Consider the following 144,179-nt stretch of genomic DNA (forward strand, 5'->3'; position numbering starts at 1 on the left):
AACTGGCCAACACTCCGCCCCATACAACATAGTCGGTCTAACCACCACTTTGTAGAACTTGCCCTTAAGTTGTGGTGGCACCTTCTTGTCACATATCACTCCGGAAGCAAGCCTCCATTTCATCCACCCTGCCCCAATACGATGTGTGACATCATCGTCAATCTCCCCGCTGCCTTGCATAATAGACCCAAGATACTTGAAACTACTTTTCTTCTGGATGGCTTGGGTACCAAGCCTCACTTCCAAGCCAGCCTCCTGAGGTGCTTCACTAAACTTACACTCTAAGTACTCTGTCTTGGTCCTACTCAGCTTAAACCCTTTAGACTCTAGAGTTTGTCTCCAATCCTCCAGCTTAGCGTTAACTCCGCTACGAGTCTCGTCGATCAGGACTATGTCATCTGCGAAAAGCATACACCATGGCACCTCACCTTGAATTTGCCGCGTCAATCCATCCATCACCAAGGCAAATAAAAACGGACTAAGAGCTGATCCTTGATGCAACCCCATCACAACTGGAAAGTGCTCTGAGTCTCCTCCTATTGTCCTTACCCTGGTTTTGGCTCCCTCATACATTTCCTTGATCACCCTAATGTACGCCACAGGTACACCTTTAGCCTCCAAGCATCTCCATAGGATCTCTCTTGGAACTTTGTCGTAAGCCTTTTCTAGGTTGATGAATACCATGTGTAAGTCCCTCTTCCTCTCCCTATACTGCTCCACCAGTCTCATCACAAGATGGATGGCTTCTGTAGTTGAGCGTCCCGGCATGAATCCGAATTAATTCTTTGAAATAGACACGCCTTTCCTCACCCTCATCTCCACCGCCCTTTCCCACACTTTCATAGTATGGCTTAGCAGCTTGATACCTCTATAGTTGTTGCAACTCTGGATATCTCCCTTGTTCTTGTATAGAGGGACCATTACACTCGACCTCCATTCTTCAGGCATCGTTGTCATCTTAAAGATGACATTAAACAACCTAGTCAGCCACTCCAAACCTGTCGGGCCCGCACTCTTCCAAAATTCCCCAGGAATCTCGTCAGGTCCGGTCGCTCTTCCCCTGCGCATCCTACGAACAGCACCCTTAACCTCCTCAACCTTAATACTCCTGCAATACCCAAAATCGTGACACCTTCCTGTGTGTTCTAAATCTCCCAACACAATGTCTCTGTCCCCTTCTTCATTTAAGAGTTTGGAGAAGTATGACTGTCATCTCCGTCTAATGAGAGTCTCCTCTACCAATACTTTTCCATGCTCGTCCTTGATGCACTTCACTTGAACCACATCACGTGCCTTTCTCTCCCTCGCCTTGGCTAGCCTGAACAATTTATGATCCCCTCCTTTCTCTTCTAATTCAGCATAAAGGCGTTCAAAAGCTGCCGTTTTTGCCGTCGCAACCGCCAACTTCGCCTCCTTCCTCGCCATCTTATAAAGTTCCCTATTCGTCCACTGCTCCTCCTCATCCTTGCTTTCTATCAACTTCGCATACGCCACCTTCTTTGCTTCCACCTTCTCTTGAACTTCTCCATTCCACCACCAGTCCCCTCGATGCTGGCCACGACTACCTATCGAGACCCCCAACACTTCTCTTGCTACCGCCCTAATGCAACTAGCCGTCCTATCCCACATACTTATCGCATCCCCACTACTATCCCAGGCCCCCATAACCTTCAGTTTCTCTCCCATCTCCACGGCACTAGTCGTGGTCAAACTCCCCCATTTGATCCTAGGTCGGTCATCCACGACCCTCTTCTTCCTCGTCATCTTGATCCCTAAATCCATCACCAAGAGCTTATGTCGGGTTGTAAGATAGTCGCTCGGAATAACCTTACAGCCTTTGCACAGACCTTTATCGTCCTTCCTAAGGAGTAAAAAGTCTATTTGGGTCTTAGCCACTGAACTACGGAAGGTTATCAAGTGCTCCTCCTTCTTTGGGAAACTCGAATTGGCTATCACCAACCCGAAAGCTCTTGCAAAATCCAAAAGTGAGACTCCTCCTCCATTCCTGTCCCCGAAGCCAAAGCCTCCATGCACATCATTATAACCTCCCGAAATAGGCCCGATGTGCCCATTGAAATCACCTCCCACGAATAACTTCTCAGTAGGCGGTATGCCTCCCACTAGTTCATCCAAATCCTCCCAAAAGCGCCTCTTCTCCTCCTCGCCTAAGCCCGCTTGCGGCGCATATGCACTAATAATGTTCAAAGTGAGCCCTTCAACGACCACTTTAATCGACATCATCCCATCATTGGCTCTCCTAACCTCTACCACCTGGTCCTTTAAATCACTATCTACTAAAATGCCCACCCCATTTCTATACTTCGACCTACCAGAGAACCACAGCTTATACCCGTCTACCTCTTTAGCTTTAGGACCTACCCATTTAGTCTCTTGGACACAAGCTATATTAATCTTCCTCTTCTTAAGAATTATAACTAGCTCTATGGACTTCCCCGTTAACGTCCCAATGTTCCAAGACCCTACTCTCAACCTAGAGGCTCCTTTAGCCCACTTACCCCTCCTAACCCTCGCCCCCGTCCCCGAACGAGAACATGACCCTAGTCTACCATCACTAACCAAAGCCACGAAAATAAGTATGAACTAATAAATTATTCAAAAGTCTAAAGTCAGCAAAATATAACTACAAGTGTATGGACAAATTACGAATATGACAACCGGAGGTACCAACTCCAGTTGAACTGAACCTGGTTGTCGCCGGAAAATACTGTTCACGGTCGAGTTACTGTTCACTGCCGGAAAAATGTTCACAAATATCTGAAAGGGAGAAGAGAATAGGAAGGAAAAAAAGAAAAGAAAAAGGGAAAAAGGAGAGAGAAAGAGAGGGCTGGCCGGAAAAATTCGCCGGAAAAAGTCGTCGGCGATGGCGTAGCTGCGTACTGGCAGCGCCAGGAGCAGATTAAAAAAAGGGAAAAAAAGGAGAAGAGAAGAAGGAGAGGAAAGAGAGAAGAAAAGTAAATCTAGCCGGAAAAGTGGCCGGCGTTACCTGGTCGCCGGCGTCACCTGAACAGTGGTGACGTATGGTCGCCAGACGGAGTGATGGGTGGGCAGATCTGAGAGAGAGCAGAGGAGAGAGAAAGAGCAGAGCAGAGGTGTAAGATAAAAAGGAATTCAAATTCACTATTAAAAAATAATAATAATAATAATAATAATAATAATAATAATAATAATAATAATAATAAATAAATAAATAACCAACCTTATCCAAAGGAACATGCTTCTAAAAGTTTTGGAAGACCGTTGTTTGAAGTGGTAACGACCGGGTGCAATTTCCCTTCTTAGTCAGTTCCCAAGCAACCAAGAGTGATACAACACTTCTGAATCACATTACCAAAAGCTTTGATATAGTAAGTCTATAAACTAGAAACTAAAATAGAAGGCAGAAGCAGCACATTCACCAATTATGCATCTGCATCTTACTTCAGAAATCCCAACAAAAACACAGAAAGATAGCATCTCAAAAGCCCTGATTTACAAACAATAAAGGAAACTCTTATATGTGTCTCCCAGCATTAATTGACAGGCTCACTCAGATAGTAAACAAACCTTGCTATCCTTGTTCATTCTTGAAAAGTGATCTCCCTTCAGCTAAGTGGCTTAAGGACAAAAAAATACAATTTCAACAGAACTCTATTAAAATGTCTAAACCAAGTGCTTTTCTGGTGAGGTCAATGTTCTTGCAACCCTGGTGCTTTTCTGTTGCACCACATTTACCCTTTTCAAGCAAGCTAAGTTGCGCAGACTCTTCATTTTCGATGCCGCACCTATGTCGGATTCTCCAAAAATACACTACTTTTTGAGAATCCGCACGCACCCGTTGACATTTTTGAAGAGTCCGAGCAACATAGAAAGCAAGCATATTTACTTCTTTGGCTACGAATCAAGAAACTCGTTTAGGCTAAGGCTGCACCTTTTTGGCTACACCTTGCTGTAACAAGAAAATTAGTAAGGCCAAGGTTTCGCCTCTCTGGCTATGGTTTCCTATCTCAATGAGAAGATCCTTCCAAAGGCAACCATGTCAGCATCACCAACTGCTGGCAACATAACAGTAAACAGAGAAATGTAAAGCATGTGGTAACAAACAAACAACAGGCACTTAGAACATGTATCACCTTGACCAAAGGGATTGAGGCTATTCTCGCATTCCGGCACATTAAACTCCTTTACACATCACTATCGGAGTATTCTTCTTCACAACTCAATTTGACACAGGCCTTGTTACCTCTCATAATGTTTGTTAGCTCTTGAATTAAACAAGAGGTACTTCTTTCCGTCTTATTTGCAAGAATGTCTGTTTGCTCTGTAAATCCTAAACCTATCAGTTTATTCCTCAATAATTCACAGGTTTTCCCATATGGCGGGATCCCTTCATCTATCATCATTTCAAAATATTTACATGCTTCCTCAAGTTTTCCTTTCTTCTTACAGAGACCATGGATCATGACAGCATACGTCGAGACTGAAGGATAGAATTTCCTGTCTTCCATACTCTCCCACACTTTCTCAACTCTATCAAACCTTCCGACCTTGATGAGCATTTTAAGCACCATATTATATGTATGTCGATCTGGTAAGCAACCATTCTTCTCCATTTTTGAGATCAGCCTTAGTGCCAAATTGACTTCGTTATGATCACAATGAAAAGCTAGAATCGTATTATAACTCCAACAATCAGGCGTTACAGCTTTGTCAATCATCTCATCTATCAATTGGTAAGCCTCGTCAACCTTATCACTCTTACAAAGCTTCTTAATAATACAGTTGTACGTAAAAACATTAGGCACAAGTTTGTACCTTTTCATCCGATCAAGGACCCTGAAAGCCGAATGAATATCATCCTTCACACAATAAGCATGAATAAATATCGAATAGGTAAAAGCATCTGGTTTAGGCCCCACAGACCTCATTTTTACGAACAACTCATAGGCCTCATCCATTTTTCCTACCTTGCAAAATGACTCCAAAATGCTGTTACAAGCTAACACATCGACCGAAAAACCTCTCTCAAGCATTTCATCGAACATTTTATGCGCCTCAACTACTTCCCCTAAATCTCCCCATCCCCTAACCATAATGCTATACGATTTCACACTCAACGCGCATTCATCCTTAACTCTATCGAAAAACTGTTTCGCTTCTTTCATATGTTTTCTTTTACACAATGCAAGCAAAAGCTGATTAGCATCAACTACACTAGATGTAATTCCAAAATCAACCATTTTATCAAAACTCCTAATTGCATCAACAGGCAAATTAGCTCTACTATAACATCTAAAAACAACCCAAAAAATATCTCGACTAAATTCGCAAGATTTGTTTCGTTTTATCTCAACAAGAAAATCCCATAACAAGGGAACTGTTTGCTACTTCCTAATATATCAACAAGAATGTGATAGCTTTCTTTACTATGATTAAAACCGGGTAATTTCTGTGCCCATATGAAGAATCTATGAGAAGAAAATCCAAGATTTTTGCAACGTTTAAGGACTTGTTCAATTATGTCAGTAGATATGTTGTGGGAAAATAGATTGAGAGCTGATTCGATATCGTTGTGGGGGTTTCTGTAATCGCTTAATATGCGAGAGAGCTCGTTTATGGGGTGTGATGAATGTGGTGGGGATGAAGTGAAAGTGACAGTTTTATGGAATTGATAATAAAGGGCAGTGCAGTTCACTAACGCTATGTGTGGGGTTTAGAGAAGTAGCGTACCAGAAGGGTCTGTTATATGCGGTCTTACCTTGCGTTTCTATGAAGGGCTGTGATTGATAATGATGATATTGGAAGATTTTGGGTTTAGTGGGATTGTGAAGGGAGGCTATTGTTTTGGAGAAATAGGCATTTCTAGTGCGAAGAAGAGTGCTTGTTACCATTTTTATGGAACTCGGGCAAGTTCAAACTTGGAATGTGTATATAGAGCGAGCTCCCCACCTGGTTATGCAAATTCAAAGTTAGAGCATCACACTACAGGCATCTTGTGTCAAGTTGTATCATTGCTGCTATTATTATACTCCCTGTGTTCAATATGTGAACCTATTTCTTTTTTAATCCGTATCAAAATGAATGACTTCTTTCCTAATTTGAAAACAAATTCACTTTATAAAATGATTTACAGTCATACGAATATTCAAGACTTATTTTGAACCACAAGTTTCAAAAGTCTTCATTCTTTCTTAAATGTCATGTCCAGTCAAATGAGTTCACATAAATTGAACGGAGGGAGTACTTGTTTTGTTTACTCCTTTCGTTCATTTTTAGTTCTCCAGTTTGGAAAAAATTTACCATTTCATACTTATTCTACCCTTATTATTAATTATTGGTCAGAAAATTTAAGAAATTCTTAATGGCTGCACAACTTTTAAAGTATGATTTATAGATTTCAATTAATAGATGACTTAGTAATAATTAAAGGTGATAAAATAAAATTATCATTCTATTTTCGATAAGCGTGTCAAGTCAATACATGACAAGTAAAAAATGGACGAAGAGAGTTCAATTAATATAATCTCATTCGCCCGTTGTTTATAGTTATAGGTATATCTAATACTCAAAAGTTATTTATTCGACACCATTTCGACAAATTACTTCATGTAGTGTATTCTACTCGTTTCTTACTTTTTATAGTGGTTACAAAACATGGCAAGCTTATATAATTTATAGGATATATAAATTTATACACGCATATCTGTGTATCTAAAAACCTTAGCGCCACTACCCACCCCAACCTTACTCGTTCGTCGTCGCCGAAGTTCGTCAACGTTTTAGTTGGCTCCTGGAAAATCAAAGTTGTTTCACCGAATATCGCCATCTTTGAAGGTTTTCACAAAAATCGAGTCATCACTACCCACCCCAACCTCACCCATTTGTTGTCGCTGGAGTTCGTCGGCGTTTCAGTTGCTTTACTAGAAAATCAGTGATGCTTCGCAGGAGAAAGCTATGTACAAGTGGATCCCCCGTACATACAACATACACTTCACATATACTTTACATACCCTTCATATACAGTTGGTTCATGTTGTACACATACAGTCGGCCACACATTCATCCAGCTTCTACTTTGTAAATACATACATACATATACAGTTGGCTACACATACATGCACATACAATAAGAATTAGTTAGTATATCCACACGATTTTAGTCTGATTAGATTTCGTATGCGCGCAGATACATAAAAATCTCGCTATATTTTGCACAAATGGGCACTAATAGCGCTATTTATGAAAGAAAGAAGATTCTGTATAAATATTTACACTGTTGTCCCTATTTTGTGCTGATCTTTAATTTTGCCTCTCAAGGCAAATAATTTTTTCGCGCGATATAAGTTTATATTTTCGCATCAAAATATTCCACAAATTATATTCCGCGTCCTTGAAGAACTTATGCGCCACTAGACAAAAGTTCTATTGCTAAGGCAAAAATGAAAGTCTAGCACATTTGAAGGACGACCCTGCAACTTCTTCTTCTTTATGTCCAGATCATAGTATGGAAAATTTACTTGTCATAGCTACCTCTAAGACTTATTTATGAATCTACCTTATTTTTTATTTAATTTTTGTAGCTTTATTTTTCCAAAATTACATTTCATAACTGGTCCATTAATTTTTGAAATACATGTACCTCTCTATTCTCTCTTACTACACATTTAAGATTTATCATCTTCTCCAAACCCTAAAAAAAATTCTCTCTCCTTTCTCCCCTTCCCCTCACTGTCGCCTCTCTCCCTCCCTTTCTCTATCTCCGGCCTCTCTTCTCCTTCAGCCAAACTTCGTGAGGCAACTGAACGTTAAAGCTCGTAGAAACTATAGCAACATCGTTGTTGCACAAGTTGTTGATGCTTCCTAGTCGAATAACAACCATGACTTTACTCCGGCAGCTGCTAAAGTCGTCGATGCCGCTGTCGTTGCTCCTGTTGTTGATGATGATGAGGTGGCAGCGATGGTGGTGGAACGACGCCAAATCTGAGAATACACTCAGATCTGAAAAAGAGGGAGCAGTTATCATTTCATCATCTTTTTATTTTTTCTTTGTTTGAACAGAGTCCATTAACAAAAAGACCAACAATGGAGTTATTCCACAAAGCAAAAGCAGTACGTTTACAAAGTCATCATGACAAGTATTTAACAGCTGATAAAGATGAAGAATCAGTAACACAAGATCGTAACGGTGGTTCAAAAAATGCAAAATGGTTTGTTGAATTTGTGGAAAAAACAGACAATGTTACACGTTTAAATCAACCTTTTCTTCTTGGTATGACTGGTAAAAATGTCTTGCAAACTTTGCCTCAAAGACTTGATTCCTCAATGAGGAGATTGTTTTCCAGTTTGTTGTGGTGGTTCGGTAGGATTTTTGGAGTGGAGCAGGATGGTGGATCGGAAAAAAGGCGGCGGAGAAGGAGGAGGGTTTTTCCAGTTGTTGTGGTGGTTTGGTAGGGTTTGTGGTTGTGTTGTTTCAGTATATTTCTGTATATTTCAGTATATTTCGTTATATTTCAATGTACTGTTTCAGTATATTTCTGCATATTTCAGTGTACTATTTCAGTATATTTCGCTATATTTCAATGTATTTCTAATTTACGAAACAGTTTCTGATACATTTCATTGTATTCCATTGTATATAAGCATACTACAATTTTATATTTCTTAAACAATTAACCATATTTCATTGGATTCCAATGTATATTTTTCTGTATTTGGAAGTATTTCTGAAAGTTTGGAATGGAGTAATTTGGAGAGAGAAACGTGGGTTGTTATGAAACTTCAGCCGTGATGCGTGATACATGGTTGATTTAATTTGACTTACCATTTAAAATTAAAGAAGAGAATATGTTCCATAAATACAGCCTATTTTTACTCTGCCAAATTTTGTATTTTCGCGTATTTCAAAAACGTGAAATACAACCGAATACAACAAAACCAACAAAAAAACTTTTGAATGGACTGATTCTGATAGAGAGATGTTAGCTGTAATGGAACCTCATGAGGTTTGCGTGAATCATGGAACCATTAATCCAAATTACCATATAATTTGAAAAAGATTTTTATTGCCATAAATATAGCCTTTTTTTAATTCAACAGCCACGCTGTATTTTGTTGTATTTCACTTTATTTCAAAAACGCGAGATACAACCGAAATACAGCCAAAAGCAGCTACGAATTGTAAATCTTCAACTTATAGCTATAACTTGTTAGAAGCTGTTAAAAGGTAGTTATTTGTGTAAGTTTTACTCATAGTATTAGGTCAAAGCCCAAAATGAATCAGTAACCCAATGCTGTTTTGAAATGGGCAATTCGCATGATTTCCCCTGTTTTGGGTTGGTCTTTAATTTTTGCCGATTAAACTGGAGATTTTTAATTTTTATCCGTCGCTTAAAAAAGTAGCCGAAATATCCCTGGGTTCTAGGTTCGAACTCAGCTCAGTTAAAGAAAAAATATCGCAAGGCAAACTTTTGCCTCAAGGCAATTTCTGTTTCATAAGTTCTGCATTATAAGGCAGAATTTGCGTTAGACATAACTAAATTCTGCCTTATAAGGCTATAAGGCAGAACTTTCGTGAAAACCTTACCTTGCGAAATTGATTTTTTTTACTGAGCTAGGGTTCGAACCCAGAACCTCGAGATATTGTTGGCCACTTTTTTAAGCGAAGGGAAAAAATTAAAGTTCAGCAATTTGAGGGCCAAAAATTAAAGACCAACAATTTGAGGGACAAAAATTAAAGACCAGCATCTTTGAAGGGCAATCCGTGCAAAAAAATGTTTCGAAATTAAAGAAGGGAAATTTGCACGATTGGCCTTATTCGGGGGTGGTCTCTAATTTTTTCCCCTCAAATTGTTGGTCTTTAATTTTTTTTTCCCTTCACCTAAAGAACCATGGGTTCTTGGTTCGAACCCCGCTCAATCAAAATTTAAAAAAAAAAAAAAAAACGCAAAGCAGAGTTTGAATTCGCAATGCAGAATTTGCCTTCAAAACTCTACCGTAAGGCAGAGGTTGCTACCTTATAACGCAGAGTTTGCTACCTTATAACGCCGAGTTTGCTACCTTAAGGTAGAGTTTGAATCCTAAACCCTGCCTTGCGAATTTTTATTTTTTTAATTTTTGATTGAGCGGGGATTTGAACCCGGAACCTATGAGTTTTTAGGCAAAGGGAAAAAAATTAAAGATCAACAATTTGAGGGCCAAAAATTAATGACCAGTGCCTTTGAAGGTCAATCCGCACAAAAAAAATGATTAAAGAATCGGGTAGCCCAAATCTAGTTCCTGGTCTGTATCCGTGGCTTGCTCACGAAAGGCAATATATACAAGTTGCCTATCAATGGAAAAATTAAGCTGAGTGTCCATTAGGGAAAATTAAGCTCCTCTCTGTTTCTTAGGTTGGCCAATGAAGCTTTCCGTTGTTTATGCTTTTAGGAGTGGACCAACCGATTGTTTTTCTTTTGTTCTATTGCGTGTGTCTCTCCTTTGTTATTTCTGTGAAGCTTCTCTTAGAGCTTATATTTATACCCAAATAGGATAACTCCGAATTCCAACAGATCACGAGATCTAGTTGGTCTATTTATAATATGTCTAATTCATATTTATATTGAGTATATATATATATACCTATATTTTTTGGTAACTGAATTTTTATTACCGGGGATAAATGATTACACAGATCAATTCCAGAACCCCTCTAGAGTTGGACATATGCCTCAACTTCTAGTACATCAGTTCAATCTTAGCAAAATATGAAATCACCATTACAACAAAATCAAAGTAGCTATTTAAGGATAGAAGTTCAATTCTTGCTGTAGCTTGTTTAATCTTGGCTTCTTCCCACCTTTGCAGTGTATATCTTGGATCAACAGTTTTATCAGTGTATCTTCGCTTCTCTTCTTACTTTGGAACACTCTGTTATTTCTTTCTTGCCACAAGTAATAGATGCATCCTGATAGTGTCATTCTGTACATCTCGGCCCTTGCACTATTACCACTTGCATGTTGCCTTGCCGACCTCTGCTCCTATTCCCATTGCATCACCTATCTATGAATATTTTTCCACTTAAGCAGTCTTCCCCATATCCTTGTTGACATAGGACATTGAAAAAGTATAAGCTGCAAAGTTTCTGGGTTGTTTTCACACAAAGGGCAGGTTGTGTTGCAATTAATTTTCCACTTCTGAAGTCTGTCTTTGGTTGCAAGTCTCTCCTTGATTGCCAAGGAGTGGATAAACACCCATCTAGGGGATCCTTGATTATTGCATATCATTTTGTACCACTGTACCCTGGTGAACTCCCCTCTCAAGTTGTTATACATCTTTCTAACTGAGAATGTTGATGTCTGGATGAAATCTTGTTTTGTGATGTTTGCCTCTTCCAGGTACTTCTGTGCCTTTAATATTTTCCTAATGACCCAAGATGCCTGATTTGCTTCTGTGTCCCATGCTTCATTCTCCTTGATTTAGTAAGCATGCACCTATTGTATCCAGAGCTTATCTTTCTTTTTGCATAGGTTCCATAGGTGTTTAAGAATAGCTGCTTTGTTCCATGTAAATATGTCAGTGATTTTGAGTCCTCCTGCTGTCTTTGGTAGGCAAATGGTATCCCAAGCTACAAGTGTTCTCTTAGTTGGTTCTACACTTCCTGTCCATAGGAACTTTCTGCAGACAGTTTCAATTTGTTAGCATATCTTCTTGGGGAGTATGAAAATTTGGGACCAGAAGTTTTGGATTTCCATTAGTACACTTTGATGAGCTGAAGTCTGCCTGCATATGACAAGAATTTTGCAGTCCAGGTGGTGATTTTGCCTATCATCTTGTTAAGAAGGGGCTGGCACTGTCCAATCGTTAATCTCTTAGAGCTCAGTGGCACTCCAAGATATCTGAAGGGCAATGTACCAGTGGTGAAACCCAGGGCCTGGATGATTTTTTCCTGCTCTTCATGTTCTACCCCCACCCCCAAAGTAGATACTACTTTTGCTTTGATTTGCAATTAGACCAGATGATTCAGAAAATAGTTTAAAAGCTTGAAAAAGTAATTGGGCAAACCCTAGGTCTCCTCTACAAAAAAGTAAGAGGTCATCTGCAAAACCTAACTGTACTAGGTTCATTTTTTCACATCTAGGGTGGAAATTGAAATCAGGGTTGCTTTCGAGTTTTTGGAGGATCCTACTCAAGTATTCCATGGTAATCACAAATAGAAAAAGTGAGAGGGGATCCCTTTGCCTCACCCCTCTCTTTGCATCAAAAGGTGGAATTGGATTACCATTGATTACTATTGAGTAAGAGACACTGTTTACACACTTCATAATCCATTTGACAAAAATGTTAAGGAATTGCAGCCCATGTAAGACTTGTTCTAAAAACACCCATTCCACAGAGTCATATGCTTTTTGCTTGTCAATTTTGAGCATGCACCTAGGTGACACTCCCTTCCTCCCATACCCTTTTACTAGTTCATGGCTAAGTATTATATTGTCATGAATGACCTTTCCTAGAACAAATGCTGCCTGACCCTTGTCTATGATGTTATCCATCACCTCTTGTAGCCTAGATGTTAGCATCTTTGAAATAATTTTGTAAATGGTTGTGCAACAAGATATTGGTCTAAATTGCCTAATTGAGGTGGGGTTGGTCACTTTGGGTATCAGGGTAATTGAGGTGCAATTTACAGCTTTATACATATCATTTGTTTCAAAGAAGCTCAAGACTGAGTGAGTTACCTCTGGTCCGATGATGTTTCATGCTTTTTTGAAGAAACAGAAGTTGAACCCATCTACTCCTGGTGCTTTCATGTCATCTATGTCCTTCAGGGCCTGGTACACATCATCCTTGTTGAATGGTTTGATCAGTTTTTGCTGCTGCTCTTTGCTTAGTTTGGGTCCATTATCAATGATAGCTGGTTGTATAGCAGGCAAGGATGGGCTAGCAGTGCCCAAAAGGGCCTTATAGAAGACCAGTATTTCAGCTTCTATATCAGTTTCATTGTGTACATTTGTGCCTCTGTCAGTCATCAGTGCCATGATTTGGTTTTGTGCTTTTCTGCTCTTAACACTTGCAAAGAAATATGTTGTGTTGGAATCACCCCCTTGAAGCCATTGGACCCTTGATTTTTGTTTGTATATACTCTCCTCTATAACATTCCGCTTCTCCATCTTTTGCCTCAGTTCTGTCTCAGTCTGAAACATAGATTCTGGGTGCTTTGGGGTTCTCATTTGTTCTTGTAATTTCTGCAACTCCACTCTGGTTTCTTTTATCTTCTCAGCTACCCTAATGAACTCTTTTGTATTTAGTGCTTTAAGGCCCTTCTTGACTTCTTTCAGTTTCTGCCATATATGTTTCATTGATCCATTTATATCTCCAGGTCCCCAGTTGTCTTGGACTATTTCAATAAACTTTGGGTGATGTGCAATGCAATTAAAGAACCTGAATGGTTTAGTCCTTTGTTTAGCAGCATTTCCTACTTCCAGGCAAAGAGGGGAGTGATATGAAAATAATGGATCTGATACTTGTACAACCACATGTGGCATCTGCAACATCCAATGTGTGTTCACTATGGCTCTGTCAATTTTGCTGATGACATGGCTATTGGTCCATGTAAATTCTCTACCCATAGTGGGTAATTCAGTCATCCCAATGTCATCTAGAAATTCTCTAAAGTCTTTAATCTCACTGTCTTGAACCACATTACCCTGTATCCTGTCCCCTACATTCAACACTGCATTGTAGCCCCCCATTAGTATATATGGCTGCTATGTTCTACTATCAATTACCTTTAGCTCATCCCATAGTGCTACTCTATCATGGACAGTATGGAGTCCATAGATAGCAGCTAATACTATTTGTGGACTGTTGGGCTCACTCACTTGCACCATGATGAACTGAGTGTGTATTTGTAGCATAGTGATTGTTACTAGTCTTGGATCCCATATTATCCATATTCTACCTTTGGTTCTTGGTGTAGCATTTGAGATCCAGTCCCATGCAGGTGCTACTTTATTCATTATTCTCCTTGCTTTATTGTCTTGTGTCCTATGTTCTATGCTGGCTAGGACAGTTATTCTATTTGATCTAATGTACTCCTTTAACTCCTTTTGCTTGTAGACTATTGATTATATTATTATTACAATTAAAGAATTCCATATGCTAACACTGATTTATTGCATCCCAATGGAATTTCATGGCTAAACTCAAGATGATGGTGTTTGAGAGGAATTTTTGAGTCCCCACGGGAATACATTGTTTAGACATAGTTATATATTGTCTATATCTAAGGATGTCAACTGGTTTGAATCGGAACCGGACCAGCAACCGGTTATAAAACCGGCTGGTTTCCGGTCTAAAAATCGGAACCTGACACCGGTTCCGGTTTACCGATTTGAAATCCCAAACCGGAACCGGTCCGGTTCAAAACGTCCAAAACCTCTTTTATTTTTATTTTTTGTATAGTATATATATATATATATATATATATATATATATATATATTATAGTATTTATTAGTATATTGTAGGTATATTTACATATGTTATATAAGTTTATAAGCAAAGTTTATATATTTACTGACTAACAGGCTAACAGCAAGTCAGCAATACAGCATATACGTGTGTGTGTGTATATATATATATATATATATATATATATATATATATATATATATATATATATATATATGTGTGTGTGTGTGTGTGTGTATGTATGTATGTATGTATGTTTAAGTTATATAACTTATATAAACCTAAACATATATATATGTTTAAGTTATATGTATACTATATATTATAAGTATATTCTTAGTACATTTTAGTTATTTTTCAAGAATATAACTTTCTAGTTTTTAATTTAAGTAGATGTATATCATAAGTATATTCTTAATATATTTAGGTATATTCCTAACTTAATATAAGTAAAAATATGAACACAAGTAAATAGAAGAAAGTTCAATGAGCCATGTATTTTATTCATTCTTGGATAACATTTATTTGCAAGTTGTAGTTTTTTTTAACTTGCAAATAATACATGAGTTGCAAAGAAATAGTAGAATAATAAAATCACCAATTCTCAATCATTTGGTTAATTTCCCCCATATCATATTCGGCCATGGAGATATCTTCAAATTCTTCCATTTGGTTCGGTCCACTTGCTATCAAATCTTCAATCTCTTCCTCTTCGCCTTCCTCCGCTTCTAAGTTTTGGTTGCGTCGCTCCGCTCTAATCCAATCGAGAATACACACTAATACTTGCAAGCTAAAGTCGGATAATGAGTGTCTATGGTCTCCAATTTGTTGTCTTTCCTGGCTAAATGCACTCTCCGAAGCCACGGTTGATACTTGAACCGTAAGGATATCTCGAGCCATTCTTGAGAGTATCGAATGACTTGCCTTGTATTTCTTCCACCATGCTAAGACGTCCAGCTCATCTAGTTCCTTGATATCCACATTTGGCTGCATCAAATAAAAGTGATATTCATCAAAGTTTGCATTACAAGAAGGAGTTGGATGTGAATGTAAAACTTTTAAACCCGACAAGCCCTTTTTGCTACTTTGAGAAGTAGTAGGGCTTGGAGCAACGGGTGTAGCATGTTCTTCCAAATTAGAATAATGAGTAAAAACTTTTCTAAACTCGTCATCAATAGCGGTTTCAGCTTCAGCTAAAGATGGTTCAACTCCCTCTTCAATTTCTAAAAATGTATAAATTTGACCAACCAATGCTTTAGTATAAGACACTTTTAAACAAGGATTTAAAAGAGAACCCAATATAAATAAAGTTGGGATGGGAAAAAAATACTTCTTAAATTTTGTTGTCATATCAAAAATAGGTGCTTGATAACCGGGTTTATATTTATACTCTTGTAAAACTCTAGCTATTTCCGCTAAGTAGGCTAAAATTTCAGTTACCGTGGGATAGAATTGTTTAGAAAAAGCAAGAGTTGCATTATAAAAAATTTCTAAGAGTTCAACACATTCCTTAACATCTTCCCAATACGTAAAATTTAACCAATCATCACTATTAATATTATATTTGTTGTGAACTTGTTGTATGGGAATCCTATACTCATATGCTTGTTGTAGCATAATGTAAGTGTAGTTCCACCTAGTCTCAATTTCTACTTGAATTTTCCTAGGTCTAAGGTTATTTTATACACAAGCATTCTTAAAATCTCTAATTCTTCTCCTATTAGCATTATAAAAAGAAACGCAACCGCATCTCTAACTTTTTTAATAGAATTGTCAAAACGCACAAGACCATCTTTAACAATTAAGTTTAAAATGTGACAACTACATCTTACATGAAAAATATTTCTTAGCGGAGGGTTTAGTTTTCTTTTTAAAAGACCAATCATCTTTGTATTATTAGAAGCATTATCTAAAGCAATACAAAGTGTTTTCTATAAATGTTAAAAAATCTCATAATAGTAGACATTGAATCCGCTAAAAATTTTCCATCGTGACGACATTTTCCTTCATCATATAAAAAAGCTATAATTCTTTTTTGCATAACCCAGTTGTCATCAACCCAATGACATGTAATAGCAAAAAAATCTAACTTGTTAAGACTAAGACCAAATCAGCGGTAAGAGAAACATTACAATTTAAAGAATTAAATACATGGCGCAAATAAAATCTATATTTTTTATACAAATCTATAACATCCGCTCTACAAGTACTTCTAAGAATACCCTCAAATAACGGATTATAACAACGTTGAATGTAAGTAACAAACCCCAAACCCGAAGGAAAGGAAAATGGTAAACAATCATAAGCTACCATTTTAGCTATTTCTACATGCTCTTTTTTCTTGTCATACTTAAAAATTTTACCGGTTCGTGGATCTATCGTCATTTGAATACCCCCCACATTTGAACCCGTTTGCTCTCCCCAAACATCCATATGTTTCTTTCTCATATGACCATTTAGTGTACCCGTTCCACCATCCTTACTAGTTTCTTGCTTAAAAGTAAATATTTGTTCATATAGGGTACATTTAGTTGTTTGGCTTTCCCTATCCTTAGTCATAAATTTCCAAATTTTAGCGGTTGACTTACGAGTTCTAGGCGGTTTGTCTTGTGTATGTGATTATGCAGGACATGTATCTCCTATGAGATTTTCGGGGGGTTGTGTTTCATCATCATCATCATCAATTTCATTAAAAGTGTCGGTATAATGTTGTTGCATTGCCTCATGACCTAAAAGTAGATTATTTCCACCAATATCAATACCTAAATTAGGTGTTTCTTCCACAAATGTTTCCTCATTAAGCCACGCCTAACAATACCACTACTACCGGCACCACGTCTAAATCTCTTCGTCATTATTAAATAGAATTAATTTAAATCACACTCAAATAAATCACAAGAAAATGAATTGCAACAAATTAAATTGCTAGAATTAAATTGCGTAAATTAAATTGCGAAAAATAAAGATAGAGTTGGAACGAAGGTACCAAATTGTCGGACTAATTTCCAACAAAGTGAAGGCTGCTATAATTGCAAATCCACCAAAACTACTTCGGATTGTTGCAAAATCACCAACTCCACCAACAATATTATAATTGCAAAATTAATAATTGAAACTATAATAAGACTTTATAATATTTATTTGAGATAAATTTAAAATGGTTAATTGTTGCAAAGTAACTATAATTGAGAGATTGAGATTTGAGAGAAAGAGAATAGTGAATTGGTGTGGATTAAAATGGAAATGGAAAGGGGTTTATATAGGGGTGGGGGATGGGTTAAAGTGTTAAAAAAAAAGTTTGGGGGGTTTCAGGGGGAAAAAAAGAGTTGGGGACCGTTTGGCAACGGCCATTTTTGCAAATGGACTGTTGTCCAACGGTCCAATTTGGGCCCAATCCGCAACGGCTACAAACCTAAAAAAAAAAAAAAAAAAAAAAATTTAAATTCTACCGGTTAACCGGTTCCGGTTTCAAAAAAATTGAAACCGGACCGGTACAAAATAAGCGGTTAACCGGTTCAACCGGTTCCGGTTTTACCGGTCCAGTTACCGGTTTGAACCAGTAAAACCGAACCGGTTGACGGGTTTATCTATATCTTGTTATATAAAGCATATGTATTATTTATACATGATATATTGCGTATAAGAATGTATATGTAATGTTTATATATAGCTATACAAAACATATACATTATCTATACACCGATGGTACAATGGGCTACATTAACTGCAAACTAGATTCGTGGACCGTATATATGGATTGTTTCCCTTTATCAATTACTCCTATTACTCTTCGTCATTTCTTCCTCTGGTTCCTTCTGCTCTTATGTCCATCAGACAAAAGTAAAGCTGTATATCCAACAATAAGCTGTTTTTCCATCTTTATGAGAGGAGTATATTTTGTCTTTTCATAATTCTTTCTACAGCTATTAGCTATTAAATCTTATGCGTGCAAACTTGTACATTATTATTTGTTACTAAGTCTTTAGTTTCCATTAGCCGGGTAATTTGTTCACCGGATTGGATGATGGAGATACCGATACACATGCATCATTAAAAGAGTTTAATTTGTTTAATTTCTAAGTTTAACTTTTTTACGTCATCAGACCACTTAAAAAATAATTACTCATAATATATGTAATTAGTAACTTAATGAAAGATAACAACTAACCTTTTATATCAAGTTAAATTAAATTAATATTATAAAATTTTCATTATACCGTGTTAAATCACTACTAGAAATAAAGGTTTTTCCCACCGGCATTCAGCGAGAAATTTGTGCTATAAAACATGATTTTCCACCTCATTACCACTGAATTATCTCACTGGAAAACGCATGGTGGGAAACATGTTTCCATTGAAACGCTGAGAAACTTTCTAATTTTTTCTTGTGAAAACACTCCTATTTAGATTTTTTCCACCGACATTCAGTGGGAAATAGTCAGAGTGGAAAATTCAATGGAAAATTGAGATTTTTTTAGTAGGGAATCCTTTTGAGAATTTCATGTTCATAACAAAGCATGCACGAGCAAGTTCAGTTTAATTGATGACATCACGATTAATAAGTCAAAGTGGGAATATATATCGAAAGGACAAAAATAAAAAAGTTAAACTAAAATAATAGAAAACAAAAAAGTGAAAAGAGAGAGACATCCCTCCACGTGGAAATTAGGATGAGGGAGCTGAGGGTCAAGACAGAGGCCATCAATATCATCGCAAGAATCAGACCTCCTGGCATCAATCTAATGTACGCTACTTAATTTCTCCTGTCAAAATCTACTCCAATTATTTCCATAACCTTATAGAATCAGAAATCACATGTCACAGCTAATTCAATGCAGAAACTATATCTTAAGGAATAAGAGGGTTGTTTGATAATGACTCAAGGTATGATCCAATATAATTGCTTATTGTAGCCTTAATTAACAATTATGGATGTATACATAACCAGGAAGTATGGAGAAAATGATCACCTTCATATGAACTTATTTATACTAATAAGGAACTAAAGTAAAATTCCTTAATAGTATTAAAATAGGAATTGGAAATAATCTGATTTCAATTTTAATAAGGAAACTTTCTTTCAATATACAACATGTTAGGAATAGGAATTGAAAACAATTCGATTCCTACTCTAATAAGGAACTTTTCTTTTATATATATTTAAGGCTGCCAAAGTTTACCAAAGGAAACCCATCGTCCTCATCTCTTTTAACAAAGGATTTACTCGCAAATCTTCTTCTTGATTCGATATTTTTGGGCAGAAAGAATTAGCCATGGGAGAGAGGAAGGTTTTGAACGAGTACTAGTCACCAAATTCCGATCCAACAAAGATTTCAAGGCGAAAACAGCCCAAAAATCAGCAGATGAATGTGTTCTTGATGCTTCCTATGACTATTCGTTGTGGTACTTGCGGTAATTACATCTATAAGGGTGTAAAATTCAATCCCCGGAAAGAAGACGTATTTGGGAATACATGTCTTCAAATTCTACAAATTTCCACGCAGAGATTACGTTTAAGACGGATTCAAAAAATTCTGACTATACTATTGAGTCAGGGAACTTTATGTTGGGATATATACTATTAATCATGTGTTTGGATATAGTATTTATTTTAGAATAAATATTTATTCAATTTTTAATAAAGAAGTTAAAGAGATCATGTATTCGTATATGTGTCATTTACTTATATAATAGATGATTTAGTGCATAGAGTTTAGCTTACACACGGAAGATTAAATCGTTGGTTCTTATAAGCTTTAGTCCCTTGTTAAATGATAGCTTGTCTTGACTCTCCAACTGAGTTACACGTTAGTACAATGGAACTAGGGTTCATTAAAAGTGATATTTACCTAACTTAAATTAGCAATTTACTCTCTATCTGAGTTGGTCCTATTTTAATATAGAAAATTACACTGTATGTTAATTGGGACAACAATGCTACCAAAATTGACCAATATTTTTAATTCTTACAAAAAATGACCCAAACCTCTCTCTCTCTCTCTCTCTCTCTCTCTCTCTCTCTCTCTCTCTCTCTCTCTCTCTCTCTCTCTCTCTCTGCCTTCTTATATGTTTGTATATGTCGGTATAAGTGTCCATATATGTGTGTATATGTCTGTCTATGTTTGTATATTTTGGGCTATTTTTTTACAATGTAAGTGACCAACTTGTATATTTCTGAATTTTTCCTTTTAATATATTGGGTAATTTATCTGGCAAGACTGATATAGTTTGCATGAATAATTAAGTTTCCCTATCAAATGTAGTTGTTCAGTATGCATGGTTGTATATGTGATGTGTGTTTGAATTTATTATTCTTACTACATAACTAAAGATCTATTTAATTGGTTGTATCTCAAATTCTCAATAGACTTCATTTAGCCCACTTATTGCTAGTCAGGAATTTTTTCTGGTAGAGATAAAACATTAATTTAAAGAATGCATTATATGTACCTTTTGTTAGAAATAATTTATTTTCAGTTTCTAATCAAACAAGAGATGGATAGTTAGTTTATTTTTCTTTATAACTCTTGTATTATTGATTTTGATAAAAAAATTATCCCTTGTGGTACATTGATGCGTGGACACTTTATAATTAATATCTCTTCTGAATGAATAATGTTAATCTGTCCCATAAGAGAATTTTTTTTCTTTCAGAATTTAATGAACTTATCTGTGGCTCTTGTGTCTAGGTCATTTTAATCTGGATAGGATTTCAAAGGTGGTCAAAGGATGAACTTTTAAGGTTGATTGAAAGTGAAAGCATTACCAACTAGCGAGTCCTATTTAGAAGAAAAAATGACTAAGAGACATTTTCCCTTAAAAGGAAATAGAGTCAATGATAAGTTAAGCTAATCCATTCCGATTTGTGTGATTTAACGAACTTCAAGGCAAGAGGTGATTTTGAGTATTGTGTGACATTCATAGAAGATTATTCATGATATGAATATATTTATTTGATGCTCTATAAGTCTAAATGCTTTGAAAAACTCAATGTATTTACGGCGAAAATGAAAAGCGTCATGGAAAATATATTAAGTCATTGCAATTTGATTATAGTGGTGAGTACCTCTTTGCAGAGTTCATTAGCTACATATTACATAGAGGGATTGCATTTCAATTGTTTACACCAAGTATTCTACAATAGACTGGTGTAGAAGAGAAAAGAAATATGACTCTTATGAAGGTGGTAAGACTAATGATTGACTTATTCGTATTTGCATTTTTCATTTTGGGATATGCCTTAGAAACCGTGAATTACATTCTTAACTTAACTCCCTTCTAAGTTAGTACCTTTGATACCCATAGAACAGTGGATTGGATGTAAGCCAAATCTGCAACATGTTCGGATATGAGGTTGTCTAGCACATGTGTTCAAAGGGAAAACAGGTAAGTGGGAATCAAGAATGGATGTACACATGTTTATTAGATATCCAAAGGGAACAAAAGGAGGTTTATTTACTGTCCTAAAGGAAAATAAGGTAATTGTTAATACAAATGCTAGTTTTCTACAAAAGAACTATTTAATAAAGCAAGTTCCTAGAAGTAAACTAGTTTTATAGGAACTGAGCAAAGAAATAACAAATGAGTCATCTGAAAATGTAGAAGTTCAAAAACATCTAACTGACATGTCGGGGTTGACGTTCCATTGCATTTAAGTACTGGGAGAAACGTTAATAGACGAAAGGAAGTACACTATCTCTAAGTAGTGGGAGTGATGTTGAGCAAATAACACTCTATGAAGTCGTTAATATTTCAATATTGAAAGAAACATGGTAGTGTGACTATAATAGTAGTAGTAGTGCTTAGTCGTAGTGGGAGAATAATAACCAAGATCGGTTCGGTGTATACTCTTGGAAAAATTTTATGATTGGATTCCTGAAAAGAATACACTTTTGGGAGAGTTTCATGATAGGATCCCTGAAAATCTTAGTACAAAATCGGTCAGTTACGACGAGGTACTACTAGATGAAGTTGTATCAGAAAACAACTTGGCAAGTTTTTTTTTCTTTGCAAAGAGCTTACTGTTGACACCCAATTTTGTCCCTCCTTTATTTCAATTTATTTCCTTGGGCTTCTAAATTTATTAACGAGCTAAATACCTTATTTTCACCACTATTCTTATTGCTACTACTATTAATATCATTATCCTTCTTATTACTTTCATCTTCATTATTTTACTATCAACATTACTAGCATTACTTTATCACAAATTTTAATGGTTCGTCATCATTTCATTTTCGGATTAGTACTCGTTAAATTAATTATAAGTCAATACTTTATTAAGTCCTTTATTTTCTACATATTAATCACTAATTGTCATCATAATATATATACAAGTTAATCACTTAGAAGTTGTAGAAATTAATCACTAAGAAGCCCAAAGGGAATTAAGTTGAGGGAAGAAAGGCCATGAAATTCAGCCAAATATGAAGTCCATTCCGTCGGGTCCAATCCGCAGCCCATTCAGTAATTTATATGACCTAGCCCACTGAATCCGGCCCACTATATTCAAAATCCCTAATTCATCACAAAAGAACACACAGAGCCGCACACTCTCATCTCTCTCATCTCTTTCCTCTTTGAACAAGGATTCATTTTCCTCAACAATGGCAGGCTTTTAAAGCTATCCATTTTCGTGCAATGCTTTCTGCTCTCTTCTTCTATTTTAAACGAAAAGCCAAGCTCCTTTCTCTCCAACTCAGACCGTGCCTCTCCATTTCTAGGAAATCTCTTGCTTTAATGTACAAAATTTCAGAAGTTGACTGCTCAAGATCAAAACAGATTTGTCCAAAATCCAAACGTTTTTCACTCAAAATCCCGCCCAAATCGAAACCCTAGGTTTTGATTTACACATATAAATGTCACTCTAAGTCCTGAGCCGAAGGGGTAGATTTTTTTTGGTCCGTAGCTTACCCCTAAAATTTCATACTATTTGATAAGCCACTTTGATTTGCTCTTGAACACTTCTCATAGATCAGAATTTCTGGTTTGTTTCAATCCGAGATTCGAAATTGTTCGTGAGTAAGAGAGTAGATTCGACGCCGACGATCCCGTTCACTGCACCAACAAAAGGTAAATTCAGATCCTATTTTGACTCGTTGGTTTCTTTCGACTAAAATTCTGTGTTTGCTCGAAAAAAAAAATCTGTTAGGATCCCGTAGCATGCAGATATTTTTTTTTGACTAAATCATGATATTGATTACTGTCCTGAATCTCCGAAGTCGTAGCATTTGAGTGTAATAGAAATCATGCCCTTAGTGTTCTATTTTGGACATACGACTGTTTTCGAATCATGTTCTTAACTGAGGTTTCCATGTTTCAAGAACCATATTTGGGAGTTTCTTCCTTTGAGTTGCTAAAAACGAGTGTAAAAGATTCATGGACAGAAGGTGCGTAGTCTTCTACATAGGTTAGAAACTATGTTCATGGTCTTTGTGTTAAAATGTGTGCTGAATGAAATATCCTTGAGCTGCTTCATGTAGTCTATGTCCATTTATTTCAAGTTAAGCTAATGTAATTGCCTATTAGATCAAGAGTTTGTTCATACCATACAGATCTCATGACCTGAACTCGAAGTTTGATTAGTTTATAAAGGCTACAAAAATTCTAAAATTATTTGCAGTAGAAATCATGGTTCAACATCTTCTTTCATATCTTCAAATATCATATTACTGGATGAGATTGAGAAGTCATGAGTGTTATGGATTATTCTGGATGACTTAGCATTTTTTTTTTTTTTAAAAGAGTTGGAATTAAAACTAAATTCGTTTGGTTGTTATTAAGCAAATATTTGTCATATTATCTTTGTAATAATTTATCGGACACTTAATAATCTGTTAGAGATCAAACTTTATGTCGATAATTTTCAGTAACACGTATGTTGAGAGGCATGTATATGTGTTGTTGCCATTTTTACTTTGATCTGTGCCATTAGTTACTGTTTTTCTTGGGGTCTCATAAAGGCTATTTTTTGACTAATATAGAAATCATGTTCTTATCAAAGTTTGACTATCAATATTTGTACTAGAATTCATATGTAAGGTAGTCCGGAAGTCTGTTGTCATTTTTTTTTTACTTGAGACAATAAAGTTTTTTACCATTTGAAATGGAAGTGTCTATGTTATCTACCACCCTGAGTTGAGTAGTATATCCAAGAACATCCTATATGTGACTTTCAGTCAGTCATCATAAACCATGGCTTACAGTTCAGTGTTTGTCATACCAGATCATATTCTGGGTTTCGGCTTTGGTTGTGGTTTCAGTATGGTCATGAGTGCAGATTATACACTTGGACATGGATATAGTTTTTCCTTTCTTATGTTTTTTTTACCACATTTTAGATGTGATCCGTACCTACGAATGCTACTCGTGTCTTTGTCCAAAACATTGAGTTGATTTTCCCAGTTTTAAAGCTTATGTCTGAAGTTCTGTTTGTGGTTTTCTTAATTTAAATAAGTATCAAATAGTGGAGCTGTGTGTAATATCTTCAGCATGATGCTAAAAATATGTATATTTTCAGTTTTCCTTCTTTGCAGTCACTTTAAAAGGGATATCTTTGGGTCTTGTAGTTTGGTAAAACTTAATTTCCAAACATATTTGAATGTAAATGAGAGTTCTCTGTTTGTTTTAATAAATCGCTACTTAAAAATATGTTTAACCGTTAAATCCTTCATATTCTGGCACTTAAGGGCTTACCTTGGCATTAGTTTACAAATCATGTAGCTGCTCACTTCATCTACCTCTCGTGTTTATGTTAACAGAATATCATTTCTTCTCATTATTTTTCTTTTTTTTCCTTTTCATGGAAACACCGGAGTCGAAGAGTCTTACTTTAAGACTCGACGTCACCTTGCAAAGGCCTGACATGTGCATCCACATTCTCCTTGATATCTCTCAGTCCCTCGAAGTGCATCCGAATAGAAAGGAAAGGGAGGGGCGAGCCAAATGGCGAACCGCTGAAACTTCGCTCTTCTACAAGAAGCCCGAATATGGCTTTATTTCATTCCCTTTTACTCGCTAATGTTGCTTATTTGTTGGTGTGATTGCCATTTTACTTGTGTTTTGGTTGTTAATTGTTAATGGCTCTACTTTGCTTAATTATGCAGGGTCTTTCTTCAAATTAACATTAGAATGCTTATTTGATCACTTAGGTGTTTCCTTTAATCAAGAGTGTGATTTGTCCTCAAGCCTTAATCTTTTTTTTTTTATTCAAAACGTCATATATTTGAATGAACGAAGTTAAATAGTCGTCGTCTTTGAGTCATTTGTTTACTCTAGAAAACCATCAATTTCACTCGACCAACTTTGGCTTCAAACTCACCATCTTTCGAAATAACAAAGATGAAAATGGGTCCTTTTAATCTACAACCACGTTTTGGCCTTGGCTCACTTTTAGTCTTAACTACCTTCTTGTATAAAAATATATTTGGAAAGCTGAACCTCGTTCCATTTTTTTAACTTTTAATCAAGATTCATTTTGTTGAAGTACTGTTACTTCAGTCAACCTAAGGAGCACGAATTATTTCCTTTTTCAAGCTAACTTAATTACCCACTTAGCCTTTTTATCTAACTCTAGGTCTGACTGGTTAACCGTCTTTTAACGGATCTTAAAGGGTGTCTAATGCCTTCCCTTTAGATTAATTGAATCCTTACCTAAAATTTGAAGTTAGTAGACCTTAAAACGGAGTTAACTTTAGAAAATAACTTTAATTAACTTTAGGTGTCTTAATTCATCACAAATAATTAGGTGGCGACTTCCTAACTTTAATTAACCCCGGAATTACCGGGATGTTGTAAACCATTTTGACTCCGGTTATAATGGGATATAACACTTACTGGCTAAGACTTTTGGTAGTCATGCAAAAGAAATACATGTGAAAGTTGTAGATGCATAGTTAAAAGTCTAAATGGGAGATTGCTAGGGGTATACATCATTAACCATGCGTTTAGATATGGTATATTCTAATAATTTAATGGTTAAAAGTCTAAGTGTGAGATTGTTGGGATATAATATATATACTATGGTATTTATTGTAGATATAGTATATATACTATTAACCATGTGTTTGGATATAGTATTTATTGTAGAACAATTTCTTCAATTTTTAACAAAGAAGTTAAGTAGATCATGTATTCGTATGTGTGTCTTTTACTTATATAGTAGATGATTTAGTGTAAAGAGTTTAACTTACACACGGAAGATTAAATCATCAGTTCTTATAAGTATAAAGTCTATGTTCACAATCTAAGAGATATTAGACAAAGCCATCAATACGATTGTAGCACATGATTAAATATAATTTGTCTTCATTATGGAACAGTATAGTTCCAACTTCTTGTGTTAGTATATTTTGCATGTATTGAACGAACCAAGTAGAGATAAGTGTATTTGTACTGAATATATAAAATAATTTCTCTAGTTCATTAAATGTATTTATACTCATAACATTGATATAATTATTACGATCAATGTGATTTATTCATTATATTGATTTATCAAAAGGTATGACTTTAATTTGAGTCAATGTATCTCATAGGTTGGATAGTGACAAATAGCAATTGAGAAATAATAATTAGTTGATAGAATCCATGTCTCAACTTTCAGATTGATGATACCGATTTATGGATGCTTATAAGTTTTCATGTGAAAACCCTGCAGGTAGATTTTGTATCCGTCAGATGAAATAAGTTACGTAGAAGTATAAAGGATTTAATTAGTCAATAAATAAAATTGTCAGTAATTTAATTTAATTGGTTGGTATCTGTAATCTTAAACATGGGAAGTTAAATAAGATTCAATGAAATATTTCGAAATTGTACTAAGGAGTGTAATTACGAATTTTTAGTGGAATAATTCGTAATTTATTATGGTATATAGGATTAATTTAAATATTTCGAATTAATTCCGTAATAGGAAGCCTCGTAATTAAATTATGTGGTACTTGTGTGCCGGATAATAAAGAATTAAATGAAATCCGATTTCTTGGTGGAAAAGAAAGGCCTAGCAGGTTTGGAAAAAAGGTTTAAACCCTAAAACCTATAGTTATATAAATGGACTTATTCCATAAGGAGGCTAAGGTTATTACAAGTTTCTACACGTTTTCCATAGAAGTTCACCCCCACAAAATTCAAAAATTCTGGAATTATTCTGGTTACACACCAGAAGAGGATGAACGCGTGGACGGTTTTTCTCATTCTTAAAGGCTAGATTGGTGCCCGCATTCACGCTTCAAGAGAGAAATATCGATTTTATGTTTGATTAAAATCTAGAATATGTATTGTCTATATTACGTGCAAGTTCGATCCTAGCTATTTGCTTCCGCTGTTAATGCCCGTATTCGATCACTTTAAGCCTTTCAGTGGCTGCCAAGATGAGAAGGAGAAACAAAAAAGGGATGGTGAATCAGAAGTATGTGATCAATAAAGTCTTTGGAAAATAAAACCTCGATTTAAAGAGACAAATGGATATGTTTGCTGCTTTAGATGAATTGAATCCCTGAAATCGAGACAATTAGTTTTGAGCATAGATCGATGAAATGCTTGAAGGTTTGCAACGGTCAGATGAAGCAAAGGTTCAGAAGACGGAATTAAAAGACGAATTTCTGATAAGATCGGTTTTTCAGAGATCGAATTTAAAGGAGATTGTCAAAAGAATCCCTGATGAATTTGAAATTGCTGAGGAGGAAGATGATGATTTAGCCAATTTCTTTACTTCTGAAATTTCAGAGTCAGAAAAAAATTACTCTATTAAGAGAAAAAAGGTTACTGACAGCTCTAAGAACAGTGATAATATCAAATTCATTTTCGAGTCCTCATATCAGTTAGAGTATCCATACTGAAGAAGCCACCCTCAAACTCCAAAAGCAAGAAGATAGAAGAAAGAAACAAGATTAGAAGTGGTTTGCAACCGCTATGCCAACAATACGAAAGTGATGAAGATTAACTAATTTGGTGTTGCAATTTTTCTAATGATTAATTTGGATGATTAGTTAGTGTATACACTCTGCATATTTTCCCTTGTTCATATACAATACAAGGCCAAACTTTTTTAAAATGTTCATTTAAAACACTTTTATAAGTTTGTCTTCCTTTCATAAACCTTATACTCCTATTTAATTAAATAGTGCGACGTAAAATGAAACTGAGGAATTAACAAGAAAAGCAAAACAAGTCCAAGTTCATTCGAAAATTAGTATAATATGATCATTGATTTAACGATTTTAAAATTATATGTGTAATACACAAATTAAGTTTAATATTTTTTTTATCCTAAGAATAGTGCGTGTATTATATACTTTTGGATCTACCTAAAGTATATATTCTCTTTTTAATAATTGGAAGAGTATTTCCTGTAATTCTAGAGTCTTCGGAGTCCTATCTGACGGCTAACAAGCATTACCAAGCTACGCCACAAAGACATATTTATTATCAATAGAAAAGCAAATAGTATTGGAAAATTCTTGAAGCAAAACTATTAAAGTAATCTCACAAAGATAATGCTAATTTTATAATATTGATTGCCCAATCTAACCTGCAATCGTATATAATGGACGCTTTCTTATATAAAAATTAACGTGCATAGAATCAGAATTTTCCTCAATACTTAATACCAATCACAGGCGAGCTGAATATTGTTTCTTAAGCAAATATTAATAGGCGCCTGCTGGACAACTAACTATTATATATATTTTGATTTTGATTCTTGATGACATCTCCAAGTGTCCATTAGGATCTTATCAGGACTCTGGAAGACAAATGATTTCTTTCAAACCAAACTGAATGGAAATCTGTAATCAGGATTGTAAAAAGGCTAAATATCAACGACGGACAAGACGCCGTTACCTTTGGCTAAAGTTTGCTATGACACATTTTACCTTTTCAGAGATCCTATTATTTTCCTGAACTTTTTTAAAACGGAACAATTATCACCCTAAGCGTTGACGTGGCAAGTAGAGTGTATTTCACTCTCGTGTCATTTTTTAATTAGGTACTTCACATTTAATTACACCTAATTAATTATCATTAAGCTTAAAGTTTTTCTAAACTGATTTTTTTTAAATGTGGAAAACTGAATTTTTTTTCTCTATATATGAAAAAAATCTAGTTTTCCAGATTTAGTTTTAAAAAATGGGGTTTTCACATTTTAAAAAATAATTAGTTTTCCCAAATTTTTATAAAAATTCAGTTTTTTTACATTTTGACAAGAAAAAACACTTTTTCCAGATTTATTAAAAAAGAATCCAGATTTTATTTGAAAAATGAAAGTGTCTTAAAAAAATGAAATCATGAAAATCTAGATTTTTTAAAACATTAAAAAAAATCAATTTTCCATATTTAAAAAAAAAAACCCATATTTTCAATTTTTTTTTTTAGAAAAATAGTTTTGATTTGCTTGTCCGTATCTGACTCTTTTCCCTTGTTTCCCTTGTTTTCCCTGTTTTCTTTTGAGCCGAGGGTCTTTCGGAAACAGCCTCCCTACCTTCCAAGATGTGAGTAAGGTCTGCGTACACTTTACCCTCCCCAGACCTCACGTTGTGGGATCCAACTGGGTATGTTGTTGTTGTTGCATGTTGTGGTTTTTAAAAATTCAAATTTCAGATTTTTTTTAAATATCTATTTTTATTTTTCTTCTTAAAGATAATTCAGTTTTTCAATTTTTTTAAAAAAATTTCCACGTAAGCAAAAAGAATTAAATAAAATAGAAAATAAATAAATATACATGTGGCAAAGAGAGTGTATGTCACTCTTCAATAAGAGAGTAGATATCCAGCATCAGGGTGGTAAATATTCCGTTTTAAAAAGTTCAGGGATGTAATAGGACCCCTTAAAAGATAAGGTGTGTCATAGTAACTGCCGCCAAAGTTCAGGGGTAATAGTGTCTTATCCCTATCACCAATATTTAATGAGATAGTTGAACCAATAACGTAAATACACTTCTTGTAGAGGCCAATGAATAAATATCTAAAGACTTTCTTGGTTTAATTGTTTTGTAAGAAAAAAATATGTAATTAATCATCAGTTTGCTAAAATCAGTGAAAGACGTGAATTGATTGCATTTTAAACCGCTCTTTTAAAAGAAATTAAATTAGATTCAAGGAAAATGAGCTAATGTCCGGTTAAAATTCTCGTTTCCATCTTAAATAAAAGCACTTACGATTTAACATAGTGCAAAGTCGACGAATATGGAAACATGATATGATAGCTAAATGTAAAATAACACAGTGATTGAGGTTTCCAGACTACACAAATTAAAAATCCTGACATCTCGAGTGGTCAGATCTTTAGAGGAAGACCGTTAGCAGTGCAATATGACTATGTCAATTTGTCTTCTTCTTTAATGATTTTTCTACTCTCTATTTCTATTTTATACACATCTTAATCGTAATCATTCAAATTATATCCTACGTATTGTGAATTCTGATGGATGTCCATCAATTTATTGGCCACTAAGGGAACGTGGCCTCCAAGCCTTTCCCTGATTGGCTTGGCCACCAAGCTGTTCTCTTTTCCCTTCTATAAATAGGAGGCTCATTTATACATTTGGATATGAGTTAAAAAAGTTGAATAATATATCAGTCTCTCTCTATATACTTGTTTTGATGTATTTACTTTATAGTTTTTATTTCATAACATGTTATCAGCACGAGACTCTGTTATCTCGAGCAAATACTTTAAAAGCCTCGAAAAATATATGGAAAATCCTCAAATATTATTTGGATAAGTGACCAATCATGAAGATATTTGTGTGATTGATAGTGGAACAACGCATGCCATATTCAAAGATGAGAAATACTTTTCTCACTTGCTTAAGAAAAAGGGAAATGTTAGTACAATTTCTGGAAATTTGAAATAATTGAAGGCTCCGGAAGAGCTACTATATTTCTACCTAAGGGGACGAAACTTGTTATAGAAGATGCATTATTCTCTTCTAGATCCCCAAAAAACTTGTTGAGTTTCAAAGATATCCGCCGTAATGGGTATCACGTTGAGACATTAAATGAAACAAATGATGAATATCTTATTATTACAAAGAATGTCTCCGGCCAGAAATATGTTTTGGAGAAATTACCAACTTTGTCTTATGGCCTGTACTATGCAGAAATTAGTACAATTGAAGCGCACTCAATCGTAAACCAGAAGTTTAACGATTCAGGAACTTTTGTGCTTTGGCATGACCGAATGGGTCATCCCGGATCAATAATGATGAGACGAATTATTGAAAATTCAAATGGGCATCCACTTAAGAACCTGAAGATTCTTAAAAGTAGTAAATTTTCATGTGTCGCTTGTCATCAGGGCAAATTGATAACCAGGCCATCACCAATGAAAGTTGACGTTGAATCCCCTGCTTTTCTAGAGCGTATACATGGGGATATATGTGGACCTATTCACCCATCTTGTGGGTCATTCAAATATTTTATGGTTCTAATAGTTGCGTCTTCGAGATGGTCTCATGTGTGCCTCATATCGTCTCGCAACCTGGCGTTTGCGAAATTATTGGCACAAATAATACGCTTAAGGGCACAGTTCCCAGATTATCCTATTAAGGCTATACGTCTTGATAATGCTGGAGAATTTACATCCTAAGCTTTTGATGATTATTGTTTATCAGTTGGGATAAAGGTTGAACATCCTGTAGCTCATGTTCATACCCAAAATGGCCTTGCTGAGTCATTTATTAAGCGTTTGCAATTGATAGCAAGACCATTACTTATGAAAACACGGTTGCCTACTACCGTTTGGGGTCATGCTATCTTACATGCAGCATCCCTTATTCGCCTCAGACCGACTCATTATAATAAATACTCCCCGTCACAATTAGTATTTGGTCATGAACAAAATATTGCTCACCTCCGAATGTGCTGTGTATGTGCCAGTAGCACCACCACAACACACTAAGATGGGCCCCCAAAGAAGGTTAGGAATATATGTTAGGTTTGAATCACCCTCTATTATTCGCTACCTTGAACCATTAACAGGAGATTTATTCACTCCACGATTTGCAGATTGTTGATTTGATGAAACAAATTTCCCACAATTAGGGGGAGAGAGAAAAGAAGAAACCAAAAGAGAAATTGCGTGGAAAGTTTCATCACTATCTCATTTTGATCCACGTGCCCCTATGTGTGAGCAGGGGATCCAGAAGATCATCCACTTGTAGAAAATAACAAATCAAATGCCAGACGGATTTACTGATTTAAAAATAATAACTAAGTCACATATCCCTGCAGAGAATGTGCCTATTCGAATTGATGTTCCAAAGGGACAATCTACTAGTGTCATAGCCTCTGAATCTCATCCACGCCTGAAGCGTGGTAGGCCATTGGGCTCCAAGGATAAAAGTCCTAGAAAAAAAAATACAAACAATGATCAGAATGACACTATGAAAGGATCTCATGAAGAGATTCAAGATCTGATTAATCCTGATATTCCTGAAGAAATCAGTAAACCCGAGACTCCAGTGAGTAAAGAACTGTCATTAAGTTCTACTGGTGATGAGGTCAATTTGAATTGTTCGAAAATTGTGGTGAATAGTATTTTTGCATATAATGTTGCACTAAATATTATGAAAGGCAGGGAGGATCAGGAACCTTAATCTATCGAAGAATGTCGACGAAGCATATGATTGGCCAAAATGGCAAGAAGCAGTTCAATCAGAATTGAATTCACTTGCTAAGCGTGAGGTTTTTGGACCTGTAGTCCAAACGCCTAATGGTGTAAAACCAGTTGGCCACAAATGGGTCTTTGTACGGAAAAGAAATGAGAGAAATGAAATTGTTCGATACAAAGCACGCCTTGTTGCGCAAGGATTCTCTCAAAGACCCGGCGTCGACTATGAAGAAACGTATTCACCAATTATGGATGCTATAACATTTCGATATCTCATCGGTTTAGCTGTATATGAAACCCTTAAAATACATCTGATGGATGCGGTTACAGCTTATCTTTATGGCTCACTTGATAATGAAATTTATATGAAAATTCCTAAAGGATATAAAATGCCCGAAGCATTTGGTTTAAAGTCTCGGGAAATTTATTCAATCAGATTACAAAGATCATTATATGGTTTAAAACAATCAGGACGCATGTGATATAATCGCCTAAGTGAGTACTTGATAAATGAAGGATATATAAATGATGCCATTTGTCCATGTGTTTTTATTAAGAAAACAAAATCAGGGTTCATTATACTTGCTGTTTATGTTGATGACATAAACTTGATTGGAACTCCAGAAGAGCTCCAAAAGGCGATTGAATATTTGAAGGAAGAATTTGAGATGAAAGATCTTGGAAAGACAAAACTTTGTCTTGGTCTGGAAATTGAACATTTCGCAAAAGGGATCTTTATCCATCAATCTGCCTATACTGAGAAAGTCTTAAAACAGTTTTACATGGACAATGCGCATCCTTTAAGTACTTCTATGGTTGTTCGCTCACTTGAAGTGAGCAAAGATCCGTTCCGACCTCAGGAAGAAAACGAAGAGCTACTTGGTCCTGAAGTACCATATCTTAGTGCAATAGGTGCACTTATGTATCTTGCTAATACTAGAAGACCTGACATAGTGTTTTCTGTTAATTTGCTAGCAAGATATAGCTCTTCTCCTACACGGAGACATTGGAACGGGATTAAGCATATATTGAGATATCTGAAAGGAACTAGCGATATGGGTCTGTTTTATGCTAACAATGGTAGTACATATCTAGTTGGTTATGCAGATGCATGTTATTTATCTGATCCACATAAAGCTCGATCTCAAACAGGCTATATGTTTACATACGGAGGTACTGCTATATCATGGCGATCCACAAAGCAGTCCATTGTTGCTACATCTTCGAATCATGCTGAGATAATAACTATTCATGAAGCAAGTAGAGAATGTGTGTGGTTGAGATCAGTGATACATTTCATCAGAGAAAGATGTGGCTTGAAGTGTGATACAAAAATACCCACAGTATTATAGGAAGATAATGTTGCATTCATAGCTCAATTAAAAGGAGGCTTCATAAAAGGAGATAGAACGAAACACATTTCAGTAAAGTTATTCTTCACACATGATCTCCAGAAGAATGGTGATATTGATGTGCAACAAATCCGTTCAAGTGACAATCCTATAGATTTGTTCACCAAATCTTTACCAACTTCAACTCTTGAGAAGATGATATTCAAGATTGGAATGCGAAGGCTCTGACATCTGAATTTTGGTCTTCGTCAGGGGGAGTAAAATACGTGCTGTACTCTTTTTTCCTTAACCAAGGTTTTGTCCCATTGAGTTTTCTTGGCAAGGTTTTTAATGAGGTAGCTCTCAAAGCGTATTACTAGATATGTGTACTCTTTTTCCTTCATTGAGGCTTTTGTCCCACAGGCTTTTTTCTAATAAGATTTTAACGAGACACATCATCTAATTAATGGACATTCAAGGAGGAGTATTGTGAATTCTGATGGATGTCCATCAATTTACTTGGCCATTAAGTCTTTTGGCCATCACGTGGCTTGGCCATTAAGTATTTTGGCCATCACGTGGCTTGGCCACTAAGGGAATGTGGCCTCCAAGCCTTTCCCTGATTGGCTTGGCCACCAAGCTGTTCTCTTTTCCCTTCTATAAACAGGAGGCTCATTTATACATTTGGATATGAGTTAAAAAAGTTGAATAATATATCAGTCTCTCTCTATATACTTGTTTTGGTGTATTTACTTTATAGTTCTTATTTCATAACACTACGCGTTTACTACGTTTCCTGACATTATTTTTGTAGTGTTAAAATGGAGCATCGAAAGTAAAATGTAACATTGTGACCTGCTCAGAGACGTTTAATAATTGGTAGGTGGGTTCGTTTACTTCAAATATAACTATATAATGATTATTAATACAGTGAATAATAATATCAAAACTATCATGGGACGAATAATAATTAATGTGTGAATTTTATACGTTATATAAGAAAATAAAAAACCTTCACGTCGAAGACCAACTTCGTTTCTTCCTACTAACATGATTATTTAAATAGTTACGTTACAAGAGCGGAGTAAGATGCCAAAGTATAGATTCAGCTTAACCCAATATCTTTAATTTAAATTTTGTATTTGTATTATAAAATTCGTTAAATATGAACAAATATTAAATTTAAAACTCAATTACTAATGCCTAATGCTACAATAAGAGCCGTTTTGACATGATTTGAAATCATGATGATTTGCGATTGAAGTTTTGTTTGGATATGCAATTTGGATTTCTTAAGTTGTATTTTTTCTTGTAAACATAAAAACCCCACAGGTTGTGAAAATCATCAAAACTTTCTCAATTCTTATACATTAATCTTACCAAATGAGCAAGTCATAGTTCATAACAAAATTAATACGCTACTAGAAGGCCTTTTTTAAAAAATTCAACATTAATTGATCTAACTTTAGTTCAATAAACCTTTTTAATATAATCCTCCCACATGATTGGTAAGAATAAATTTGTTATAAATATACCACCAACTTATAGATTTTTTAATAGTTGATATAAATATTTGGCAAACCTGATTGGTAAATAAATCTACCAACTTATGGATCTACTTTTTCAAAATATAAACTTATAAGTCAACTTTTACATTTAAAAATTTGAAATCTCAAATCATGCCTTTTTGAATGATTTGGGATTTCGTCTCATGAAATGAAATCGCATGTCCAAACGCTGATTTTATCTCATGAGATGAAATCATATGTCCAAACGCATGCTTAGAATTTAAAAACATTCAAATTCTGGCTACGTACACATAACTATTGAACTCAGATATGATAATTGATACTTTCTCGTCCCAATTTATGTGATATACTTTTCTTTCAAATCTGTCAAAAAAGAATGATATATTTATATATTTAGAAATAATTTAACTTTTTTTTTTTATTTTACTTTTAATGAAATGATTTACAACTACATAAATATTTATAATTTATTTTAGACCATAAATTTTAAAAATTTTACTTTTTTAAAAAAAATTCCGTATTTGATCAAATTACACGTACTTAAAGGTGTTATCAAAAGGGGAAAGGAAAAAAGAAAAGAAAGTGTGAAGATACCTTGTAAGCCATCTGCGTGTATCAAGTTTGGCAAAGAAGTTCTGGATTCTTCAGCTTCTTTTTGGCAACAGCACCATCAGAGGACAAATATTTGAGGAAGAATTAGATAGGGACATGCATGGCCCCTTTGTGACATATGAGTACTATTTTCAGGAGCCCGACACTTTTATAACCTAAAAAATATTTTTGGAATTAAACTAACCAGTTAAAAAAAAAAAAAAACCAAAGTAGGCTTCACGCACAGAATCTGTGCGTGAAAGGACTAAAGTGTACATTTACACTTTGGTCCTTTCACGCACCGATTACCCCTAACAAAAACCCCTCCCATTTCCAGCATACTCTTCTCTTTCATTTCCTCCATTTCCACCCTTTCAACACACTTTTGCACTCCCAAAAACATGTCTCAAAGTTTTGAAACTTCAAAGTTTGCTATACAACCTGATATTTGTGAATGCGGTTATTACTGTAAACTAAAAACATCAAAGACCCAAGATAATCCGGGTCGCCATTTTTGGCGTTGTAAAGTGCCCGAAGTAAGTGTTTTTTACATTTTTTAGTGTTTTTTCTTTTCACGTTATCCATATATTTTACTTTAAAAAACTGATTTTCTTGTAATGTCTATAGGATATGGGCAGTTGCAAACACTTTCGGTGGGAAGATAGCATTCACGTGGATAAAACGGTGGCGGCGAAGTTTAAAAGTCCCCTTTTTGATAGAGATACCGCGACTTCACGTATCTCTAGATATACCGCTAAGTTGGATTCGCAATTTAAGCTTGTGGAAGCTGAATAAAAAATTAAAATTTTGGAGGTCTTGCTCATCGGTTCCGAGAAAAAATGAATTTTGCTGAAGGCTAAACTTAGAGACGCTCAACACGAGAAAATAGCTTTGAAAGAGAAACTTAAATTGTGGAAGATTATTTGTGCTATCTTATTGTTGTTCATTATTTATATATATTTTGTTTACTAAGTTTAATATTTCTATTGATTATGTTTTTTACTAGTTGTACCTTTTCCCCTATAATGTAATCCGCACCCTTTATGTACTAATTTATTTGTATTTCTTTGTTAAATTGTCAATTAATAATAGGCTTTAACAATAAAAGCAAATTAAAAACATGCCATACTAATTCAAATTGATGACTTCATCATAAAATAAAAATACAAATTAACAGCCTTAGTCCGAAACTTAAATGACCCGTAATCTAAGACAGTGAGCCTAAATAGACCCTAATCGTCATCAGAAGAGAAGTCCTCAATATCGTCCTCAGAACGATATTGGCGGTCTTTTAACACACATCTTTTTTCAGGAGATGTTAGTTCTCTACCGGTTGATGATGCTTGTTCTTCAGCCAACTTTAGCATGTAAAATCTACAACGTCTTGCCAACATTCTGTTGTTTTCTTTTCTAATCATTTGTACGGCAAGCTCGCAAGTTTCTAGACCTACTTGAGGCATGGTTATTGAGTACCTTGTTGGGATTGGAGCATTGAGATTTTCCAAGTCACGAACAAGACGTTCTGATTCGGCAATCCTATGTGACCATTCTCGGTGTAAACCGCAATAATATTCTCGCGGAACTGAATATTTCACACTGCAGAAATCATCATTATGCTCTATAAGAAGGTGGGGATTTAGCTCGTCTAGTTTGAAATCACTGGTATCACTCGAAAAACTGTTATGATTTGAACTCTCATCATCACTGCTATTTGGTTCTTTTGGAAGGAGTAAAGACCAAGCTGAGTTTCTACTACTCGACATTGAATACATTATAGTCTAATAACAAAAAAAAGAGCTACTTATATAGTTGCAAACCCCCAAGTACCCTGGGGGGGGGGGGGGGGCTTTATGACCCTACCTACTTATCTTATTATAAGAAAAATATTAATCTTCATCAGACATTTCACATTCTGAATCCCACTTGGATCTAAATCTTGTGCTACCATGTATACCATATTCCACCCTATGGTAACGTATTTGCATCCGATTATTTTCTTCGCGAAAATAATTAAGAGCAAAATTAAACTCTTGTAGAGTTCCATGAGGCATCGACATAGCACATTTTTTTGGGCGTTTAAGCCCTACTGAAGCTAACTTTTGCTCCGGTGCTTCAGCCTCCCTAACACGCCAATTCCTCTTCTCTCTCATTGTTTTATTGTATTCTCGATTGAATCTTTTGTTAGGGTTATTTGAGTAATGAAAATCATCATCATCTAGTTCCCATGTCCTACCCATTGCTTCAAATATGTTTGCTGGGTTAAAACATGTAATAGAATCAAGATTACCAAATTGGGTGAAGAATGTCATGATAACTCGTTTTAAAGTGAATACTAGTTGTTTGTCAATCATGTTATATATAGTACTGCATTTTTTGGCCGTTTTATTTGAATTTAATTCATATTTGCGCAATATTTCAATGCGCAATATAACATGATTTGACAACACATCATGGTTGAAAATTACAGCTTTTTTATGACACCAATGCTTGATTTGCAACACATCATGCATGCCAATTTCAGTTTTTTTCTAACACATAAAGGACCGATTTGACAATACAATACTGCATTTTTTGACCGTTTATTTGAATTTAATTCATATTACGCAACATTTCAATGCACAATATAACATGATTTGACAACACATCATGCATGCCAATTTCAGCTTTTTTATGACACATAAAGGACTGATTTGACAATACAATGCTGTATTTTTTGACCGTTTATTTGAATTTAATTCATATTATGCAACATTTCAATGCACAATATAAAATGATTTGGCAACACATCATGCATGTCAATTTCAGCCTTTTTATGACACATAAAGGACCGATTTGACAATATAATGTTGCATTTTTTGACCGTTTATTTGAATTTAATTCATATTACGCAACATTTTAATGCGCAATATAACATGATTTGACAACACATCATGCATGCCAATTTCAGCTTTTTTATAATATATAAAGGACCGGTTTGAAAATACAATGCTATATTTTTTTACCGTTTATTTGAATTTAATTCATATTACGCAACATTTCAATGCACAATATAACATGATTTGACAACACATCATGCATGCCAATTTCAGCTTTTTTATGACACCCATGCTTGATTTGACAATGTATAATGCATGCCAATTTCAGCTTTTTTATGACACATAAAGGACCGATTTGATAATATAATGTTGCATTTTTTGACTGTTTATTTGAATTTAATTCATACTACACAACATTTCAATGCACAATAGGGGTCAATATGAATCTATTTAAGAAGAATATTGGACGAGGTAAAAACTCATCCATTTTATAAGTTTAAGTCTCTTAAGTCATTCAAAAAAACCTCTCTTAAGTCATTCAAAAAATAAAATAAAAAAATCAAACTTCCTGCAAAAAATGGCTCAAGATATTCCACTAGTTAAGGTTTCACTACATTGGGATGGTATTATCCTTGATGACAATAGTACAGTTCGTTACAATAAAAGACCAAACGTTCATGTTAAATGTCCACTTGAAATGTCTTATGAATCACTAGTCATTTACATATATGAAAAAATGAACGTTAGTCCAGATGAATATGAAATCTCTATAACAGGCAGATATCCACAATCAGTTTCCCATGGTATAGTGCTTTATGGTAGTCATTATATTAATGATGATGATTCTTTGAGGGATTATTTGAATGCGCCAAAAGAATTAAAACATTTAGTCGCCCTTAATGTTCTTAAATAGTATGCTCTGCCTGGCCATCTGTCTGCGGATGAAAAGTTGTGCTGAGATTCACCTTGGTACCCAATCCTTTTTGAAAGGATTTCCAGAAGTTCGCTGTGAACTGGGCACCAAGATCTGAAATAATAGACACTGGGGTCCCATGCAATCTGACGATTTCATTAACATATAACTTGGCCTAATCCTCTACTGAATCTGTGGTCATGACTGGCAAAACGTGCGCTGACTTAGTAAGCCGGTCAACGATTACCCAAATAGAGTCATGCCTCCTAGCTGAACGAGGTAGACCTGATACAAAGTCCATATTAATCATTTCCTATTGCCAGACAGGAATATCAATATTCTGAGCCAAGCCACCAGGCCTCTGGTGTTCGGCTTTCACTTGTTGATAATTCGGACACTTAGCTACGAAATCTGCCACATTCTTCTTCATATCATTCCACCAATAAATCTCCTTAAGATCATGATACATCTTAGTGGAACCTGGTCGAATGGAATACCCGGAGTTGTGAGCTTCTAACATGATTCGCTCTCTGAGTCTATCCACATCGGGAACACATAATCTGCCTCGGTACATCAAGGTACCATCATCTCCCCCTTGTTCAAAAGCCATCATCTTATGCTTGTGAATCCCCTCCTTCAGCTGCAATAAATAGGGATCACTAAACTGTTTCTTCTTGACTTCAACGACTAAAGATGAAAGAGCTCTATTCTGAACAACCACATCGCCATCCTCGGAGTCCAAAAGTCTAACTCCAAGACTGGCCAAACGGTGAACTTCCTTGGTCATAACTCTCTTATCTTCATCAACGTGGGCTAAACTCCCCATCGAACGCCGACTAAAAGCATCGAATATAACATTCGGCTTTCCCGGATGATAGAGAATATCCACATCATAATCCTTAAGCAATTCGAGTCATCTCCTCTGCCTAAGATTTAGCTCCCTTTACTTAAAGATATATTGCGGGATTTTATGATCTGTGAAAATATCGACATGCACTCCATATAAATAATGACGCCATATCTTAAGTGCAAAAACTATAGCCGCCAACTCTAAATCATGATTCGGATAATTCTTTTCGTGAACCTTGAGCTGACGAGATGCATAAGCTACAAGCTTACCATGCTGCATTAAGACACATCCGAGAACAACTCATGAAGCATCGCAATAAACCACGAACCCTTCGGATCCTTCTGGTAACGTCAAAACTGGAGCAGAAGTTAGTCTCTTTTTCAACTCTTCAAAGATTCGCTCACAAGCATCAGACCATTGAAACTTAACCTTTTTTCTGAGTCAAATTAGTTAATGGAGCAGAGATAGAAGAAAATCCTTGTTCGAAGCGTCTATAATAACCTGCTAGACCCAAGAAACTTCTTATATCAGAAACTGATGTGAGTCTGGGCCAACTCCTCACGACATCAATCTTTTGAGAATCAACTTTAACACCTTCACCTGAGATCACATGGCCTAAGAACGCCACTGACTTAAGCCAAAAATCACACTTTGAGAATTTTGTAAAAGGTTCGCGATCTTTAAGAGTCTGCAACACTATTCGGAGATGTTCTGCATGATCAGCATCACTACGGGAATACACCAAAATATCATCAATGAAGACAATGACGAATAAGTCGAGATAAGGCTTGAAGACCCTGTTCATAAGATCCATGAAAGAAGCTGGCGCATTTGTCAACCCAAATGACATTACAAGAAATTCGAAATGACAATAACGGGTTCTAAAAGCGGTCTTTGGAATATCAACTTCCTTATCCTCTAACTGATGGTATCCTGATCTGAGGTCAATCTTGGAATAACATTGGGCACCCTGAAGTCGGTCAAATAAGTCATCTATTCTGGGAAGAGGGTACCTGTTCTTAATAGCGACTTTGTTCAATTGGCGGTATTTAATACACATGCGTAAGGAACCATCTTCTTTTGGACAAATAAAACTGGAGCACCCCAAGATGAAACGTTAGGCCTAATAAATCCCTTGTCAAGAAGGTCTTTCAACTGGGCTTTTAGCTTTGTTGGAGCCACTCTGTATGGCGGAATAAATATTGGCTGAGTGTCGGGAAGTATATCAATTCCAAATTCAATCCCCCTGTCAGGAGGGACTCCTGGAAGATCTTCGGGAAAGATCTCTAGAAATTCATTTACAACTGGGACGGACTGGAGAGTTGGAGTCTGGGCATCTGGATCCCTAACTCGAACTAAGTGATAGATATAACCTTCGGAAATCATTTTTCTGGCTTTTAGGTAAGAAATAAATCTACCCTTGGGTACTACTGAATTACCCTCCCATTCTATGATTGGTTCATTAGGAAACTCGAATCTTACCACTTTGGTTCTACAACATACCGTGGCATAGCATGAAGCTAACCAGTTCATACCCATGATTACGTCAAAGTCTACCATCTCTAACTCTGCTAAGTCAGCTATAGTTCTGCGGTGATAAACTAGGACTGGACAACCCCTATAAATACGTCTAGCTATGACTGACTCTCCCACTGGGGTGGATACCTCATAGGGTTCATGCAACTTTTCTGGTTCAAAACCAAAATTCTTAGCAACAAAAGGGGTTACATAAGATAATGTGGATCCTGGGTCAATAAGGGCATATACGTCAAAAGTGAAAACTGTTAGTGTACCTATGACAACATCTGCACTAGCTTATGTATCCGGATGACCTGTCAAGGCATACAAACGGTTTCGCCCATCGCTTGCGTTTTCAGACTTAGCTACAGTGTGCCCCTGCTGGGCCTAATTATTACGAGGGACTACCGAATTCGTGGACTGCGCCACGTTACCTCTGGTACAATAGCATATATCTGAACCCATACGACACTCACCTGAGTGCCTCTTATTACACTTACTGCATATCGGATTGGTATAAGTCGACTGACCCACACTTGCCTGAAAGTAAGAACTTGATGGCCTGAAATTTTGCTTTCTGTCATTACGGAACTTGGGAACTGGGGCACTTGCTGTAGATGGAGCAGGTCCTGCTGACCTGTTCTTAAAGAATTTCATGTTTCCGTTCCCACTGAACTGTCGGGTAGACTTGACCCTCTTGTTGAACTCCTTGTCTTTCTCTTTTTGCAAGGCTTCCTCCTCCTTTAGCCTTGTCTCATTCCTTTGTACGAAAGCAACCATCTTGGAGATAGTCATCCCCCCATTCTGTGCAGCAATATTGGCCCCATCATAGAAATAGAAATTAAGACCTCCAACAAACCTCCTCACTCTTGCCCTCATGTCTGGTACCATATGCGGAGCATGCTTAGCCAGACTAACAAATTCCAAATAGTAGTCCTGAACTGACCTGCCATTCTGTTTAAGCTTAAGGAATTGCTCAGCCTTAGCCTCTCGGACTTCAGGAATATGCTTGTAAATTCATCCCATGTAGCATCAGATGCATCCTCACCTCGGGATAATTCCTAAGATTCATACCAAGTTTTAGCAATGCTCTACAGTTGATGAGCTCCAAAAGTAGCTGCTTCGATTTTTGTAACTGACATAATCCTGAAAATTTTCTGAAGAGCATCAATATAGTCCTGTGGGTCTTCATCCTTCTTTGTCCATGTGAAGACTGGTGGGTTCATCCTGAGAAAGTCCTTAGTCTTAGAAGACTCTTCATTATTCCCTGAACTTGACCCAGATTCCTGACGTTGGGCTTGAGCTGCTACCAGTTGTGTGAGCATGTTGATAGCACTCCTAACATCCTCATATGAAGCACTAGGAGGTGTAACAGTAGGAGCGGTTGGAGCTGTTGTCTGAGTCAGAACGGTCTCTTCGTGAGCAACATCTGCGGCAGCCCTCTGGCTGGTGGTTGTGTTTCTCTTCGTGTACTTTCTTTTCGCAGGCATTTTCTGAAAATACGTACACGCACGAATTAGAAAGGCATCCTGAGAGTAATGCTCTAACTGCACGATCTAGAGTATGAAAGAAGTGAGACAATCCTGAATGTCTTGGTGGTCAACTGTTTATATGTATGGGGCCCTCACACATATAAAAGTGACCCCATTGGACACGGTTTCATAGACTTCCTAAGATACTTAAACCTAGGGCTCTGATACCAAGCTTTGTCACGCCCCGAACCATGCATGGCCTGGGCGTAATATGACACTCGGTGCCTGACTGCATGTGACCGAGCGAACCACATGGCTTGCTGAATCATCATGAGGCATACATGAGCAGAAATAAAATACGAGACATGATGGGATTTAAGAAAGCACATGAAGTCATAATAATTTATAAGGTACTTGTTTAAAAACATGAACACGGATAATACCATAACAGAGCCAAAATGGCTAACCGACACTGAAAGTCTAACATAACATACTGACTTATCTAGTCTATAAAACCTCTATCCTGAGTCTGACCGGAAAACATACTTGGTGAGACAAGGCCTCCAGCGTACCTTTACTGCGTAAATTACATAAAGTAAACAACTAACTAAACCCCGAAGAGAATAGGGCTCACCCAAAAGCCGGTACGAGAGCCGTCCTACTGAGCAGATGCGTCGTCCTGTAAATCAGTACCTGCATCGTGAAATGCAGGCCCCCAAGGCAGTAAACGGGGACGTCAGTACTTTGAATGTACTAGTATGTAAACACATGAGAGAATAAGCAGGCACATAATACATAGGCATGAAATTGAAACTGAAACTGATTACTGAAACCGAACATGAACATGAGTACTGTAAAACATGAAATAATCTGTGACTGAGATGAAAGCATGATAATAACTGTAATACCGACATGAACCACCACGGGAAGAAACGTGGAGTCTGATCTCGGCCCGATCAACTAAGCTATCTCATACCTTGCCAGGGTACAAGACATGAACATGATATGAACGGATTCAAAATCCTTCAATGGCGAAAACATGAAGGAATCGTCCTAACTGGGCGGAACGATCCTTATCCGACGTTGGCATACGTAGTTTCAGGCTATCTGAGCCTTCTCGGTATTAATACAACTCCCGAACGTGAAAGATAACTGAAGACATAATTTCTGATTCTTAACATGAACATGGATACATGATGACATGACAATAAATACGTATATAAAAGCTTTTCATGGAAATAAGCAGAATATCTCTTATCCTGTGTTATAGAACCCATGGGATGCAAATTATGAGTTTCTCATCGATTACGGATTGTGTCTCAATCACCAAAACAGTAAATTAAGACTAATCAAACGGAATTATAACTGATAATATAATATATCATGGTTCAAGTGTCTAAGGTTTATCATGAATATACCTAGAACCCTAAACCTAGTGGGTGTAATCATGGAATACCGAAGCATGGGGAAGAACAAGGATACTCCCAAGCGTGGATAGCGTCTACATACCTTAATTTCTCCAAGACTTGAATTAAAGACTTAAGCTTTGAAGATGATTTCCAAAATCTTGAGTCTTGAACCTTGAGGTGGGTTTTCTTGAAAACCCTTGGTTAGGAACAATGATTTCTTGTTTAGATTACAATGATATATATTAGAATTGACTTGGAATGATTAGAGTAGGCTTACCTTGGTGTTCTTGATGATAGTAGAGGGTAGGAGGTCGCTCTAGGGCTTGAAGGAATGAAACTTGTGAAATAAAACTGAGTTTTCTGTCTTTTAATGGTCTCAGTCGCGGCACCGTTACAGACCGTGTTACGATCCGCAACACAGGTTATGATCCGTTACACTGGACCATAATATGGGCCAAAATTCCAGTGAGCATCTAAGTTTTTGGTTGGGTTACGGTCACCGTGTTACGGTCCATAACGATGAACCATCCTTTGGTCGAAAAGTTACGAGATGGTGATTTTCAAGCACACCCGTTACGGCATGAATAACGGTCCGTAACAGATGTTACGGTCCGTCCCTTGAGGCGTAACACTGGGTTTTCTGAACTAAAATATATTTTCGACTCTAACACTCTCCTTCTTGGATTTCTAGCCTCCTGAGTCATGAATATGATTTAGTATGGATTTACGAGGTGTTACAATATTGAAGCCCAGCACTTTGCAATTGGATGCGGGCGGCTGCAACAGAGCATCAGGAGAAGAAATTTCACCTGTAGATGGAGATTATTAGGCGGGCAGATGAGGAAGCCTTCCACTGGTTGAATGTAATTGATAAAGGCAAATGGACATTACACCAGGATGAAGGTAGGCGATGGGATATGCTGACAACAAACAGCTCTGAGTCATTCAATGGCTTGTTAAAATCTGCACGGGGACTACCCTTCACCGCAATAGTGAGAATGACTTTTAAGCAGGTTGTGGAGCGGTTCGTCAATAGATCAAAAGAGGCCAAAGCACTTGCGGAAAACGGCCTAAGATGGATGCCAAACCTGTCAAAAGTGTTCGAGTATCACAGAGTTAAGGCTCAGCAACACGACCGGATGGAGTACAACTATGCAGAGCGCATATTTGAACTCACAACAAGTGTGCACAAGGTAAAGGAGGTAACGTCCACACAATTTGTGAGATTACAAGAACATGCACATGTGGCAAGTGGCAATCATAGCACATGCCATGTTCTCATGCCTTCAAGTGTTTTATCACAATAGGAAAGAATGTCTCCCCGTACATGGCTGAGGAATATACAGTTCAAAATTATGCAAAAACGTATGCTGGAAGGTTCTAACCAGTTGGTAGTGAGAGTTATTGGTCACCGGATCTATATTCCATGGTTGCAAATAAAGCATTTATCCGTAAATTCGAAAAAAAAAGCATACTCCCGTATTCCTAATGAAATGGATGTTCCACCAGGGAGATACACTCGAAAATGCTCATTTTGCAATTATGTTGGTCATGATAAGCGCAAGTATCCCTTACGGCATGGTGGTCAAACTACATCTCGCGGTGGAAGTACCTCTCGTGGTGAAGGAAACTTTCGTGGTGGTGGTAGATCTAGTGGTGGTGGCACATCTCGCGGTGGTGGCGGAAGATCAACTCAAGGGCATTAATTAATGGATGTTTTTTAAGTTTTTTTCTTTCTTTGATGATTGTATTTTAAAAAGTTTGGGTTTGTTATTAATGAACAAGTTTAAGTATTCTCATATTGTTATGAATGATGCAATTTAATTATTTTGAGATTGGTATGAATGCTGCAATTTTGACTAAAAAATAGTACACTTAAATCTAAACCCTAAACCATAAAGAACTTAAAGCTAATGACATCAAGTCTTCAAACAAAAATGGAGTTCGAGCACTTTTCAACCACTAAAACGGCAATCCGAAGTTTTGCTTATCCTTGATGTATTGAGCCTACCTTATTAATCGCACAAAATAAAGTAGGGTTCTATATAAAAAATTGAAGTTTCGGGGTCCCGAAGCATGATTAATCTATGGCCAAAGTACGTTAAAAAGTTTAAAGAAAGAGGAGTTAACCAAAAGAAGAAAACAAGAGGGGTGGGGAGTGGGGGGGGGGGGGGGGCTTTAGCGCAGTAAATTACTGTGCTAAAGGTAGTTTTGTCACCTTTTTTTTTGTTGTTGGGGTATTTTGGTTCAAAAGCACTTTTTTGGGTTCATTTTGGTTCCGGACTCCAAGCACAAATGAACATATTCATTCCGTATTATTTGTCCAAAAAACACGTATATGTGATATTTTTTGAATTTTAAAAAATATTTTCTTTTTATCGCAATTTTTATGCTGTAAATATTTTAAATTGTTAATTATTATAAGTTATGGTACTTTTTATATAGTTAATAAAATATGTAAAATTTTATTTCAAAAATTTAAAAAATTTCATGTTTGAATTCACGCAAAATTTAAAAAATTAATTCTTGAAATCCGGATAATACTATAAATTAGGAAAAGTGAGTATTTCCTTTCATTTAAGCAACAATTTTGTCTGGACACAATTCTATTTATAAAAAAAAATAAAAATTGTGATCTTAAGAATGATATAATATTTGTGTGGGTATTAGAGTATGTTACTAGGCAAAATAACTACAGTGCACCTTAACGTTTGACCGGATTATTTATAATACACTCAACCTTTATGGGGGCCTATTACCCCCTGCACCTATTTATAGTGTGTTTTATTGGCCATGAAAATGTCACCCCTAGTTTTATAAAGTCAGGTGCACCCCACGCGCCACGTGGTGGCCTCAGAATAAATCAACCCATCCCCTAATTTTAAACTCGAAAACCCAACCCTTAATACCTGACGCATAAATTTCTTTCTTTATTTTCTTACATCTTTCTCTTTCTTATTCATCAAAACAACATAACATACAGAAATAACAACAATAGAAAATTGATGCAACAGGTTCTTTCGTCAGATTCTTTCATCGTTCATTTAATTGGAATATACTGAGGATTTGGAATCATATCCATTTAATTACACACAATTATTTCAAATCTGAATACCAGACCCATTTGATTTTCGGAACAAATTAATGGTGAACTTGTAGTCCGCCATTGTTAACCAACAATGAAGCTTTGAAGGTATTCAAAATAAACAGCAGCAGCTCAAAAATATGTCCTTTCCTCTTATCTATTTCACTCCCGAACCCACTTTCATCTCCGCCGCCTACAACTCCATCCCCACTGCTGACCGCCTCATCTCCGCCGTCGCTTACTTCCTCCCGTTCTTCAATACGTTTACAGATGTGCTTAAAAGTGTTGAAAGATTTGGAAAAGGCTACAGAAATAATGAATTGGGTTGAGTACAGTGGGAGTAATTTGAGTATCATTTTATACAACATATTGATTCATGGGCTATGTAAGGGTAGAAGAGTTTGGAAGCTGTTGAAATTAAAGTTTGTTGGGGTTGTGTAAAGTGAAAGAATTTGAGCTTGAAGGTGCATTCCAAATTAGCAATGGTGGGGAATTTTGAAGAGATGATGAGGGTTAGGTGTGGAAGGGCCAGGTGGGGAAAAAAAAAGGGTCAGCCGAGTTTAATATGCACCTTACGCGCCTCTTGTGCGTGTCCTCACGCTCATGTCCAGGTCACCACAAAAATGCCAATAAAACACACTATAAATAGGTACAGGGGAATCATAGGTCACCCGTAAAAATTGAGTGTGTTATAAATAATCCGGTCAAACGTTAGGCTGCACTATAGCTATTTTCCCAATGTTACTAAGAATAAAGTGAAAATTAAAACTTAGAAAGCTTCTAAATATAAAGATGCATCTCTTTTCTTAGAATAAATAAAAACGAATCACATAAAATGAAATAGAGGATACTATATACTTTGCTAGTTCTAAGTATTAATTAATAATATAAAATATATTTAGTCCTAGTAGTTGTAGCTTTGCTTATTCGTTTATTGCCATTTGATTTCTGCTTATATTATTGGGTCTTGTACTTCGATTATCTTATTTATCTATGGTAGCTACTGCTCCTTTCTTTCCAGACTGTTTTATCATGACTTTCTCGCTTTTGTTGTTTCTCGTTTTCATATTGTTTTGATATGCTTGTCCTTATCTGACATTTTTGTCTTTTTCTCTCTTGAGCCAAGGGTCTTTCGGAAACAGTCTCCCTACCTTTCAAGGTGGGGGTAAGGTCTGCGTACACTGTACCCTCTCCAGACCCCATATTGTGAGATTCTATTGGGTATGTTGTTGTTGTAGTAGTATTTATGTAATTAGGTTACTTAATATTCCATTTTTCAATATCATAAACAATTTTTTAAACAATAAAATTGTACATCAAACTCGCATGGTTATGACTTATGAGACAGCCTTTAGATTTTCTGAAACTATTATCGAATCCTTAAATTTCCTAAAGCTAATGTCTACGTCTTGGATTATTCATTCTGTATGCTTGAAGAACTCTTTGAAAAGTTAACTTAAATAGCGTTTATTTAACTGTTTAAATTAAAATAACCAGCGAATATATATATACATATATATACACACATTCGTGTATAATTAATAAGTAATGGTTAGGAAAAATAAATAATAAATTCAATAGACTATTTAATTACGTAAAGATCCCGAACTTTTTGTCAACCGTCAACGTTTACGCAATGGGTCTATCGTGACTTTTAAGTAATCCATGGCTCATAATATTTTATTATAATTATATAAATACAACTTATATTGTTGTTGTTGTGGCATCCCATAGGAATTGTTTGTAAAATATTTACAATGCAAATTGTAGTATTATCCATATTTTTCATTACCATTCAGCTGACTCAATTTTTTTTCTCTCCCATTAATTACGCGAGTTAAAAATAAATATGAAACTTTTGGATTAATTTTGTGGAATGTTTCCGAAGAATCTTGAATTGTCTACTGGTCTACGTGGACAGATCCCACGTGGGGAAAAGTATTAAGGAGAAGGATTCAACGATATAGCTTATGTTTTTGCTACCTTACAGCACTGGTCCAACTCAGCAACCAACGTGTTATCTACGTGTCATGGTATTATTTTATCTAACACGTATTATTTTATCCGACACGTGGTTCTTTTGAAATTCCAAGTGGCAAACATGAAAAAATATATGCCTACTCATGGCCTCTATATATTTGTTTCTAAAAACCCCTCATGTTTTCTACATACTCCTAATTTGTTTCTTCCAATTAGTTAAAGTGACTTCTTCTCATTTTCCCTCTTTACACATTCAAATACATCCATATCCCTCTCCCTCTGCCTTATTTTTCTCTTCTATTTTTTTTTTTCTAAACCCAATTATTTGATTTTAGTTTGTTCATAGGATATTTGTTGAAAGAAAAAAGGATGAAGGGAAATACTGGAAATCCACTAAGTTTGACATCCTTGAATCACATATCCCTTGTTTGCACATCACTTGAAGAATCCATTGATTTTTACAAGAATGTTCTTGGATTTGTTCCCGTGAGAAGACCAGGATCATTCAATTTTAATGGCGCTTGGTAATTTGACGCTATATATTTTCTTTTTTTTCTCTTCACAGCATTATAATTAATTATTGGAAAGGAAGAATGAAAAACAGAGACAGTTAAATTAAGAAGAAAAAAAAAACATAGTACTCCCTCCGTCACCATTTAAGTGTCTTATTTTTCTGTTTGATCTGTCCTAAAAACAGTGCATCTTTCTATATTTAGTAATTTGATAATTTAAACATCTTATGTAACATCTTAATAACCACATGATTCATAGAATATTTTAGCACATTATACACATTTTTAATTTAGACCACAAGATTCAAAAGTCTCTTTATTTCTTAAACTTTGTGCCTAGTCAAACTAAGACACTTAAATTGGGATGGATGGAGTAATTGATATGATATGAATTATGATCCATTTCGATTTTAAATAACCAAATTTTTGTCAAAGTTTTGATCTGGGATTCTTGTTGTACGAATAGGTTGTTTGGTCATGGCATAGGGATTCATTTAATTCAGTCGGAAGGTACAGAAAATTTACCAAAGAAAACTGAAATTAATCCCAAGGACAATCATATATCTTTCCAGGTTCTTTTTTACTTTCCTTTTGTTGTATCCTTCTGTATTTTCTACTAATAGTTTGACAATATGTAAATGCATGATCACTTTATTTGTATAATAATGTCAAAGTTTCAACCATGCACTCTGTAGACAATGCCGTGTGTGGTTAATTCAAGGCTTGTGATTTGTACTAAATTCTAACACAAATTGTCGACTTGTCGTACACGTACGCCTCTAATTCTCAGAGAGGAATATAAAGTTTTCGTCCAAACGAACTATCATTTGGGAGAACGGAAAGTATAGATTGAAATCTCATTTCCAATTCAAAGGAAAATTGAAATCACAAAAAGAAGACAACAGCTGATAAAAGAGAGAATATGTGGGGAATACATATAGTTCTTAGAGATTAGTGTAATTTGGCCAACTCTCACAAAATTCCCACTTTCTTTTCAATGTCATAAAAATGTTTTTACGGTGTGAGTGCATAAATTTCAAACTCATTTTTAATTCGATTTAAGTTACATGAATGATTGTGTAATGAATTTCTCCATCAGCAGTGTATAATTGAACTTGTTATAGCATGTTCTTACCATTTATTATAAGCAGGTGTAATTAAAAATTTACAAGTTCATCCGAACATATTAGCTTGGACTCTATTAAGTACAAAATCATCGTAGAGTTCGAGTTTAGTAATCAAATGGCTTGTAGTAGCATTTTGAACTCGAATCCATAACGTTCAAATCCTAGATCCATCTCTGGATAAATTCATAGAATTACGTGCAATTATCTTAGAAGTGACATGATTGCACACATATTATTTACATTATTAATGCATATAAAACTTAGACTCGTTTCTGAGAGTCCGGAGCCAAAATGACATATTTTTACAGCAATTAGACCAAAATAGGCTGTCCTTTTTTTTTTATACCCAAATGGGTATTTCGTTGATCATTCAACGAAATACCCCAGTTACTGTTCATAGCAGCAACTCTTTTTTTTTTTTTTTTGCTATTTCGTGGATTGTTCCACGAAATAGCTTTTTTTTTTTTTTTTTTTTTTTGCATTTCGTGGAACAATCCACGAAATAGCTTCTTTTTTTTTTTTTTTAATTTCGTGAAAAAAATGATTTTTTTTTTACATATCATGACACAATCCACGAAATAGATGTTTTTTTATTTTATTTCGTGAATAAAAAAAGAAATAGGAAATTATAATTTTTTTTTGTTTTTGCATTTCGTGTATTAAAAAACGAAATAGGATAAATTTTTTTCTAATTTCGTTCGTATAAAAAGGAAATTGGAAAATATATATATATATATATATATATATATATATATATATATATATTATTTCGTGTATTAATGAAGGAAATTGATTTGTTTTTTTATTTTTTTTGCATTTCGTAATCTAATGAACGAAATAGGTTTTTTTTTTTTTTGTATTTAGTGAATAAAAAAATGAAATAGGAAATTATATACATATATATATATATATATATATTTTGCATTTCGTGTATTAAAAAACGAAATAGGAAAATAATTTTATTTTCATTTCGTTTATATAAAAATGAAATAGGAATATATATATATATATATATATATATATATATATATATATATATATATATATATATATATATATATATATATATTTCATTCATGTACCAATGAAATATTTCGTGGATTGTTCCACGAAATGCAAAATAAAAAATAAAAAAAAAACATATTTCGTGGATTGTTCCACGAAATGCAAAAAAAAAAAAAAATAGTTTTATTTATATTAACGAAACTGTTTTATTTTTTAATTTAAAACTGTTTTTTTTTTATTTTTTATTTTGCATTTCGTGGAACAATCCACGAAATATAAAAAAAAAAAACAGTTTTTTTATATATTTTTGAAATTGATCTTATATATATATATATATTCCAAATTGATTAAAAGCCATTTTTTAATTTTTTTAAAATATATTTTTCAAAAAACTTAGTGTTTAACTGTAAGGTTATTTTAGTCAACTTTATATATCGAGAAAATTAGTCAGCTTTATTTTCAAAAATTGAAACCGCAGAAGTGAAATTGACATTCACAGATACATTATCCCTGGATTTTTACGTTGAAATCTATTGCGTATCATCATCTTATAAGTAAATAAAACTGAAAATTTCATGCCAATTTGGGGAAAAATTGAAATTGAATGTGATAAAAGGCGTTTTTTTAAAAATCGCCTCGGCCAAACCGCCTTGCGGCAGTTTGTGTGCATAGATCTCGGAAAAAAAATCCAAAATAAAAAAAAAAATCGCGTAAATCGGACGTCCGAGCGCAAAGTTATGACCATCTAAAGTTTGACGACTTTACAACTAGTTTTTCTGCCTATATTTTTTAGAATTATATTTATATTTAAAATAAATTTATGTCTTGACTTTACAACTATTTTTTTTTTGTTTATTAAAAAACGAAATAAGATTTTTTTTTATTTCGTAAATATATAAATGTTTTTATAAATGAAACACAAAAATATATATATATTCATCCTATTTCATTGGTACATGAATGAAATATATATATATATATATTCCTATTTTTTATTTTCCTATTTCGTTTTTTAATACACGAAATGCAATATATATATATATATATATATATATATATATATATATATATATATATATATGTATATAATTTCCTATTTCGTTTTTTTATTCACTAAATACAAAAAAAAAAAAAAAAAACCTATTTCGTTCATTAGATTACGAAATGCAAAAAAAATAAAAAAACAAATCAATTTCCTTCATTAATACACGAAATAATATATATATATATTTTCCAATTTCCTTTTTATACGAACGAAATTAGAAAAAAATTTATCCTATTTCATTTTTTAATACACGAAATGCAAAAACAAAAAAAAAAAAATATAATTTCCTATTTCTTTTTTTATTCACGAAATAAAATAAAAAAACATCTATTTCGTGGATTGTGTCATGATATGTAAAAAAAAAATCATTTTTTTCACGAAATTAAAAAAAAAAAAAAAAAAAGCTATTTCGTGGATTGTTCCACGAAATGCAAAAAAAAATTAAAAAAAAAACTATTTCGTGGAACAATCCACGAAATAGCAAAAAAAAAAAAAAAAAAAAAAAAAAAAGAGTTGCTGCTATGAACAGTAACTGGGGTATTTCGTTGAATGATCAACGAAATACCCATTTGGGTATAAAAAAAAAAGATAGCCTATTTTGGTCTAATTGCTGTAAAAATATGTCATTTTGGCTCCGGACTCCGTTTGTGATTAAACTTTGATTGGTTAATAAACGTGCAGTGTGAGAGCATAGATGCAGTTGAGAAAAAGTTGACAGAAATGGGGATAAAATACGTGAGAAACCTAGTGGAAGAAGGAGGGATATACGTGGATCAACTCTTTTTCCACGATCCAGATGGCTTCATGATTGAAATTTGCAACTGTGACAAACTTCCTGTCATTCCACTTGTTGGGGAGATGGCTAGGTCTTGCTCCAGACTTAATCTTCATCATCCTCAGACAATATCACACCAACAACCCATTAATGTACATGTCCAAGTTCAAACCTTAAACTAGATTAATTAATGTTCCTTGGTTTAAGGGTTAGTTGGCTAATTAGAATGGTTGTTATTAGAATTGAACTTTAATTTCTTTTAGAAGGTTGGCTTCTTTTCTTAGTTTTTCATCTTGTAATAGCGTTAGTGATTGGTACTTGTAATAATAAGTTTGGCAATTATTGAAATGGTTAAGTGGATGATATAGTTTTGGTAACTCTATTGATTTGGCCAGAGATTACTACCGTAACTTACCCCTTGGATGCGCATGAAACCATCATATTGCTTTTTGTCCATAATTTGTTGATATTGCTTTTTGTCTTTGTTGATACCTGGCCGTAAAGCTTGTCGAAATGATATCGATGTGTACTAATAACCATTGATAGATTGGTTTTATGGAGTCGATACATATAATGCTTCGAGAAAATGGAAATTTTTTATGCGGATCACTCTTATGGACTATAAATGATTTTCCAGCTTATGCCTACTTGTCTGGATGGAGCACAAAGGGAGCTTTGGCTTGGCCTTAATGTAATAAAGAGACTCCTCCTACTCGATTAAAGTATAATCGTAAGTTATCTCTTACATGGGTGCTCGTAGGTTAATCATCTAATCATAGATGATAGGATAATAAACGTGATTTTAATAGAGAAGTTGAAAAAAGATCTGCTCCTGAAATTTTCCCTGGAGATAACGTCTTAAACCAGTTATCTAGTTAATTAATTCAACTAATTCTGTCAAACGGAAACAAAAATGAGAAATAAAACATATATATATATATATATATATATATATATATATATATATATATATATATATATATATATATATATATATATATATATATATATAAAGATTAACAAGGAAAAGTATAACAATGCGTAAAATACAAATAGTATGGCTGAGATAGAGGACTGCTATGAGAGTCTATGTGATAGAAAAAAGGTATATATATATATATATATAAATATAAAGATTAACAAGGAAAAGTATAACAATGCGTAAAATAGAAATAGTATGGCTGAGATAGAGGACTGCTATGAGAGTCTATGCTATAGAAAAAATACCTTTCAATTATGTGAGGCAAAATCATTATGGGACCAACAATTACGAGTACCGTGGAAGGCATATGTTAAGATGAATACTAGATAACTAGATTATAAATGATCATATTTGTTACTCATTCCGTTTCAATTTGTTTAGACTCCCTCCGTTTCAATTACTATTTGGACAATCAACTTATATTTTTCTGGGAAAATTAAGTTGTGTGTCTACTGAGGCATTTAATTTGCCAATTTTGACCCAATTATACCCACTTTATCCGGTTTGGCCCAAATTGGCTATATTTTTGGTAATAATGAGAATAAAAATGAGAAAAGGACCAAAATCATCCATAATGTTTGGGTTTGGATCAAAATCATACATATTCTTTCACATGGTGCACTAATAGTACATTATGTTTGCATAAGTGGTGCACTTTTAGTCACAATCCCAAATAAATTTAACGGAAAAGAACAAAAATGCCCCTGAACTTTTAGAAAAGGTATAAAAATACCCTTTATTCATCTATTTTGCTAAAACTACCCCTCAATTCAACTTTTTGGCTCATTTATTCCCCTTGACTAACGGACAACACTAATTTATTTATTTTTTTTAAAATTAAATTGCACATGACATTTTATTACTGAAAAATTGATTTATTCTTTTAAAAAGAAATCTGAAACCTTGGAATTTTTTTAAATTTGGAAAACTTTTTTTTAACGAGTAAAACCTTGACTAACGGACAACACTAATTTTTTTTCTTTTCAAAATGTGAAAAATTGGATTTTTATAAAAATCTGAAAAAATTAAATTTTTTATGGAAAAACTGTGTTTAAAAAAAAAACCAGAAAACTATATTTTTTTAAATCTAGAAGAAAATTATGGAGTATTAGTTTTGCACATTTTACTTAAAAAAACAATCAGTTTTTCAGATTTAAAAATTGAATTTTCTAAAAAAAAAATGGGGTTTCCACCCGTTAATTTTTTTTTTCCAAACTTAAAAAAATTCCACATGTTTTAATGAAAATCCAATTCTATTTTATATATATATATATATATATATATATAAAAGGCTTACTACATTTGTTTTTTTAAAGAAATGGATGTTGAAAAATTATTTTTCCTTATTCTACAAATAACGATTTTTCAGATTTCTTTTTAAAAGAATAAATCAATTTTTCAGTAATAAAATGTCATGTGCAATTTAATTTTTTTTTTAAAAAATAAAAATTAGTGTTGTCCGTTAGTCAAGGGGAATAAATGAGCCAAAAAGTTAAATTGAGGGGTAGTTTTAGCAAAATAGATGAATAAAGGGTATTTTTATACCTTTTCTAAAAGTTCAGGGGCATTTTTGTTCTTTTCCGTTAAATTTATTTGGGATTGTGACTAAAAGTGCACCACTTATGCAAACATAATGTATTATTAGTGCACCATGTGAAAGAATATGCATGATTTTGATCCAAACCCAAACATTATGGATGATTTTGGTCCTTTTCTCGAATAAAAATTCCAATTAACCATTCTCTTTCAAAACATCCGGTCTAAGGGGTGGCAATGGGGCAGGTTAGGGCGGGGCAAGCCTTGACCTGCTAAGAGCTTGACCCGCCCTACCCTGTTTAGCATTTTTCTAATAATTTGCCCTGTCCTGCCCTGCCCCGCCCCGGCCCGTTAAGCTCTGCACTGCCCCGGCCCGTTAAGCTCTGCCCCGCCTTGCCCTGTTAAGCCCTGCCTCGGATTCCGGTCTTGTCTTGCTTCTCTCATCATTCTTCTTCCAGTTCTAGTTCTTCATCCACCGATCTTCATTTTTCTTCTTCAATCTCTATAACGGTTTTCTCTCAAATAAATTTTTACACAACAATCTTAGGTTTCTCGCCTTATACTAGAAGATCCGAAGCAATAGCAAGGACAAAGCAAACGCATGAAAATTTACCGAAGGAAAGGCACCAAGGAAGCAATTGGCCACCAAAGCTACAAGGAAATCAGCATCGACAACCGGAGGAGTGAAGAAGCCTCATCGTTTTCGCTCTGGAATAGTGGCTCTTCGTGAGGTTCGTAAATATTAGAAGATTACTGAACTTTTGATCTAAAAGTTTCCCTTTCAACGATTGGTCAGAGAAATTGCATAGTATTTCAAAACGGATCTGAGATTTCAGAGCAATGATGTGACTTACTTGGTGGGTCTCTTGAGTAGTAAGTTCTAAGTTGGAGATATGGTGGTGTACGATGGAGATATCAGGGTGTTTGGGCCCCCAATGGAATACATTGTTTATACATAGTTATACATTGTTTATATATTGTTATACAAAACACATACATTATTTGTACATTATATATAGTGTATGTATAAGTAATGTATAATAGTGTATAAGGATGTATATGTAAAACTACAAAAGTAGTTGAGCAACTTATATATAGCTAGACATTACATATATATTATCTTTACAGTGCATGAGTTGGTTTCATGTGTTTATATAAAACATATAAATAATATATACAGAGTATATGTAATGTTACAGATACATTATTTATACACCGATGGTACAGTGGGCTACATCCCGCAAACTAAATTCGTGCTAATATATACATTATCTAAACTGATGATATAGTGGGCTACATCGGCTGCAAACTTTTAACATTGAAGCTTGGCTTTTTTCTTTATTTCTGAAGTTAATTAGATTTATTTAATCTTCCAATGGAAAAGAATCTTTTTTTTTTCATCAATACCGAACTATTAAATGATCTGCGCTCTTGTTACAAACATGCCTATTGAAGAGTCACTAAATTTAGTATTTATATGTATGATAAATTTAAATAGACCATATAAATCTACATTTCTAAGAGGGCTACCATTACATGGTATCTAGCATTGGGTTTTAAGTAAATTACACATAAAATTTCTTTCTAAATGTTAGAGAGGGTTAGAGTTCCCAATTGGTTGGGGAAAGGATCGGTGACCTGCTTATATGGACTTGGGCAATTCTCACCTCGTGAGCTAGAGTTAGGCTCAAAAGTCATATATTCACGTGGCATCAGAGTCAGGTACGTCCTATTTGGACACCGTGTTATGTTGTCCATGCTCCAATTGGCGATCTAGACGTGCGGTGGGTGTTAGAGAGGGTTAAAGTCCCAAATTGGTTGGAACGGACTGGCCTGTCATAGTTTATAGCAAGTGGAAACTTGGCATAAGGTATGCATATTTTGTGGGATGAATCTGATTGTAGTGATAAAACACAAGAGGGGTATATTGAGTGTGTCCTTATTTTTCAACCTTCTTGCTGAATAATTTGAGATGTAAAACTTGAGCGTTGAAGTTGAAAACTAGATTCTAGCAATCCTTAGTTTTAGAAATAAGTAGCAGTTCACAAGCATAACTGAGAGAATAAACAATAAATAGAGAAAGTGAGCTGTTCAAACTCAGAATTTTATACTGGTTCAGCAAGACCTACATCCAATCTCCCTTTAAGCAAGGTGTTCCACTATGATCAACTTGTTTTACTTGAAAACAGGCGCTAAGTGATTTTATGCAAGTACAAGAAATATTTCTTCCACTAACATCCAAATGTTTTAAAGACTGCAAAGATCCTAAATCCTCAAGAACTACACCCAATTACTAAGATGAAGGCGATTTAAGTAGGATAAAGCTGATAGTTAACGGAAAACAGAAGTTGAGGAATGCTGCAGATGGTGTAAAACATGTGAGAATCTTAACTCCCTCAGTTTTCCGAGCTTGGTGATGGAGGGAGGTGGTTGGGAGATTGCAGTTTCACTTGCATCAAGTGTCTCTAACTCTTGCAGATCACCAATGTTTTCTGGAAGCTTCTCTAGCTTTTTGCATCCGCAGATGAAAAGATTTTGAAGATTCATCAAATTACAGATGCTGTTCTGTAGACTTACAAGATCTTCACAACCTTTCAAATAGAGCTCAATGAGGCCACTCAGATTCCCAATGGACGAAGGCAGTTCTCTAATCCCAGTAGATCTTAGGAGCAGTCTTCCAAGCGACGCATATCTCCATTGATTTATGGAAATATATCTAATTTTAGGCAATTAGATATCTCGAGTTCTACATAGGATTCCATCTGAATAGAGATTGGAAGCTTCTTTAAGTTATCAAATTGGTATAAGCTTAAATAATGAAGCTTCTTTTGAACTCCAATAGATATGAGGAGCTCTACCAATCAAGAACTAATGACCAATATTAACTTACTCCAATTGCTCTGATTCAACGAGGCTGTTTGGCAGCGTTGCAAGTTTATTGCAAAGGAAAATCTCCAGGACTCTAAGATTTTGAATAGTGAGATCCGAGATACTTTCAAGAACTTCACATTCTTCCAAATACAAATGGCTCAGGCTGCTGAGAGATGAGGGTAAGCTTGCTTCTTATCCAAGGGGATCCTACCTTCAGTGTTGATAAGTGCCGCATATCTCCATAGAGTTTTGGAAATTTTAATAAACTTGTGCATGGTCAAGGTTGAGAGTCTCAAGAGATCGCATGGAAACAAATTTTAGAAGCTTCTTAAGTTTCTTAAGTTTGACACAACCTGTCAAAATCAAAGAAGTAAGAATTCTGCAATGTCCAAGAGAGGGATGAACCTCTTCCAAATTCTCACACCCCCATAAATTTAGTGTCTCCAAGTTCAGCATATCACCAAAGTTAGGGGTTTCTGTTAACCAAAGGCTGAATCAGAGATCCAAATGCTTCAAGTAGCTCAATTTCTGTTTTCATACAAAATATAAAACATAATGATTCTCCGATGAAAACTTCATTTAAATTAAGAGAATAGGAAAAGTTTTGCCTTTCGAATCTGCTCATTAAATATGTAGCTGATATGGATATTGATTTAAAATATTATTTTAAAGCAAACAATTGTCTTAACACAAATTGTATCTTGCTAACCTACTACAGGTCTACAACATTGTACCCAGTTTTTTATTCACTAAAATACCCCTGCTACCGCATTAAAAGTAAGCCCTAATGTGAGAGCTGGTCGATGTTCGGAGCATTTCAAATGTAGGTTAAATAGATAATGTGAATTAAACTAGGAAATAAAAAAAAGGGAATATTGGTGTGTTGGAGAGATAGAATAAAGCACAGCACCATACCTTTTATATTGGCCAGAGTTCAACAAGCTGACTTTTATATAAATGAAGCACAATGAGCTGGGATGGTTCAAATCTCTCTGGCAATGAACTTGAAGGATACCCCTGCCGCTCAATAAACCGCAAGCTGGAAGGAAGATAAGTGATACCGCAGTCCTAGCTAAAAGCTCTATCACCAATTACGAGTACTTGTAAGCTTTTCATCCTCTTGAAATTATTGCAATAATTGACAGGATCATTTTCAAAACCGTATTCTTTTGGGATAAATAGGCTTTCCACCTTTTCTGTTATCTGTAAAGAATGCAACATATATTTAATTGCTAAGGAATAAAAATGAAACCAAAAAGATTAACAGAACTAAGTCACAATACTAAGAGCTAATGAAATTATTAATTACATTAAGTATTGCTTACAAACTTCCCTTTGAAAAGGTCACAAACCTCCTCGGGAAGTCATATTCTGCTGTTAGCGTACTCTTCCCGTATGATAGTTTCACCCATTTCTCTTATCATATCATGCATCACAGTTCTATTATTTATGTCGATGGATAATAGAGATATTTTGATAAGGTAAACAACTCCTATCAATTGAAAACCACGACTCTCAAGTACTAGTTCCATATAAAGTTCAATATCATTTCTACTCAAGCATGCGATATATAGAAATGTAAAATATAGAAATATTTCCTTTTCATCTCTGTCCAGTCCATCAAAACTAAGCCTAAGCTTTCCTAGAATATCATTGTGAGGAATTCTCTTCAACCGATCAACTATGTCTCTCCACTGCTCTTTGTCTCGTTTGTAAAAAGAATAACCTAAAACTTTAAGAGCTAGAGGGAGTCCACCAGCATACTCCACCACTTCTCTTGAGAGTTCCATAAAATCTTTCTTTGGTGATTTTTCTCTAAAGAGTGCCTACTGAACAATTCAAGAGGTTCATCCTCAGGTAATAGTTGGACTTCATACACGTTATCCCCAACATGACTAATCAACAGGTGCTTGTCTCTTGCTATTAAAATAATTCTGCTACCCCTACCAAACCACTCTGTCCCTCCAACTAAAAATTCTAATTCTTTTCGATGGTTTACATCATCGAGAATGAACAAAACTTTCTTCCGGCGAAGCATATTCTTATAAATAATCACCCCTTCGTGTTCACTAGTTAGAGTCATATTTTTACCTAAGAGCTTGCAAATGACGACTTCTGCTAGCCATGTTAGTCCATTTTTTAGATACAACGTTCCAACACCACCAAGAAAACAATCAGCTTCAAATCGATGACGGTATCTTTGATATAGAACACTTGCAATTTCTGTCTTGCCGATGCCACCCATACCTCAAATCACAATAGAGAGGACATCGTTTGATTCCATGTCTAATAATGAGGGTACTTTCTCAACCAGAGATTTCATTCCCACCAAGCTTTCCGGAAAGGGTGAAATAATTTGAAGCGACTCAGGAAATATGTCATCAACTAGGTTCTTGATGCAATCTGCCTCATCCTTACATTACAGTGAAAAGAATCTCAGAGTAAATTAAATGGAAAATAAAAGAAAGAGTTGTCACAGATAATGTCTAAAAGAAACACATAATAATGTCACAAGGTAGTTGCTTTTTCTGGTGTCACAAAGTAGTTTAAATCAATATATATTATAGTACTTTTACATTTTTAGATCTAATTACATCATCAAACAAGCACATACTCATGGTCTGCCCATTAATGTTGTTATATTATTATAATTATAAGTAAACTGACTATCATATACATCTCTGTTGTCCTAGATCATTGTTCCTTTTTTGGTGAAAGTCCAGATGATAATTGTGTGGAAATGTAGCTAAGAAGTTGGTCCTTATTCCTCTTGATAACGAGAAACCGAAGAAAAAAATTCTTACTTGAAATTTTGTAAATGACACCCTGATATTTTCCCAGCTTCCGCAAATGCATCCCTCCATCTTTGAACCTTCTCCATATCATCTTTGCATTTTTCCTCATATTGGGAAAATGACTCAGCGAAAGGGGAATTTTGATGACACACATCTGATGGACTCATATCATAGAAGACAGGAATCACAATCTGTTCCAGTTCATTTTTGCACTTTATGATGTGTGCAAGCTCCTCTAAGCACCATCTTGAGGATGCATAGCTTTTTGAAAATATCGTGATCGCGAATCTGGCCTCTTCTATGGCTTTTAAAAGTTCACCAAAAATTGATTTTCCCCTTTCCAACCGCTCATCCTCTTTGAAAGCATGGATACATCTATGTTCTAGAGCATTATAAAGATGACTCACAAAGGTTCTACGTGTATTTCACCTCTAAAACTCAAAAAGACATCTTATTTGCAAACCTTGGAAGACTAAGCGTAAGACATTGTTGAAGAATATTGGTAAAGCCTAACAGGCAAATTCTCAGCTTTGTGTATATGGTGAGAATACTAGTGCTTAATAAAGAGCAAGACTTCACCTTTTTCACTTTATGGGAAATTTCTTATCATTTTCCTCTCTGTCATGAGACTGCCCTACCTTTTTCGCAATGGTGGGAAATTAAAGAGTGCTGAGAGCAAAAAAAGAAAAGCTAAAGTTGGAAAAGACAGAAGAAAACAAATGAAAAGGGAATCAAAGTAAAGTAAAAGGAAGGAAGGAAAGATTTCTTAGTCTGGTGTAATAATTGTGAAAGTAATTATGACTATTTATCTGAACTGTTGCTGATATGAAGTAAAGTGTTATTTCTAATAGTATCATTCTCTGTATACACTTTTAATATAGTAGAAGCATTATTCAATAGTTGGAAAAGACGACGAAAACAAATGAGCAGGGAATCAAAACAAATTATATATTAGGACTCATAATACTTCTAATTGCTGTTAAACTATTGGATTTGAGACTGAGATACTAGTACAACTTTTGTCTAGATCACAATAATTGAGAAAGTTGTTGGAATTAAGAAAATGAATAACATTTGGAGGTTAAATGGTAATACATGTTACAATTTCTTTTAAGCATATATTGGCACTAGCCTGTAAATAGAAAGCTCTGTTTACATCACTGTCTCTACGGCATGCATTATTGTGAATAGGCCTGGGCATTGAGCTGAGCGAGCTGAACCCAACTCAGCTCTTTAATGTTTCGTTCTTCGTAGTGCTACGCCATTAGAAACATAAATTTATAATATATAAATTGGCTAATTAAGAAAAATATTAGCATTACTAGTTTAATTTGGCAATTACATTCAAGTGTGAGTGAAATATATACATTATTAGTCTATACAAGAACTCAAATTTAAATGACATTAACTTAATATTGAACATAGAATAAGCTTTCAGGCAAAAAATAAACGATACAACAAAAGCAATACAAAATTCAAGAATTTTGTATAATATTAAATTTCTTTAATTTCTGAACTATTAAATATAAAATATTAATTACATTTGCACCACCCATAAAATATTCTCAAGTAATGGTCTATAAAAAATGTAATTATGTCAAATTAATTAAGGAAATATAAAATTATAAATTTATTACAATAAATAATGATCATTAAATTGATATTTTGCTAACTTAATTAAGATTAAATGGATGAATTTTTGTTTTAAAGTAATCAGCACATGACCAAAACGAGCCAATCGAGCTGAGTCGAGCCAACTCAACCGAGCCTGAGCTTTACCTACCTGAGCTTTGATCGAGCCGAGCCGAGCTAATTTTTTACTGAGACCGAGCCGAGTCCCGAACCGGTCCAGCTCTTTGCCCTGGCCTAATTTTGAATGAGTTAAAACAAAATCCAATATTTAAACTACAATTAGTACTATTACTAATTCTAATAGTTCCATCATTGTCTCCACAACATGCATTATTGTGAATGAGCTAAAACAAAATTCAATATTTTAACTGCAATTAGAACTATTACTATAATTCTAAGAGTTCGATCACTGTCTCCATAACATACATTATTGTGAATGGGTCCAACTTCTTATGAAGTTTCTAGACAGCATCATTTGTTCAATTAAGTCCAACTTCCTAGAAAGGTCCTTTCAACAAACACAAAGGAATGTCCTTACTATTCCTCTAGATTTATATTGTTTTTTAATGATTTACTTGCGATCCTATAACGATTGTATAAAGTTTTCCGACAAGTGGTATCAGAGCACAGTCTCGTTATATCGTTGAACATGATTTTCAGTATTTTAAAATTAGATTAAGATACAAAAATACTGTATTTTCCAAATTGAATAAATTTTCTGGCTGTTTTTTTCTTTGGGACGGCAGAATGCAAAAAAAAAAAAATGATTTTTGGATTTCCCTCTATACGTCAATTGATTCGTTTCTGGATTATTACTTTTTTGAGACTGTCTTTGATTTCTTGAAAAAGTTGTTCAAAAGAGTAAAGGAATCTTTCAAAGAAAATCCTTTAGAGTGCGGTTTCATACGGTTTGGCAGTGCGGAAATGCTGAAGTTTTTACAATTTTGGGTAGTAAGTTTATACAATTTTTAATTGTTTGCTACTGAGTTATTTTTTAAATGGAGTTTAAGGAAATAAAAGTTATATATGAGAAACATTCTGGTATGGGATAATGAGTTTATCCATGAAATTTTGGAACTTGGAAACACATAAAAAAAAAAAAAATCGCTTGTATATTATGTGTTTCTATACAGAAATACCAAATCTAACAGGAGTACTTTTTCTTTTTCTAAAAAGAGTACTTTGATTGCTGAAAATAGTACTTTTATTTTTTTAACGTATTTTATTGCTTGTCCAATTTGAAATCAATTACAATTTTGTAATTTGACTCCTGTATTATGCAATATATGTCGTTTGATCCTCATTTACGCATATCCAGTTCCGCATATTTGTTTTAAGTTTATGCAATTTTAAGTGCTATTTTGGTTTAAGTTATTAATTTTTATTTGACGGTTTCTTTGAGATTAATATTTTAGTGGCAAACCAAAATATATTAAAGTATAAATTAGTGTCAATTTTTCCGGATTTAATGAGGTTTCCGGAGTAACTAAAGCGCTCTAAGACCATAAAGTACCAAGTTCGGAAGATTTCATATAAAATATTAAAACTGTCAAGAAATTTTTCATTACATCTAAGGTTTAGGTATTTCCCAATGGATTCCAAAACCATAAAATATTAGATTGTGATGAATTTCACTTGGAATGACACTGAATTAAAGTGCTAAAGTCATGAAATTTTCTTAAATCTAAAGATTTTAGGATTGCTAACGCATCCTAAAATTATAAGGTATTAGATTTTGAAAATTCCATATGGAGTATGACATTAAACAATATCATTAATACCAAGTGTTACATATATACAAATTTGAGAGTGGCCAAAGTATCTTAAATTTGATAGTCAAGATGTGTCAACCTTATAAAGGTATGGTATTAATATTGCAATCAATTCATTAGGTAATTAGTCGGTCGCCTAAATGTACGGTTAATATTAGGGAATTGATGGGGCAGAATGAAACATTTAAATATTAAGAACGAATTTTTTTGGTCGCCCAAAGGTACGGTTATGTTCGAAGGATTCTTGTATTTAGATTGTTTCAGTTCTATAGTAAGCGAATTCTGTGCGGCTTGCAAACTTCTGCCTAAAGGTGATGTTGGAAGTTGATAACGTCTAAATCCACTCCTCAAAGAGAAAGTGTACACGGTCGTCGCAATATAATTTACCCAAATATGAATTGCGGTCGAATCCACAGGGAACAATATAAAGGCGATTTAAACAAGTAAGAACTAACTAAGCTAAGCCAAACACTTTTTCAATATTTGATTTTTTGGTTTAACAACTAACAAAGATAAAACTAACTAGAAAGCGGATAAAATGATCAATGGCCACAAGTTTGGAAACAAAGGAAATTACGCTCAAGTAACAATCCAATGTATTTCACGATTTTACAACTAAGAGTGAGTTTATGCTAATCGGATAATAATTTCTAAAATCTCATTGGAAGTCTTCCAATCAAATCAATGAATTTCACTCTAAACTTTTCCAAGCCTTAGAGTGCGATATCAAGCACAATCAATATAATCTCAACTAACTGTTATATTCCTAGCTCAAGTTATTAGATAAGGTTTAAAGCCCTAAATTCTTGTTAATTAATCTTTCCCAACCTCAATTTTCCTCTTCCGAGCACAAATCGAAATAAATGGGTGGGTCTTAGGGTTAGCTAATCCCTTAAGAAACATTAAAGAACAAGATTAACTAAACAACATTAACTCACTTCATTAGAAATAAAAATCATTCAATACATAAGCAGAACAAGAGTTTCATCCAACACTTTAATCATAAAATATTTTCATAAACAAGATCCAAGTGAAGAGAATAAATATTACACACTTAGATATTCATCATAAAGCAAGGAATCAAAGAAATGGAGAAGATTTTAAGAAAGTTCTCAACCCAAATCTTCAAATCTTCAACCCCAAAGTGTGGTGCAAAAACCTTAGCTTCCAATACTTGTAAAAATGGCTAAATATGATAATAAAATCTCTCAAGCGCTTCTTTTATAGTTCCCAAAAATTTCCCAATAAATATGACCAAAACAGCCCATATTTTCAGATTTGCAGATCTGACCCGTTTTTGCACATTTAGCCGCTTTTTTTCGTTTTCTTCAATTGGCCTCTTTTGACTTGTTTTCACTTGGTTTCTTTTCCAATCACTTCTAAATCACATAAACCTGTAAAATAGAAGTAAACAACATTAAATGCACTACTTTATCAATCAAACATAGCAAAAATCTAAGATTAAAGACAAGATAAGTTGGTAAAATACTAACTTATCAGAAGTATGTATGATGTTAGCTTTATAAAGTGTGTTTACTTGATTTGTGTCGACCGTTTTGATGCGTATATTATTGTGTCTTTATAATTTTTAAGGAGTCGTGGATTAGTGGGAGGCCCTCATACAGTTATTTTGAGGAATACGAGTGTAAACTATTATAGTTGCTTGCCATTTTTATTTTTTTATTTTTGCTCCACTGCGCATAAAAGAAATAGTTATTTGTACTGGGAACGGAATTATACCATGTGTGCTTCTTGTTTCAAATGGAATATATTAGTCCAATATGTTGCCAGAGTAACCTCTATTATATAAAATTTATTTATTTTGAACATTAAGCATGTTTTGTCTATGCAAAATAATTATCAAAAGGAAGATTATTTTGGCCAGATTATGGATAATCATGAGTATGTGATACATTTAGTAATATCACGTTGGTAATGTGCCGGTCCAAAGAAAGATATATTAGTAGGCCGTTTTGGTAGTCAATATTTATGAACTATGTATAAGAGTACCACTTAAAAATTATTATTTATGTCCAAAGACTAAATAATAATGTTGTGTTGGGTATCTTGAGATGAGCCCTTTTGGATATATATGTATTTGAATTATGTATAGCCGGAGTTCGTCGAAATTAAAGCATAATAGACATCAAATGTATGATTGTGAAGAAAAAAGAGTTCAGAGTTTTTTTTGTGTCAATAGAGCATATTAATACAAACTCCATTATTGCGGATTCACTCATGAAATGTTGTAACCTACAGCTTTTTAGTGAGCCTGTAGCTTATATGCATGTCGTTGGACTCTATGGTAAGCCACTTCAGTGGGAGTTTGTTGTTTTATTTATGCTTTTGACATGTTCAAGCATATTCTCTGTACAAATTAAAATTTTATGAAATTTATGAATTTCGTGTGTTTATTGAAAACTCTGAAAATAAAGTTATTGACTTTCTACTGCGGTTTTGCATAAAGTGTAAGAAAGTTATTTTGGAGTATTTAAAGGCATAAAGGAGGACCAGTTGGAAATAGGCATGACTCAGAACAATTTTACACGCAATTTTCATGCTATGCAACCATACTTGATCTATGTCATTGATTTTGCTGATATCACACCATTGAAGGGTTTAGCGATGAATATGTTACGAAAATTGCGTTGATCCCATATTAGTACATTTAATGGACCAGATTGCTTAGAGATATCAAATTGTGCACACTATAAAGTTTTTGGTTATGTACAATTTTTTAGAAATATATGTGGTCCAAGTGGGAGATTGTTAGAAATTCTCCATTTAGTGGACTCACATATTTAATATAACTATACACAGATATGCTATCAATTAAAGACGCTCATTTTTCTGATCGTATAAAGTGTTACTTTTAAGGGCTATATATAAATCCTATTCTATAAGGTATGAATTTTGTATGCGTAGAAACCTAATTAACTTTTCAATTATAATTGATGAGTTCATAACTGAAGAGCTACACCTCTTCTAATAGGTTACCTTTGAAGAGTTATGTCTCTTCCGAAGAGGTGTCTCACTATTATATATACTAGTATTAATACTCGCGCCATGCGCGGACTTTATTAAAAAAATATAGTATTCATAAGAAATTAGTCTCTTATTTGTTTGATATAATTCAAAATTAATATATTTTATCATATTCTATTAACATGTAACAAATTTTAATAAATCTTTTAAGTAATAAATTTAGGTTTATCTAATAATGATGAACGTTAAAAATTATTGAAGAAGTCAAATTAAAAACCAATTGTTGTATATACTTGAATGGACATATTTTCACATCAACCAATGCTTTTTCCTCCCACACATTGACACACATACTTTTTATAGGCAATAAAAACTGGTTGAACTTTTTACAAAATAAACGCAATAAAAAATAGGGAAAAATCAAATTAAAGATCAATAGTTATATATCATTGGAATGACAATATATATAATCATCTCCTTTCAAACTCTCAAATAAAAAATAAATACTATCGCTTGATAAAAATGCTATATAAAAATCACCATCTTCTTTGCTCATCAAATCTCCTTTTTATCGATCCTCTATTTTGAAATCGAATACTATCACTGTCTCTCTCAATGTCCTTGTGCCTCTACTTCAATTGTTTTCTATAAACTAAGTATCAGAAATAATGCATATCAAGTTTAAGAAAACATTTAAAAGAAGAGGGAATTCACCGCACGAAAAGATCATACTTAATGTTTTTTGACTGTAAATATTCACATGCGTTTCAAAATTAAGTGGACTTACCATGGTGTAAGTCCACTTAACCAATTCATGGCAAGAAAGAAAATATATTCTGCATTTATATTAAAATAAATAAAAGCTACTGACTTAACCTATTTGGCCATTTCATCTGGCTCGTCCGAATAAATGATTTGAAATCTAGCTAAACACTGGATTAAATGGATAACCATCACTATCATTAAATAACTGTCACATGTTAAACATAGTAATTACTGTTGAGCAATTAATAAAATACTAAAAGCAAGTAAAGTATAGAATAAAAGAATGAAGATAAAGAGATTAAAATAAATGAAGACAAAGAGCTTAAGGAAAACATTTGGAGAAAGTGTTCAAATGTCGAAAGTCAAGCTCGAAGGATATACATTGTTAATTTCTGATCATTCATGTTGGGGTCTTAAATCATTTTCGACAAATGATTTACTTGTTCCAAACCTATGTGTGAATTCAGGGTTCAACCTCCTTATATATTTCCTCTTCCCACCGATCTCTCATTTTGAATCTATATATAATATAAAGCTGGGTATAGACAAGGTGATGTGATACCTCTCTATGACCAGCATTTGCATTTATCCTTTTTCTCCTTTTTTGACATTTTTTTTTCATTTTTTGTTGCATCTTTTGGTTAATTTCTGCTACTAATGTATGGATTAATAACAACCTTTTATTGTAGGTAAAATGACATAGGGTACCTACTTAAGACTCTTTATTACAAAATATATAGATAGTTTTCCTTATTTACAAAACATAACGATATTTTACGAAACATGACGGATTTTCATATTTTTTTGTTCTTTAGTATTTTTTCTAGAAAAAATATATATATTTTTTTAAAAATTAAAATTATTTTTTCAAAAAAATTTTAAACTTTTTTTTTTTTTTTTTTATTGCTCAAAGGCTTAAAAAATTACCTTAAATTTTTGTGTATGAAAGATGTATGAAAAATGTATAAAATGTGAATGTGTGAGCGAAATTTTTAATATAGTTTTCATACACAAAATTGTGAGCGAAAACTTTAAGCCTTGAATATTATATGAAAGTTGTTACAATGTTGTTGTAGTTGTATTAATTTTTCAGAAACCTAATATGAACTTTATATACAAAAAATGTGAATGAAATACTAAGTCTTGAGCGAGATATACACATTTCATACCATTCTCATACATAAGATTTTGAGCTTAATGTTTAAGACTTGATCGAGATATACACATTTCATACGTTTTTCATACATAAATTTGCGCGAACTTTTTAAGCCTTGAGCAAGATATACATATTTCTTACACAAAAATTTGAGCGATTATTTTAAGTCTTGAATGTTGTATCAAAGTTGTATACAATATTGTTGTAGTTGTATTAATTTTACAGAAATCTAACATGAACTTTATACACAAAAATGTAAGCGAAATTCTAAGCGTTGAGTGAGATACAAATTTCATACCTTTTTCATACACATAATTTTGAGCGGTTTTTAAGCCTTGAACGAGATATACACATTTCATACATTTTTCATACACTAAATTTTGAGCGAACTTTTTAAGCCTTAAGCGAGATGTACACATTTCATACATAAATTTTTGAGTGATTTTTTTTTAAATATTTTTTTTAAAAAATAATGGTTTTTTTTTAAAAAAAAAGTATGTTTTGTATAGGATTTATAATGTTATGTTTTGTAAATAGAAAACTATTGTCACGTTTCGTAAATATTTCTCCTTCATATGTATGTATACGTAGTTTACCCATTATTGTAGCATTTAAGCCCATGTCTAAATCAGCCCACGATAAAAAAACAACTAAATAACCCATAAATGGGTACATTTAAAGTTGGCCTTTAAAGTTTCCGTTTTTTTTTTGCTTTGATTACATATAATTATTACTTAGTTCTTATCAACCATATAATAACTTATTAAGTAGCACAAATTTAACCTTTACCTCCATAAACCAGTCGATTTTGCCATTCTCTCTCACGCCAGGTGAGGTTTTTTGGATCACCGGGTGAACACCCGCTAGGCCTGTTGGCAAAGTCAACTCATAAGCCACCTCACCAACACGTCGAAGAATCTTAAAAGGGCCAATGAACCTCGAGCTTAATTTGCCTTTCTTCCTAAATCTCATCACACCCTTCATGGGTGAGACCTTTAATAGAACCTGGACACTAACCACGAACTCCAAATCCCGGACCTTCCGGTCCATATACTTCTTTTGCCTACTCTGAGCTGCAAAAAGCTTTTCCTGAATCAGCTTCACCTTGTCTAAGGACTCTTTCAACAAATCAGTACCGCACGGTCTCACCTCAAATTCATCGAACTAAGCAATCAAAGAACGATATCTCCTACCATACAGACCCTCGAATGGAGCCATGTCAATGCTCGAATGATAACTGTTGTTGTACGCAAACTCTGCCCAAGGTAAGAACTGGTCCTAATGACCACCAAAGTCAATCAAACAAGCCCGCAACATATCCTCTAACACCTGAATAGTTCTCTCGAACTGATCATCTATCTGAGGGCGAAAAGCGATAGTAAGATCCAACTGAGTCCCCAATTCCTTCTGCAAAGTCCTCCAGAAATAGGAAGTGAATTGAGTGCCTCTGTCTGAAATGATGGAAATGGTAACACCATGCAATCTAGCAATCTTTCTAATATAGATCCTAGCTAACTTCTCCAAGTTGTAGGTATTCTCAACTGGAATGAAGTGCGCAGACTTAGTCAACCTATCAATAACAACCCAAATGGCATCAAATTTGCCCAAAGTCTTCAGTACACCAACCACGAAATCCATAGGTATCATCTCTGTAACGACCCGCTAGGTCTATATGGGGGGCTTTGACCATTTTACCCTTACTAGTACCCTCCCGAAGTTTGAAATGAGGTAATAATAACTCAAAGATGTAGAAGTCTAAAAACTGGAACTTGAACTATTTGTTGTTGATGTGTTTTGTTGAAAAACCCGAGCTACTGGTCAAAATGGACCACTGCAGTGGCTGAGGTACCGCTATAGCGAGTCCGCCGTAGCGAGTAAGGGGTTGCCGCTGCGGGGGCGAGAAAAGTTAATGAGGTCCGCCATAGAGGGACATTTCCCTCTATAGCGAGACCGCCGTAGCGAGAAGGTCGACTGCTGCAGCGGTCGAGGGGAGGCAGAATCAGCGTTTTATAGTCTTTATTCCAAACTCATTCCCCACATAACTTTAAAACAGTTCCCACGAACACTTGTGGCGATTTTCTAAGGCTAAGGCTAAAATACTCTTAAAAGGTAAGCATCAACCCTTTACTTTGTTCATTCCATCATCATATTAAGTTTCGTGATTAATTTAAGATTCTCTAATGGTGAATGAAAGGACTAAAGCCCTAGAACTTAAGAAACCCTTGAATAATGAATGGGTTAGTGATTTTATTATTGTTTATTCATCTAAGGTTATAGATTATCATTTCCTAGGATGGGATTCAAGTTCTAATGGATGAGAATGATGTATTGAGACTCAGGGTCTCATAAAGATGGTAACTTTAGCATAAAAACTGCTTGTAAAAGGGTTAAAGTGATTAGAAACCCATGAATTAAAAGAGTATGATCATTGGGAGAGAGGTAATGATGAGTTCATTATAAGTGAATGTTCAACCAATTGGAAAGAGTAGAAATAAGTGGTTTTCCCTTTTCAAACTGTTGTACTGTTTGAGTAGATGATTCAAATAATCATTTAGTGCTATATTTCTAGACTTTGAATGCTCCGAGGCTTGCGGAAGGGAAAGACTCACGTGGAATAGCTTGCATTGTTCCAGTTCTGTGTTGAGGTAGGCTACGGTTTACTTGAGTTAGACTTTGATTAGTTGATTGTGTATGTTATGAAATTGATAGGAGAAAGCATGATTAGGTCTTCGGACATAAAGTATGGTTGGAAATTCCTAAGTTTGATATTTATTGATTGATTATGTGATAAACTAATATGATATGATAAAGAAGTTAATGAATACTCTTCTTGTTGACTCAGAATAATCCTTATTCATGCTATTGATGAGTTGATTCTTGAGTCCAGATATGACTTGTGGCATGGTGACTTACGTTTCTTGATATTGATTTAGTGATTGTTCATATTCCTTATTGATTGTTGGAAACAAAAATACATTGAGATGAGAAAGAACATGTAAATATGAAAAGGCACATATGACAGGGGGTGAGGATGTGGCCTAATTATGGGCTCGTGATCCAAGGTCAGTTCCGGAGCGAGTGGTACATGGACACCATGGGTCCCTTGCAGTTCATGAGTATTTGGGAAAATAATACCATTTAGCATGTGTGTACGGATATGTGACAGAGTTGAGATAATTTTTGAGTTACGATTGTTTTAGTGATGAGATGGATTGAGTTACTTTTATTGATTGTTGTTTGTGAAGGCTCATCTGATTTCGGTGTTGGATGATTCTTGTTGATAATTTCACATGGTTATGTGTTGTTATGCCTATATGTCTATTCTATTGATTTTATAATTTTATGCCACCCGAAGCCCCTCACACACCAACCCAAATATGTAGACATACATAAAAATACGCTACGAATGCACTTGTGGTCTCGGAATTCCTAACGGGGTCTCGTTGACCAAGTCAACCCCCAATAGCCTAAAACTAACTTTACAACCCAAGTCCCAAAATGCACCCAAGCGCATTGGGAACCGAACTGGACATACCCGCAAGTTACTAATGACCATCTAGACCTCGAAATCGACAGATTTTCGAAAAAAAGTCCATTTACCCAAATGTCAACTTTGAGTCAAACATTTTTCACTTTAAGGCTTATTTTCACAGAAACCTATTTAATACTCATCCGATGGCCTCGAAAATTGTACCACCCATCCCTACAAGTCAAATATATGCTAACAAATCTCGAGAAAAAGTCAACAGGGTCAAAAGTACTGTAATGGCCAAACGGGTCATTACATCTTGTTGAATGTTTCCTACCATATGTTTTTAATTTTTTTGATGGAAATAACCATTTATATATTTTTACCTGAAGAAAGTACACCAATATGTCATGTAGTGCATATTCTAAATAATATGTCAAAACCTGTCACGACCCAATTTGGCCAAGTCGTGCGGGCACCTACCTTTCCCACCTCGGTAGGCGAACCCTTAAGTCAACATTCACAATAATAGAAGATAGCGGAAGAAGTAAAATAGCAAAAGTCTCACAATTATAACATAAATAAGAAAATGCGAAAGTAAATGAAATCCGTCCCAGTATTTGGTCTGGTCATACAAGAGCATCTAACTAAAATCTACAAGTCTGGAATATCAATAATACATCAATTCCTAATATGTCTCGGAATAGGAAATAAGACATAAATAAGAAGAATCTTCAAGGCGGCGGACGTCTCGTGCTCATCCTGTAGACTCTAAGCAACTCTTAAGGCGACTATCAACCACGAGAAACAGAAGTAGATCCAACCTGGAATTCTGCATTCATAAAAGACTGCAGCAAGTGCAGGTCAGTACAAAACCACAGTACTGGTAGGTATCATAGGCCAACTAAGTATAGATAACATAATCCAGACAATAAAGCAAGATAGGCAGATAAATCAACAAGTATAAGTCAAACATAATCGGAACCAAGTACACGTCATTACCTAAGTAGAGCATCTAAACCCAAATGTGCCAAGTCTCAATATGTCCAATCCGAAACAAACATCACAAGTAAAACATCAAATCATCTCAATATAAGCCATGATACAATGCAATGCAATAATGTATGAATAAAAATGCAATGTCATGCCATGCTGTGTACACATGTACTCCGGACGGAATAGCTCCAAGTCTCGGTAGCACAACCAAGGTGACTCGCGAAGTCTAAGTGCCACTCGTCCCGAATCTTTGCCCAACAAATAGACGAGACTCTGGATCTTTACCCACTGAGGGTTCTCACTGGTACCACCTTGGGGGACTCGCGGAGTCCATGCACTCACTCGATCCATGATTTCGGGACTAACATTGGATATCAAACTCTCACATCACTCTCATTTAAAAATCGAGCCCAGCTCATCACAATATTTTATCAAGTACTAACACTGTATCAACAGTATATCATGAAAGATGAGAATGCATGCAATGTATGTGTCAATATCAATATCAGATCAATGTTACAAGTACTGTTACACCCCGTACTTTAGTACGTAAAGTTTCGTCGTGAGTAAGTTGACGAAGATTTACAAGGCAAGGTTGTCGTCAAGGTCATAAGGAATTATACATACTCATTCTTCATACATGAGAGCTTGGTATCATGTTTAGTAAGTATCGGGAAGGTTGGATGTTAAGAAAATCGAAGAAATTAAGTTTGTTGAAACTTTGGGAAAATTTAGCAGAATTCGGGACAAATATTTTGGGTCTAAGTTGGGGAGGCATATCTCCTAGAATACAAGAAGTTACAGAACCCATAACCTATGCATTCATAAGTTCAGCGATTCTAATTTCCAGCGCAACTGGCAGATCTAAATTCGCACATAGATGCTGGGAGTTATGGGTCGTCGAAGTGTCGACGATCCATCGATGCACATCGACGACCCGTCAATTTTCAGGCGGTGCAACTGATGTATAAATGCATCTATTTCGTGATTTTTTTCATTTCAAGTCACACCAATAGACCCTAAACTCTCCCTAATACTCATTTATCCTCTCCAAACCTTTCTTTATCATCCAAGTAAGATCCGAGCCTCGAAAACCCGAGCTAGTGAAAGGAAAGTTGTTCCTAGGGTTTCTATTGAAGTTGTTGAGCTTAGGAGTTGGATTTGAAGTTTTGTTCTTGGAATTACAGCCCCTTTAAGGTATGTATACTATTTTTATCTTTGCTATTAGGTTGATTACCAAGATTTTTAGTGATTTAAAGTGAAGGAAATATAGCTATGGAAGCGGTGAGTTAATTGAGTCAAACCAAGATTAGGGGCTATTTTGGGAGATGTTTTGGCATGGATTTGATTATATTTTGATATGAAGATATTGAAATAAGTTGTTTGTGGAGGAATTCCATAGTTTAAAGTGAAGGAAAACATGATATGAAAGACCTAAACTAGCTTGATGATGTGGTTTCCTTGAAGGCTATTTCGATTGGATTTTTAGAGAGATTTCTACTTGTTTATGTTGCTGTATATTGTTACTGTTGTTGTTGATGATGTTTTGTGTGTTGTGCACCATTTGGGAGTTGGATTGGAGTAAGAATTATAAGGGAAATGCTGCCCGAATTTCGTTAAGTTTCATACGTACTTGAAATGGGTAGTAAGGGATGTATATGGCCTAATTGTAATTAGTGTTATCTTGGTTGTAGTGTTACAAGCTCGGGAAATAAGCATCGGACATTAGGTAGACTCTAAGGTATGTTAAGGCTAACCTTTCTTTCATTTTTGGCATGATCTTATAATATGAACGAACAAGCAAGTAAACGAGCTTTCATATTACTCTACTCTTAGAAGCACTAGGAGTACTTCAGTCTTTGATATTTCTATGCCCCGTCTATGATTGTTCCTTTTGTTCATGGGTCTTGAAATTTCTTATATTGATGATGTTAGCTCAAAGAATGTTCATCGGAGATAGTACGACCTCATGTCACTCCGAGAGTTCTATGTATTTATTTCATTTATACATTGTATCCATGTTCATATTGACCCGTGACTAGAAGGCATTATATAAGCACTATTATATTAATATATATAGATCGGGCCGTACGTTCCTCGGCACCACTATTATATTATTATATATGGATCGGGCCGTACGTTCCTCAACACTATTATATTATTATATATGGATCGGGCCATACGTTCCTCGGCACTACTATTATATTATATATGGATCGGGTCGTACGTTCCTCGACACTATTATATGATATATGGATCGGGCTGTATGTTCCACAACACTATCAGTTATATTATGACCTATGCATATCATATGCCCTTAGAGGTAGTTTCAGTTATACAAAGTATGTAGATATTCTCGGATGTTAGCTACAGATGCATTCAGATATTGACATTAGCTTTCATGTTTCAGATGTCTCTCATGACTTCTATGTACTTGTTATTCTTGTGCCTTACATACTTGGTGTATTATCCGTACTGACTCCCCTATTGTTGGGGGGCTGCGTTCATGCCTGCAGGATCAGGTAGACAGAGAGATGATCCAGCTCAGTAGGACTTCCCCTCAGTTGTAGTCGGTGCGCTCCACTCGATTCAGAGCTGCGGTCCATTTTGGTATGCTATTTTGAGATGTATATACATGTATATGGGTATGGAGGGGCCCTGTCCCGTCGTTTCTACAACTTTCTGTTCCATTAGAGGTCTGCAGACAGTGGTATGTAGTTGGTACATGATGTAGCCTTCTCGGCTCTTATTCTTTTGCGTACAACATATATAGCAGCCTAGTCGGCTTACACTGTTACTTCGGTATATATATATATATATACACACACAGTTGGATATGAGGTAGATATGGGCCACCCTATTGTTATGTGATAGTTAAGCAAGTGTAAGGGTGTTTGGTCATTAGGGGTCAGGCACCCGTCATGAATCATCGGCCTGGGTCGTGACAAGTACCAACATGGGTACGCCAACAATATCGTGATAGACTACACAAGTCATACCGAATTCTATCATCGTATCAACATCAATGATCAGATCAATATCACAAGTACCAACATAGGTACGCCAACAATATCATAAACGACTACACAAGTGATACGAAACTCTATCCTCGTATCAACATCAATAAGTAAGGTACTACCTTATCACAATCAGGATGTAACAACACTTCCCAACATCTATTATCATCACGTGGCATCAATCCAACAATAATGGAGTAATCAAGTCACAACATAATGGGGTGGCTAACCCCAAACACACAATAGGGCCCAACCTAAGAAAATCTCTAACCCAACTTCATACCCAAAGGTTTACATGCTTTATCTAACAATATAATCTAAATATATGCTTTGCTACACGAAGTCTCACCAAGGGTAAGCCATAACCTACATGGATAGCCGAACAACAGACATTAACAATCACTCTTTAGCCTTGCCCTTCTGCTCAGCCTCAACACCAAGAAAGTCTAGGCATATTCGAAATCTAGATTAGAAATAATGAAGATCGATACTAATATTGCTATCATTCAATTTAGGTCAAAACCCAACCCTAGAATTTGGGAAAACAGGCCCCTTAAGGATAAAATGGGAGACTCGGAGGTAAAATATCAAATTAAACACTAAGTGATCAAAACCCAACAACTAATTGCTAAATTAATCAAGGATTCACCCAATTTCAAATTTCAAGCAAAACCCCCACTTTTGGGTATAAACCCTAACTCTTTGATTCAAGGATTCAACACTAATAATGGAAAATATATGATTAACATCCCTAGATACATCATAATCTAGCATAAACCCCATCAATTTCATCATTTAAAAGGCTAAGTAGATTATCCATTAAATCCACTTTTATCTTCCATTACTAAGGAACTAATAAGGAAAGTGAAATCTTTAATGATTAGGAACAAGGAATTAGTAAAGAGATTAGCAAGACTTACCACCAAAAGTTCCCCCCAAGAATCTTCTAGAACAGTTCTCAAGTGCTTCATTTTTCGTAAATGGTGATAAATGATAGACTAAGGGCTTTTTAATACACACTTAACCAAGCCCGATCCACTTCGGCGACATCGGGGCCGCCACTGCTCCGGCATCATCCTAGACCGTCGGGACAGTCTGGGCAAAAACTGACTTGGCGGTGCCGCTGGGATGGCACTGGTGCCTCTGGGACGGCACTGGTGCCGCTCTGGCAGACCCTAGGTACCAGAATCCCAATCATTTTTCTAAGTCTCAACTGAAATCTCGAACCACTCCCGAGGCCATTTGCTCACCAACCACATACACAGACCCACATAAAAACATGCTACGAACGTACTCGTGGCCTTGGAATTTCCAACGGAGGTCTCGTGACCGAGTCAACCCCCAATACCGCCTTTCCAATTCCCAACCCAATTCTCAACCCAATTCCTAAAATGCATCCAAGTGCATTGGGAACCGAACCTGATATACACACAAGTTCTAAACGACTATCCGGACCTCTCGGAATCGACAGATTTTTAAAAAAGGTCGGTTACTCAAAAGTCAACTTTGAGTCAACTCTTTTTTCGCTTAAAGCCCAAATTTCACAAAAGTCACCCAAATCAAATTTAGGAACCTTGAGAAGCATGTGAACGGTCCCCTCGGGTCAAAAGTAAGCTAACCAAGATCTGGAAAGGGTCAAAAGGGCCGGAATGCAATAACGACCAAATGGGTCATTACAAAACCAAGTGCACAGCTATTATTTGTTTGTCAAAAGTTAAGGTACGTGTCAAACCACGGGTAATACATACTATTATTTTGGATTGAGCCTAAATTACATAGGCACTAGATACATTAATAAGAACCATAATATTTTTCTTGTTTTCATCCTTTGTTTATAAGATATGGCTCACTATCCAGTTTCATTAAATTAATGTTATTATATTAAGTTCTAGATGCATCATAAAAGGATTCTCTTTGAAAATTACCCTGTGTATGCAAAACTTTTAAAGTTTGAAAAGTGAATTATTGTATCCTAGTAGGATTTATTAATTAGTCTTTTTTTTTTTTTCATATTGATGGAAATTTATCAAGATCGATACAATTCTATTTGATGAAAAGAAGGGTTTGAAACTAATTAGTTTAAGTATATGCCGTGGAAGTGTCCATCACTTTGCTAATTAGCCAACTACAATTAAAGTTTTAAACAAGGGACATGTTACCGTTACGAAATTATTGCGTGAAAGGTGTGGAATATATCTTAAACCATTTCTTTGTAAGTTTTATAGCCTCTGTGCATTTTTATTTTATTGCTATCACTATGGGTTTATGGTATATACGCACAACCAAAGGATGTTTTGCATGTATGCGTATAAACTGTACTACTTCCATTAGTCCATTTGATATCACGTGTCTGAATTGGTTCTCGTCAGAATATGACCATTGGTTTGTTCTATTACTTAGTTTTTACTTTGTACTTTGATACTTTCTAATTGTACTACTCCTTCTATCCCAATTTATGTGATGCACTTTCTTTTTTAGTCCGTCCCAAAAAGAATGATATATTTCCTTATCTGGCAACAATTTAACTTTAAAATTTACCTTTTACGCTTAACAAGTTGATTTATAGCTACACAAATATCTTTGTCTTATTTTAGACCACAAGATTCAAAAGTCTTCCTTTATTTCTTAAACTCCATGCCCAGTCAAACTATATTATATAAATTGGGGCAGAGGGAGTAATATTTAATGTGTGGTTATTTTACTTTGTGTATGTCACTCCATTTGAAGATATGGATAACTCTTAAGTGTCTAAGCAATATTTGGTAGTACAAAATTAATGATCAAGTGTTCCAGGAGAGCTAACTATTTATCTAGAGGATCATGACATTTGTAGAGTCCAAATAATATCTGATTATAGAGAATAAATTAAAGGCTCCTGAAGAGCTTATATACTATTATGCCATTCTTTGTGATTATACTATACGAAGTTGTTACGATCGACTATAAGTTTTAGTAAACCTGAAGTTTACTAAAATAAATGACTATCATATTAAAACAATAAATGATAGGATGATTAAATATCTTCAACAATCAACATCATATTGGGTACGAAACATGTCAAGGTAAACCAGAAGCTTATTGATACAAATAAATTCCTGTCATAGTAAATCACAAGTTTACTAAAGCAAATAGCAGATGGCATGGTAAACTTGAAGTTTACTAGTATATATAATTTAATCAGTTGGCATGAGCAATTAGGCCATTCGATTCAAATATGATGTGCAGATTGAGTATTTAACATATATTGAAGAACTAGAAGATTCTTCAAGAATTTATTTGTGTTGCTTGTTCTCATGATGAGTTGATTATACTAACTAATGTTGGGACTGAATTTCCTATATTTTGGAACATATCAAAGGTAAATATGGGCACGTTCACTTGTCATGTGATATCTTAAATAGATGCATCGATAAGGCAGTCAAATGTGCGTTTATTGTCAACCTGTAGTTTGACATATGCAAAGTTACTTGCTCAAAATGATTGAGTTGAGAGCACAATTTTCAGATTATGTAATCAAGATAATTCATCTTGTTAATGCTGGTTTATATCCAAGCTGGCTTGGCGTTGAATGCCTCCGATAAATAGCTAAACCATTGCTTATGTGAACAAAACTTCATGTGGTGGTCTGAGATATTATATATTGTATAAAACATCACTTGTGTGCTTCAGACCAATAAATTATGATAAATTATCCCCTCACAATTGGTTTAGGGTTAGGAACCGGATATTTTCATCTAACAATTTTTTATGTGCAGTATATGATTAATTAATCTATCATGATGTAGAAAGATGGATTCTCCCAAAGAAGATTAATATTAACGTCCCTGAAGGGAAAAGTATACATCATGCATGACGTATGGTAGATCAATCTATTTCAAATGAGATAATCGATGAAAAGGGAGAGGAGCAAATGATCAAAATGGTCATAATAAGGAGGCAATGTGCTCTTGAAGAGCATACAACATAACACTTCATGAAACCTCATGAGAGGTTTAGGTACCTAAAATAATGAAAATGATGAGATCTCAATAAGTTATGTCACATCGCAAACCGATACAAATGATATATCGTCGACAAAATCTTTGGTACAACATAGCGCAATATTGTAAAAGATTGTGAGGATCTAAATTCTATGTCTATAAAACATGCTAACACAGATATTATTACCAAGTGAAATGATGCATTTTGGTAAGCTTCAAGCTTATTGGACCTGCAGTCCAGACAACAGAAAATGTTACGCATTTAAATATGAATGGATATTGTCACTTGAAAAAATCTATATGAATATTCTTGAAGAATTTTAAATGCCTGAAGCATATACAAGTTCTAGAAATTTGTTCATAATTCTTATATGAATTAAATTAAGCAATGTGAATGTGATTTAATCAACTTAATGAATATTCATTGACTAAGGGTCCATTTATCCTTACATCTTTGTGGGAATCAAAATAGTCACATTGTTGGTGTAAGTTGATGACTTGAATATTATTGAAACTATGTATAGTTCTCAAAAGTAGCATATTATCTATTGAAAGAAGTTGAAATGAGAAAACTTGCAGAATTATTTGGTCATGAAGTGCCATATCTTTATTCAATTGATGCTCAATTGATGCATTTATATATCTTGTTATAACTATGAGCCTGATAGAGTTTTACTACTACATGGAGATATTGAAATAAGATCAAGGCCTGCTCGTTAGTCCTTCTTCCTGCCTCCACTTTGCCTGTCAAAAATTGGAAATACAACCACTATTTATTCGTGTTCAATTCAGGCTAATAATTGCTCAGGAACTGCTTTGAATAATGTAAGCTCCATGAAAGCAAACAGTTAAAGGAAATAAATAACTCAAAACTCTTGAATCTCACTACAATGAAAATATGTGACATAGCATCCCTATTTATAATACTGGAAACCAAAATAGACTAGGACTAGAAAAACGTATTCCAATATGGATTTGATAAATAAATCCTAACTAGAAATGAATTAAATAAACTAAATCCTAAACAACTTAGGTTTCCTACTCTTGGTTTATTTCCTACATAGCATCCCTTAAATCAAGATCTTCAAACTTGACCATGCTTAGCACCTTCATCAACTTTATGAACAACTCCATTTTTAGTGGCTTTGTGAAAACATCAGCAACTTGTTCTTCAGTCTTGCAATAATCAACAATTATTGTAACGATCCGATTAGTCATTTTGAGAACCGGTGCTTTAGTTTGTGTGTCGTCTATTCCAGAAGCTCCGTTATAGTTATTTTGACTTTCTAGCCAAATTTGAAGTCAAACGAATATCATTTGGTTCACTTCGAGAGAAGGTTTCACTTTGGAAAATCCGGTATTCAATTATTTGGATAAATTGTTTACTTTGGGAAAACACGCTCTGATTGTCAATTTGAAGATTCTGTTAGATTTGAAATATTAGTTATGATTTTTGGAAATTGACGAGACTAATTTTAGAGTTTGTCTGGTTGGTTTTTGACAATTAAGTCGGTTAATGTTTAATATGCCTATTTATGGTGAAAAGATGGTCACATGAACAAATTGGACTTAGATTCGAGTTTTTTGTTTGTTTTGTTAGCTTTGTTGTGATGTTTATGACTTGTGGGGATGGGTGAATCCATTCCCGAGGTGATCAGATGAGAATCGAAGTAGAAAATTTAAGTTTTGGAATTTTGAATGCTTAAGTTTGAGAAGTTTGACCAAAAGTTGACTTTTTGATAAATGTGCCCATAATGGAATTCCAACAATTCCATTAGGTCCAGAGTTTCATTTATGACTTAGTTGAGTCATTGGTTCGGGTTTGATTTGGGTGGTTGGTTGACAAACCAGCTTTTGGTATGATTTGGAGTTGACCACGGTCAACATCGAGTCAAGACGGTCCCGTTTGGATGGTTTGAGAGTTCGAGCAGGTTCGTTGATGATTTTGGACTTGTCCGCAAATCTTGGTTAGATTCCGATGAGTTTCGGATGTGTATGAGTTGTATGGTGTTTGTTTTTGGTTTCGACTCCGTTTTGAGCAAAACGAGTACCATAATGAGCAAACGAGCTTTGATTTGTGTTTCGATTGAACCGTCAGATCTGTATCGTAATTTCAGAGCTGTAGCAATAAGAATCTTCACGTTTCGCCATCGTATGAGGGAGATATGAGCATTTTAATAAAATTTTGCTGTGCAGATTTTTCTGGTGTGATTTGCTGAAAATTATGAAATTGCCACTGAGATTGTAATTTAAATTTCTGACTTCTTCCAAAAATTGAAACTAGCATATCTCACTCATTTTAAGGCCAAATGAGGTGATTTAAAAACCGAACTTGAGTGAAATTTGGCAAGAAATCTATTGGAGTTATCAAAAATGAGTTTTGGGATCGTTCTGGCACCAGATATAGGTCAGACAGTTGGGCGTTTTCATTTTTATTATTTGCTTCAGGTTTCTCACAATCTTAGAAGCTTGATTTTGAGAGATTTGAATAGTCACTTTCAAGAATTATCATTTGGGTAAGATTCCAAACACCTTTTTCTGATTATTCCATCATTTAGTAGGATTTTTCATGCCAAGACTCTTGAATTAAGGGAGGTAAATTGGGGATTTGAAACCTTGGGCTTGAACATGTTTTTTCTTCAATTAAACATGAATTAGTGGATGGATTTCATTCATTTTTGATATATAGGATCCATAAGAAATGGGTAAACTGATTTTGAACTAAATTTTCTATTTTGCCCTACGTGGCTCGGATTCCTATTTTTGGAGACTTTTTGGGTTTGGATTTAAAGTATGTCAAGATGGGTACCATTGGATTCGTATGACTTCCTAGATTAATAATTTGACCTTATTGAACCCAATTTTCTTACGAAATGACCATTTTCCCCTTGAGGTTGGGAATGGGTTTTTGAACTAACTTTTTGATCCGAAATTCTTTTAAGACTATTATGGGTATCCTTCGAATTCCCTCATTTTCCTCATTCCATAAGTTAGGGTTTGAGACATGATTAGGAATATGGTTATTTGAGTATTTTATTCTTGATTCTAATTTCATGATTCAGATGTGTTTAGACTTCCATTATCTCGAGGCTCAAAGGAAGGAAAAGACTAAGGTATTATTATTGGAGACTTCGCTGTTCGGCTCTCCAGGTAGGTTATGGTTTACCCTATGGTGAGACTTCGATTAGCGAAGCATATATTTAGATGTCGGAGAATGCATGTAAACCTTCGGGTATGAAGTTGGGTTGGATATTGCCTTAGGTTGGGCCTTGTTGTATGATTTGGGGCTAGCCACCCCGTTGTGTTTTGACTTATCTTGTTCTATTTATTGTTGGCTCGTTGCCACGTAAGATATTAGATATAGGTGACTAGTGATATATCTTGATGATGTTATTGTAGCACCTGACTTGTTGATGTTGAGATGACAATTGTGATTCTATTATGGCTTATTGTGTAGCCTTTTATTGATATTATTGGTGTGCCCGTGTCTGGTATTGTTTGAGATTAATTGATTATTGATAGTGCACTCATTCCTTGCATGCATTCTCATTCTTCATGATATACTGTGGATACATTGATGATATACAAGGAAACGCAGTTATGAGATGGGCTCAGTTGGATGAGAGTGATGTAGGACCGATGTTTGATGTTTACCCCAGAATCGAGGTATGAGTGTTGGTAGCGATTGCTGAGCTCTTTGCCAGAATCATGAGGGTACATGAACTTCATGGGTCTCCCATGTGTTGTGTTGCCGAGACGTGATGTTCCATCATCGGAGTACATGTGTACGATGCATATGCATTGCATTCACACTTCATACATTATTGCATTATATAATTTGGCTTCTTGTGATATTCTTGTGATTTATTGTGATACCATTGTGATATACGAATTTTGTGTTGATATACTGAGACCTGGTACATTTAGCTTAGACCTGTGGTAGGTATTGTGATATACAGATTCAGCAATGATATACTGAGACTTGGCCCAATTGGGCGTTATATGCGTGATATGTATTGCGATTGATGGATTCAGATTGGATATACTGAGACTTGACACAATTGGGTTTAGATACTATAACATAGGTGATGACTTGTACTTGGTTACTGGCTCGTGATGGACTTATACCTTGTTGATTTACCTGTTTATCTTACTTTATTGCCTTGGTATATGTTAGCTAAACTTAGTCGGCCTATGATACCTACCAGTACACGTTGTTTATACTGACCTGCACTTGTTGCATTCCTTTATTAATGCAGAGTATCAGGTGGGATCGGCGTCTACACCTCGTGGCTGAGAGTTCGAGGCTGCTGATTCGAGTCTGTTGGGGTGAGCATGTAGATGCTTCGCCACCCGAAGACTTTTATTCCATTATATCTTACTTTGTTATTCTGCGACATTATTGAGACTATTGATGTATTATTATTACTTCCAAACTTATAGATTTTAGTTAGATGCTCTTGTATGACCAGACTAGTTACTGGAGTGGTTTTTTTTTATTTACTTCTGCATTTATTATATATTCATATGACAGACTTCGTTACTCATCTTCTTTAGCTAGTCATACTGTGTTTGTGAATGGTAGGTTAAGGGTTCGCCTGCTGAGGTGGGATAGGTTGGTGCTCGCGCGGTTTTGTGAAATTGGGTCGTGACAATTATCTCCTTATCTTGAACCAAATCACGAATGAAGTGATATTTAATGTCAGTGTGTTTGCTGCGGCCATGAAAAACTGGATTGTTTGTTAACTCAATCGTAGACTTGCTAACAAAATATTTTTGTAGGGCTATCTTGCTTGTGTTGAAGAAATCCAAGCATCCTTCTCAACGATAAGGCTTGTGTAGCACTACTTGTTGCAGCCATGTACTCTGCTTCAGCTGTTGACAAAGCAACAACTTGTTGCTTTTTTGAAGACCAAGAAAATACACTATACCCCAAATATAATGCATATCCAGAAGTAATTTTTCTTTGCATCATATCACCAGTCCAATCACTATGTATAAATCCAACAAGACTACTATCATTAGTCTTTGAATAAAATATGCCATCAGATTGCGTACCTTGAATATTTCTCAAAATTCTCCTAGATGCTTGCAAATGTGATTGATGAGACAACTCCATAAATCTAATAATTAATCCAACTCCATAAGTAATGTCAGGTCTTGTAGAAGTTAAGTACCGTGGACTCCCTACCAATTTTCTAAAATATGTAGCATCGACAAAATCACCAGTTCCATTTTTAGACAACTTCAATTTTTCTTCAACAGAGGCCAGAATTGGCTTGGCTTTGTCCATATTAAATCTCTTCAAAATATCACCAGAATATTTTCTCTGAGAGATAATAATTCCACCTTCCAATTGAGAAACTTCAATTCCAAGAAAATAAGACATTAGTCCCAAATCAATCATCTCAAACTGACTAATCATGGCCTCCCTAAATTCAGAAATTATTTTGGGATTGCCAGTGAATATAAAGTCATCGACGTATAAACATACAGTGAGAATGTCTCCACCATAATTGAATTTTATGGATTCTGTCTGCTCATAGGGACATCAATACGAGTATACCAAGATCTAGGGGCTTGTTTGAACCCATATAACGCCTTCTTAAACTTGTAAAGTTTATTTTCTTGACTCTTTTTGACATACCCTGCAGGTTGCTCAACATACACTTTTTCCTCAAGCACCATTCAAGAAAGCACATTTCACATCCATTTGATAAATTTTCAAACAATTATTGGCAGCAAGAGAAATAATCATACGAATTGTATCAAGTCTTGCAACAAGTGCAAATACCTCAAAATAATCAATACCTGCTTTTTGCTTGTATCCTTTAACAACTAATCTTGCGTTAAAGCGATCAACTTCTCCAGTTCCCTTATAACTTCTCAGTGTCTTAATAAAATATCCACTTTGCTTCTCTACATAAGCCTTGAAGGTCTTAAAAACTTCACATGCATCAGATTTATTTTTCACAAAATATACCCAAGTATTTCGGCTGAAATCATTAATAAAGGTAATAAAATACTTACTACCTCTATTAGAAGGAACTTCAACTGAGCACAAGTCTGAGTGGATTAACTCCAATTGTGCATTAGCCCTCCAAGCTTTGCCTTTTTGAAAAGGTTCTCTTTACCTCTTTCCCAAAATACAAGACTCACACCTTCTGTCAGGAAAATCAATAGAAGGTAAAGCATAAACAAAATTATTTCTTGCGAGAAAATTCAAACTCCCAAAATTCAGATGCCCAAAGTGTACAATTAGTCCTATTTTATCATCACTGATAGTTCCTATTCTGTACTTAAAATGCAAATCATAACCTTTTTCTGTTAATTGCCCCAAACTCAATAATATGTTATGAAGACTCAGAACATAGTATTACCTCAGATGTAAAATGAGAAGATCCATTTTTTGAAGTAATTGGAGTTTTCCCCCTTCTAACAACAGACACCTTTGAATTATTGCCAAGTCTTACTATAACTTTAAATGATTCATTTAGATCAACAAATAATTATTTATTTCCAGACATATGATTGCTACAACCAGAATCAATAAACCATTCATTCTATTTATTTTCTTCAGTCGCGGAGCTAAAAAACAGTAATGTCTCTTGTTTATCTCCATAATTTTCAGCCATCTTTGCATGTTCTTCCCTGTTTTCAGATTCATTGTACCAACAATCACATTGATAATGTCCATATTTTCCACAATTATAACACTGAACATTTGATTTATCACGTATTTGAAAATACTAATTACTCTGTTGTTCCCTCCCGAAATTATTATCATTTCTTTGTTGATAGGAAAAATTACCTCTACCACAGCCTCGATAATCACCTCTACCACCTCATCCTCTACCTCTAAAATTGTGACATCTTTGATTGTTTCAGCCAAATTTGATGTTTCCTCTTTTTCTTTAGGTTGATTCACCTTTGCTTGCAGTGCCTCATCAACTATTTTAGTTGTTGTTAATTCAGGGACATCTTATATATCGCCAGTTCACCTTCTAAATCATCAAGCGTCAAAGTGCTAAGATCTTTGGTTGCCTCAAGATATGTTTTCTTAGTGTGAAATTTTATACTCAAGGACCGCAATATTTTTTTAGCAACTTTAACTTGGTCTAATGCTTCTCTATTAGTCGTCATATCGTTGACAATATCAATAATTCTTGTAAATAATTCTTTGACAGACTCTGTAGGTTTCATTTAGGCCAACTCGTACTGTCTTCTAAGTTCTTGCAATTTGACTTTCCTTACGTCTACAAAACCTTGATGTGAATTCACCAAAAATTTTCAAGCCTTTTTTGCTGACTTTGCATGTAAAAATTTATTGTATACATACAGTTCAACCTTGTTGTCAAGGTAGAAACGTTCTTATAATCCAATTGTCTATTTTTCTCCAATTCTTTAGATGTTTCACCAGTCAATGTTATGCCTTCTGGAATTTCCAGGAACCTTTATCAATTATGGACTATAGTCCAACAACATTGAAGATGTTCTTAATCTGTTCATACCAACTCTCAAAATTATTTTTTCCATCAAACACAAAAATGAGACAATTTGGTAAATATGGAATATTCATACTTCTTTATATGTCGGATCTCACACAAGGCTTTGAACAGATCAAACACAGGCTTTGATCGGATCTCTCAGAGGCTCTGATACCATTTTGAAGAAAATAAAAATACTCAAAGGAATAATATAAGCACACGTGAAAGACTCAACAATAACTATATAGAAGAAATTTATCAAACTAGAGAGAGAATGTAGGAGGCTTTACTTAATAACTCAAAACTCTTGAATCTCACTACACTGAAAATATGTGACATAGCATCCCTATTTATAATACTAGAAACCAAAATATACTAGGATTAGAAAAATCTATTCCAATATGTATTTGATAAATAAATCCTTACTAGAAATGAATTAAATAAACTAAATCCTAAACAATTTAGGTTTCTTACTCTTGTTTTATTTCCTACACTTTCCACTCCCCTTCGACACCCCCACCCTACCCTCCAACCCCCAACCCCAACCCACCTAATAAGTTTATAGCTCTAAAAGGTAAGACATACCAACAGTGCCCCTCCTCCGACAAGAAAGCATGTTTATCGGCTTAATAAGCATAGCGCCACAGTTTTGGTAAAATAACAAAGGCAATACAGTGTTGGATGTATGGTAGACACACGTCACTAGTTCGAATGTTGTTAGGGAGCCAAGTCTAATATTTAAGTGAAGGAGGGTAGAGAGGCAAGGCTATTATCCTTCAAAGCTGAAAACCGCTGATTTCTCAGTTATTTAAGAGAAAGAATCATAAATCTAAAATAACAAAATATGTTTCAATGCTCCTCAACATGAGATCTCTTTTCATTTTCATCTTTTATAGTTGTTGAATATCACTCCAATACTGGATGAGGGAGGCATAATTTAATTGTCGAAGACCTCTACCTCATAGATAACATTGAAGGTTCGAGCAAAGGCTTATCCAGAATCTGAAATTTATGAATTCCTACAACGACCTCAAGTTAATACGACAATAATAACTGGAACAGTAATATATATATTTAGGGTTTGAATAAAATCTATTGGGTTCACGTGAACCCATAACGATCTTCTAGATCCGCCCCTGGGTTCGAGTCACTGAGAGATCAAAGTGGGAAATGACCACCATTTAGCTCCAGCCTCCAAGGAATAGGGATTCTTAAGCTAGAGTTAACTATATCATGAAAAGATTACCACTCCAATTGTCCTCACCATCTCATTCTTACTAACTTCCTACTTTTAATTTCTTGATTGAGATTTATAAATATTTCTATGTTCCTAGAGCATAATTGGTGTTTGAAGCATGAATATGAAGAAGTTATGTTAATTCCTTGAATATGCTCTTAGAAAATTAGATAGAGAAATTTATTTAAAAATTGAAATCTTTTATGTTCCTCCCGTAACAAACCATTTTCTTTCATTTCCATTGTATGGATGTGCTTTCTATATGCATTTAAAAGATAGGAAGGAATACTTGCATAGATTTGAGTTAAAACTACTCCTTTCAAGTAGTGTTTTCAAATGTGAAAGGCGTAAAGAGTGTTAATAACAGCCATCGCTTTGTCGTTTAAGGCGACGCGAACCGAGGGGCCGGTCACAACCAGTGGCGAATTTATGTGGTAAAAAAGGGTCACGTGAACCTATGGTCACCCGATTAAACTTGATATATTATGTGTATATCCTAAAATATATCTAGTATTACCTTCTGGCACCCATGCTACAAATGACTTAGTGGTGCACTTGGTTGAAAGCTAAGTTATTTAGCTAGAGGTTCAAGGATCAGTCCCCACTTGATGCATTTTCCCACTCCTTTCTTTAGTAGCGCACCCATCTTTTAGAGATCCTACATTTGTCTTTGGTCATGACTTCATATGCTTCAGAAGTGTGCACTTCAAACAATGGCACAAAGTGAGCCCAACAAGAAATGGCCAATTCTTTGAATCTCAACTTTTAGGAGTAGGATTGGTAATATTGTATATAGGAAGTTGAAATTAATTATGTTGATTGAAATTTTGATTATTATAGTACGTATGGTATTTTAATTTTCCTAAATTGAGCGCTTCACTTAATAAAGCATGCACTTCACTTTAAGGAAGTGTGTGCCTCATTTAAAAGAAGTGTGCACCTCGAACCCCAAGAACCACGTTGCTTTTTCGTGTTTTTTCACTTTTAAAATAATTGGTGCAAATGTAACAACATGATTTAACCATATTCTTGTTTGTTGGTATTGATTGGTATTCCCTATATGTATTTTTTCCTTTCGTCGTATTTTGATCATCACTAAGTCTACGTGAACTTGAAGAGCTCATAGGTCCTTTATGATAGCTTCCTTCTACATGATTAAAGCTCTCTCAACCCCTTTTAGATCTTCCACGGGAAACACGTGGAGTAAAAATTCACGTGAATCAAGTTCAAACTCATTTTACATTTCCGAATCCTATGTAAATTAGAGTTTTGAGTTTCTAGCATAAATTTGTGACTACTTTCCTTAAACTACATTTCTTGTTTCTTGTTCCTAATTACTAACATATATACCCATGATGTTTTTCATAACAATGAATGCATAGCTTTGCCGGCAGTATTTATTGTTTAGCTTCACTTCTTAGTACATAGGTGCATCGCACAAAAGTGCATATATGCGAAGGGAAGCGCCCATGTAACGACCCGCCCGGTCGTTACTTAATATTTCGTAGCTGATACCAAATCAAGGCCTAAGGTGTTAAAAGATAAGCCCTGTGGGGTGTCTAAAATGAATAATAGTGCAAAAAATCAATTTTGAAAAGAGTTAAAAATCGTGGACCCTGGAAAAATTCGATCGGCAGCAGCAGCCAAGGTACTGCTGCAGCGGTCTCGCTTTAGCGAGCCTGATGTCTGCTGCAACGGAAATCATAGACCAGTGGTTCATTTTTCCATACTTAGTTTTATATCTCACCCTCCTTTTTAATAAAAGACCCTTTAAGGCTGCTATTAGGTTTTACATGAAGAAAAACCCTTGACATCAAGAAAAAGAGGATCCTCCAACATTCTTTACATATTCCCCTTCAACTATCATCTCTCGCGGATTTCAGACAAAGGTTAGGATGGTGGATATTTCATGGAAGTTCGAATAGCTGCTCGTCATCGAGGTAGGTTACAGTTTACTTGAGTTAGACTTTGATTAGTGAGTCGTATATACGTATAAAATTGATGGGAGAAAGCATGATTAGGTCTTCGGACATAGAGTCTGGATGGATATACATATAGTTTAGGAAAGTTGTGTATATATATATAGCAACTAGGGTAACAACAAGTGTATAAATGGGGACTAATTTCCATAAAATTATTAGTGTCTATGTGTTACTGGTTGGGAGAGATCACTTGTTGCGATTAAGAAAGGTTACCCTGCAGGTTAGCATAATCATTCCGAGGTATATCTAATTTACACAATAAATTGTTGAGTTATTGTAATATTCACACGGCTATTCATTCTTGTCAATCAAAAGGGTTGCATTGGGTGAGTTGAAGCGAAGGCATAATAGTGAACGCCCGTCAAGGGCATATTTCATGACATTGATTCATTCATCAGCATCGTTGCATATATTTATGTGTAATTATGAAATAATGCCTGAAGCGGAAAGTCTAAGTAAGTATCAGTTGTGCTATCCAGTTTTTATAGTCGAGTTGGGTTGGATATGAGGTACTACTTGATAGTCAATCATTGGCAGTGATATGGAAATGAATATATATACATATATGAAAAGGCACATTTGATCGGGGGTGAGGATATGGCCTAGTTGTGAGCTTGTGGTTCGAGCTCCGGAACGAGTGGTACATGGACACCATGGGTCCCCTGCAGGTCATGACTATTGGGCAAAAACACCAATTAGTATGTATGTACAGATGTGTATTTGGTCATTGCACCGCATTGAATTACATACCTTCATACTTTCATATTTACATGTTGTCATCCTACTACATTTGCATAGTGCATCTCCCATAATAGTGTTGCACCATCTGAAGAGTTCTGATCATGCATAAAGGTGTTGGCGTAAGAATAAATTATTAAGTTTCAGAATTTGTGTGTTAAATCTGATGAATTTAAAGAGTCGCAGTGTTTAGTGGGAGTGTGATGAGTATGCCCTGTGGATGCACCTTACTCTAGCGAGTGAATCGGATAATAATCTCTAAGGCTAATAATCATGAGGTAGAAAGGTGAGTTCGTACCGAAGTAGTTGTCTATATTGAAAGTATTAAGGCGTACATTGATTTATCTATTTATCTTGTTGATTTATATTGTGTTGCGTGAACTAAACTTAGTCAACCTATGATGCTTACCAGTACGTGCGGTTTACTGATACTACTCATGCTACATCCTTTTTGGGTGTAGATGTGTTGCAGGTTATTACTTGAAGTTTCTCATAATGGATTACTGGACATCTTCCTACAGCCTTGCTCATCTCATTCCAGGCAGAGGCTGTGTCATATAATTTGGTTTTGTTCTTGTGTAATAGGAGCTCTTGTACCAGTCTAGACCAGATCTCGGGAAATTTTACAGTCTTTCTTGTATTAATAACAGAGTCATATGAGTATTTACTTTTAAATTGGGATCATTAAGTATATTGTTATTAATAAAACTGTTTGAATTTTGGTTTGGTTGGTAAGGGTTCATCTACTCGGCACTAATACGGTATGTGCCCGCATGGCCCGTAGGGTTGGGTCGTGACAGCCCAACTTACATAGTACTTAACTTCAGGGTTTAAGCGCACCTTTTACAACACTACTATTTAGTAAAGTGTGGTTACAACCCTACTGTTTTTAGGTGTCAGTGTGTTAGCGCACTAAAGTTTTACGAAATTGAACGCAACCTATTCATCAAACATTTCTTCACTAATGTAACAAGATCACTCATAAATAAAAGTTGGGACTATATATAGGCCAATAAATGTTTATGACACATAATGTATACATCTCGATTAATTAAAGTTGTTGATGTTGTGCCTGCTATGTGTAGGTTTCATGGTGGTTGGGGTTTCGAGAATGGGGGTTCTAATGAGTTTCCTCTAAAATGGTTCTTCTCATATGCCCCGGTATCTTCTTTGCATATCTTGACTGTCCAAAGGAACGTCGTGGCTTTGCTGCTGGATTTAGAGCAAACTCAAATTACCTGCAGAAGAAATCACAAGCTTGACCTATTTCTGTGCCTGGGGACTCGTCAAGCGGAAGTACATCAAGGTCTGAAAATATCTTAGAATCTGAAAAATCAAGAAGTGGTTAATTCCATCTTAAGTAAGTTTCACGATTTGAATCTTAATGGGAATCCGGAGCAGGCCCATGGCCAGATAGACAAGAAGAACAAGATGATTCTAAATTTGATCCATTATATAAAGAAGTCAGGTGAAGGAGTGAAAAGATTGGGCCCAACAAAAAGGGAATGGAAGCTGCAAGGAAGCTCAGTAATGACTTAATAGAGTTCAGATGTTGAGGATGGAAAAAGAGAAGACTCAAAGACTAAAGAAGAGTAAGCAGGCTATCGAAGACACTATCATGAAAAGGCACAGAAATATGGAGACTACTCTACTGAAAGCAAGTGGCCAAGTTGACTGTGCAAACCTAGCAGTGGAAAAGCCTGAGAATGAAAATGCTGAAATTAAGGAAGAGATAGAGGCTTGCAAGTTACGTGCATTAGAGTTTGTAGCAACCTGCTTGGAGGTTGTAAACAGGGAGAAGAAGTGCCTAAAAAATCTTAGACCATGAGAAAAAAAAAACAAAGCTGCAGGAAGATATTGGTCCAAAGAAGTGGACTATCTCAGATTTGCAGCAGCAGATGGTTGAGACTAAGAATGTAGATATTAGGGAAGAGAAGGAGGTTTGTAACTGATGTCATAATATCTTGGCAGTCCTTTATTCGTGTTTAGGGATGTTGAAGCCAACCCTGTTTTAGGAAAAACTTTTACATCTATGGTCAAATTTACAATTCGACTAACTTGGCAAGCTGTCCTTCGGGATGTTGAAGCCAGGTTTGTGGCAAACCGTCCTTATGTATGTTGAAGCCCAGTCATCTATGTAATAAAACTATGGTACTTGTATTCTTGCTGTCTTGCTTGCTATTTCTTCATCCATTATTACTCTTGTGGTATCAGAACCAGTCCATCATTTCGGAGGGAGAAGCAGTTCAGTAAAATATCTTACATCTAGGAAGTTCAAGTTGTTTGCATTATGAGTAGAATAACATAAGCCTAAATTGGACATGAAGTCCTTATGAGATTAAGGAGAATAAGTGATAACTTTAAGCGCATACCATAACATTTTGAAGTCATATGAGTCGGTGGAGTTAAGTTCGTCGAAGGCGGTAGAATGTGGGTCATGTTTGGGAAGATTTCACAAATATTGAGTTATACCTTGTTTAGTAATGACTTGAGGAGGAGCTATAGGGATCCTTAGATGGTTAATGAAGTGTTACACAAGTACCAAGAAGGTTCCATAAGGATTGGAAGTCAAACGAATCGAAACGAGCAACTTATAGGATGGGGGCACTTTGATAGAACATTTGACGGACCGTAGAACATTTGTCGTCCCTTCAAATGGTGGATCACCACCACAAAGAAGTCACAGTGAGGACTACTTGGCTGGGCAGTTTGACGGTGCATTTTGACGGTCCGTCAAAATGGGCGGCAAATTGCCCTACGAGATTTTAAGTCACGCTTTATAGATTTCATTTCACCTCATTTGAGCTCTTTACTTCCCCAAATCAGATCCTAGGGCTCTCCAAAACTCTCTCTCCAAGTCCATAAACTAATCCAAGCCAAATCCAAGAAGATCAGGAGATTCAAGTGCTACGGAGCTTGCTAGGGTTTGTGAAACTCAAGATTTCCTTTGGTGTTGATGTTGGAGACTGCACTTTAGTGGAGTAAGTTGATCCAAGACTTGTTCTTGACTGATTAATGTAAGATTTTACATCTTTTACATATGGTTAAGGTTGTTTGATTGCTATACCATGTGGTCGAAGGAAAAAAAGTGAAAATAGAGTTCATGTATGAATTTGAGGATATCGTGAGCTATAGGTTAACTTGAATTGTAATTCTTGGCATGTTATGGGTATAATATTGTTGTGGGTGATACTAATGATGTTGAGGAAGTATTGTACGTAAGTATATATAGTGTTTTGTTGTAGTTATTGTAATGAGTGATCTTGTAAAGGAGTTTTGGGGATTGTATGATGCTTAATTTGAATGAAGACTCTTGATTATGGTATTTTTAATAATGTCATTGTTGTTTGGGAGTTGTTTTGGAATTTGGTAGAAGTACATGAAATAGGGGAATGCTTCCCAATTTTCGTTATCCTACGAATTATACTAGTTTGAACTTAAGGGTGTCTTTGAAGCCTAACTTTGGTACGAAGCCTCTTAAATGTAGATTTCTCGGGCTTTGGAGGTGAACGTTAAGTAGTTAAGAAGACATAAAGGTATGTAAGGCTAACCCTTCTTTCTTAAGGCATGATCCCATTGTTGTATACCTTCATGTGAAATCCATAATGTCTTCCATGATGACTTCATTCCTAGAATCACTAAGCTCATAGTTCTTGACACTCTCATGATGTCATTGATTCCCTCCTATAGTAGTTGTTCCTTTAAGGAAAGATATAGTAAAAAGTATGATGACGATATTGCTCTTACCTATGTAATTCTATATGTATAAATATGTAAAGCTATGTACAACACTGAGTCCTATATGGACGGGTATGATATCTATTGTGCACACCACTGATCAGTTGGGTATGAATAACACCGAGTCCCTTCATGGCCGGGTATGCTTCAGACCGAGTCCCATTGTGGCTGGGTATGTTACACGCCGAGTCCTATTAAGGCCGGGTATGTTATATTGATGATGCTAGGTATATATGTATGTATATGAAAATGTACGGAAGGTCTCCTTAGAGAAAGGGATAAGTAAATGTGATGAACACCTCAAGAGGTATAAATGACTCTTCTATCTCATGTTGTCCTTCATGCTTTTATTATGTTATTGCTTATGCCTTACATACTCGGTACATTATTCGTACTGACATCCTTTTATTTGTGGACGCTGCGTCATGACCGCAGGTAGACAGGGAGACAGACTTGACTCTTAGGCTGCTTATTCAGAGACTACTTAGAGGAGCTCCATTTGATTCAGAGCTGCAGTTGTTGGTACTATTCTTTTTTGTACATATATGGGCATGGTGGTGTCCTGTCTTTATGATGTTGTATACTCTTCTAAAGGCTCGTAGACAGTTGTGTATAGCTAGATGTCTCTTAGCCTTGTCGGATGATATTTTGTATATCATTTTGATAGCCTTGTCGGCTTTTGTATATATATAGGCATAGTTGTTAATGCGATATAAAAGTGCCTTAGCCCGATGGAAATGGTATTATTGATGTATAGAGATTATGAGTAGGCCATATGGCTCACCTAGTTATGATTGTGAAAGTATGATGAGAGGTGCCCGGGTGGGTTAGCTTCGGGTGCCCATCATGGCCCTCCTGTTAGGTCGTGATAAAAGTGGTATCAGAGCAGTTCCGTCCTAGGGTGTGTCTACGAGCCGTGTCCAATAGAGTCTTGTTTATGGGTGTGTTGCGCGCCACACTTATAAATAGGAGGCTGCGGGCATTTAGGAATGAATGACCTTATTTCTTCATAGATCGTGCGATAGAGCCATGATAGAAGGATTTCTCTTTCTTTAGCCGAGTGTTATGTATTTCAGAAATTCCTTTAAAGAGAAAAGCTACGACAGCCCAAAAGGGCAAGGCAGTGGAAGGAAGGTGGACTGGAAGAGTATCGCCGATAGTTATTGAGGAGGGTGAGTCCCACAATGAGGTTCCATCTCAGTCCTCTCCCTCGTTGCCTATTTCAGAGGAGCATAAGGGAGTCTCAGTCCCAGCTCCAGCACCCCCAGTTCCCCCACCAAATGCTTCGGGCCAAGAGATGAAAGAGGCCATTCATTTGCTGACTCAGTTGGTCGCCGCTCAGGCCCAGTGGCAAGGTAAGGGTCATGGTGATAGGGCAGTCAGTGCAAGAGCCCGTGATTTTATTAGCTTGAACCCTCTGAAATTCTTCGGGTCAAAGTCGGATGAGGACCCCAAAAGCTTTATTGATGGGATGTTGAGGACACTTAGGTTAATGCATGCTTTGGACGTTAAATCGATGAAGTTAGCATCCTATAGATTGCGGGATGTTGCAGTTCATTTGTACACGGTTTGGATGTCTTCTAGGGGAGTCAATTCACCTTCCTCGGTATGGCAAGAATTTGTTGATGCTTTCCTCCGACACTACTTTCCCCCAGTGGTTCAGCGAGCTAGAGCCGATAAGTTCTTGAATCTTAGGTAAGGAAATATGAGTGCCTTATAGTATAGTCTCCACTTCAATTCTTTGGCTAGGTATGCTCCGGCTATGGTAGTAGATATAGGTGATCGAGTGCACTAATTTGTGAGTGGCTTAGGGCCACATTTGATGGATAAGTGCTTGACTGCGTCACTTCAAGATGGTATGGATATTTCTCGCATTCAAGCCCATGCCCAGAATTTGAAAGAAAGCCAACAACAGCAAAGAAGTGAGCACGAGCATGATAGAGGTTAGAGCAAGAGGGATAGATCTTCGGGTCCGACTAGTGAGTTCAGAGGAGGGAAAAGGCAACAATTATTTAGGCATTCAGGCCATTCTATGACTAGTGCGCCTCCACGGTTTGCGGGCTAGAAATTTTATAGACCTGTTCAATCCAGGCCGAGTCAGAGTTTTAGAGCTTCGGGTTCTCATTATAGAGGTGACTTGGGCCTGGCAAGCCCACCCCTACCATGATGTTCTCAGTGCGGGAAGTTACATTGGGGCCAGTGTTGATTTGGCTCAGATGCTCGTTATGCCTGCGGTCAGCCAGGCCATATAGCGCATGATTGCCCCTCGAGAGGCAGTAGAGGTACAGTTTAGGCCACAGGGTCAGCAGTTGAGTCTTCATCATCCATACGCCCTCCGGGGCGAGGCTCATAGACACTAGTCAGTTGTGGTAGAGGTAGAGGAGGAGCTCCCTGTTCTAGTGGTCCTCAGTATAATATTTATACACTGGCTGGGCGACAGGATCTTGAGTCCTCTCTTGATGTTGTTACAGGTATAATATCGATATTTTCTCATAATGCATATGCATTGATTGATCTAGGATCCACATTGTCATATGTTACTCCTTATATTGCTAGTCGATTTGGGGTAAATTAAAGTCAATCAAACCTTTCAAGGTATCGACACCGGATTGTAATCCGGTAATAGCTAGCCGGGTATATAGAAATTGTATAGTGGTAATTTGCGATCATCGTACTATGGTTGATTGACATGAGTTGAAAATGGTGGATTTCGATGTTATCATGGTCATGGATTGGTTGGCTTCTTGTTATGCCAATGTCGATTGTAGAACAGAAATGGTTCGCTTGCAGTTTTCGGGAGAACCAACTTTGGTATAGAAGGGAAATACAGCGTCCCCGAGAGGTAGGTTTATTTCCTATCTCAAGGCAAGGAAGATGATTGCTAAGGGTTGCATTTATCATTTAGTCCGGGTTCAAGATATAGAAGCCAAATCACCCACTTTTCAGTCTGCCCCCGTAGTGAATGAGTTTCCGGGTATATTCCCGGATGAGCTTTTAGGCCATCCCCTAGAGCGGGAGATTGATTTCGCTATTGATGTGGTACTAGATACCAAGCCCATATCTACTCCTCCCTATAGAATGGCTCCCACAGAGTTGAAAGAGTTGAAGGAACAATTAAAGGACTTGCTTGAGAAAGGCTTTATTAGGCCTGGTTCATCCCCGTGGGGAGCACCTGTGCTGTTTGTAAGAAAGAAAGATGGCTTCTTGTGAATGTGTATTAATTACAGACAACTGAATAAGGTGATGATCAAGAATAAATATCCACTTCTTAGGATTGATGACTTATTTGATCAATTACAGAGTCCCAAATGGTTTTCAAAGATAGACATGAGATCCGGTTATCATCAGGTGAGAGTCAGGGAGGAAGATATTCCTAGGACGGCCTTCAGAACGAGGTATGGTCATTTCGAGTTCTGGGTAACTTCATTTGGGCTAACTAATGCACCGGCAGTATTCATGGATTTGATGAACAATGTGTTCAGGCCTTTTCTAGACTTGTTTGTGATTGTGTTCATTGATAATATCCTGGTATATTCTCGGTCCGAGGCAGAACATGTAGACCATTTACGTATTGTCCTTAGAGTTCTTCAGGCTTGAGAGCTATTTGCAAAATTTTCTCAGTGTGAGTTTTGGTTGAATTCAGTGACCTTTTTAGGGCATATTATTTCAGTCGATGGTATTCAGGTTGATACCCAGAAGATTGAGGCTGTGAAGACTTGGCCAAGGCCTACAACACCTATGGAGGTTCGTTGTTTTCTGGGTTTGGCAGGTTATTACAGAAGATGAAGTTTTTTCTTCTATTTTTGCAACATTGACGAAGCTAACTTAGAAGGCAGCTAAATTTCAATGGACGAATGCTTATGAACACAGTTTTCAGGAGTTGAAGGATAGATTAACTTCGGCCCCAGTCCTGCCACTTCCAGAAGGGTCGGAAGGCTATGTTGTCTATTGTGATACTTCATGCATTGGGTTGGGATGTGTGTTGATGCATCATGGTAAGATGATTGCTTATGCTTCACGGCAATTGCGAAAACATAAGAGAAACTATCTAACCCATGATCTTGAGTTAGCTGCGGTGATTCATGCATTAAAGATGTGGATACATTATCTATATGGTGTTCATGTTGATATTTATACGGATCATAAGATCCTTTAGTACATTTTCAAGCAAAAAGATTTGAATTTATCGCAAAGACGATGGTTAGAGTTGTTGAAAGATTATGATGTTAACATTCTATATCATCCTGGGAAGGCGAACGTTGTGGCTGATGCTCTTAGCCGTAGATCTATGGGTAGCTTGTGTGATGTTCAGCCAGATAAAAGAGAGTTAGCTCGTGAGCTCCAACAGTTAGCTAGCCTAGGAGTTCGGGTAATGGGCTCGGGATATATGGGAGCTACCATTCAGAATTCAGCTATTTCGTCACTAGTAGTTGAAGTGAAAGAGCGCCAGTATGAGGATCCCATACTAGTTCGTTATAGAAATACACTTCCTCAGAATAAAAAGTCATCCTTTAAGATTTCTGGAGATGGAGTTCTTTGATGTCGAGGCAGGTTATGTGTTCCCGATGTTGTAGGATTACGTCATCAGATTTTGAACGAAGCCCATTGTTCTCGTTATTTTGTTCACCCGGGAGCAATGAAAATGTATTATGATCCTAAATCTATATATTAGTGGAATGGAATGAAGAAGTACATAGCGGAATTCATGGCTCAATGTCCTAACTGCCAGCAGGTGAAGATTGAACATCAAAAGCCCGGCGGATTGTTGGAAGCTATGAAATTCCAACTTGGAAATGGGAAGTGATTAATATGGACTTCATCGCAGGCTTACCTCATTCTAAGCATAAATATGATTCTATATGTGTATTTGTGGATAGACTTACGAAGTCAGCTCATTTCCTACCAGTCAGAACTATATACACAGCTGAAGATTATGCAAAGCTTTACGTTAAAGAGATAGTACGACTCTATGGTGTCCCGGTATCTATTATTTCCGATAGAGGGACATAGTTTACAACCAATTTATGGAAGTCTTTTCAAGAAGGTTTGGGGACTCAGGTGAATCTTAGTACAACATTTCATCCGCAGACTGATGGAAAAGCTGAGCATACTGTCCAAACTCTCAAGGATATGCTACGGGCATGTGTGTTGGATTTTGGAGGTAGTTGGGATGATCATTTTCCATTTATTGAGTTTTCCTATAACAATAGTTATCATTCCAGCATCCAAATGGCCCCGTATGAGGCTTTATATAGGCGCAAGTGTAGATCACCAATTGGGTGGTTCAAAGTGGGAGAAACTAAACTGATAGGGCCAGACTTGGTCCAGCAAGCTATAGAAAAGGTCAAGCTTATACAGGATTGATTATTAACAACTCAGAGTCATCAGAAATCCTATGTAGATATTCGTTGACGAGACTTGGAGTTCTAAGTGAAGGACTGGGTATTCTTGAAGGTGTCGCCAATGAAGGGCGTCATGAGATTTGCCAAAAAGGGCAAGCTTAGTCCTCGGTATATTGAGCCTTATGAGATTGTACGCAAGTTAGGACAAGTGGCTTATGAGTTGGACCTCCCTTCAGATTTGGAGTCAGTCCATCCGGTTTTCTATGTATTGATGCTTCGTAAGTGCATTGGAGGTCCTTCCAGAATTTTACCTGTAAATGATGTTCAGATCACCGAGCAATTGTCCTATGAAGAAGTTCCCATTGCCATTCTAGATAGGCAAGTTCGGAGACTTAGAACCAAAGATGTAGCTTGAATTAATGTCTTATGGAGAAACAATAATAGAGAAGAAATGACTTAGGAATCTGAGGAAGATATGAAGTTCAGGTATCCATATTTATTCCCGCCCCCAGTGGAGACTCAGGCGGAGACACCATTGCCCTCTGGTATGTAATGCTTTCTTGGTCGTGTGTGGCCATGGTTGTTGTTGTTGTTGTTGTTGTTGTTGTAGTATCCTTGTGAGGCGATATATTTTAGGTTGCTGTGACAGGATGGTAGTGACATATTACAGGGGAAACTCCGGCGAAATTTTTGTAGAATCCCTAAGAATCTAACATTTGAGGACGAATGTTCCTAAGGGGGGAGGAATGTTACATCTTGGAAGTTCAAGTTGTTTGCATTATGAGTAGACTAACATAAGCCTAAAGTGGACATGAAGTCCTTGTGAGATTAAGGAGAGTAATTGATAACTTTAAGCGCATACTATAATATTTTGAAGTCATATAAGTCGGTGTAATTAAGTTTGTTGAAGGAAGTAGAATATGAGTCATGTTTGGGAAGATTGCAATAATTGAGTTATACCTTATTTAGTAATGACTTAAGGAGGAGCTATAGGGCTCCATAGATGATTAATGAAGTGTTACACAAGTGCCAAGAAGGTTCCATAGGGATTGGAAGTCAAACGAATCAAAATGAGTAACTTATCGGATGGGGGCACTTTGACGGACCGTAGAACATTTGACAGCCCGTCAAATGGTGGAGCACCACTGTGAAATAGTCATAGTGAGGATTGCTTGGCTGGGCAGTTTGACGGTGCATTTTGACGGACCATAGGAGTTTTGACGGTCCGTCAAAATGGGCGTCAAATTGCCCGATGGGATTTTAAGTCACGCTTTATATATTTCATTTCACCTCATTTGATCTCATTACTTCCCCAAATCAGATCCTAGGGCTCTCCAAAACCCTCTCTCCAAGTCCATAACCTAATCCAAGCCAAATCCAAGAGAATCAGGAAATTCATGTGCTAAGGAGCTTGCTAGGGTTTGTGAAACTCAAGATTTCCTTTGGTGTTGATGTTGGAGACTGCACTTTATTGGAGTAAGTTGATCCAAGACTTGTTCTTGACTAATTAAGGTAATATTTTACATCTTTTACATATGGTTAAGGTTGTTTGATTGCTATACCATGTGGTTGAAGGAAGAAAAGTGAAAATAGAGTTCATGTATGAACTTGAGGATATTGTGAGCTATATGTTAACTTGAATTGTAATTCTTGGCATGTTATGGGTATAATATTGTTGTGGGTGATACTAATGATGTTGAGGAAGTATTGTACATAAGTATATATAGTGTTTTGTTGTAGTTATTGTAATGAGTGATCTTGTAAAGGAGTTTTGGGGATTGTATGATGCTTAATTTCAATGAAGACTCTTGATTATGGTATTGTTAATAATGTCATTGTTGTTTGGGAGTTGTTTTGGAATTTGGTAGAAGTACATGAAATAGGGGAATGCTGCCCAATTTTCGATATCCTACGAATTATACTAGTTTGAACTTAAGGGTGTCTTTGAAGCCTAACTTTGGTATGAAGCCTCTTAAATGTAGATTTCTCGGGCTTTGGAGGTGAATCTTAAGTAGTTAAGAAGACATAAAGGTATGTAAGGCTAACCCTTCTTTCTTAAGGCATGATCCCATTGTTGTATACCTTCATGTGAAATCCATAATGTCTTCCATGATGACTTCATTCCTAGAATCACTAAGCTCATAGTTCTTGATAATCTCATGATGTCATTGATTCCCTCCTATAGTAGTTGTTCCTCTAAGGAAAGATATAGTAAAAAGGATGATGACGATATTGCTCTTACCTATGTAATTCTATATGTATAAATATGTAAAGCTATGTACAACACTGAGTCCTATATGGCCGGGTATGATATCTATTGTGCACACCACTGATCAGTTGCGTATGAATAACACCGAGTCCCATCAAGGCCGAGTATGCTTCATACCGAGTTCTATTGTGGCCGGGTATGTTACACACCGAGTCCTATTAAGGCCGGGTATGTTATATTGATTATTTTAGGTATATATGTATGGCTATGAATATGTATAGAAGGTCTCCTTAGAGAAAGGGATAAGTAAATGTGATGAACACCTCAGGAGGTATAAATGGCTCTTCTATCTCATGTTGTCCTCCATGCTTTTATTATGTTATTGCTTATGGCTTACATACTCAATACATTATTCGTACGGACGTCCTTTTATTTGTGGACGCTGCGTCATGCCCGCAGGTGGACAGGGAGACGGACTTGACTCTTAGGCTGCTTATTCAGAGACTACTTAGAGGAGCTCCATTTGATTCAGAGCTGCAGCTGTTATTCTTTTGTGTACATATATGGGCATTGGGGGGGGGGGGGGGGTTCTGTCTCGTCTTTATAATGTTGCATACTCTTCTAGAGGCTCGTAGACAGTTGTGTATAGCTAGATGCCTCTTAGCCTTGTCGGCTGATATTTTGTTTATCATTTTGATAGCCTTGTCGGCTTGTGTATATATATATGGGCATAGTTGTTGATGCGATATAAAAGTGCCTTAGCCCAATGGAAATGGTATTGTTGATGCATAGAGATTATGACTAAGCCATGTGACTCACCTAGTTATGATTGTGAAAGTATGATGAGAGGTGCCCGGGTGGGTTAGCTCCGGGTGCCCGTCATGGCCCTCCGGTTGGGTCGTGAAAATATATGTCTGAGTAAATTCCATCCTCATCCAACCCTTGTAAATCCCTAGCAAAAATAAATATGTCTTCCTCTTTTTATAAAACACTTTCTCGTAAATATGATTACCATTATAAAGTCCATATCCTACCCGATGAAAATAAAATGTCACCAACCGATCTACCCTTCATAAATCCATATTCTGCTTTTGCCAAAAAGACGTGTTCCCCGTTGTCACAAATTCGTTCCCTGGTCCAACAAACACCTAAAGGAGCTAAAGAATATGTGGGAGCCTCAAAACTTGACCAGCACCTTATTCGTGCAACTCAAGAGGAACAATTCATCACTTTACAAATTCCAGATGATTTTCCTAGACAGTGGAAAAACCATGGTTTCACCCGTATACATTTTGGTGCTATTAGAATTGCGTTGACATATCATAGAAGAAAAGGCCAACCAGTCGTGGCTTTCCTTGCTCTTCTTGATACCAGATATCAAGAATGTGGATTTGGGTACCATAGAAGTCACTGTAAATGCCGGGACAGTTCTTATCACTATATTTCAAAACTTCAACATGTCCCTGTATGATCCATATCTGATGGAGGCTTAAAAAATCCAAATCCAAATCCAAATCCAAGGCGCTCCACAAGCTAGAGATGCTATTCAAGCTACTCTACACTATCAAATAGCTTGGCGAGTTCAGAACCATTCTATGGATCTCTCTCTTCCAGGTAAAGAAAATTCTTTGCTATTAAAAGTAGGTGACACCAACGGATCTACCATACGCACCCAAATCCTAAAGGAGCTCTCTAGGGAGGAAATTATCAAAGTCCTTCCAAATTCTTGGGTCACAAATTATGAAAAATTGGGGGAACCTGTTGAACCTTTCCAATCCTCTAACCCCTTTCACCTCAAAAAACCGAAAAAAACAACCTTTTCCTTTTAGATGTACCAATCTACTTACATCTACGCAATAGAAATGGACCTAGAAACATTCTCTCGGCAACTCCCAGGAATCATGAATGAACATGATTGGATAAAAGAGTTCGATAAGGATGTATGGTGGTTCAAAAGTCCTTTCATGGGACACTGCCCATGGAATATTGAGCGTGATTGTCAACAATGTCTTGACGATGAAATTGAATAGGATGAACATCATACAAGATATATGAACAAACCCAAATCAACGAAAAATAAGAAAGGGTGAAACTCTGAGAGAGTTCCAAGAAAGGTATTAAAATGGAGATTCATCTATTAATTCACTTAGCCATCTAGGAAAATATGAATTTCTTCTTTCATACACACCTCAAGATTGGCCTACACTACCTAGCCTAAACACACATCACAAGGCCTCAACCAAAAATGAACCAAAACCACAAATATTCATGATGAGCCCCTCAAACTCAAGTCATACCCCTGATTTCCTATTACAACAAACTTTTGTAAAAGATGGTATAAGCCATGCTCCAAAAATCCCAAAGCAAAATGTTGTGCTGCCCACTAGAGAAAGGCCACCAACAAGTGATGTAGAAGCAGCAATCCTGGCAATCTGAAAATGCCATCTGTCAAAATAAAGTGTTAATCAATATTTGCAATTCCATCAGAAATGTTGCTCACACACAAAATAAGATGATGAGCAGAGTTGAGACAACTGAGAAAAAAGTGGAACAAGCATCCTCTCAACATGCTGGACTTATCAAAGCCCTGGAATTGACATTGAAAAATATGCAGTATGAGATTTATCCACCAGGCACCTCACTATTTCACTTTTTTCAACAACAACAACAAAAGGAAATGATTGCTATCAAGGAACAAATACAACATCTGAAACATGATCACTTTGAACCACAAAGAACCTAAGGCTACCCTATAAAGCCCCCCTTTTTCCCTATGTTATCACAAACATACTCGCCACCTAAATTTCTAAAGTAGATGATGATCATGACAGGATGACAGATGAGCCAATTCTAGAAAGGAGACCAGAACTAACAACAACAGAATTTGTTGGGACTAGATTCCATACCTTCACTCTGGATGACATCAAAGTTTCAAAATGGCCTCAAAGGATCCAAGATTTCTTTACTTGGATGGTGACAAAAAATCTGATAGGACGAGAAAAGTATCTAATCCTGTCAGTATTCACTTCAAGGTTCTCCGAAATTCTCAGAGACTGGTGGAATTCACTAGGGATACAAGACATAAATTTGTTCCTCACATCCCAAGATTTTTCCTTCGACATCAGAATCCTGCATGAAGTGTTCTATGGAGACACTAGCCAAAGACAAGAAGAATTGATGAGGCAGTTTTTCGAAATGAAATGTGTATCATTTGACAGAAATGTCAATGATATCCAATTCCATAAGATGGCAAAGATATTTTTTGAGTTAGGCGGAGAAACTAGCCTAAAACAAGCCTTTGTTTCATCACTTCCAAAAAAGCTAGGTAACCGAACCATGACGATCATTGAAGAAAAGTTCCGATCAATAATGATCCGATAGGTCGGTTACATCAGGCAAGCAATCTTTCTAGCACTGGATGATATTTGCACAAAAAGGACCGTTTTGAAGCAAATGATACAAAACAGTCTAGCTCTTGATAAAACATGCGGTAGGTTCGATCAAGTCACTGGGTCGAGTTGTTCGTGCCATGTCCCTCCACGGCGAAGGAGATTCAAGCGGTTCAAATGGCCAAAGCCTTCGGCTGAAAGATCTAAGTTTCAAAGGCGGACAAAATATTTCAGAAGAAGAAGCCCAGGCAATTTTTGGAAAAATGACAGATGTTTGCTTCATCTGCAACAAGATTGGGCATTATGCAAAAAATTCCGCCCAATCCAGAAGGTCGATCAACCTTCTTATTGAAATGGAGGACTACATTGGTATGCATCTGAGTGAAGATTATGATCTTTAATCTATTCTTTCATTGGAAGACGAACCCACAAAGAAGACCCTTTTTTCCATGGATTTGTATGAAGAATATGGAGATGAATATTACCAGATTTCAGAAGCAGAAGGAAAGGCTTAAGAAGAAATCAACAGCATCATGCTAATCCCTCAGTTACAGCCTAAAGTCCATCTATCCAAATAGGATAAACCAATCCAGGTTATTGCTTTCATGGACACTGGAGCGACATGTTCACTAATGAACCCAGCCGTCCTTCCTGAGGATCAATGGATTCCACATTTCAAAGATTTCAACACTGTTGGGACTGGAGTCCTAACCATCACAATCATCACAAAGCATCCAATAACAATTGAATTCTTCCCAGGGTTGAAGTTTAGAACTAAGCTAATTTGTTTGGATGTTCTAAGGAAAGATCTTATTGTTGGATTTGACATCTACAAGAAACTTAGGGATCAACTCCAGATCAAAGCCAATGGAATAACATTCAAAAAATAATTCAAGCCATACACAGAAGTTTTAGGGTTATTCTAGATAACAGATGATGAACAGATCAAGGAGATCGAACAACAGCTGGTGGAGCATTCATGTGCAGAATCTCAAAAGGAGTTTCTGAAGAAAAACAAAAATCCATTATGGATGAATGAAGAGATTTTCATTAAACTCCCTTTCAAGAAAAATGAAAGCATTAATCAAATGAAGGCAAGTCACTCCGACATGAATCCAGAACATCTCCAGCTTGTGAAAAGGTAATGTGAGGAGCTTTTGGAGTTTGGACTAATTGAACCATCTGATTCGCAATGGGTGTGTGAAGCGTTCTAGTCAACAATCGGGTAGAACAAACAAGAGGTAAAATTAGATTTGTCATAAACCATCAACCTCTTAACTATTTCCTCCAAGATGATAAATTCGGTATCCCAAATAAACTCACCCTTTTCTTACACTTAGCCAAAGCTAAATACTTTTCCAAGTTTGACCTTAAATCTGGATTTTGCCAATTAGGAATACACTCTGAAGAAAGAGGAAAAACACGCTTTTGCATACTCGACCACAATTTTCAATGGAAGGTCATACCATTTGGGTTAAAAACTGCACCCTTTCTGTTCCAAAATGCCATGACAAAGATATTTCAACCCATCCTTCACACATCACTAGTTTACATTGACGACATATTACTGTTTAGTGATACTATGGAAGAACACCTCAACTTGCTCCATCAGTTTCATGATCTAGTAAGGGAAAATGGAATTGTGGTCTCAGCAAAAAAGATGGTTCTTGTTAAAAGAGAGATTGATTTTCTGGGAATGCATTTTCCATGGCGCATGCAGTCTGGGGCCGCACATTTGCCAGGAGTTACTCAAGTTTCCAGACACCAACTTCACAACAAAGAAGCTCCAGCATTTTTTAGGCGTGATTAATTATGTTAGAGATTTTATCCCTAATGTCTTTTCATATATTTCTCTACTTACACAAATGCTGAAGAAAAATTCTTAAGCTTGGGGAAAGGAACAAGATGAAGCAGTTCAAAAAATAAAGAAAATATCCAGAGAAGTCAAAGCCCTCCATATCCCCTCATATGGAAAGAAGATATTGCAGACTAATGCTAGCAACAAATATTGGAGCACAGTACTTTTTGAAGAAAAAGATGGTCAGCGGAAGATATGTGGATATGCTAGTGGAAAGTTCAAAAATGCTAAACAACACTATCATTCCACCTTTAAGGAAATTCTTGCCGTGAAGAACGAAATTAAAAAGTTCAATTTCTTTTTAATTCACACAGAATTTCTCATAGAAATGGATATAAGGACTTTCCCGAAAATGATCCAGATAAAAATACGAAGATTATTCCAAATCTGCAGATTCTTAGATGGGCATAATGGTTCTCGTCTTACAAATTTCAAGTGAAGCACCTCAAGGGGAAGGATAATATCCTAGTGGATTTTTGTATCCAGGCCAGATGAATTTTCAAAGAGATATATCCACAAGAAGAAGCTATCTAGCCAAATTTTCATATTGACGAGCTCACCAGGAGCCGGTCCATCCAAGATTGCAGATCATCTATCGGAATTATTCAACTAGTTCGTGGACCCATTTGATTCGTCCATTCTTACAGAGAGAAGGACTTTCTGTGACCTTCAAGTTCTCAGAAAATATGGAGGATCCATCCATAAGCCATTTGTAGTCCATCCAAAATAACCATTCTATCTGCACAATGATTTTCCACAGGAGCTATTATGTTTTTTCTGGTACTTGTGTCACCGGTATTATATCTTTATGGAATTCAAGTGTGACATGTTCCGGTATTTTGACAAGACTAGACCCGTTCTTAGAAAGTTTCTACAATGGTTCAAACCACGAAGATATTGGGTTCAATGTTTATGAGACTCCTACGCAGCTAAAATATTCACGCTACATCACCCAATAAAGATTATTGACAAAAGGTCCATGCTTAGCTAGATATTTCACTCTGGTGGGAATTCCCCATCTCTATTTTGTCCTTAGAAGATTAATACATTGAAGCATAGAGAATTATTTTCCATCAAAATAAGTGCATTCCAAAGGAGATATGGCCGAAGGAGTGGGCTCGTTGGAATTACACTGATAATCATCCCCACTGGGAAAGAATCCGACAAGCAGCGAAGCAGTACCAAGTACCATATGAAGTCATCCGGGATGAAGTCACTCAAGCTATCACAAGGATAAGATTGAATCTTCCATCTCAGAATTCACAAAAAATGGATTGCGAGTTAACAGGGCCATCCAGCAGGAAATGTTACTACACGAGGTCGCTAAAAAGAGGCCTGGAAAACAAAGAAAGTTTCAAGAAAAAACATGGAGTCTAATGGTGGATAGAATAAGGATACACAAGCCCGCCATCAACACCATCAAATACCGCACCATCAGATGATGCTTGATGACACATGAAACATTTTCACCACTTACCTTTTCTTACCTCAACAAATTACCCACAAAAGTTTACTACCCATAACACAACAAATCTTCCTATAATTTTATATTTCCAACCTCACTTTCACATGCTCACCACATGCTTTTAACAAGCTTGCACATGCTACCTAAAAGAGGAAAAAAGTCTACCCCACTTGCACATGCTATCACATGGCTTCACATGCTTGGCTACCCCACTTGCGCATGCTGCCACATGCCGTCACATGCTTTTCCATGTATATATTTAGATTTTTCACATGCTTTCAAGTGCCAGCACATGCTTTGTCATGTTTAGGCTTAGGTTTTTCTTGTTTTATTAGGTCCCCCCACATGTTTATGGGACCCACTAATAGCATAGGTTTGTCTTGTAGTATTCTTCCAACTCTTATATAATGGTGGCTAGATAGTACTTCGAAGATCATCAAATAATCTTCTTGTAAATTTTCCTATATCAATAAAATCAGTGCTTTCTAAATTTCTCTTGTTCTTCTCTTTGAAATGCATGAAAAGGCTGGTCCTTAGTTTAGTATAGGGTTAGGAAATATTGAGCAAGTTAACTTGCTAGAAGTACAAAAGTTTTCCGAAGTTATAACAGCTAAATCTCTAGTAGTGTGAAAGTTTTCCGAGTTGAGTAGCTTGACAATCCGTCCTTAGGGCTGTTGAAGCTAGCCTCGTTGTAGGAAAAACTTTTATAGCTATGATCAAATTTATTGTTCGACTAGTTTGACAAGCCGTCCTTCAGGATGTTGAAGCCAGGTTTGTGGCAAGCCGTCCTTATGGATGTTGAAGCCCAGTCCTCTATGTGAGAAAAATATTGTACTTGTAGTCTTAATATCTTGCTTGCTATTTCTTCGTCCTTTATTACTCTTGTGGTATCAGAGCCAGTCCATCATTTCGGGGGGAGGAGCAATTCAGTAAAATATGTCAGAGTCAATTCCATCCTCGTCCAACCCTTGTAAATCCCTAGAAAAAATAAATATATCTCCTTCTTTTTATAAAACACTTTCCTGTAAATATGATTACCTTTATGAAGTGATATCCTACCCGATGAAATTGAATGGGATGAACATCATACAAGATATTCGAACAAAGCCAAATCAAAGAAAAATATGAAAGGGAGAAACTCTGAGAGAGAATTTCGAGAAAGGTATGAAAATGGAGATTCATCTATTGATTCACTTAGTCGTCTAGAAAAATATGAATTTCTTGTTTCATACAAACCCCAAGATGGCCAACACTACCTAGCCTAAACACACAACACAAGGACTTAACCACAAAAGAACTAAAACCACAAATATTCATGATGAGCCCCTCAAGCTCCAGTGATACCCCTGATTTCCCATTACAACAACCTTTTGAAAAAGATTGTGTAAGCCATGCTCCGAAAATCCCAAAGCAAAATGTTATGCTACCCACTGGAGAAAGGCCACCAACAAGTGATGTAGAAGTAACAATCAACTGGCAATCTGAAGATGCCATCTGTCAAAATAAAGTGTTAACCAATATTAGCAATTCCATCAGAAATGTTGCTCACACACGAAATAAGATGATGAGCAGAGTTGAGACAATTGAGAAAAAAGTGGAACAAGCATCGTCCCAACATACTGGACTTGTCAAAACCCTGGAATTGAGATTGACAAATATGCAGCATGAGATTTGTCCACCAGGCACCTCACTATTTTGCTTCTTTCAACAACAACAAAAGGAAATGGTTACCATTAGCAAACAAATAAAACAGCTGAAACGTGATCACTTTAAACAACAAAGAACCCAAGGCTACCCTACAAAACACACCTTTTTTCGCATGTCATCACAAACACACTTACCACCTAATTTAAACTATTCTTTCACTACTTTTCCTTCTATTTCGCAAGATTTAGTGTCTTTTTCTGAAAAGCAAAAAGTTGAACCAGAGTTTGACATTGAAAAGATGGTGGGGGAAAGGTAGGACTCCATTGCAGACCGAAAATAGTCCAAACTAAAGAAAGAACTTGGTGAAAATTCAAAAGACCCTGACTTGGAAAACTTGATGATCTGAGATCAAGAAGTTCCTAACCACTATGTGGCCCACCCAAAACTTTTCCTAGAGGAAGAGGATATCCTAAGATCCGGTACTGAAGATTCATGTGATAGTGATCCTAAGGATGAATCGTACATTGAGCCAAGTGAGGATTCCTCACTAGACTCTTCTGAAGAAGACAACCCACCAATATTCATGAATCAACCAAGAGAACCATAAATTTCTGACGTAGATGATGATCGTGACGGGATGACAGATGAGCCAATTCCAGAAAGGAGACCAGAACGAACAACAACAAAATTTGTTGGAACTGGGTTCCATACCTTCACTCTGGATGACATCAAAGTTTCAAAATGGCTTCAAAGGATCAAAGATTTCTTTACTTGGATAGTGACAAAAAATCTGGAAGAATGGGAAAAGTATCTGATCCTCTCGGAATCCACTTCGAGGTTCTCCGAAATTCTGAGAGACTGGTGGAATTCACTTGGGATACAAGACAAAAATAGGTTCCTCACATCCAAAGATTTTTCCGTCAACATCAGAATCCTACATGACGTGTTCCGTGGAGATGCTGGGCAAACACAAGAACAATTGAGGAGGCAGTCTTCGAAATGAAATGTGTATCATTTAATAGAAATGTCATTGTATTCCCTTCCAAAAGATGGCAAAGATATTTTTTGAGTTAGGCGGAGAAATTAGCCTATAACGAGCCTTTGTTTAATCACTTCCAAAAATGCTAGGAAATCCCACAGGCCGGTTACATCAGGCAAGCAATCTTTCTAGCACTGGATGATATTTGCACAACAAGGACCATTTTGAAGCAAATCATACAAAACAATCCAGCTCTTGATAAAGCATGCAGTAGGTCTAATCTAGTAATTGGGTCAAGTTGTTCGTACCATGTCTCTCAACGGTGAAGGAGATTCAAGCGGTTCAAATGGCCAAATCCTTTGTGCGAAAGATCTAAGTCTGAAGGCGGACAAAATATTTCAAAAGAAGAAGCGCAAGCAATTTCCAGAAAAATGACAAATGCTTCATCTGCAACAAGATTGGGCATTATGCAAATAATTATCCCCAATCTAGGCGGTCGATCAAGCATCTTACTAAAATAGAGGATTACACTGTATCCATCTAAGTAAAGATGATGATCTTGAATCTATTCTTACATTGGAAGATGAACCCACAGAGAAGACCCTTTTTTCCATGGATGTCTACGAAGAATATGGAGATGAATATTAACAGATTTCAAAAGTAGAAGGAAAGGCTCAAGAAGAAATCAATAGCTTCATGCTAATCCCTCAGGTCCAGCTTAAAGTCTATCCATCCAAATGGGATAAACCAATCCAGGTTATTGCTTTCATAGACACTGGAGCGACATTTTAACTAATGAACCTAGCCGTCCTTCCTGAGGATCAATGGATTCCACAATTCAAAGATTTCAACACTGTTAGGACTGAACTACTAACCACCACAGTCATCATAAAGCATCCAATCATATTTGAATTCTTCCTAGGGTTGAAGTTTAGAACTAAGCTGTCACGACCCAACCGATGAGCCGTGACGGGGGTCTGACCTCTAGCGACCAAACACCTCTATACTCGTATCTGAAATATACTGAACATCAAAGGCCCATGAATGGCACAACTAATCTCATAAAAAGGAAACATCAGAACTCTGTACAATCTGCATACATATATACACAATCATGCGGAAGAACAATGCAAGCCAACTAGGCTGCTACATATACTGTACATAAAAGAATAGAGGCCGACGAGGCTACATCATCTGACTAATACATACAACTGTCTACAGACCTCTACTGGAATAAAAGCTGAAGAAAGGACGGGACAGGGCCCCGTCATACCCATATGCATACACATCTCAAAAAGGCATACAAAAACTGACTGTAGCTCCAGATCAAATGGAGCATACTAACCACTGCTAAATCTAGAGGTCCTACTGAGTAGGACCACCTGTCTGTCTCCCTGTACCTGTGGGCATGAACGCAGCCCCCCGAGCAACGGGGAGTCAGTACGTATAATGTACTGAGCATGTAAAACATAAGAGCAAAATCACATATATATATATGTATATATATATATATATATATATATATATATATATATATATATATATACATACATATGGGAATCATGGATAAGATCTGAACTCATAAGATGAATTGACTGACTGTATGTACTTGTATGAACTAGTATCTGCATGAATCTGTAGATCTAACAGTGCCTCTGTGGGTGCATAATATGCATGCTCGTGCCTATCAATGAAGGTCATACATCTGTATATAGGTGCATATATAACACCTGATATATGCGCGTATATAACGCCTGTCTCTTTTCTCATATCATATCGGCCTCTCTGCGGCCATCATCATGTACATTGCTGCGATACTTGCAGCCTCATTCTTATATCATCATAATAGTGCACTAGCTGATCAAGTGGTAATGCGTATATAACGCCTGCTCCTTTCCATACCCCATATACATATAATACTTGCGTATATAACGCCTTCTGGTCACGGGTCAACATATATATATATATATATATATATCAATATAATGCATAAATAACTGTATACATAAAACTGGACCCATTAACAGAAGGAATAATCATAAAGGGGGTACATGAACATCAAGGACTGAAATACTCCTATACTTCTAAGAGTAGAGTAATATGAAATCTCACTTACTCGCTTGTTGGATCACATCATAGGATCATGCCAAAAGAAGGTAAGGATAGCCTTAACATACCTTGACGTATATCAAATCGTCCAACTCCCACTTCTCGACTTGTAAGTCTACAATTAAGACAACATAGACCTTCATTAGACTAGGTACTTCACTTGCTAACCTCCTTTAGATGCATAGAGACCTTAACGAATCATGAACAACATTTCTCTCATTAGCATAACAACTCTTCAACTTATCATTCACTTTAATACCAACCATAACAACAATAACAACACTTATATATCAAAATATATTCCAATCCATTCCCAATCATCTCTTAAAATAACCCTAAGTTACTATTTTGTCTTTCGTCACTTACCACTTTCACAACTACCCCCTCTTGACTTAGAATCACTAAAACTCTTGATACTCAACTTAAATACAAAGGTAGAAATCATTTACATACCTTGAGGGGTCAAGAATCCCAAGAATCACTTCACTTTAATTCCCTAAACTCCACAACTTGAAGAAACCTTAGAAGCAACCTTTCTTCTTCACCATCTAGGGTTTACGGGGTCCGGGTCTTGTCAAATCTTCACTAATGTGATGGAAAATATTGGGAGAGGATATATTAGGGTTTTATTGATTTTTGGAAGGAGGAAAATATGAAATGAAGTCGTGACCCACATATTTATACTTGGAGAATTTACTGCTTCAGTGGTCCAGTTCGACGAGCGGGTCAACGACGGCCCGCCGACAGGTTCGACGACCCGTCGATCGTGACTGATGTCTGCAGACTTTTCCAATTCGGTTCAGATCGCGTCGATTCGATTCGTTCAACTTCCAATCCTTTAAATCACCAGGAATACCTGCTGGTACTATTGCACATGGGGTAGGACACTTTCTATCTCCAAAACCCGAGCCCGGGTCTCAATTCCAAAGGCTTACCCAACTAGGAAATCATAAGTTCTACCACTATGAAAATGAGGTATGTAACGTTCTCCCCCCCCCCCCCCCTCTCCTAGGAGCATTCGTCCTCGAATGTTCGAACAATCCTGGGTTTTAAGAATTTCAGCAGAGTTTCCCCTGTACTTATATCAATCCGTCCTGTACACAACAACCCAAAATAATGCCTCACAGGGCCACACACTGCAACACACAATACCATGGCCTCACACGACCAAATCACGATAATCGAAATGAAAACAATACCTGGGGAAAGTGATGTCTCCGATTGCACCTCCTGTACTGCTGGGAGCAAATGCGGGTACTTAATCTTCGTCACTTCTTCCGCTTCCCAAGTCGCTTCTTCCGCTTCCCAAGTCACTTCTTCAACATTCTTATTCCTCCACAAGACTTTAACGAAGGCTACATCTTTGGTCCGCAACCGACGGACCTGCCTGTCTAATATAGCCACTAGAACCTATTTGTATGATAACTGCGCTGTCACCTCGATATCATTCACTGGTACAACTTTTGAAGGATCTCCGATACACTTACGAAGCATTGATACATGAAATACTGGATGTACCGATTCTAACTCAGAAGGCAATTCTAGTTCATCTGCCACTGTACCCACTACACGAATGATCTTATATAGCCCAATATATCGAGGGCTCAGCTTACCCTTCTTACCAAACCTCATCAGTCCCTTCATAGGTGAAACTTTCAGGAACACCCAGTCGCCCATTTTGAACTCTAGCTTACGTCGCTGATTATCCGCATAAGATTTCTGTCGGCTCTGGGCTGTTAACAACCTCTCTCTAATTACTTTCACCTTATCAACTGCTTGCTGAATTAAGTCTGGGCCTAGCAACTGATTCTCCCAAATATCAAACCATCCTATGGGCGATCTACACCTCTGCCCATACAAGGCTTCATAAGGAGCCATTTGAATACTGGAATGGTAACTGTTGTTATACGCGAACTCAATAAGAGGGAAATGATCCTCGCAATTGCCCTGAAATTCAAGAACACAAGCTCTGAGCATATCGTCAAGGGTATGTATAGTACGCTCTGCTTGTCCGTCTATCTGGGGGTGGAATGCGGTGCTAAGACTCACCTGATTCCCCAATCCTCGCTGAAAAGACTTCCAAAATCTGGCTGTGAATTGTGCTCCCCAATCTGAAATAATGGCTGGAGGAACACCATGGAGTCGTACAATCTCCTTAAGATAAAGCCTCGCATAATCCTCAGCTGCATAAGTAGTTCTGACAGGTAGAAAGTGAGCTGACTTTGTGAGCCTATCAACTATGACCCATATCGAATCACACTTCCTTTGAGTACGGGGCAACCATGTAATGAAGTCCATATTAATTACCTCCCCCTTTCATGTCGGGATCTCCATAGCTTACAATAGACCTCCAGGCTTCTGGTGTTCTATTTTGACCTGCTGACAATTCGAACACTGAGCGACAAATTCTGCAATATCTCTTTTCATACCATCCCACCAATAAACTTCTTTGAGATCATGGTACATCTTTGTTGAGCCTTGATGAATAGAATAGCGGGAGTAATGTGCCTCTCCCATAATCTGCTGACGGAGTCCTGCAACACTAGGAACACACAATCTACCTCGATACCTGAGTATTCCATCACATGTGATCACAAAGGGTGTCTTTTCTTTCTGAGGTGCTGTATCTCAGTAATGAACTAGAACAGGATCCTCATACTGACGCTCCTTTATCTCTACTACTAAGGATGGTACCGCTGTGTCTTGAACAGTAACTCCTACATTACCTGAATCTATCAATCGAACTCCGAGTCTAGCTAATCGATGAACCTCATAGACTATCTCTCTTTTCTATGGCGACACGTATGACAAGCTACCCATAGATTTATGACTGAGGGCATCGACTACTACATTAGCCTTCATGGGATGATACAGTATATCCACATCATAATCTTTTAACCTCTCCAACCATCGTCTCTGACGCAAGTTTAAATCCTTCTGCGTAAAGATGTACTGGAGACTCTTATGATCAGTATAGATATCAACATGGACATCGTATAAGTAGTGCCTCCATATCTTCAAGACATGAATCACTGCCGCTAACTCCAGATCATGGGTTGGATAATTCTTCTCGCGCTTCTTCAACTGTCTAGAAGCATAAGCGACAACCTTACCGTGCTGCATCAATACACAGCCCAATCCAACACCTAAAGCATCACAATATACCACATAGCCACCTGCTCCTTCTGGAAGAGTCAAAACTGGTGTTGAAGTTAGCTTATTCTTCAACGTCTGAAAACTCTACTCACAAACATCTGTCCATTGGAACTTAGCTGATTCTGAGTCAATTTGGTCAATGGGGCTGAAAGAGAGGAAAATCCTTCTACAAACCTTCTATAATAACCTGCCAAGCCTAAGAAACTACGTATCTGCATTGGTTCCGTGGGCCTTGGCCAATTCTTCACAGCCTCAATCTTTTGGGCATCCACCCTAACGCCTTCCTCTGAAATAATGTGACCCAAAAATGCCACAGAGTTCAACCAGAACTCACACTTAGAAAACTTGGCATACCACTCTTTACCTCGAAGAATTCCAAGCACTATCCGCAGATGTTCTGCATGATCGGCCTCTGACGGCGAATAAACCAAAATATCATCTATAAACACAATTACGAACAAATCTAAAAAGGATCTGAATACACGATTCATCAAATCCATGAATACGGCTAGGGCATTAGTTAGCCCGAACGACATAGCACAGGATTCATAATGGCTATATCTAGTCCGAATGCTGTCTTCGGAATGTCTCCTTCCTTCACTCTAACGTGGTGGTATCCTGACCTCAAGTCTATCTTCGAGAAATACTTGGCGCCTTGCAACTGATCAAATAAATCATCAATCATCGGAAGCGGATACTTATTCTTTACAATCACTTTATTCAACTGCTTATAATCAATACATATTCGGAAGGAGCCATCCTTCTTCTTCACAAATAACACTGGCGCTCCCCACGGTGATGTACTAGGCCTAATAAATCCCTTCTCAAGCAAAGCTTTCAACTGCTCCTTCAATTCCTTCAACTCCACAGGTGCCATCCTATAAGGAGGAATAGATATTGGCTGAGTGTCTGGCAATAGGTCAATAGCAAAATAGATCTCCCTCTCTGGGGGAATGCCTGGAAGCTCATCTGGAAACACTTCTGGGAATTCATTAACCACAGGGACGGGCTGAAGAGTCGGTGACTCTGCTTTCACATCTTGAACTCGAACTAGATGAAAAACATACCCTTTTCTGATCATCTTCTCTGCCTTAAGGTAGGAAATAAACCTACCTCTAGGCGAAGCAGCATTGCCCTTCCACTCTAGGACTGGCTCGCTTGGAAATTGAAATCGAACCATCTTTGCTCTACAATCGACATTAGCATAACAAGAAGCTAACTAGTCCATGCCCATAATAACATCAAAATCAATCATATCTAACTCAATAACATCTACCACGGTGTGGCGATCATAAACTATAACAACACAGTCCCGGTATACTCGCCTAGCTATAACCCGATCATCGAATGGCGTGGACACCTCGAAAGGTTTGATCAACTCAGGCTTTACCCTAAAATTACCAACAACAAATGGTGTAACATATGATAAGGTGGAACCTGGATCAATCAGTGCATAAACATCATGGGAGGAAACCAATAATATACCTGTAACAAGATCAAGAGACGTCTCGCAGTTCTGTCTACCAGCCAATGCATACACGCGGTGCTGAGGACCGCTCGAGCTGGACGCTCCACTGCTCCCTCTACCTCGCCCTGCCAGCGTCTGAAAAACTTGTCCTGAAGGGCGTCCTACAGAAGAAAAGCCAGCCATAGACCCTGTAGGCTGAACCATACCTGTACCAATCCACATCGGGCACTCCCTCACCCTGTGGCCTAGCTGGCCACAATCATAACAACCATCTGATCCCAGTCGACACTAACCAGCGCGTAACTTGCCACACTGGGCACATCGCGGCAAAGAGGGTCTCATCTGGCCTGACTCTGGTCTGTACTGAGAGCCTGATGCTCTAGAACTCTGGCCTGCTCCGGAATATGGAGACCGGTCAAATCTGGGACCTGGAAACCGTGGAGATGCACTCCCTGCTGAATGGAAAGGATATCGGGCATGCTGCTGTCTCTGTCCTCCTCTAAACTCACCCCCACTATCAAAAGATCTGGACCTCTTACCATGGCCCCGGTCGCGATCACGATCTGTCCTCCTCTGGCACTTGCAATCCTCCAAATTCTGCGCATATGCCTGTATACGGGAGATATCCATGCCTGGCTGTAATGTGGCAGTCGTACAAGCATCAATCAAATGTGACCCTAGACCAGCCACAAAACGCTGAGCTCTATCCTCCATCTCAGCCACCATGGCTGGAGCATACCTGGCTATAGAATCAAAATACACGCAATACTCCATGACACTTATAATGCCCTGCTCAATACGTAAGAATCTATCTGCTCGGGCTCACCTGACCTCAGGAGGCAGATAATGGCGGTTAAAAGCATCTGCGAACTCTCGCCACACAACTGGAGGGGCATTCTCTCCCCTAGATAACTCCCAAGTCTGATACCACTGTACTGCAATATCACGTAGCCTATACGAAGCTGACTCTACGGACTCGACCTTATCCGCATGTATAACTCTCAAAGTCCTCTGCATACCATCAATGAAATCCTGAGGGTCTATATTCTGCTTTACCACGGAAAAATCTGGAGGACCTAACCCAAGGAAGGTTTTAACCCTCGAACTACCAGTCCCATCTGCCTGGTCAACACTAACTCCCTGCCGCTGATCCTGGGCGGCTACTAATATGGTCAACAACCGTACGACATCCCGCACATCCTGGCCTAATGCATCCGGCTGAGAAACTAGGGCAGGGGCTGGACGTGGTGTATGCGATGTCTCAGACGTCCCCTCACTCTGAATCGCATCTTGGGCTCTAGTGGCCTATCGAGTAAGGCTAGTGGCCTCACCTGTGGCTTTCTTGCCCTTCTGGGCAGCTGTAGCTTTCTTGGGAGGCATCGCTGAAATCATAACAATTTATCAAAAAGCGAATGCCTAGCACATGGCTCTATCGCACAATCCAGGAGGGAAAGAATGACATCATCCTAAATGTCCTGTAGCCTCCTATTTATAAGTGGGGTGCACAACACGCCCATAAACAGGACTCTACTAGACACGGTCTGTAGACAACCCTAGGATGGAACTGCTCAGATACCACTTTTGTCACGACCCAACCGATGAGCCGTGACAGGGGTCTGACCTCTAGCGACAAAACACCCCTATACTCGTATCTGAAATATACTGAAGATCAAAGGCCCATGAATGGCACAACTAATCTCATAAAAAGGAAACATCAGAACTCTATACAATCTGCATACATATATACACAATCATGCGGAAGAACAGTGCAAGCCAGCTAGGCTGCTACATATACTGTACACAAAAGAATAGAGGCCGACAAGGCTACATCGCCTGACTAATACATACAACTGTCTACAGACCTCTACTGGAATAAAAGCTGTAGAAAGGACGGGACAGGGCCCCGCCATACCCATATGCATACACATCTCAAAAGGGGCATACCAAAACTGACTTTAGCTCCGATCGAATGGAGCATACTAGCCACTGCCGAATCTAGAGGTCCTACTGAGCTGGACCACCTGTCTGTCTCCCTGTACCTGCGGGCATGAACACAGTCCCCCGAGCAACAGGGAGTCAGTACGGATAATGTACTGAGCATGTAAAGCATAAGAGAAACATATATATATATATATATATATATATATATATATATACGCACACACAAATGGGAATCATGGATAAGATCTTAACTCATAAGTTGAATTGACTGACTGCATGTACTTGTATGAACTAGTATCTGCATGTACTTGTATGAACTAATATCTGCATGAATCTATATATCTAACAATGCCTCTGTGGGCGCATAATATGCATGCTCGTGCCTATCAATGAAGGTCACACATCTGTGCATAGGTGCGTATATAACGCCTGATATATTCGCGTATATTACGCCTGTCTTTTTTCTCATATCACATTGGCCTCTCTGCGGCCATCATCATGTACATTGCTGCGATACTTGCAGCATGATTCTCATATCATCATAATAGTGCACCAGCTGATCAGGTGGTAATGCGTATATAACGCCTGCTCCTTTCCATACCCCATATACATATAATAATTGCGTATATAACGCCCTCTGATCACGGGTCAACATACATATATATATATATATATATACACACACACACACACACACACACATATATATATATATATATATATATATATATATATATATATATATATATATATATATATGAATATAATGCATAAATAACTGTAAACATAAAACTGGACCCATGAACAGAAGGAATAATCATAAAGGGTGTACATGAACATCAAGGACTGAAATACTCCTATACTTCTAAAAGTAGAGTAATATGAAATCTCGCTTACTCGCTTGTTGGATCACATCATAGGATCATGCCAAAAGAAGGTAAGGATAGCCTTAACATACCTTGACGTATATCAAATCGTCCAACTCCTATTTCTCGACTTGTAAGTCTACAATTAAGACAACATAAACCTTCATTAGACTAGGTACTTCACTTGCTAACCTCCTTTAGATGCATAGAGACCTTAACGAATCATGAACAACATTTCTCTCATAAGCTTAACAACTCTTCAACTTCTTATTCACTTTAATACCAACCATAACAACAATAACAACACTTATATATAACAACAATAACAACACTTATATATAAAAATATATTCCATTCCATTCCTAATCATCTCTTAAAATAACCCTAAGTTACTATTTTGTCTTTCGTCACTTACCACTTTCACAACTACCCCCTCTTGACCTAGAATCACTAAAACTCTTGATACTCAACTTAAATACAAAAGTAGAAATCATTTACATACCTTGAGGGGTCAAGAATCCCAAGAATCACTTCAATTTAATTCCCTAAGCTCCACAACTTGAAGAAACCCTAGAAGTAACCTTTCTTCTTCACCATCTCGGGTTTACGGGGTCCGGGTCTTATCATATGTTCACTAATATGATGGAAAATATTGGGAGAGGATATATTAGGATTTTTTTTGATTTTTGGAAGGAGGAAAATATGAAATGAAGTCGTGACCCACATACTTATACTTGGAGAATTAATTGCTTTAGTGGTCCGGTTCGACGACCCGTCGACGATCCGTCGACGTGCTCGTCGACCTGTGCCTAAAGAATGCAGGGCTGCGGAACCCTGTCGACGCCGCACAACGACGTCCCGTCGACAGGTTCGACGACCCGTCGATCGTGACTGGTGTCTGCAGTCTTTTCCAATTCGGTTTAGATCGCGTCGATTCGATTCGTTCAACTTCTAATCCTGTAAATCACCAGGAATACCTGCTGGTACCATTGCACACAGGGTAGGACACTTTCTATCTCCAAAACTCGAGCTCGGGTCTCAATTCCCAAGGCCTACCCACTTAGGAAATCATAAGTTCTACCACTATGAAAATGAGGGGTGTAACATAAGCTAATTAGTTCAGATGTCCTAGGGAAAGATCTCATTGTTGGATTTCAAATCTTCAGGCAACTTAGGGATCAGCTCCAGATCAAAGCCAATGGAATAAAATTTAAAAACTAATTCAAGCCAAGCACAAAAGTTGCACGGTTATTCAAGATAACAGATGGCGAACAGATCAAGGAAATCAAACAGCGGCTGGTGGTGCATTCATGTGCAGAATTTTATAAGGAGTTTCTGAAGAAAGCAAAAATCCGTTATAGATGAATGAAGAGTTTTTCATTAAACTCCCTATCAATAAAAATGAAAGCATTAATCCAACAAAGGCAAGTTACTCCGGCATGAATCCAGAACATCTCCAGCTTGCGAAGAGCTCTTGGAGTTTGAACTGATCAAGACATCTTATTCGCAATGGGCGTGTGAAGTACTCTATGTGTCACGACCCAATTTCACTAAGTCATGAGGGCACCGACCTTTCCCACCTCGGTAGGCGAACCCTTAACCCAACATTTCATCAACACATAAATAGATCAATAATCAGCGAAAGAAAATACAATAACGAAAGTCTCACGATAATAATATAACGAAGCGAAAATAAAAGAAATACACCCTAGTATCTGGTCTGGTCATAGAAGAGCAACTAACTAACTACTACAAGTCTGAATGATAATAATACATCAATAGTCTCAATGTGTCTCAGAATATCAAATCAGACATAAAAAAATAGGAGTCTCTGGGTTGCGAAGCATCCACGTGCTCACCCCAACAAGACTTGTATCTGTAATCTCAAACTCTAAGCCACGAGGAGTAGATGTCGATCCCGCTTAATACTCTGTATTCATAAAAGAATCTAGCAAGTGTAGGTCAATACCAACAACAAGTACTGGGAAGTATCATTGGCTGACTAAGACTAGCTAACATATATAAAGACAAGAAATCAAGATAAAGACATAAACCAACAATTACAAGTCAACAATAAGCCATATCCATAATACAAGGCATCACCGATGTTGTAGCATCTAAACGTAATTGTGCCAAGTCTCAGTATAGCAATCTAAAGCAGTACATCACAATAATATCACAATAATCAATACAAACTAAGATACAATTCAATGCAACAATGTATGTAGGATGAATGCAATGCATATGTAGCTTTGTACAACATGTCCCGGGCGGAATGACTCCACGTCTCGGCGAACATGACCCATGAGGGACCCGCGAAGTTCATGTACCACTCGCTTCGAAATATGACCTAGAATCACGAGCACACTCTCACGATCCCAATAGAGACCTCGAGCATCAAACACTCCATCAATCTCGGTAAGAAACCTTGGGCGACGAGCACTCATATTTCTTTTACGCTCTCCGGTAGAAACCTCGGAGGCTACACTCTCTCACAGATCATCATCAGTACCAGAACCGTGCATATGTCAATGTATCATAGAAATGCATATGAATATGATGAAATGTGATATCAACAACTCTGAAACAGTACCATACATGATACATAAGTAACATCAACAGTAAGGCTACACAATAAGCCACAATGAATCACCATTCTCATCTCAGTATTGAACGAGTAAGTACCGCAATATCAAATACATGATATATCAATAGCCATTATTACCAATGTATCAACGTATCAACGAACTAACAAGTAAATAGATCAAGATAAGTAAACAACACAAGGGCGTGGCTAGCCCCCAAATCATACAACAAGGCCCAACCTAAGACAATATCCATCCTAACTTCATACCCAACGGCTTACATGCATTCTCTGACAATATTATCTAAACATACGCTTCACTAATTGAAGTCTCACCTATAACTTACCTGGAGGACGAATAGCAAGGTCTCCACAATCACACCTTAGTCTTTCCTTTCCTTTGAGCCTCGAGATAAAGAAAGTCTAACATATTTGAATCATGAAGTTAGAATCAAGAAGAATAGCAATCAAACCTTACTTCTATTCAAGACCTAAATCCCCAACCTATGGAATGGGTTTTATGAACTAAAAAGGTGAAATTAGGAATCTAAAGGTTCCAACATGAAATTAAAGCTCTAGGTTATCAATTTCCATCAATATCAAACTAGAATAACCAACAACTTACTTAAATTTGAATTCTAGGCAAAACTCTCAAATTTTGGTATACACCCTAACTTCCAATCCCATAAATTAGCAAATAATTGTAACAACCCTCTTGGTCGTTATAGTTTTTTGGCACTTTCGGATCTTTCCCTGATCTTTTTAGCACACCTTTGACCTGAGGGGCCCATTGACACACTTCCTGAGTTGTTCAGGGTTGAATTGGGTGACTTTTCAGGAAAATTTGGCTTTAAGCGAAAAAGAGTTTACTCAAAGTTGACTTTTGAATAAACAGACCTTTTTCGGAAATTCCCCAACGTCAAGAGGTCCAGATGATCATTTAGAACTTGTGTGCATATCTGGTTCGATTTCAATGCACTCAGGTGCATTTTGGGGTTGGGTTAGGAAGCTGGAATTGAGGTATGGGGGATTGACTCAGTCAACGAGACCTCTGTTGAGAATTCGCAGGCCACGAGTGTGTTCGTAGCGTGTTTTTACATGTGTCTATATATTTGGTATGTGAGCAGATGGCCTCAGGAGTTAGTCAAAAATTCGGATTGAGTTGTGAAAACTTGGGGACTTTTATGGTGTCTGGTGCCTGCTTCGACGGCAACAGTACTGCTATAACAGTCACTCTGCCACTGGAGCGACTTGTTCAATTTGGCTTGACTTCTATAGCGGTGAAGGGACCGTCGAAGCGGTGACGCTGAAGCGGCCTGATGGTTGCGGAAGCACGTATTGGGTAGTTAAGTCATTAAATGAAGTGTTAAATTCCCTAAGTCCCTCATATATTACTATTCTGGAATATGGGCTATTGGGAGCAATTCTAGGATATTCTTGAAGGAAATACTTGGTGGTAAGTTCTTCTAATCTCTTTACTATTCCATTGTCCTTAATCGTCTTGGAATTCCTTTATCTTGATAGTTCATTAAGTTATTGAACATTAAAAGTGGGTTCAATGAGTTATTCTTTCTAGGCTTCTAAATCATGATTTGTTGCTTGGGTTAGCTTCTTTAAGCATTGAATTAATGAATAGAATCCTTTATTACATGATCCTTCCTAATTAGTGGGTAAATTTATGGAATTGGAGGTTAGGGTTTATACCCAAATTTGGGGGTTTTGCCTAGAATCCAAAATTGAGTAAGTTGTTGATTATTATAGGTTGCTATTGATTGGAATTTATCACCTAGAGCTTTAATTTCATGTTGGAACCATAAGGTTCCTAATTTCACCCTTCTAGTTCATAAAAACCCATTCCATAAGTTGGGGATTTGGGTCTTGAATAGAAGAAGGGTTCGTTTGATGTTCGTCTTGATTGTAATTTCTTTATTCGAATGTGCCTAGACTTTCTCTATCTCAAGGCTTAAAGGGAAGGGAAGTCTAAGGAGTGATTGTTGGTGATATTATTGTTCGACCTTTCAGGTAGGTTATAGTTTACCCTTTGGTGATACTTCATTTAGTAAAGAATATATTTTGACGATATTGTTGGAGAAAGCATGTAAACCTTTGGATATAAAGTTTGATTAGATATTGTCTTTGGTTCGGCCCTGTTGTGTGATAGGGGTTAGCCACCCCGTTGTGTTGTGACTTATCTTGTTCTATTGTTGTTGTCTTGATGCCACATGGAATTAGTAGATATTGGTGACTATTGATAGATCTTGACCATGATATTGTAGTATCTTACTTGTTGATGTTTGATAAGAGGATAGTGTTCTATTATGTCTTATTGTGTAGCCTTTTCATGATATTGTTGGTGTGCCCATGCGTGGTACTTGTGATATTGATTTAATTATTGAGATTGAACTCATACATTGCATGCATTCTCATCCTTCATGATATACTATTGATACATTGATGATACTTAAGGAAACACTGTGATGAGCTGGGCTCAGTTGGATGAGAGTGACATGAGGACCGATATCTGATGGTTGTCCCGAAATTGAGGTTGTGCGTAGCAATTGTCAAGGTTGCTGCCAGAATCGTGAGGTAGCGGTTGCTGAGGTTGTTGTCGGAACCGTGAGGTACATGGACTTCGTGGGTCCCCCATGGGTTGTGCTACTGAGATGTGATGTTCGATCATTGGAGTACATGTGTACACAGCATATGCATTGCATACACATTTCATACATTATTGCGTTGCATTATACTATGGCTTCTATTGTGATATTCTTGTGATGTACTTGTGATATACGGATTCTGATCGAGTATTTTGAGACTTGGCATATTTGAGTTTAGATGTTAAACATAGGTGATGACGTGTATTGGATTCTGGCTTATGCTTGACTTATACCTTATTGATTTACCTGTTTATCTTACTTTATTGCCTTTATATGTGTTAGCTAATCTTAGTTGGCCTATGATACCTACCAGTACTTGTTGTTTGTACTAACCCGCACTTGTTGCATTCTTTTATGAATGCAGAGTTTCAGGTAGGATTGACCTTTGCTGTTCGTGACTGATAGTGGTGCGAGAGTTGCTACTGGGAGTCTTACAGGGTGAGCACGGGGATGTCCGCTACCTTGGAGATTCTTCCTTTATTTTATGTCTTGTTTGCTATTCCGAGACATATTCAGACTATTGATGTATTATTGATATTTCTAGACTCATAGATTCTAGTTAATTGCTCTAGTATGACTAGATAGATTTCTGGGATGGTTTGATGTATTCAGCATATTCTATCTATTATTATGTCAGACTTACGTATTTATATCACTTCGTCTTATTTGTTTATTGTTTCATGTCTTTGAAATTATTGGGATAAGGGTTCGCCTACCGAGGTGGGAAGGGTAGGTGTCCGCGCGACTCAGCTAGATTGGGTCGTGACACTAATTAGGAAGAAATTATAAAATAAAAAATACTAATCATCAATTCCATGCTTAATGAAGCTAACCCAACTAATAAATCAAGATCACAAAGCCTAGAAGAACAACTCATTGAGCCCTCTTTTAATTCTTGAACTCTTAGTGAACTAGCATGATAATGGAATCCTAAGGTGCTAATGAAATCATGGAATAGGAAAGAAAATAAAAAGACTTACCACCAAGATTTTTGTAACGACCCGCTTGGTCGTTATAGATTTTTCGCCACTTTTGGCCCTTTCCCGAGCTTGTTTAGCTCATATTTTACCCGAGATGACCGTTGACACGCTTCTCGAGGTGTTTAGATTTGATTCGGGCAACCTTTTGTGAAATTTGGGCTTTAAGCAAAAAATAGTTGACTCAAAGTTGACTCTTGGGGAACGGACCTTTTTCGAAAATCCATCGATTCCGAAAAGTCTGGATGGTCATTTAGAACTTGTATGCATATCTGGTTCGATTCCAATGCACTCGAGTGCCTTATAGTACTTGGGTTAGGAAGTTAAAATTGAGGTATCGAAGGTTGACTTGGTCAACAAGACCTCCGTTGGAAATGTCGAGGCCACTAGTGCGTTCGTAGCGTGTTTTTATGTGTGTCTGTGTATGTGGTTTGTGAGAAGATAGCCTTGGGTATTAGTCGAGATTTCTGGTTGATATTAAGATTATTTTTAGGAAAATCTGGTGCTGGTGTGTGCTTTGGCGGCCTCCTTACCGCCTCAGTAGTACTGCCATAACGGTGGGAATGACTGCCACAACGGCCATGTTCATTTGAAGGCCTAACGTCACAGCGGTCGGAGTGACTGTCAAGGTGGAACCACTGTAGCGGTCCCACTGCTGCTGAAACGGTATCGATCCAGGTTATTTCATTAATTGCGTATTAAAGGCCCTTAGTCCCTCATATTACTATTTTGAAATCTGAGCTATTGGGAGAAAATCTAGGATATTCTTGGAGAATATTCTTGGTGGTAAGTCCTTCTACTCCCTTTGCTATTCCATTATCCCTAATCATCTTAGAATCCCTTTATCTTGATAGTTCATTAAGTGATTGAAGATTAAAAGTGGGTTTAATGAGTTATTCTTCTAGGCTTCTAAATTATGATTTGTTGAATGGGTTAGCTTCTTTAAGCAATGAATTGATGATTAGAATCCCTTATTTCATACTTTCTTCCTAATTAGAGGCTAATCTACGGTCCGTATAACATGCCACAGAAGGGTCAATCTCTGGTGGGATTATACGACCACTTATACGGACCGTATAAGTGTCCATATAACCGGGTCGGGTCCTTTTTTCAATTTTTTTTCTTTTTCTATATATAGATGGCCTATGTTTATTTAATTCATTTCCAACATTTCCCTAAGTCTTAAAAGCCCTAGAACCTTCTCTCAAGCTTATTCTCCACAAACCTAAGGGAGATTAGAGATCAAATAGCAAGAATCAAAGAATCCAAGTGTTGGAAGGCTCACTAGGGTTTGTAGAACTCAATATTTTCCTTGGTATTGAAGTTGGGGTTTCACTCAAGTGAATGATTTGATTCCAAGCTTACTCCTATGTGATTAAGGTGAGATTTCATACATGTTTCCATGTTTAAGAATGTCTAGTTGTGAATAACTTGATTGAGTGAAAGAAAGCAAAAGAAGAAGTTCAAATGCGGGTTTGATAATGCTGTGAGTAGTAAATTGGCTTGAGTCGTGATTGTTGGAGTACTTGAGGTATAATTTGGCTATGGATGGTAGTAATGATGATGAGGAAGTATGGTATACGAGTGTATATAGAGTTGTATTGAAATTGTTGTTATGTGTTGGTTATGAAAAGGAGTTTTGAGCATGTAATGGAGTCTCTTAATTATGAAATTGATGATAATGTCATTGTTGATTGGGAGCTATTTTATGATATGATGGAAGTCTATAAAACAGAGGAAATGCTGCCCAATTTCCTCTAGCTCATGAATTATTCTAGTTCGAACTTAAGAGTGTCTTTAACACTTAACCTTAGTATGATCCTTTTTAATGTAGATCTTGTTGAACGTGGAAGGAGAACGTTAAAAGATTAAGGAGACGTTAAGGAATGTTAAGGCTATTCCTTTTTTTTTTGGCATGATCCTATGTTATGAGCCAACAAGCGATTGAAAGAGCTTTCATATTACTTTACTCTCAGACGCATTAGGAGTACTTCAGTCTTTGATATTCCTATACCCCGTACAATTTCTCCTTCTGTTCATGGGTCTTGAGATTACTTATGTTGTTAGCTCAAAGGTTGTCCATCGGGGGCAATATGACCTTATGTTGCTCCGAGTGTTCTATATACACACTTCAGTTATGCATTGCATTCATATATATATATGCATATTGACCCATGACCAGAAGGCGTTATATACACATGTATTATACGTATATGGGGTATGGGGAAAGGGGTAGGTGTTATATACGCATTACCACCTAATCAGCTGGTGTACCTTGATGATGATATACGAATCGGGCCGTACGTTCTTCGGCATTATTGTATGGTATATGGATCGGGCCGTACGTTCCTCGGCATTTTTATATGACATATGGATCGGGCTAAACGTTCCTCAGCACTATGGCCTATATTTATATACATGAGCATAGTTATCATTACACAGAGATTATGCGCCCACAGAGGCATTATCAGTTATACAGATACCTGATTATACAAATCTATGCAGACAGTCAGTTTGGCCTTGAGTTTAAGATTCCCTTCATGATTCTTATGTTACTCTTACGCCTTACATATTCAGTAAGTCGTCCATACTGACTCCCCTATTACTTGTGGGACTGTGTTCATGCCTGCAGGTACAGGTAGACAGACAGGTGGTCCCGCTCAGTAGGACCTTTACTCAGTAGTAGTTGGTGCGCGTCATTTGTTTCGGAGCTGCAGTTTATTTTGGTATGCCATTCTTTTGGATATGTATATGCATATGAGTATGATGCGGCCCTATCCCGTCCTTTCTACAGTTTTCTATTCCACTAGAGGTCTGTAGACAGATGTATGTGTATGTCAGATGATGTATCCCTGTCGGCTCTTATTCTTTTGTGTACTGCATATGTAGCGGCCTAGTCGGCTTGTACTGTTCCTTCAGCTTATATGTATGTAAATGTACAGAGTTTATTATGTCACCCCTTTATGAGACAGTTTTAGATCAATCTAAGTCACTTATGGGCCCTTGATGTTCAGTATGGTTCAGATATAATGTTTGGTCACTAGAGATCAGACACTCATGTCACGACTCATCGGTTTGGGTCGTGACAGAACTGGTATCAGAGCAGTTCCGTCCTAGGGTTGTCTACAGACCATGTCTAGTAGAGTCTTGTTTATGGGTGTGTTATGCACAACACTTATATATAAGAGGCTGCAGGAATTTAGGAAATTGTCATTCATTCTCTCTTAGATCGTGCGATAGAGCCATGTGTTAAGAGTTCGCCTTCTAATGATTTGTTCTGATTTCAGCGATGGCTTGCAAAAAAGCTACAGCTGCCCAGAAAGGCAAGAGAGTGTCTGGTGAGGCCACTAGCCGTACCTAGCGGGCTACTAGGACTCAGGAGGAGATTCAGAGTGAGAGCCCATCTCAAACTTCACATACCCTGCCTCCAGCACCTGTCCCAGTTCCTCAGCCAGCTGCACCAAGCCAGGATGTATGGGATGCTGTACAATTATTGACCAAATTAGTAGCCGCCCAGGATCAGTGGCAGGGGGTTGGTGTTGATTAGGCAGATAGGGCTAGTAGTTCGAACGTTAAGACTTTCCTCAGATTAGAACCTTTAGACTTTTCAGTGATACAGCAAAATATGGACCCCCAGGACTTCATTGACTGTATGCAGTGAGGTCGAGTATGTGGAGTTGGCTTCGTATAGACTTCGTGATGTTGCAGTACAGTGGTATTAGACTTGGGAGCGATCTAGGGGAGAGGATGCCCCTCCAGCTGTTTGGCGAGAGTTCTGAGATGATTTTATTCACCATTATTTACCTCCAGAGGTTAGGCAAGCCCCAACAGATAGGTTTCTGCATATCGAGCAGGGCAGTATAAGTGTCCATGAGTATTGTGTGTATTTTGATTCTATGGCTAGTTATGCCCCAGCCACGGTGGCTGAGATGGAGGATAGAGTCCATCATTTTGTGGCGAGTATAGGGCCACATTTGATAGATGCTTGTACGCCTGCAGCCGGGCATGGATATCGCCCTATACAGGCATATGCACAGAATTTGGAGGACCGCAAGCATCAGTGGAGGACAGAGAGTGACCGTGACCGGGTTTATGGAAAGAGGGCCAGATCTTTAGATATCAGGGGTGAGTCAAGGGGAGGACAGAGACAACAGTATCCTCGATATCCATTCTATTAGACAGGCAGTGTACCTCCGAAATTTTCAGGTCCGAGATTTGATCGGTCTTCTTATTCCGGAGCGGGTCAGAGTTCTAGAGCTGCAGGTCCTCAGCATAGACTGGAGTCAGGCCAGATGAGACCCCCTTTGCCGCGGTGTGCCCAGTATGGTAAGTTACACGCAGGTCAGGGTCGGCTGGGATCAAATGTTTGTTATACTTGTGGCCAGCCTGGTAATAGGATGAGGAGTGTCTGACGAGAGAGAGTGGGGTATGATTCAGCCTACAGAGTCTATGGTTGGTTCTTCTTCTATAGTACGCCCTTCAAGGCAAGCTTTCCAGACACCAGCAGGACGAGGTAGAGGGAGGAGTGGATCATCCAGCTTGAGCGGTCCTCAGCTCCGTGTATATGCACTAACCAGTAGGCAGGATCTTGAGTCATCTCCTGATGTCGTCACAGGTATATTATCAGTCTCCTCCTATGATGTGTATGCACTGATTGACCCAGGTTCCACTTTATCCTATGTTACTCCATTTGTCGCCGACAAGTTTGGAATAGAGCCTGAATCGATTTAACCGTTTGAGGTGTTGACACCAGTTGGTGATCTAGTCATAGCTAGAGGGATTTATCGAGGCTGTGTAGTGATAGTTTGTAATCACTGTACCTTAGCAGATTTGATTGAGTTAGACATGATTTATTTCGACGTGATCATGGGTATGGATTAGTTGGCTTCCTGTTGCGCTATTGTTGATTGCAGAACGAAGGTAGTTCGATTCCAGTTTCCGAGCGAGCCTGTCCTTGAGTGGAAGGGCAAGGCTGTTTCGCCGAGGGAAGGTTTATTTCCTACCTTAAGGCAAGGAAGATGATTAGAAAGGGGTACATTCATCACTTGGTTCGGGTTCAGGACATGCAAGCAGAGTCACCGACCCTTCAGTCTGTCCTTGTGGTTAATGGGTTCCCAGAGGTGTTTCCAGATGAGCTTCCAGGCATTCCGCCAGGGCGAGAGATTAATTTTACTATCGATCTATTGCCAGATACTCAGTCTATATCTATTCCTCCTTATAGAATGACACCTCCGCAGTTGAAAGAATTAAAGGAGAAGTTGAGGGATTTACTTGAGAAGGGTTTTATCAAGCCCAGTACATCGCCGTGGGGAGCACTGGTATTATTTGTAAGAAAGAAGGATGGCTCCTTGCGAATGTGTATTGACTATAGGAAATTGAATAACGTGACTGTGAAGAATAAGTATCCGCTTCCGAGAATTGATGACCTGTTTGATCAGCTACGAGGCGCCAAATATTTCTCAAAAATAGACTTGAGATCGGGGTATCATTAGGTTAGGGTGAAGGAGCAAGACATTCTGAAGACGGCATTCAGAACCAGATATGGGCACTATGAGTTTCGTGTCATGTCATTCGGATTGACTAATGCTCTAACTGTGTTCATGGACTTGATGAATCGCGTATTCAGGCCTTTCCTAGATCTGTTCGTGATTGTGTTTATAGATGATATTTTGGTCTATTTGCCGTCAGAGGCGGATCACGCAGAACATGTAAGGGCAGTGCTTAGAATCCTTCGAGACAGGGAACTGCATGCTAAGTTCTCCAAGTGTGAGTTCTGGTTGAACTCCGTGGCTTTTCTTGGCCACATTATTTAAGATGGAGGCATCAGAGTGGATACTCAAAAGATTGAACTGTAAAGAACTGGCCAAGGCCCATGACACCAACGGAGATACATAGTTTCTTGGGTCTGGATGGTTATTACAGAAGGTTCGGAAGGATTTTCTTCTCTTTCGGACCCATTGACCAAGCTGACTCAGAAATCAGCCAAGTTCCAATGGACAGATACATGTGAGCAGAGTTTTCAGATATTGAAGGATAATTTGACCTCTGCACCCGACTCTTCCAGAAGAAATAGATGGCTATGTGATATATTTTGATGCTTCGGGTATTGGTTTGGGATGTGTATTGATGCAGCATGGTAAGGTTGTTGCCTATGCATCTAGACAGCTGAAGAAGCACGAGAAGAATTATACCACTCATGATCTTGAGTTAGCTACGGTGATCCATGCTTTGAAATTGTGGAGACATTATTTATACGGTGCTCATGTTGATATCTATACTTATCACAAGAGCCTCCAGTATATCTTTAAGCAGAAGTACTTGAATTCAAGTTAGAGGCGATGGTTAGAGTTGTTAAAGGATTATGATGTTGACATTTTATACCATCCTGGGAAGGCCAATGTAGTAACAGATGCTCTTAGTCATAAATCCATGGGTAGTCTAACTTATGTGCAGCCTGAGAAAAGAGATAGTCCGTGAAGTTCGCCGATTAGCTAGCCTTAGATTTCAGTTGAGAGACTCGGGTGAGACAGGAGTTACAGTTCAGGATACAGCGATGTCATCTTTGGTGGCAGAGATAAAAGAGCGTCAGTACGAGGATCTTGTTCTAATCCATTATCGGGATACAGTGCCTCAGAAAGAAAAGACACCTTTCGTGATTACAGGAGATGGAGTGCTCAGGTATCGAGGTAGATTATGCGTCTATAATATTGCAGGCCTTCGTCAGCAAGTCATGGGGGAAGCCCATTATTCTCGCTATTCTATTCATCCAGGCTCAACAAAGATGTATCATGATCTCAAAGAAGTTTATTGGCGGGATGGTATGAAAGGAGATGTAGCGGAGTTTGTCTCTCAGTGTCCAAATTATCAGCAAGTTAAAATAGAGCATCAGAAAGTTGGAGGTTTAATGCAAGCTATAGAGATCCCGACATGGAAATGAGAGGTAGTTAATATGGATTTCATTACAGGGTTGCCCCGTACTCAGCGGAAGTATGATTCCATATGGGTCATAGTTGATAAGCTAACAAAATCAGCTAATTTCTTACCCGTCAAAACTACTTACTCAGCTGAAGATTACGCGAAGCTTTATCTTAAGGAGATTGTACAACTTCATGGTGTCCATACAACTATTATTTCAGATAGATGGGCACAGATCACGGCTAATTTTTGGAGATCTTTTCAGGATGGATTGGGGACTCAGGTGAGTCTTAGTGCAACTTTTCACCCGCAGACAGATGGACAAGCGGAGCGTATTATACAGGCACTTGAAGATATGTTGAGAGCTTGTGTACTTGATTTTCAAGGCAGTTGGGATGATTATTTACCTTTTATTGAGTTTTCCTATAATAATAGTTATCATTCTAGTGTCCAGATGGCCCCTTATGAGGCTTTGTATGGACGAAGATGTAGATCCCCTATAGGATGGTTTAATGTTGGAGAAAATTAGTTAGTTGACCCAGAATTGATACAACAAGCAGTTGACAAAGTGAACGTAATTCAGGAAATATTGCTTGCGGCTTAGAGTTGACGATTCACGTTGGAATTTGAAGTAGGCGATTGGGTTTTCCTGAAAGTTTTACCTATGAAGGGAGTCATGAGATTTAGCAAGAAATGTAAGTTGAGCCCTCGGTACATCAGGCCATACAAAATTATTCGTACAGTGGGTAAGGTGGCATACGGGTTAGAGTTACCTTCTGCGTTGGAGTCTATGCATCCGATCTTTCATGTGTCGATGCTCCATAAGTGCATTGGGGATCCTTCCAGAATTGTACCTGCCGAGGATGTCCAAGTCACCGAGCCACTATCCTACGAAGAAGCTCCTATTTCCATTCTACATAGGCAAGTAAGGAGACTCAGAACCAAAGATGTAGCTTCAGTTAAAGTCTTATGGAGAAATAATAACATAGAGGAAATGACGTGGGAAGTGGAATAAGAAATAAAACTCAAGTACCCACATTTAATTCCACATCTAGAGGATACTCAGACAGAGAGACCATTTTCCCCAGGTATGTAATGCTTTCTTTGATGCTTTCTTGGTCGTGTGTGGCCATGGTTATTGATGTTGTTGTTGTAGCCCTGTGAGGAGATATATTGTGGGTTGTTGTGAGTGGATGGTAGTGCCATATTACAGGAGAAACTCTGGTGAAAGTTTTGTAGAATTCCCAAGAGACTAACATTCGAAGACGAATGTTTCTTGGGGGGGAGGGGGGGGGGGGGGGAAGAATGTTACACCTTGGAATTTCGTGTTGCTCGCATTATGAACATGTCAATGTAAACCTAAAGTGGGAATGAATCCTTTGTAAGGTGAACAAGGATGGTTGATAATTCTAATTACGATTCCAAAGGCAATTGAGGCTAAAGAAGTAAGTTCGTCGGAGAAAGTTAAGTTTGAGCCATGTTTTTGGAAATTTCGTATCATTTGACCTATGCATTGCCTAGAATCACCTTGAGAAAGAGAGTTATGAGGCCCATTAGATGGTTAATGAATTATTACATAAGTGTCAATAAGGTTCCATAAGGATTGGAGGTTAAGCAAATCGACGCGAGAAAGTTTAAAAAATATTGGGTTATACGACCACTTATACAGTCCGTATAATGGTCCATATAACATTCCAGATAAGGGTCAATCTCTAGTGGGATCATACGATCACTTATACAACCACTTATACGACCACTTATACAGACTGTATAATCGGGTCGGGTCCTTTTTTCAGATTTTTTCTCTTTCTATATATAGATGACCCATGTTTATTTAATTCATTTCCAACATTTCCCAAGTCTTAAAAGGCATAGAACCTTCTCTCAAGCTTATTCTCCACAAATCTAAGGGAGATTAGAGATCAAATAGCAAGAATCAAAGAATCCAAGTGTTGAAAGGCTCACTAGGGTTTGTAGAACTCAATATTTTCCTTAGTATTGAAGTTGGGGTTTCACTCAAGTGAATGATTTGATTCCAAGCTTACTCCTATGTGATTAAGGTGAGTTTTCATACATGTTTCCATGTTTAAGAATGTCTAGTTGTGAATAACTTGATTGAGTGAAAGAAAGCAAAAGAAGAAGTTCAAATGCGGGTTTGATAATGCTATGAGTAGTAAATTGGCTTGAGTCGTGATTGTTGGAGTACTTGAGGTATAATTTGGCTATGGATGGTAGTAATGATGATGAGGAAGTATGGTATACGAGTGTATATAGAGTTGTATTGAAATTGTTGTTGTGTGTTGGTTATGAAAAAGAGTTATGTTACTCTTATGCCTTACATATTCAGTACATAACTCCCCTATTACTTGGGGGACTGCGTTAATGCCCGCAGGTACAGGTAAACAGACAGGTGGTCCCGCTCAGTAGGACCTTTACTCAGCAGTAGTTGGTGCGCTCCATTTGATCCGGAGCTGCAGTCTATTTTGGTATGCCATTCTTTTGGATATGTATATGCATATGGGTATGACGGGGCCCTGTCCCGTCCTTTCTACAACTTTCTATTCCACTAGAGGTCTGTAGACAGATGTATGTGTATGCCAGATGATGTAGCCTTGTCGGCTCCTTTTTTTTGTGTACTGTATATGTAGCGGCCTAGTCAGCTTGCACTTTTCCTTCAGCTTGTATGTATGTAAATGTACAGAGTTCGTTATGTCACCACTTTATGAGGTAGTTTGAGATCAGTCTAAGTCACTTATGCGCCATTGATGTTCAGTATGGTTCAAATATGAGTACAGGGGTGTTTGGTCACTAGAGATCAGACACTCGTGTCATGACTCATCGGTTTGGGTCATGATAGTTTATATCCAAATTTGGGTGTTTTTCCTAGAATCTTAAATTGAGGGAATTTTTTATTATGCTTGCTTGCTATTGATGGGAATTGATCATCTAGAGGTTTAATTTCATGTTAAGGCCTTTAGATTCCTAATTTCACCATTCTTGTTCATGAACCATATTCCATAGGTTGGGGATTTGGGTCTTGAATAGAAGTAGGGTTCGTTTGATGTTTTTCTTGATTCTAATTTCATGATTCGAATATTCTTAGACTTTCTTGATCTCGAGGCTCAAAGGAAAGGAAATCTAAGGTGTGATTGTTGGTGGTATTGTTGTTCGGTCTTCCAGGTAGGTTACGATTTACCCTATGGTGAGACTTCGGTTAGCGAAGCATATATTTAGACAATATTGTTGGAGAAAGCATGTAAACCTTCGGGTATGAAGTTGGGTTGGATATTGTCTTAGGTTGGGCCTTGTTGTGTGATTGGGGCTAGCCACCCCATTGTGTTGTGACTTGATTTGTTCTACTGTTATTCGCTTGATGCCACATTGTGATAGTTGATATTGGAGAATATTGTTATATCTTGATCATGATATTGTAGTATCTTACTTGTTGACGTTTGATACGAGGATAGTGTTCTACCATGGCTTATTGTGTAGCCTTTTCAAGACATTCTTGGTGTGCCCATGCGAGGTACTTGTGATATTGATCTGATTATTGACATTGAACTCATACATTGCACGCATTCTCATCCTTCATGATATACTATTGATACACTGATGATACTTGAGGAAACACTGTGATGAGCTGGGCTCAGTTGGATGAAAGTGACGTGAGGACCGATATCTGATGGTTGTCCCGAAATTGAGGTTGTGCATAGCGATTGCCAAGGGTTTTACCAGATCATGAGGTAGCAGTTTTCGAGGTTATTGCTGGACCCGTGAGGTACATATACTTCGCGGTTCCCCTATGGGTTATGCTACCGAGATGCGATGCTCCATCATCGGAGTACATGTGTACACAACATTGCATTGCATTCATATTCAATACATTATTGCATTGCATTGCACCATGGCATCTATTGTGGTATTCTTGTGATATACGGATTCAGATTGAGTATTTGAGACTTGACACAATTGAGTTTAGATGCTATAACATAGGTGATGACGTGTACTTGGATTCTGGCTCGTGTTTGACTTATACCTTGTTGATTTACTTGCTTATCTTACTTTATTGACTTGATATGTGTTAGCTAACCTTAGTCTGCGTATGATACCTACCAGTGCTTGTTGTTGTACTGACCTGCACTTGCCGCATTCCTTTACGAATGCAGAGTTTCAGGTAGGGTCGACCTCTAATTCTCGTGGCTAGTTGAGGTGTGAGTGTTGCTGCTGAGAGTCTTACAGGGTGAGCACGAGGACGTTCACCGCCTTGGAGATTCTTCTTTTAGCTATGTCTTATTTCATATTCCAAGAGAGCACTTATGAGTTCATCTTGGAGATGCATGAGTTGTTACATAGGATAGGGATCATAGATTTCCATGGAGTTGGCTGTGTGTAATACCAGTTTCGCGGAGATGCGAAGACTTGGTAGAGGTATTTTATTTCTTGCAGACTTGAGGGTTTTCCTCCTCTGACTTGGACTCAGTTCTATCGGTCCTTCCTTGAGAAGTATGTTCCCCGAGCTTTGGGAGAGGTGTGTAGGGATGAGTTTCTACATCTTCAGCAGAGGGGATTGTCTGTGGAGGCTTATGTGACTTGCTATTTGTATCTGGCCCGTTATTCAGCTCCTTTGATTCCAAATGATCCTGACAAGATTAGGTGCATTGTTAGTGGGCTCGTTGGTTCTCTTCAGATTCCTTGCCTTCATATGGAGGCTATAGGGGCTTCTTTCCAGTCCATCATTGAGCATTCTTCTTTAGTCGAGGCCGCTAAGGCCAGTGCATTTGGAAGGGGTAGTGAGAAGAAGCAACGACAGATTGGGAGTTATGGTGTTTCTAGCTCGAGGGGCACCAGTCAGTCTTCTAGGCCGTATCAGCCATATTCTGGCCGCCCTGTGCATTAAGCTTTACAGGCTTCCTCCAGTGATCCACCCAGGCATAGAGCTCCTGAGAGCTCATTTTCTCAACCAGTAAACAGGGTTGTTCTAGCCGGGTCCTCAGCTTAAGTCTATCAGTCTCCGCCTCCTAAGGGCTACTTTGTATGTAGGGAGTTGGGTCATATTGCTAGGAGGTGTTCCCGATCCATGCAGGATCATTAGTCCCAAAGGACTCTGACATCGTTAGGTAGTCGAGGCGGTGCTTCTCAGAGAGGCAGTGCTTAGTCAGGCCGTGGTGGTTCTCAGGTTTCTAGAGGTGGGTCCTAGGTTGGTAGAGGTGGGTCCTACAATTTAAGAGGTGGATCTTAGTATTTACGTAGTGGGGCCCAGTTTTACTCATTCCCAGGTAGACCCGAGGCAGAGGCCTTAGATGCTGTTATTTTAGGTACTGTTTCTATCTGACATAGAGCAGCATCTGTGTTATTTGATCCTGGATCCACTTATTCGTATGTGTCTGCATATCATGCTTTTGATTGGGATTTTCCTTGTGATAGCATAGCTATACCTTTTCATATGTCTACTCTGGTTGGTGATTTTGTTGTCATTAATCGAGTTTATCGGTCATGTTTGGTTACTTTTATGGGGTATGACACTTGGGTAGATTTGATGATTCTTGATAGGGTGGACTTTGATATTATCTTGGGTATGACCTGACTTTCTACTTATCATGCGATCTTGGACTATCATTCCAAGACAGTCACGCTAGACATGCCGGGCATTCCTAGACTTGAGTGGAGGGGTACTCCTAGCCGTGCTCTGAAAAAGAACATCTCCTTCCTTCAGGTGAAGAAATTAGTCAAAAAAAAGGGTGTTTAGCTTATCTAGCTCATCTGCGAGACACTACCGTTGCATCTCCACCCCTTGAGTCCATTCCTATTGTGAGCGAGTTCATGGAGGTATTCCTGTCGGATCTACCAGGTATGCCACCCAATCGGGATATTGAGTTCTGTATTGACTTGGATCCGGGAACTCGCCCTATTTCTATTTCGCCATATCGGATGGCACCAACCGAGTTGAGAGAGCTTAAGGAGCAGTTGCAGGATTTATTGAGCAAGGGGTTCATTAGATCGAGTGTCTCCCCTTGGGGTGCTCCTCTGTTGTTTGTGAAGAAGAAAGATGGATCTATGAGGATCTCCATTGACTATCGTCAGCTGAACAAGGATACTATTCGGAACAAGTGTCCTATACCTGTATTGATGATTTATTTGACTAGCTTGAGGGTGCATCAGTGTTTTTGAAGATTGACTTGCGTTCGAGCTACCACCAATTGAGGATTAGGGCTGAGGATATTCCGAAGACAACCTTTCAGATGAGATATGGATACTATGAGTTTCTAGTGATGTCATTTGGGCTTACCAATGCCCCGGCTGCATTCATGACTTTGATGAATGGAACATTCAGGCCATTTCCTGATTCCTTTGTGAATGTGTTTATTGAGTATATCTTGGTGTATTCCAAGAGTAGAGAGATGCATGAGAGCCATCTTCGCACTGTACTTGGGCTGTTAAAGAAGAATAGCTTGTTTGCTATGTTTTTGA

At 37.0% G+C, this 144,179-nt stretch overlaps 2 protein-coding genes, 1 long non-coding RNA gene and 2 pseudogenes across 5 annotated transcripts; 2 read left to right on the forward strand and 3 right to left on the reverse strand.

The window, feature by feature from the left end:
* Positions 1–4,181: 4,181 nt before the first annotated feature.
* Positions 4,182–5,888, reverse strand: LOC132601666 (pentatricopeptide repeat-containing protein At1g52640, mitochondrial-like; annotated as a pseudogene).
* Positions 5,889–11,927: 6,039 nt separating this feature from the next.
* LOC132601667 (uncharacterized) lies at positions 11,928–12,551 on the reverse strand. Its single transcript, XM_060314741.1, has one exon. It carries the CDS (start codon positions 12,549–12,551, stop codon positions 11,928–11,930), a length of 624 nt encoding a protein of 207 aa, XP_060170724.1.
* Positions 12,552–19,717: 7,166 nt separating this feature from the next.
* LOC132602361 (uncharacterized) lies at positions 19,718–28,566 on the forward strand (annotated as a pseudogene).
* Positions 28,567–50,726: 22,160 nt separating this feature from the next.
* On the forward strand, positions 50,727–55,374 carry LOC132603655 (glyoxylase I 4-like). Its single transcript, XM_060316796.1, has 3 exons — positions 50,727–51,071; positions 51,526–51,631; positions 54,918–55,374. Exons 1-3 carry the CDS (start codon positions 50,917–50,919, stop codon positions 55,191–55,193), a joined length of 537 nt encoding a protein of 178 aa, XP_060172779.1. The 5' UTR covers positions 50,727–50,916; the 3' UTR covers positions 55,194–55,374.
* Positions 55,375–59,603: 4,229 nt separating this feature from the next.
* LOC132603656 (uncharacterized) lies at positions 59,604–63,883 on the reverse strand. Of its 3 annotated transcripts, none has more exons than XR_009568476.1 (4): positions 63,205–63,883; positions 62,648–62,813; positions 61,316–61,603; positions 59,604–60,928 (listed from the first exon to the last, which is right to left on the reverse strand). It is a non-coding gene; the product is annotated as an uncharacterized LOC132603656 (long non-coding RNA). The 3 variants fall into 3 exon arrangements; XR_009568474.1 differs by having other exon boundaries at positions 62,492–62,813; positions 63,205–63,882; XR_009568475.1 differs by lacking the exon at positions 62,648–62,813 and having other exon boundaries at positions 63,205–63,857.
* Between the last annotated feature and the right edge of the window lie 80,296 nt (positions 63,884–144,179).

The sequence above is a fragment of the Lycium barbarum genome, chromosome 7, assembly GCF_019175385.1.
Source record: "Lycium barbarum isolate Lr01 chromosome 7, ASM1917538v2, whole genome shotgun sequence".
Lineage (NCBI taxonomy): Eukaryota > Viridiplantae > Streptophyta > Magnoliopsida > Solanales > Solanaceae > Lycium > Lycium barbarum.

Excerpts from the sequence above, each read along its gene's own strand:
- LOC132601667 (XM_060314741.1), bottom strand. The coding sequence starts at position 12,551 with ATGCTAACATCTAGGCTACAAGAGGTGATGGATAACATCATAGACAAG.
- LOC132603655 (XM_060316796.1), top strand. The coding sequence starts at position 50,917 with ATGAAGGGAAATACTGGAAATCCACTAAGTTTGACATCCTTGAATCAC. Across the intron at positions 51,072-51,525 it reads TTCAATTTTAATGGCGCTTG|GTTGTTTGGTCATGGCATAG; the intron begins GTAATTTGACGC and ends TTGTACGAATAG. Across the intron at positions 51,632-54,917 it reads ACAATCATATATCTTTCCAG|TGTGAGAGCATAGATGCAGT; the intron begins GTTCTTTTTTAC and ends ATAAACGTGCAG.